The 118,408-nt window shown below is 50.0% G+C and overlaps 2 protein-coding genes and 1 long non-coding RNA gene across 3 annotated transcripts; 1 reads left to right on the top strand and 2 right to left on the bottom strand.

The window, feature by feature from the left end:
• Positions 1–50,486: 50,486 nt before the first annotated feature.
• On the bottom strand, positions 50,487–80,967 carry LOC115189806 (uncharacterized). The gene is given in 13 exon segments (XM_029748318.1): positions 50,487–54,005; positions 55,903–56,079; positions 57,168–57,340; positions 58,192–58,295; positions 60,008–60,113; positions 61,885–62,053; positions 62,366–62,534; positions 62,775–62,960; positions 63,698–63,823; positions 68,602–68,667; positions 68,960–69,021; positions 76,734–77,204; positions 80,052–80,967. Coding segments are annotated over 13 exon segments (5,337 nt in total). The 5' UTR covers positions 80,581–80,967; the 3' UTR covers positions 50,487–51,006.
• On the bottom strand, positions 69,028–70,405 carry LOC115189865 (uncharacterized). Its single transcript, XR_003877028.1, has 3 exons — positions 69,973–70,405; positions 69,578–69,717; positions 69,028–69,522 (listed from the first exon to the last, which is right to left on the bottom strand). It is a non-coding gene; the product is annotated as an uncharacterized LOC115189865 (long non-coding RNA).
• Positions 80,968–87,394: 6,427 nt separating the features above from the next.
• gnsa (glucosamine (N-acetyl)-6-sulfatase a) lies at positions 87,395–109,429 on the top strand. Its single transcript, XM_029748313.1, has 12 exons — positions 87,395–87,706; positions 89,335–89,394; positions 91,755–91,961; positions 94,782–94,847; positions 96,159–96,257; positions 96,764–96,931; positions 99,263–99,345; positions 99,611–99,729; positions 101,170–101,375; positions 106,980–107,201; positions 107,903–108,063; positions 108,846–109,429. Exons 1-12 carry the CDS (start codon positions 87,545–87,547, stop codon positions 108,913–108,915), a joined length of 1,623 nt encoding a protein of 540 aa, XP_029604173.1. The 5' UTR covers positions 87,395–87,544; the 3' UTR covers positions 108,916–109,429.
• Positions 109,430–118,408: the final 8,979 nt, after the last annotated feature.

Here is a 118,408-nt window from a genome sequence, read left to right as displayed (position 1 = left end):
CTCCTCCAAATCCTCCACTCCTATTCCACTCCTCCACTCCTCTCCTCCTCTCTCCTCTCCTCTCCTCCTCTCTCTCCTCCTCTCCTCCTCTCTCCTCCTCTCCTCCACTCCTCCTCTCCTCCACTCCTCCTCTCCAGACCAGGAGAGACAGACATGCATGTTATTGACGTCGGCCATCTATGTACATTCGAGGGCCAAACGTGCTGCAGCTTTTCTAGGTCCCTTTTTGCCGCACCTGACCGTGCAACTAGGCGATAGTCAAGGTGAGACAAAATGTTAAAAAGCAGAGCATCTCTTTACGACGGACAAACCTCTCCCCGTCTGTACAACAATAGAATCAATATGTTTTGACCATGACCGTTCACATTCTAAGGTAACACCAAGTAATTTAGTCCTCTCAACTTCTTCAACAGCCACATCCCCTCTAGCACCAGGGTCAGCGCACTCCAGCTGTACCCCCTCTAGCACCAGGGTCAGCGCACTCCAGCTGTACCCCCTCTAGCACCAGGGTCAGCGCACTCCAGCTGTACCCCCTCTAGCACCAGGGTCAGCCCACTCCAGCTGTACCCCCTCTAGCACCAGGGTCAGCGCACTCCAGCTGTACCCCCTCTAGCACCAGGGTCAGCGCACTCCAGCTGTACCCCCTCTAGCACCAGGGTCAGTGCACTCTCAAATGTTGTTTTTTGCCATCATTGTAAGCCTGTCACACACACACTATACAATACATTTATTAAACATAAGAATGAATTTGTCACAACCCGACTCGTGGGAAGGACCAGGATCATATAGGACCAAGATCTTATAGGACCAGGATCATATAGGACCAGGATCTAATAGGACCAGGATCTAATAGGGCCAGGATCTAATAGGGCCAGGATCTAATAGGGCCAGGATCTAATAGGGCCAGGATCTAATAGGACCAGGATCTAATAGGACCAGGATCGAACAGGACCAGGATCTAACAGGACCAGGATCATATAGGACCAGGATCCAATAGGACCAGGACCTAATAGGACCAGGACCATGATCATATAGGACCAGGATCCAACAGGACCAAGTTCCAACAGGACCAGGATCCTACAGGACCAGGATCTAACAGGACCAGGATCCAATAGGACCAGGGTCTAATAGGACCAGGGTCTAACAGGACCAGGGTCTAACAGGACCAGGATCTAACAGGACCAGGATCTAACAGGACCAGGATCTAATAGGACCAGGATCTTATAGGACCAGGGCACAAATAATACAAAGGGCATCAGGGTCTTAACAGCAGGATATGACAAGGCAGGATACTCTGAGCGCAGCCCTATCCAGAAATCTGGCAGTGGTTTCTGATTAAATTACATTTTCACAGAACTGCTTGTTGCAATTTGGATGAGTCTCTCTTGTTCAGATATCGGTAAGTGGACTGGAGGCAGGGCATGAAAGGGATAACAAATCCAGTTGTTTGTGTCGTCCGTTTCGGGAAAGTACCTGCGTAATTGTGCACCCAATTCACTCAGGTGCTTCGCTATATCACATTTGACATTGTCCGTAAACTTGAGTTCATTTACACACAAAGAAATCATACAATGATGGAAAGACCTGTGTGTTGTCCTTGTTAATGCAGCCAGAGAAGAGCTCCAACTTCTTAAATCATAGCCTCCATTTTGTCCCGCACATTGAATATAGTTGCGGAGAGTCCCTGTAATCCTACATTCAGATCATTCAGGTGAGGAGAAACATCACCCAGATAGGCCAGTCGTGTGAGAAACTCGTCATCATGCAAAGAAAACTGTTTTTCCAAACCTCTTTCAAGCTGTCAGTCATTCCCTTGGCAGCAAGAGCCTCTCAGTGGATGCTGCAGTGGACCCAAGTGGCGTTGGGAGCAGCTGCTTGCTCGCGCGTCGTTACCACTCCACTATGTCTCCCTGTCATGGCTTTTACGCCATCAGTACAGATACCAACACATCTCGACCACCAAAGTCCATTTGATGTCACAAAGCTGTCCAGTACTTTAAAACATATCCTCTCATGTTGTCCTGGTTTCCAGTGGTTTGTAGAAGAGGATGTCTTCCTTAATTGACCCCCCATAAACGTAACGGACATATACCAGGAGCTGTACCAGGCCTATTAACTTATCCATATACCAGGAGCTGTACCAGGCCCGCCACGTCTGTTGACTCATCCATATACCAGGAGCTGTACCAGGCCTGTTAACTCATCCATATACCAGGAGCTGTACCAGGCCTGTTAACTCATCCATATACCATTTACATTACATTTAAGTCATTTAGCAGACGCTCTTATCCAGAGCGACTTACAAATTGGTGCATTCACCTTATGATATCTAGTGGAACAACCACTTTACAATAGTGCATCTAAATCTTTTAGGGGGGGTTAGAAGGATTACTTTATCCTATCCCAGGTATTCCTTAAAGAGGTGGGGGTTTCAGGTGTCTCCGGAAGGTGGTGATTGACTCCGCTGTCCTGGCGTCGTGAGGGAGCTTGTTCCACCATTGGGGTGCCAGAGCAGCGAACAGTTTTGACTGGGCTGAGCGGGAACTGTGCTTCCTCAGAGGTAGGGAGGCGAGCAGGCCAGAGGTGGATGAACGCAGTGCCCTTGTTTGGGTGTAGGGCCTGATCAGAGCCTGAAGGTACGGAGGTGCCGTTCCCCTCACAGCTCCATAGGCAAGCACCATGGACTTGTAGCGGATGCAAGCTTCAACTGGAAGCCAGTGGAGAGAGCCAGTGGAGAGAGCGGAGGAGCGGGGTGACGTGAGAGAACTTGGGAAGGTTGAACACCAGACAGGCTGCGGCGTTCTGGATGAGTTGTAGGGGTTTAATGGCACAGGCAGGGAGCCCAGCCAACAGCGAGTTGCAGTAATCCAGACGGGAGATGACAAGTGCCTGGACTATCCTGCCTGTTTGGCCCTGTCCGGGGGTATCATCGGATGGGGCCACAGTGTCTTCTGATCCCTCCTGTCTCAGCCTCCAGTATTTATGCTGCAGTAGTTTATGTGTCGGGGGGCTAGGGTCAGTCTGTTTCATCTGGAGTATTTCTCTTGTCTTATCCGGTGTCCTGTGTGAATGTAAATATGCTCTCACTAATTCTCTCTTTCTTTCTTTCTCTCGGAGGACCTGAGCTCTAGGACCATGCCTCAGGACTACCTGGCATGATGACTCCTTGCTGTCCCCAGTCCACCTGGCCATGCTGCTGCTCCAGTTTCAACTGTTCTGCCTGCGGCTACGGAACCCTGACCTGTTTCACCGGACGTGCTTGTTGCACCCTCGACAATTACTATGATTATTATTATTTGACCATGCTGGTCATTTACGAACATTTTAACATCTTGACCATGTTCTGTTATAATATCCACCCGGCACAGCCAGAAGAGGACTGGCCACCCCTCATAGCCTGGTTCCTCTCTAGGTTTCTTCCTAGGTTTTTGGCCTTTCTCAGGAGTTTTTCCTAGGGAGTTTTTCCCAGCCACCGTGCTTCTTTCACATGCATTGCTTGCTGTTTGGGGTTTTAGGCTGGGTTTCTGTACAGCACTTTGAGATTTCAGCTGATGTACGAAGGGCTATATAAATAAATTTGATTTGATTTGATTTGATTTTGGACTAGGACCTGCGCCGCTTCCTGTGTGAGGCAGGGTCGTACTCTGCGAATGTTGTAGAGCATGAACCTACAGGATCGGGTCACCGCCTTGATGTTAGTGGAGAACGACAGGGTGTTGTCCAGGGTCACGCCAAGGTTCTTAGCACTCTGGGAGGAGGACACAAGGGAGTTGTCAACCGTGATGGTGAGATCATGGAACGGGCAGTCCTTCCCCGGGAGGAAGAGCAGCTCCGTCTTGCTTGATCCGTCATCCACACTGATATGTCTGCCATCACATGCAGAGATGCGATTCGCCACCTGGTTATCAGAAGGGGGAAAGGAGAAGATTAATTGTGTGTCGTCTGCGTAGCAATGATAGGAGAGACCATGTGAGGATATGACAGAGCCAAGTGACTTGGTGTATAGTGAGAATAGGAGAGGGCCTAGAACAGAGCCCTGGGGGACACCAGTGGTGAGAGCACGTGGTGCGGAGACAGATTCTCGCCACGCCACCTGGTAGGAGCGACCTGTCAGGTAGGACGCAATCCAAGCGTGGGCCGTGCCGGAGATGCCCAGCTCGGAGAGGGTGGAGAGGAGGATCTGATGGTTCACAGTATCAAAGGCAGCAGATAGGTCTAGAAGGATGAGAGCAGAGGAGAGAGAGTTAGCTTTAGCAGTTCGGAGAGCCTCCGTGACACAGAAAAGAGCAGTCTCAGTTGAATGCCCAGTCTTGAAACCTGACTGATTAGGATCAAGAAGGTCATTCTGAGAGAGATAGCAGGAGAGCTGGCCAAGGAGGGCACGTTCAAGAGTTTTGGAGAGAAAAGAAAGAAGGGATACTGGTCTGTCGTTGTTGACATCGGAGGGATCGAGTGTAGGTTTTTTCAGAAGGGGTGCAACTCTCGCTCTCTTGAAGACGGAAGGGACGTGGCCAGCGGTCAAGGATGAGTTGATGAGCGAGGTGAGAAGGTCTCCGGAAATGGTCTGGAGAAGAGAGGAGGGGATAGGGTCAAGTGGGCAGGTTGTTGGGCGGCCGAGAGAGGGGAGAAAGAGGTCAAAGCACAGGGTAGGGCAGTGTGAGCAGGACCAGCGGTGTCGTTTGGCTTAGCAAACGAGGATCGGATGTCATCAACCTTCTTTTCAAAATGGTTGACGAAGTCATCCGCAGAGAGGGAGGAGGGGGGGGAGGGGGAGGAGGATTCAGGAGGGAGGAGAAGGTAGCAAAGAGCTTCCTAGGGTTAGAGGCAGATGCTTGGAATTTAGAGTGGTAGAAAGTGGCTTTAGCAGCAGAGACAGAAGAGGAAAATGTAGAGAGGAGGGCGTGAAAGGATGTCAGGTCCGCAGGGAGGCGAGTTTTCCTCCATTTCCGCTCGGCTGCCCGGAGCCCTGTTCTGTGAGCTCGCAGTGAGTCGTCGAGCCACGGCGCAGGAGGGGAGGACCGAGCCGGCCTGGAGGATAGGGGACAGAGAAAATCAAAGGATGCAGAAAGGGAGGAGAGGAGGGTTGAGGAGGCAGAATCAGGAGATAGGTTGGAGAAGGTTTGAGCAGAGGGAAGAGATGATAGGATGGAAGAGGAGAGAGTAGCGGGAGAGAGAGAGCGAAGGTTGGGACGGCGCAATACCATCCGAGTAGGGGCAGAGTGAGAAGTGTTGGATGAGAGCGAGAGGGAAAAGGATACAAGGTAGTGGTCGGAGACTTGGAGGGGAGTTGCAATGAGATTAGTGGAAGAACAGCATCTAGTAAAGATGAGGTCAAGCGTATTGCCTGCCTTGTGAGTAGGGGGGGAAGGTGAGAGGGTGAGGTCAAAAGAGGAGAGGAGTGGAAAGAAGGAGGCAGAGAGGAATGAGTCAAAGGTAGACGTGGGGAGGTTAAAGTCACCCAGAACTGTGAGAGGTGAGCCATCCTCAGGAAAGGAACTTATCAAGGCGTCAAGCTCATTGATGAACTCTCCAAGGGAACCTGGAGGGCGATAAATGATAAGGATGTTAAGCTTGAAAGGGCTGGTAACTGTGACAGCATGGAATTCAAATGAGGAGATAGACAGATGGGTCAGGGGAGAAAGAGAGCATGTCCACTTGGGAGAGATGAGGATTCCAGTGCCACCACCCCGCTGGCTCGATGCTCTAGGGGTATGCGAGAACACGTGGGCAGACGAGGAGAGAGCAGTAGGAGTAGCAGTGTTATCTGTGGTAATCCATGTTTCCGTCAGCGCCAGGAAGTCTAGGGACTGGAGGGTAGCATAGGCTGAGATGAACTCAGCCTTGTTGGCCGCAGACCGGCAGTTCCAGAGGCTGCCGGAGACCTGGAACTCCACATGGGTCGTGCGCGCTGGAACCACCAGGTTAGAGTGGCAGCGGCCACGCGGTGTGAAGCGTTTGTATGGCCTGTGCAGAGGGGAGAGAACAGGGATAGACAGACACGTAGTTGACAAGCTACAGAAGAGGCTACGCTAATGCAAAGGAGATTGGAATGACAAGTGGACTACACGTCTCGAATGTTCAGAAAGTTAAGCTTACGTTGCGAAAATCTTATTGACTAAAATGACAAATGCTAGCTAACTAACACAACACTACACTAATCAAGTCGTTGTAATGTAATAGTTTCTACAGTGCTGCTAGTCGGTAGAGGTTGGCTATTTATACAAAAGCAACTTTGTAGCTAGCTAACATAACATAACACTAATCAAGACGTTCCTTTGTAATGTATTTAGTTTCTACAATGCTGCTCGTCGGTAATAGTTGGCTAGGTATGGAACAATGGCGTCGCGGGGGACGGAAATAGCTGGCTAGCTAACCTAGCTAACCTCGATAATTACTAAACTACACAATTATCAAGCTATGACAAAGACAACTATGTAGCTAGCTAGCTAACACTGCACCAGTCAAATCGTTTCGTTGTAATGTATTAGTATCTACAGCGCTGCTAGTCGGTAACGGTTGGCTAGCTAGCAAACCCACTAGCTAGCAGTGGGTTTGATGACTAGGTGTGTTGACTAAGTCTGGAGTCTGGACAAGGTGTCGCGACTGGCTAGCTAACCTCGATAATTACTCTAAACTACACAATTATCTTTGATAGCTAAGAAAATTCAGATCAAACAAACCAAACCGTTGTAATGTAAAGAAGTGTAATATTACCTGTGGAGCGAAGCGACGTGCGACTCGCTCCGGACCGGAAGTGACATACCAGGAGCTGTACCAGGCCCACCACGTCTGTTGACTCATCCAGCTGTAACACATAGAATTCACTGGCTTGTATGCGAAGCAGTAATTGTTTCAAAACATCTCCAGCCAAGTCTCTGATGCGTCGTGAAACAGTGTTGTTTGATGAAGGCATTGTCTGTATAGTTGTTTTGGGGCTGTTTCCCCCAGCATTGTCCCAGCCATATCCACGGCAGCAGGAAGAATGAAGTCCTCCACAATAGTTTGGGGTTTGCCTGTCCTCGCCACTCGGTAGTTCACCATATAAGACTCTTCTAGCCCCCTTCTTATTAATGCTATCTGTTGTATTTATACAGGTCTTACTACTCAAAACTCGTCTTAATTTTCACTCAAAATAACTCCAGTGGCTTATTGTTTTAAATTGTCATGTTTTGTTTCTTAATGTCGGCGCGAGAGTGAAGGTTTGTTGTCGAGTTGTGAGATAGTACTTTTTGCACGTTTGCGCCTCTTCGATGGTCCAACGTCCCGGTCTGCTGTTCGGTGCTTTCCCAGGTAAAGGGGCAGTAGCTCTTCGATGGTCCAACGTCCCGGTCTGCTGTTCGGTGCTTTCCCAGGTAAAAGGGCAGTAGCTATTCGATGGTTCAACGTCCCTGTCTGTTCGGTGCTTTCCCAGGTAAAGAGGCAGTAGCTCTTCGATGGTCCAACGTCCCGGTCTGCTGTTCGGTGCTTTCCCAGGTAAAGGGGGCAGTAGCTCTTCGATGGTCCAACGTCCCGGTCTGCTGTTCGGTGCTTTCCCAGGTAAAAGGGCAGTAGCTCTTCGATGGTCCAACGTCCCGGTCTGCTGTTCAGTGCTTTCCCAGGTAAAGAGGCAGTAGCTATTCGATGGTTCAACGTCCCTGTCTGCTGTTCGGTGCTTTCCCAGGTAAAGAGGCAGTAGCTCTTCGATGGTCCAACGTCCCGGTCTGCTGTTCGGTGCTTTCCCAGGTAAAGGGGGACAGCAGCTCTTCGGCTGCGTCAGATTCAGAACTGTCAGTGTCCGTGCTAGCTGGGCTAACAACACATGTAGAATTACTGATGCTAGCTGGGCTAACAACACATGTAGAATTAGAGTTAGGGTTAGGGCTACATTTGGCTACGTTTGGCTACATACGGACCGTTAGGGGAATTCCCGCGAGAGAGTAAGGGTTAATGTGATTGGATGTTGATTATTTGACTAGACTTCCTGTATTTGACATTGTGTTGTTATTCCGCTGACCACTAGATGGATTAATTTGATTCTTGGCAGTGAAACGAGGCGACTCAGGAGAGGAAAAAACCCCTCACCCAAATGTATATCCCCGTTGGAAAATATAAACGGACTGTTTGAAAATGTGAAGATTTATTTACTTATTAAAAATAAAATATTTTTAGTTTTCTTTTTCTTTTTAATGTGAATCACATTTTTATTTGACGTACCCCCGACGGCATTGCGCGTTCCCCAGTTTGGGAACACCTGAAGATAAAACAACAGAATGCAGAGCTGATATGGAGGAGCCCAACTACCTCTTCCCCCTCTCTCTCCTCTCTCTCCTTCCTCCCTCTCCCTCCTCTTCCTCCCCTTCCCCTCCTCTCTCTCCCTCCTCTCTCTCCTTCCCCCTCTCCCTGTTCACACTGTCTCGGTTTCACTCTCTTCCAGTTCCCAGGGGTAAGCTTCCTCCTCTCTGCTATGGCCCTGCTTCAGAACAAGAGGCTGGGTAACCTCAGGAGGTCCCCCACCCCTCCAACCCCCTACCCACACCCTGTATCACTTACTACAGTACATTAAGACTACTGAGGAGTGGGGCGACGGAGACAGAGAGACAGAGAGACAGAGATCTGAAGATCTCTGCTAAGGTCAGCAAACTAGACCAGGTGAACAGACTATTGTCCTCCTCTAAAGACATGATTGCCTCTCTCTCTGTCTCTGTCTCTCTCTCTCTCTGCCTCTGTCTCTCTCTCTCTCTCCCCCTCTCCTTCCCTCTCTCCCTCCCTCCCTCCCTCTCTCTCTCTCTCCCCCTCTCCTTCCCTCTCTCTCTCCCTCTCTCCTTCCCTCTCCCTCTCTCTCTCCCCCTCTCCTTCCCTCTCTCTCTCCCCTCTCCCTCTCTTTCTCCGCCTCCATCTCTCTCCCCCTCCCTCCCTCCCTCCCTCCCTCTGTCTGTATGTAGATCACTGTGTTACATATAGAAAGAGTTTATCAGCCTAAAGTGAATTCTAACCTCCCAGGAGTATTGACTGGGTCCACAAAACACCTGGGTCATGTTATTAAACACCTGGGTCATGTTATTAAACACCTGGGTCATGTTATTAAACACCTGGGTCCATAAAACACCTGGGTCATGTTATTAAACACCTGGGTCATGTTATAAAACACCTGGGTCATGTCATTAAACACCTGGGTCATGTTATTAAACACCTGGGTCAATAAAACACATGGGTCATGTTATTAAACACCTGGGTCATGTTATTAAACACCTGGGTCATGTTATTAAACACCTGGGTCATGTTATTAAACACCTGGGTCATGTTATTAAACACATGGGTCATGTTATTAAACACCTGGGTCATGTTATTAAACACATGGGTCATGTTCAGTGTTGACTGGGTCCATGTTACAGAGGTTAGACGTGTTTAGAGTTTGGTAGAGACGTGTTTAGAGGTTGGTAGAGACGTGTTTAGATGTGGGTAGAGACGTGTTTAGAGGTTAGACGTGTTTAGAGGTTGATAGAGACGTGTTTAGAGGTTGGTAGAGACGTGTTTAGAGTTGGTAGAGACGTGTTTAGAGGTTGGTAGAGACGTGTTTAGAGGTTAGACGTGTTTAGAGGTTGGTAGAGACGTGTTTAGAGGTTGGTAGAGACATGTTTAGAGGTTAGACGTGTTTAGAGGTTGGTAGAGACGTGTTTAGAGGTTTATAGAGACGTGTTTAGAGGTTGATAGAGACGTGTTTAGAGGTTAGACGTGTTTAGAGGTTAGACGTGTTTAGAGGTTGGTAGAGACGTGTTTAGAGGTTGGTAGAGACGTGTTTAGAGGTTGGTAGAGACGTGTTTAGAGGTTGGTAGAGACGTGTTTAGAGGTTAGACGTGTTTAGAGGTTAGACGTGTTTAGAGGTTGATAGAGACGTGTTTACAGATTAGACGTGTTTAGAGGTTAGACGTGTTTAGAGGTTAGACGTGTTTAGAGTTTGGTAGAGACGTGTTTACAGATTAGACATGTTTAGAGGTTAGACGTGTTTAGAGGTGAGACGTGTTTAGAGGTTAGACGTGTTTAGAGGTTGGTAGAGACGTGTTTAGAGGTTAGACGTGTTTAGAGGTTAGACGTGTTTAGAGGTTTATAGAGACGTGTTTAGAGGTTGGTAGAGACGTGTTTAGAGGTTGGTAGAGACGTGTTTAGAGGTTAGACGTGTTTAGAGGTTAGACGTGTTTAGAGATTGGTAGAGACGTGTTTAGAGGTTGGTAGAGACGTGTTTAGAGGTTAGACGTGTTTAGAGGTTAGACGTGTTTAGAGGTCGGTAGAGACGTGTTTAGAGGTTGGTAGAGACGTGTTTAGAGGTCGTTCTAGGACGTGTTTAGAGGTCGTTCTAGGACGTGTTTAGAGGTCGTTCTAGGACGTGTTTAGAGGTCGTTCTAGGACGTGTTTAGAGCTCGTTCTAGGACGTGTTTAGAGGTTGGTAGAGACGTGTTTAGAGGTTGGTAGAGACGTGTTTAGAGGTTGATAGAGACGTGTTTAGAGGTCGTTCTAGGACGTGTTTAGAGATCGTTCTAGGACGTGTTTAGAGGTCGTTCTAGGACGTGTTTAGAAGTCGTTCTAGGACGTGTTTAGAGGTCGTTCTAGGACGTGTTTAGAGGTTAGACGTGTTTAGAGGTTGATAGAGACGTGTTTAGAGGTTGGTAGAGACGTGGTTAGAGGTCGGTAGAGACGTGTTTAGAGGTTGGTAGAGACGTGTTTAGAGGTCGTTAGGGACGTGTTTAGAGGTCGTTCTAGGACGTGTTTAGAGGTTAGACGTGTTTAGAGGTTGGTAGAGACGTGTTTAGAGGTTGGTAGAGACGTGTTTAGAGGTTGGTAGAGACGTGTTTAGAGGTTAGACGTGTTTAGAGGTTGGTAGAGACGTGTTTAGAGGTTGATAGAGACGTGTTTAGAGGTTGGTAGAGACGTGTTTAGAGGTTAGACGTGTTTAGAGATTGGTAGAGACGTGTTTAGAGGTTGGTAGAGACGTGTTTAGAGGTGTGACGTGTTTAGAGGTTAGACGTGTTTAGAGGTTGGTAGAGACGTGTTTAGAGGTTGATAGAGACGTGTTTAGAGGTTGGTAGAGACGTGTTTAGAGGTTAGACGTGTTTAGAGGTTAGACGTGTTTAGAGGTCGGTAGAGACGTGTTTAGAGGTTGGTAGAGACGTGTTTAGAGGTTGGTACAGACGTGTTTAGAAGTTAGACGTGTTTAGAGGTTGGTAGAGACGTGTTTAGAGGTTGGTAGAGACGTGTTTAGAGGTTAGACGTGTTTAGAGGTTGGTAGAGACGTGTTTAGAGGTTGATAGAGACGTGTTTAGAGGTTGGTAGAGACGTGTTTAGAGGTTAGACGTGTTTAGAGATTGGTAGAGACGTGTTTAGAGGTTGGTAGAGACGTGTTTAGAGGTGAGACGTGTTTAGAGGTTAGACGTGTTTAGAGGTTGGTAGAGACGTGTTTAGAGGTTGATAGAGACGTGTTTAGAGGTTGGTAGAGACGTGTTTAGAGGTTAGACGTGTTTAGAGGTTAGACGTGTTTAGAGGTCGGTAGAGACGTGTTTAGAGGTTGGTAGAGACGTGTTTAGAGGTTGGTACAGACGTGTTTAGAAGTTAGACGTGTTTAGAGGTTGGTAGAGACGTGTTTAGAGGTTGGTAGAGACGTGTTTAGAGGTTAGACGTGTTTAGAGGTTGGTAGAGACGTGTTTAGAGGTTAGACGTGTTTAGAGTTAGACGTGTTTAGAGGTTGATAGAGACGTGTTTAGAGTTTGGTAGAGACGTGTTTAGAGGTCGTTCTAGGACGTGTTTAGAGGTCGTTCTAGGACGTGTTTAGAGGTCGTTCTAGGACGTGTTTAGAGGTCGTTCTAGTTCGTGTTTAGAGGTTAGACGTGTTTAGAGGTTAGACGTGTTTAGAGGTCGTTCTAGGACCTGTTTAGAGGTTAGACGTGTTTAGAGGGCGTTCTAGGACCTGTTTAGAGGTTAGACGTGTTTAGAGGTTGGTAGAGACGTGTTTAGAGGTTGATAGAGACGTGTTTAGAGGTCGTTCTAGGACGTGTTTAGAGGTCATTCTAGGACGTGTTTAGAGGTCATTCTAGGACGTGTTTAGAGGTCGTTCTAGGACGTGTTTAGAGGTGAGGCCTGTTTCAGTCATATTAAGACGTAGCAGCCCTGACCCTGAACATCCAGAGCAGTGCTGCCATATTCACTCCCAGCCCTGACCCTGAACATCCAGAGCAGTGCTGCCATATTCACTCCCAGCCCTGACCCTGAACATCCAGAGCAGTGCTGCCATATTCACTCCCAGCCCTGACCCTGAACATCCAGAGCAGTGCTGCCATATTCACTCCCAGCCCTGACCCTGAACATCCAGAGCAGTGCTGCCATATTCACTCCCAGCCCTGACCCTGAACATCCAGAGCAGTGCTGCCATATTCACTCCCAGCCCTGACCCTGAACATCCAGAGCAGTGCTGCCATATTCACTCCCAGCCCTGACCCTGAACATCCAGAGCAGTGCTGCCATATTCACTCCCAGCCCTGACCCTGAACATCCAGAGCAGTGCTGCCATATTCACTCCCAGCCCTGACCCTGAACATCCAGAGCAGTGCTGCCATATTCACTCCCAGCCCTGACCCTGAACATCCAGAGCAGTGCTGCATATTCACTCCCAGCCCTGACCCTGAACATCCAGAGCAGTGCTGCCATATTCACTCCCAGCCCTGACCCTGAACATCCAGAGCAGTGCTGCCATATTCACTCCCAGCCCTGACCCTGAACATCCAGAGCAGTGCTGCCATATTCACTCCCAGCCCTGACCCTGAACATCCAGAGCAGTGCTGCCATATTCACTCCAGCCCTGACCCTGAACATCCAGAGCAGTGCTGCCATATTCACTCCCAGCCCTGACCCTGAACATCCAGAGCAGTGCTGCCATATTCACTCCCAGCCCTGACCCTGAACATCCAGAGCAGTGCTGCCATATTCACTCCCAGTCCAACAGACACGTAAAACTCACTTCGTCCAGATTGACTGGTCGGACTTCTGGAAATAGAAGATACATTCTTTCCCATGGACTTTCAGCAGAGCCCTGTTTCCCACTGCTTCCATGCCTTGGTGGAGCTCAGCCTGTTTTAAGACTTCACTAATACAGAGAGATACAGGCTGGGGACAGAGGTCCACTAATACAGAGAGATACAGGCTGGGGACAGAGATCCACTAATACAGAGAGAAACAGGCTGGGGAAGAGATCCACTAACACAGAGAGACACAGGCTGGGGACAGAGGTCCACTAATACAGAGAGAAACAGGCTGGGGACAGAGATCCACTAACACAGAGATATACAGGCTGGGGACAGAGGTCCACTAATACAGAGAGATACAGGCTGGGGACAGAGGTCCACTAATACAGAGAGATACAGGCTGGGGACAGAGGTCCACTAATACAGAGAGATACAGGCTGGGGACAGAGGTCCACTAATACAGAGAGATACAGGCTGGGGACAGAGGTCCACTAATACAGAGAGATACAGGCTGGGGACAGAGATCCACTAATACAGAGAGATACAGGCTGGGGACAGAGGTCCACTAATACAGAGAGATACAGGCTGGGGACAGAGGTCCACTAATACAGAGAGATACAGCCTGTCAGGGTACGGCACCATCCCAGCCTGTCAGGGTACGGCACCGTCCCAGCCTGTCAGGGTACGGCACCGTCCCAGCCTGTCAGGGTACGGCACCGTCCCAGCCTGTCAGGGTACGGCACCGTACCAGCCTGTCAGGGTACGGCACCGTACCAGCCTGTCAGGGTACGGCACCGTCCCAGCCTGTCAGGGTACGGCACCGTCCCAGCCTGTCAGGGTACGGCACCGTCCCAGCTGTCAGGGTACGGCACCGTCCCAGCCTGTCAGGGTACGGCACCGTCCCAGCCTGTCAGGGTACGGCACCTCCCAGCCTGTCAGGGTACGGCACCGTCCCAGCCTGTCAGGGTACGGCACCGTCCCAGCCTGTCAGGGTACGGCACCTCCCAGCCTGCCAGGGGTACGGCACCGTCCCAGCCTGTCAGGGTACGGCACCGTCCCAGCCTGTCAGGGTACGGCACCGTCCCAGCCTGTCAGGTACAGCACCGTCCCAGCCTGTCAGGGTACAGCACCTCCCAGCCTGCCAGTCAGATGGATGGATGGATGGATGGATGAAGGGGATTTAGAGGTAGAGATCTTTTTGTACTGACATCCACCCACGCTGTGTTCAGAGCACTGAGGCACACTGACTTTAAACCCCTCATCACACACACACACACACACACACACACACACACACACACACACACACACACACACACGCTCCTGAGCTGGGTGTGTCTCTACAGAGAAAAGCTCCATAATTGGAGACTTCCTCTTGGGGACGGCTTCTCTACGCATCACTCTGTAATCCACAGGAAATAAACCGCAAAATAATTCACACTATCCTGCTCTACTTTTCTCTCTCCCTCATTCACCATCTCTCTACCTCTCTCCTCATTCACCATCTCTCTCTACCTCTCTCATTCACCATCTCTCTCTACCTCTCTCATTCACCATCTCTCTCTACCTCTCTCATTCACCATCTCTCTCTACCTCTCCTCATTCACCATCTCTCTACCTCTACCTCATTCACCATCTCTCTCTACCTCTACCTCATTCACCATCTCTCTCTACCTCTCCTCATTCACCATCTCTCTCTACCTCATTCACCATCTCTCTCTACCTCTACCTCATTCACCATCTCTCTCTACCTCTACCTCATTCACCATCTCTCTACCTCTACCTCATTCACCATCTCTCTCTACCTCTACCTCATTCACCATCTCTCTACCTCTCTCTCATTCACCATCTCTCTCTACCTCTCTCTCATTCACCATCTCTCTCTACCCTCTCTCATTCACCATCTCTCTACCTCTACCCTCATTCACCATCTCTCTCTACCTCTCTCATTCACCATCTCTCTACCTCTACCTCATTCACCATCTCTCTACCTCTACCTCATTCACCATCTCTCTCCTCATTCACCATCTCTCTACCTCTCTCATTCACCATCTCTCTACCTCTACCTCATTCACCATCTCTCTACCTCTCCCTCATTCACCATCTCTCTCTACCTCTACCTCATTCACCATCTCTCTACCTCTCTCTCATTCACCATCTCTCTCTACCTCTCTCATTCACCATCTCTCTACCTCTACCTCATTCACCATCTCTCTCTACCTCTCTCATTCACCATCTCTCTACCTCTACCTCATTCACCATCTCTCTACCTCTACCCTCATTCACCATCTCTCTACCTCTCTCATTCACCATCTCTCTACCTCTACCTCATTCACCATCTCTCTCCTCTCCCTCATTCACCATCTCTCTCTACCTTTCCTCATTCACCATCTCTCTACCTCTCCCTCATTCACCATCTCTCTCTACCTCTACCTCATTCACCATCTCTCTACCTCTACCTCATTCACCATCTCTCTACCTCTCTCATTCACCCATCTCTCTACCTCTCCCTCATTCACACATCCTCTCTACCTCTCCTTCATTCACATCTCTCTACCTCTCCCTCATTCACCATCTCTCTCTCCCTCTCCCTTCACCATCTCTCTACCTCTACCTCATTCACCATCTCTTCTCTACCTCTCTCATTCACCATCTCTCTACCTCTACCTCATTTCACCATCTCTCTACCCTCTAACTCATTCACCATCTCTCTACTCTCTCATTCACCATCTCTCTACTCTACCTCATTCACCATCTCTCTCTACCCTACCTCATTCACCATCTCTCTCTACCTCTCCTCATTCACCATCTCTCTCTACCTCTCTCATTCACCCCCATCCTCCTCTACCTCTACCTCATTCACCATCTCTCTCTACCTCTACCTCATTCACCATCTCTCTCTACCTCTCTCCTCATTCACCATCTCTCTACCTCTCCCTCATTCACCATCTCTCTCTACCTCTCCCTCATTCACCATCTCTCTACCTCTACCTCATTCACCATCTCTCTCTACCTCTACCTCATTCACCATCTCTCTCTACCTCTCTCTCATTCACCATCTCTCTACCTCTCCTCATTCACCATCTCTCTACCTCTCCCTCATTCACCATCTCTCTCTACCTCTACCTCATTCACCATCTCTCTACCTCTACCTCATTCACCATCTCTCTCTACCTCTCCTCATTCACCATCTCTCTCTACCTCTACCTCATTCACCATCTCTCTCTACCTCTACCTCATTCATCATCTCTCTCTACCTCTACCTCATTCACCATCTCTCTCTACCTCTCTCATTCACCATCTCTCTCTACCTCTCCTCATTCACCATCTCTCTCTACCTCTCTCTCATTCACCATCTCTCTCTACCTCTACCTCATTCACCATCTCTCTACCTCTACCTCATTCACCATCTCTCTCTACCTCTACCTCTACCTCATTCACCATCTCTCTCTACCTCTACCTCATTCACCATCTCTCTCTACCTCTACCTCATTCACCATATCTCTCTACCTCTCTCATTCACCATCTCTCTCTACCTCTCCTCATTCACCATCTCTCTCTACCTCTCTCTCATTCACCATCTCTCTCTACCTCTACCTCATTCACCATCTCTCTACCTCTACCTCATTCACCATCTCTCTCTACCTCTCTCTCATTCACCATCTCTCTCTACCTCTCCCTCATTCACCATCTCTCTCTACCTCCCTCATTCACCATCTCTCTACCTCTACCTCATTCACCATCTCTCTACCTCATTCACCATCTCTCTACCTCTACCTCATTCACCATCTCTCTCTACCTCTACCTCATTCACCATCTCTCTACCTCTACCTCATTCACCATCTCTCTACCTACCTATCCTCTCTACCCTACCTCATCTCTCTACCTCTACCTCATTCACCATCTCTCTACCTCTACCTCCTTCACCATCTCTCTCTACCTTACCTCATTCACCATCTCTCTCTACCTCTACCTCATTCAACCATCTCTCTCTACCTCTACCTCATTCACCATCTCTCTCTACCTTACCTCATCACCATCTCTCTCTACCCTCTACCTCATTCACCCTCTCTCTACCTCCCTCTCCCTTCACCATCTCTCTACCTCCCCCTCATTCACCATCCTCTCTCCTCTCTCTCATTCCATCTCTCTCACTTTCATCCCCATCTCTCTACCTCTACCTCATTCACCATCTCTCTCTACCTCTCTCATTCACCATCTCTCTACCTCTCCCTCATCACCATCTCTCTACCCTCACCTCATTCACCACTCTCCTCTCTCCTTCACCATCTCTCTACCTCTCCTCATTCACCATCTCTCTACCTCTACCTCATTCACCATCTCTCTACCTCTCCTCTCCCTTCACCATCTCTCTCTCCCTCTACCTCATTCACCATCTCTCTACCTCTACCTCATTCACCATCTCTCTCTACCTCTCTCTCATTCACCATCTCTCTCTACCTCTCTCATTCACCATCTCTCTACCTCTACCTCATTCACCATCTCTCTCTACCTCTCTCATTCACCATCTCTCTACCTCTACCTCATTCACCATCTCTCTACCTCTACCTCATTCACCATCTCTCTACCTCTCTCATTCACCATCTCTCTACCTCTACCTCATTCACCATCTCTCTACCTCTCCCTCATTCACCATCTCTCTCTACCTTTCCTCATTCACCATCTCTCTACCTCTCCCTCATTCACCATCTCTCTCTACCTCTACCTCATTCACCATCTCTCTACCTCTACCTCATTCACCATCTCTCTACCTCTCTCATTCACCATCTCTCTACCTCTCCCTCATTCACCATCTCTCTCTACCTCTCCTCATTCACCATCTCTCTACCTCTCCCTCATTCACCATCTCTCTCTACCTCTCCCTCATTCACCATCTCTCTACCTCTACCTCATTCACCATCTCTCTCTACCTCTCTCATTCACCATCTCTCTCTACCTCTCCCTCATTCACCATCTCTCTACCTCTACCTCATTCACCATCTCTCTCTACCTCTCTCATTCACCATCTCTCTACCTCTACCTCATTCACCATCTCTCTCTACCTCTACCTCATTCACCATCTCTCTCTACCTCTACCTCATTCACCATCTCTCTCTACCTCTCCTCATTCACCATCTCTCTCTACCTCTCTCATTCACCCCATCTCTCTACCTCTACCTCATTCACCATCTCTCTCTACCTCTACCTCATTCACCATCTCTCTCTACCTCTCTCTCATTCACCATCTCTCTACCTCTACCTCATTCACCATCTCTCTCTACCTCTCCTCATTCACCATCTCTCTCTACCTCTACCTCATTCACCATCTCTCTCTACCTCTACCTCATTCACCATCTCTCTCTACCTCTCTCTCATTCACCATCTCTCTACCTCTCCCTCATTCACCATCTCTCTACCTCTACCTCATTCACCATCTCTCTCTACCTCTACCTCATTCACCATCTCTCTACCTCTACCTCATTCACCATCTCTCTCTACCTCTCCTCATTCACCATCTCTCTCTACCTCTACCTCATTCACCATCTCTCTCTACCTCTACCTCATTCATCATCTCTCTCTACCTCTACCTCATTCACCATCTCTCTCTACCTCTCTCATTCACCATCTCTCTCTACCTCTCCTCATTCACCATCTCTCTCTACCTCTCTCTCATTCACCATCTCTCTACCTCTACCTCATTCACCATCTCTCTCTACCTCTCTCATTCACCATCTCTCTACCTCTCCCTCATTCACCATCTCTCTACCTCTCCCTCATTCACCATCTCTCTACCTCTACCTCATTCACCATCTCTCTACCTCTACCTCATTCACCATCTCTCTACCTCTACCTCATTCACCATCTCTCTCTACCTCTACCTCATTCACCATCTCTCTCTACCTCTACCTCATTCACCATCTCTCTACCTCTACCTCATTCACCATCTCTCTCTACCTCTCCCTCATTCACCATCTCTCTCTACCTCTCCCTCATTCACCATCTCTCTCTACCTCTCCCTCATTCACCATCTCTCTCTACCTCTCTCATTCACCATCTCTCTACCTCTACCTCATTCACCATCTCTCTCTACCTCTCCCTCATTCACCATCTCTCTACCTCATTCACCATCTCTCTACCTCTACCTCATTCACCATCTCTCTCTACCTCTCTCATTCACCATCTCTCTCTCCCCTTTACGCTATAATTCTCTCTCTCTCTCTCTCTCTCTCTCCCTCTCTCTCTCTCTCTCTGTCTCACCCCTTCACTCTCTCTCTCTGCAGTCCTGCACGTATGCAGGGATTATCCCCTCCTCTCACCCACACAGCAGGACTGGCCCTGAGCAGGGAGATATGAGAAGGGGGAGGAGGGAGGTGTGAGATGGAGGAGAGGACTGCAGTGTATATGAAGGGGTGTAAACCATGGGTAGGGTTTATCTGTCCTGTCCTAATGCAGAGGATCATCTATCAGAGAGGTGGTGGTGGGCAGTAATCCCCGCTGGGACATCACAGCAACATCACAGCGACATCACAACGACATCACAGCAACATCACAGCAACATCACAGCGACATCACAACGACATCACAGCGACATCACAGCAACATCACAGCGACATCACAACGACATCACAGCAACATCACAGCGACATCACAACGACATCACAGCAACATCACAGCGACATCACAACGACATCACAGCAACATCACAGCGACATCACAACGACATCACAGCAACATCACAGCGACATCACAACGACATCACAGCAACATCACAGCGGGGGAAACACTTCCTGCCTTCCACTCCGAAGAGAACGGAACGGTTAAACACGGTCTGATCAGAGAGAGAGAGAGAGGGTGTGTGTGTGTGTGTGTGTGTGTGTGTGTGTGTGTGTGTGTGTGTGTGTGTGTGTGTGTGTGTGTGTGTGTGTGTGTTCACGTGTCTGGTGTTCGATCCCACTCATTGGTTACGACTCGTGATGTTAACCCAACAGTTCTGTAACCACTTCCTTCCTCTCTTTCTGAGGGTCACATTCATCTCTGAACCAAGGCCTCCTAGTTCTAGCCTGGGTTCTCGTTTTACACTGACAGCTATTGAGTTTTGAGCACAAACAGGTCTGGGACCCAGGCTATCCTCGTTCTGTTTCAGACCTGGGACCAGGCTATCATCGTTCTGTTTCAGACCTGGGACCGGGCTATCCTCGTTCTGTTCTAGACCTGGGACCAGGCTATCCTCGTTCTGTTCTAGACCTGGGACCAGGCTATCCTCGTTCTGTTCTAGACCTGGGACCGGGCTATCCTCGTTCTGTTTCAGACCTGGGACCGGGCTATCATCGTTCTGTTTCAGACCTGGGACCGGGCTATCATCGTTCTGTTTCAGACCTGGGGCCGGGCTATCATCGTTCTGTTCTAGACCTGGGACCAGGCTATCCTCGTTCTGTTCTAGACCTGGGACCAGGCTATCCTCGTTCTGTTTCAGACCTGGGACCCGGGCTATCCTCGTTCTGTTCTAGACCTGGGACCGGGCTATCCTCGTTCTGTTCTAGACCTGGGACCGGGCTATCCTCGTTCTGTTTCAGACCTGGGATCGGGCTATCCTCGTTCTGTTTCAGACCTGGGACCGGGCTATCCTCGTTCTGTTCTAGACCTGGGACCGGGCTATCCTCGTTCTGTTTCAGACCTGGGATCAGGCTATCCTCGTTCTGTTTCAGACCTGGGACCAGGCTATCCTCATTCTGTTCTAGACATGGGACCAGGCTATCCTCGTTCTGTTTCAGACCTGGGACCAGGCTATCCTCGTTCTGTTTCAGACCTGGGACCGGGCTATCCTCGTTCTGTTTCAGACCTGGGACCAGGCTATCCTCGTTCTGTTCTAGACCTGGGACCGGGCTATCCTCGTTCTGTTTCAGACCTGGGACCGGGCTATCCTCGTTCTGTTTCAGACCTGGGACCAGGCTATCCTCGTTCTGTTTCAGACCTGGGACCGGGCTATCCTCGTTCTGTTCTAGACCTGGGACCGGGCTATCCTCGTTCTGTTTCAGACCTGGGACCGGGCTATCCTCGTTCTGTTTCAGACCTGGGACCAGGCTATCCTCGTTCTGTTTCAGACCTGGGACCAGGCTATCCTCGTTCTGTTTCAGACCTGGGACCGGGCTATCCTCGTTCTGTTTCAGACCTGGGACCGGGCTATCCTCGTTCTGTTTCAGACCTGGGACCAGGCTATCCTCGTTCTGTTCTAGACATGGGACCGGGCTATCCTCGTTCTGTTTCAGACCTTGGACCGGGCTATCCTCGTTCTGTTCTAGACCTGGGACCAGGCTATCCTCGTTCTGTTTCAGACCTGGGACCGGGCTATCCTCGTTCTGTTTCAGACCTGGGGCCGGGCTATCCTCGTTCTGTTTCAGACCTGGGACCGGGCTATGCTCGTTCTGTTTCAGACCTTGGACCGGGCTATCCTCGTTCTGTTCTAGACCTGGGACCAGGCTATCCTCGTTCTGTTCTAGACCTGGGGCCGGGCTATCCTCGTTCTGTTTCAGACCTGGGACCGGGCTATCCTCGTTCTGTTTCAGACCTGGGACCAGGCTATCCTCGTTCTGTTCTAGACCTGGGACCAGGCTATCCTCGTTCTGTTTCAGACCTGGGACCGGGCTATCCTCGTTCTGTTTCAGACCTGGGACCGGGCTATCCTCGTTCTGTTTCAGACCTGGGACCCGGGCTATCCTCGTTCTGTTCTAGACCTGGGACCGGGCTATCCTCGTTCTGTTCTAGACCTGGGACCGGGCTATCCTCGTTCTGTTTCAGACCTGGGATCGGGCTATCCTCGTTCTGTTTCAGACCTGGGACCGGGCTATCCTCGTTCTGTTCTAGACCTGGGACCGGGCTATCCTCGTTCTGTTTCAGACCTGGGATCGGGCTATCCTCGTTCTGTTTCAGACCTGGGATCAGGCTATCCTCGTTCTGTTTCAGATCTGGGACCAGGCTATCCTCGTTCTGTTCTAGACATGGGACCAGGCTATCCTCGTTCTGTTTCAGACCTGGGACCAGGCTATCCTCGTTCTGTTTCAGACCTGGGGCCGGGCTATCCTCGTTCTGTTTCAGACCTGGGACCGGGCTATGCTCGTTCTGTTTCAGACCTTGGACCGGGCTATCCTCGTTCTGTTCTAGACCTGGGACCAGGCTATCCTCGTTCTGTTCTAGACCTGGGGCCGGGCTATCCTCGTTCTGTTTCAGACCTGGGACCGGGCTATCCTCGTTCTGTTTCAGACCTGGGACCAGGCTATCCTCGTTCTGTTCTAGACCTGGGACCAGGCTATCCTCGTTCTGTTTCAGACCTGGGACCGGGCTATCCTCGTTCTGTTTCAGACCTGGGACCGGGCTATCCTCGTTCTGTTTCAGACCTGGGACCCGGGCTATCCTCGTTCTGTTCTAGACCTGGGACCGGGCTATCCTCGTTCTGTTCTAGACCTGGGACCGGGCTATCCTCGTTCTGTTTCAGACCTGGGATCGGGCTATCCTCGTTCTGTTTCAGACCTGGGACCGGGCTATCCTCGTTCTGTTCTAGACCTGGGACCGGGCTATCCTCGTTCTGTTTCAGACCTGGGATCGGGCTATCCTCGTTCTGTTTCAGACCTGGGATCAGGCTATCCTCGTTCTGTTTCAGATCTGGGACCAGGCTATCCTCGTTCTGTTCTAGACATGGGACCAGGCTATCCTCGTTCTGTTTCAGACCTGGGACCAGGCTATCCTCGTTCTGTTTCAGACCTGGGAACGGGCTATCCTCGTTCTGTTTCAGACCTGGGACCAGGCTATCCTCGTTCTGTTTCAGACCTGGGACCAGGCTATCCTCGTTCTGTTCTAGACCTGGGATCAGGCTATCCTCGTTCTGTTCTAGACCTGGGACCGGGCTATCCTCGTTCTGTTCTAGACCTGGGACCGGGCTATCCTCGTTCTGTTCTAGACCTGGGAACGGGCTATCCTCGTTCTGTTTCAGACCTGGGACCAGGCTATCCTCGTTCTGTTTCAGACCTGGGACCAGGCTATCCTCGTTCTGTTCTAGACCTGGGATCAGGCTATCCTCGTTCTGTTCTAGACCTGGGATCAGGCTATCCTCGTTGTGTTTCAGACCTGGGACCGGGCTATCCTCGTTCTGTTTCAGACCTGGGACCGGGCTATCCTCGTTCTGTTTCAGACCTGGGACCAGGCTATCCTCGTTCTGTTCTAGACATGGGACCGGGCTATCCTCGTTCTGTTTCAGACCTTGGACCGGGCTATCCTCGTTCTGTTCTAGACCTGGGACCAGGCTATCCTCGTTCTGTTTCAGACCTGGGACCGGGCTATCCTCGTTCTGTTTCAGACCTGGGGCCGGGCGATCCTCGTTCTGTTTCAGACCTGGGACCGGGCTATCCTCGTTCTGTTTCAGACCTTGGACCGGGCTATCCTCGTTCTGTTCTAGACCTGGGACCAGGCTATCCTCGTTCTGTTTCAGACCTGGGACCGGGCTATCCTCGTTCTGTTTCAGACCTGGGGCCGGGCTATCCTCGTTCTGTTTCAGACCTGGGACCGGGCTATCCTCGTTCTGTTCTAGACCTGGGACCAGGCTATCCTCGTTCTGTTCTAGACCTGGGACCGGGCTATCCTCGTTCTGTTCTAGACATGGGACCAGGCTATCCTCGTTCTGTTTCAGACCTGGGACCGGGCTATCCTCGTTCTGTTTCAGACCTGGGAACGGGCTATCCTCGTTCTGTTTCAGACCTGGGACCAGGCTATCCTCGTTCTGTTCTAGACCTGGGACCAGGCTATCCTCGTTCTGTTTCAGACCTGGGACCAGGCTATCCTCGTTCTGTTCTAGACCTGGGATCAGGCTATCCTCGTTCTGTTCTAGACCTGGGACCGGGCTATCCTCGTTCTGTTCTAGACCTGGGACCGGGCTATCCTCGTTCTGTTTCAGACCTGGGACCGGGCTATCCTCGTTCTGTTTCAGACCTGGGACCAGGCTATCCTCGTTGTGTTTCAGACCTGGGACCGGGCTATCCTCGTTCTGTTTCAGACCTGGGACCGGGCTATCCTCGTTCTGTTTCAGACCTGGGACCGGGCTATCCTCGTTCTGTTTCAGACCTGGGACCAGGCTATCCTCGTTCTGTTCTAGACATGGGACCGGGCTATCCTCGTTCTGTTTCAGACCTTGGACCGGGCTATCCTCGTTCTGTTCTAGACCTGGGACCAGGCTATCCTCGTTCTGTTTCAGACCTGGGACCGGGCTATCCTCGTTCTGTTTCAGACCTGGGGCCGGGCTATCCTCGTTCTGTTACAGACCTGGGACCGGGCTATCCTCGTTCTGTTTCAGACCTTGGACCGGGCTATCCTCGTTCTGTTCTAGACCTGGGACCAGGCTATCCTCGTTCTGTTTCAGACCTGGGACCGGGCTATCCTCGTTCTGTTTCAGACCTGGGGCAGGGCTATCCTCGTTCTGTTTCAGACCTGGGACCGGGCTATCCTCGTTCTGTTTCAGACCTGGGACCGGGCTATCCTCGTTCTGTTTCAGACCTGGGGCCGGGCTATCCTCGTTCTGTTTCAGACCTGGGACCGGGCTATCCTCGTTCTGTTCTAGACCTGGGACCAGGCTATCCTCGTTCTGTTTCAGACCTGGGACCAGGCTATCCTCGTTCTGTTCTAGACCTGGGATCAGGCTATCCTCGTTCTGTTCTAGACCTGGGACCGGGCTATCCTCGTTCTGTTCTAGACCTGGGACCGGGCTATCCTCGTTCTGTTCTAGACCTGGGACCGGGCTATCCTCGTTCTGTTTCAGACCTGGGACCGGGCTATCCTCGTTCTGTTTCAGACCTGGGACCAGGCTATCCTCGTTCTGTTCTAGACATGGGACCGGGCTATCCTCGTTCTGTTCTAGACCTGGGACCGGGCTATCCTCGTTCTGTTTCAGACCTGGGACCAGGCTATCCTCGTTCTGTTTCAGACCTGGGACCAGGCTATCCTCGTTCTGTTCTAGACCTGGGACCAGGCTATCCTCGTTCTGTTCTAGACCTGGGACCAGGCTATCCTCGTTCTGTTCTAGACCTGGGACCAGGCTATCCTCGTTCTGTTCTAGACCTGGGACCAGGCTATCCTCGTTCTGTTTCAGACCTGGGACCAGGCTATCCTCGTTCTGTTCTAGACCTGGGACCGGGCTATCCTCGTTCTGTTTCAGACCTGGGACCAGGCTATCCTCGTTCTGTTTCAGACCTGGGACCGGGCTATCCTCGTTCTGTTCTAGACCTGGGACCAGGCTATCCTCGTTCTGTTCTAGACCTGGGACCGGGCTATCCTCGTTCTGTTTCAGACCTGGGACCAGGCTATCCTCGTTCTGTTTCAGACCTGGGGCCAGGCTATCCTCGTTCTGTTTCAGACCTGGGACCAGGCTATCCTCGTTCTGTTTCAGACCTGGGACCGGGCTATCCTCGTTCTGTTTCAGACCTGGGACCAGGCTATCCTCGTTCTGTTCTAGACCTGGGACCGGGCTATCCTCGTTCTGTTTCAGACATGGGACCGGGCTATCCTCGTTCTGTTTCAGACCTGGGACCAGGCTATCCTCGTTCTGTTCTAGACCTGGGACCAGGCTATCCTCGTTCTGTTCTAGACCTGGGACCGGGCTATCCTCGTTCTGTTCTAGACCTGGGACCGGGCTATCCTCGTTCTGTTCTAGACCTGGGACCGGGCTATCCTCGTTCTGTTCTAGACCTGGGACCGGGCTATCCTCGTTCTGTTCTAGACGTGGGACCGGGCTATCCTCGTTCTGTTTCAGACCTGGGACCAGGCTATCCTCGTTCTGTTTCTCACGACAGTTTGTTGCTTTCCTTCCAGTCCTAATTTAGAATCTGTCCTAAATGATCCTCTATTCCCTATGTAGCGCACTACTTTTGACCAGAGCCTGTGCACTATAAAGGGAATAGGGTACCATTTGGGACGTAGGCCTACCTTACTGCATTACCCTTATCTGACGTAGTAGCTATAGCTTACTAGTGGAAAATGTATTTTCTTGGGAACGACCGGAGCTGATAGAGAAAACAGGACTAATGTGGTTTATTATGGTCTCAGAATGTGGAAACGGCGGAGAAGAGAGAGAGAACCAGAGAAAAGCTGGACCACGTTCAACTATGTGTGTGTGATTACTCTACTGAAGCAAAGACATCTGGGCCCTGAGCCAATACAGCTGTCAAACCACCCAACCAATCAGACGAGGAGCCCGAGGATCACGGTCGTCGTTGAAGAGAGAAAGGGGACGAAGGCGCAGCGGGGACGTGAATACTCATACTTTAAATTATTTAATTAAAGAGAACGTGAAAAACAATAAACAAAGAATGACAGAGCAACAGTTTCACAGGCTAAATAATAACAGCAGTGCAAAATACAACTACCCACAAAACACCAGGTGAAAACAAGCTCCCTAAGTATGACTCTCAATCAGGGACAACGATGAACAGCTGTTCCTGATCGAGAGCCACACCAGACCAACACAAAGAAATATACAAACTAGAAAAACCTAGAAACCCAAAACAAGATCATACACCAAAAACCCCCGGAACACATAAATAAAACACCCCTCTACATAAACATAACCTCCCGAACCATATAAAACAAATACCCTTCTGCCACATCCTGACCAAACTACCATAACCAATCACCCCTATTACTGGACAGGAAGTGACAGCCCCTAGGATCCCATCTTAACGTCGACTGTTCAGATCATTTCCTGGTTTTTCTTCTCTCCCAAGGAAACATTTTGTGTTTTTAATGAAGGAAAAAAAAAAGTTGTTTTGTTCACAATGAAGTGCTAATTGAATCCAAACTCTCTCTCCGTGCAACAGCAAGATTATCTCTGACCAACGCTGGAAACAGTTTTAATAGAATATAATGAATTCCTGGGTTTGGCTTCAACAACTGTAGTCTAGACACCCTCAGCCCCTCTCCCTCCCTCTTATTAGACACTACAGTCTGTAGAAACCCTCAGCCCCTCTCCCTCCCTCTTACTAGACACTACAGTCTGTAGAAACCCTTAGCCCCTCTCCCTGTCTCTAACTAGACACTACAGTCTGTAGAAACCCTCAGCCCCTCTCCCTGTCTCCTTCTAGACACTAGTCTATAGACCCAACCTCAGCCCCTCTCCCTGTCTCCTAGACACTAGTCTATAGACCCAACCTCGGCCCCTCTCCCAGGCTCCATCTAGACACTAGTCTATAGACCCAACCTCAGCCCCTCTCCATCTAGACACTAGTCTATAGACCCAACCTCAGCCCCTGTCCCTGTCTCCATCTAGACACTAGTCTATAGACCCAACCTCAGCCCCTCTCCCTGTCTCCATCTAGACACTAGTCTATAGACCCAACCTCAGCCCCTCTCCCTGCCTCCTAGACACTAGTCTATAGACCCAACCTCAGCCCCTCTCCCTGTCTCCATCTAGACACTAGTCTATAGACCCAACCTCAGCCCCTCTCCCTGCCTCCTTCTAGACACTAGTCTATAGACCCAACCTCAGCCCCTCTCTCTGTCTCCATCTAGACATCAGTCTATAGACCCAACCTCAGCCCCTCTCCCTGCCTCCATCTAGACACTATTCTATAGACCCAACCTCAGCCCCTCTCCCTGTCTACTAGTCTATAGACCCAACCTCAGCCCCTCTCCCTGCCTCCATCTAGACACTAGTCTGTAGACCCAACCTCAGCCCCTCTCCATCTAGACACTAGTCTATAGACCCAACCTAAGCCCCTCTCCATCTAGTCACTAGTCTATAGACCCAACCTCAGCCCCGCTCCCTGTCTCCATCTAGACACTAGTCTATAGACCCAACCTCAGCCCCTCTCCCTGTCTCCTTCTAGACACTAGTCTATAGACCCAACCTCAGCCCCGCTCCCTGTCTCCATCTAGACACTAGTCTATAGACCCAACCTCAGCCCCTCTCCCTGCCTCCTTCTAGACACTAGTCTATAGACCCAACAGCCCCTCTCCTTGTCTCCGAGACACTAGTCTATAGACCCAACCTCAGCCCCTCTCCCTGTCTCCATCTAGACACTAGTCTATAGACACAACCTCAGCCCCTCTCCCTGTCTCCATCTAGACACTAGTCTATAGACCCAACCTCAGCCCCTCTCTCTGTCTCCATCTAGACACTAGTCTATAGACCCAACCTCAGCCCCTCTCCCTGTCTCCATCTAGACACTAGTCTATAGACCCAACCTCAGCCCCTCTCCCTGCCTCCTTCTAGACACTAGTCTATAGACCCAACCTCAGCCCCTCTCCCTGTCTCCATCTAGACACTAGTCTATAGACCCAACCTCAGCCCCTCTCCCTGCCTCCTTCTAGACACTAGTCTATAGACCCAACCTCAGCCCCTCTCCCTGCCTCCATCTAGACACTAGTCTATAGACCCAACCTCAGCCCCTCTCCCTGCCTCCATCTAGACACTAGTCTATAGACCCAACCTCAGCCCCTCTCCATCTAGACACTAGTCTATAGACCCAACCTCAGCCCCTCTCCCTGTCTCCTAGACACTAGTCTATAGACCCAACCTCAGCCCCTCTCCCTGTCTCCATCTAGACACTAGTCTATAGACCCAACCTCAGCCCCTCTCCCTGTCTCCTAGACACTAGTCTATAGACCCAACCTCAGCCCCTCTCCCTGTCTTCATCTAGACACTAGTCTATAGACCCAACCTCAGCCCCTCTCCCTGTCTCCTAGACACTAGTCTATAGACCCAACCTCAGCCCCTCTCCCTGTCTCCATCTAGACACTAGTCTATAGACCCAACCTCAGCCCCTTTCCCTGTCTCCTAGACACTAGTCTATAGACCCAACCTCAGCCCCTCTCCCTGTCTCCATCTAGTCACTAGTCTATAGACCCAACCTCAGCCCCTCTCCCTGCCTCCTAGACACTAGTCTATAGACCCAACCTCAGCCCCTCTCCCTGTCTCCTAGACACTAGTCTATAGACCCAACCTCAGCCCCTCTCCCTGTCTCCTAGACACTAGTCTATAGACCCAACCTCAGCCCCTCTCCCTGCCTCCTAGACACTAGTCTATAGACCCAACCTCAGCCCCTCTCCCCATCTAGACACTAGTCTATAGACCCAACCTCAGCCCCTCTCCCCATCTAGACACTAGTCTATAGACCCAAACTCAGCCCCTCTCCCTGTCTCCTAGACACTAGTCTATAGACCCAACCTCAGCCCCTCTCCATCTATGTGTTTTCTACGTACATATAAGTGCTATTTAAAAGCATATAATACAGGGAGAATAATCAGCCGTGATTCTATCACTGTGAAAGGAGGAACATCCTCATGAATCTAATGGTTTACATGTCGTATTTATTACAATGTGACACAGTTCTCCCATAGTGACCGTACTATTATGGGGTGTTGCCTGGTTTAATTAACAGGCCTATGGAGCACTGCTGTCCCACTGGGAAAATACGATCACAGTCTAGTGAAAGTGACTGTTGTTTTAGCTTCCCTTTGACTAAAAGATGCAGCTTGGTCCTTTTCTCTCCTCTTGCGCCTGGCTACTGGGGGAATATGGGAACTTCAACATGAAAAACAGATTGTTTCTGACCAGTTTACACACAAATTTAGGCTATAGTCTCTGTAAACTAACCTGGTAGGCCTACCTTGCAAACAAAAGAACAAACAAGTCATTTGTATAGACTATATACCTGTTTAACTTCCATTTCCCCTGCATTGACTCTTAAAAAGCACGATTCTTCAGTGCTTCCTGGCCTGTTACGGAGGGGGCCTGGACCGTGGTGAGAACCTCAAACAGGGGCTGCAGGTATTTTGGTCTGTTTGTTGGTTCAGATTGAATTTTTGAAGGTTGAGCTAAAGGCCGTCGTTGAAGAGAGAAGGGGGACCAAGGCGCAGCGGGTTGCGTGCTTATCATCACCCAACCAATCAGACGAGGAGCCCGAGGATCACGGCCAGCGTTGAAGAGAGAAAGGGGACCAAGGCGCAGCGGGTTGCGTGCTCATCATTATTTAATTTAATTAAAGTGAAAACGAAACGACAGAGCGACAGTTTCACAGGCTAAATAATAACAGCAGTGCAATATACAACTACCCACAAACAACCAGGTGAAAACAAGCTCCCTAAGTATGACTCTTAATCAGGGACAACGATGTACAGCTGTTCCTGATCGAGAGCCACACCAGACCAACAAAGAAATATACAAACTAGAAAAACCTAGAAACCCAAAACAAGAACATACACCAAAAACCCCCGGAACACATAATTAAAACACCCCTCTACATCCACATAACCCCCCGAACCACATAAACCAAATACCCCCTGCCACGTCCTGACCAAACTCCAATAACCAATAACCCCTATTACTGGTCAGGACGTGACAGTTGAGTGTTCGCCGACCACCACAGACGAGGTTCCACTTCCTGCTGGTTTCGTTACACTATGATCAATGATCAGCTAGGGGGGGGGGGGGAATGCGATTTTCAACATTGATGCCATATTTATAATTAAATTAAATATATGCAAAGAATTTCCCCACCAACAGGTTTCTGTGCCAAGGCGCCACACAACCAATAAACAAAGCATCCTGACTTCGGGGACTTCAATGTCATGGATTGTATTTGTACCTTGTAGGCCCATCGAAGGCTTGTAGGCCCGTCGAAGGCTTGTAGGCCCGTCGAAGGCTTGTAGGCCCGTCGAAGGCTTGTAGGCCCGTCGAAGGCTTGTAGGCCCATCGAAGGCTTGTAGGCCCATCGAAGGCTTGTAGGCCCATCGAAGGCTTGTAAGGCCCATGATGACAGTCTGCAGGTAAAGGCTATGATGACAGTCTGCAGGTAAAGGCTGTGATGACAGTCTGCAGGTAAAAGGCTGTGATGACAGTCTGCAGGTAAAGGCTGTGATGACAGTCTGCAGGTAAAAGGCTGTGATGACAGTCTGCAGGTAAAAGGCTGTGATGACAGTCTGCAGGTAAAGGCTGTGATGACAGTCTGCAGGTAAAAGGCTGTGATGACAGTCTGCAGGTAAAGGCTGTGATGACAGTCTGCAGGTAAAGGCTGTGATGACAGTCTGCAGGTAAAGGCTGTGATGACAGTCTGCAGGTAAAAGGCTGTGATGACAGTCTGCAGGTAAAAGGCTGTGATGACAGTCTGCAGGTAAAAGGCTGTGATGAGTCAATGTGCAGGGGTACTGGGTAGTAATGAGTCAATGTGCAGGGGTACTGGGTAGTAATGAGTCAATGTGCAGGGGTACTGGGTACTGGGTAGTAATGAGTCAATGTGCAGGGGTACTGGGTGGTGAGGTAGTAATGAGGCAATGTGCAGGGGTACTGGGTAGTGAGGTAGTAATGAGTCAATGTGCAGGGGTACTGGGTAGTGAGGTAGTAATGAGTCAATGTGCAGGGGTACTGGGTAGTGAGGTAGTAATGAGTCAATGTGCAGGGGTACTGGGTACTGGGTAGTGAGGTAGTAATGAGTCAATGTGCAGGGGTACTGGGTAGTGAGGTAGTAATGAGTCAATGTGCAGGGGTACTGGGTACTGGGTAGTAATGAGTCAATGTGCAGGGGTACTGGGTAGTGAGGTAGTAATGAGTCAATGTGCAGGGGTACTGGGTAGTAATGAGTCAATGTGCAGGGGTACTGGGTAGTGAGGTAGTAATGAGTCAATGTGCAGGGGTACTGGGTAGTGAGGTAGTAATGAGTCAATGTGCAGGGGTACTGGGTACTGGGTGGTGAGGTAGTAATGAGTCAATGTGCAGGGGTACTGGGTAGTGAGGTAGTAATGAGTCAATGTGCAGGGGTACTGGGTACTGGGTAGTGAGGTAGTAATGAGTCAATGTGCAGGGGTACTGGGTAGTGAGGTAGTAATGAGTCAATGTGCAGGGGTACTGGGTAGTGAGGTAGTAATGACTCAATGTGCAGGGGTACTGGGTAGTGAGGTAGTAATGAGTCAATGTGCAGGGGTACTGGGTAGTCGAGGTAACAATGAGTCAATGTGCAGGGGTACTGGGTAGTGAGGTAGTAATGAGTCAATGTGCTGGGGTACTGGGTAGTGAGGTAGTAATGAGTCAATGTGCAGGGGTACTGGGTAGTCGAGGTAGTAATGAGTCAATGTGCAGGGGTACTGGGTAGTGAGGTAGTAATGAGTCAATGTGCAGGGGTACTGGGTAGTGAGGTAGTAATGAGTCAATGTGCAGGGGTACTGGGTAGTCGAGGTAACAATGAGTCAATGTGCAGGGGTACTGGGTAGTGAGGTAGTAATGAGTCAATGTGCAGGGGTACTGGGTAGTGAGGTAGTAATGAGTCAATGTGCAGGGGTACTGGGTACTGGGTAGTAATGAGTCAATGTGCAGGGGTACTGGGTAGTGAGGTAGTAATGAGTCAATGTGCAGGGGTACTGGGTAGTAATGAGTCAATGTGCAGGGGTACTGGGTAGTGGGTAGTAATGAGTCAATGTGCAGGGGTACTGGGTAGTGAGGTAGTAATGAGTCAATGTGCAGGGGTACTGGGTACTGGGTAGTGAGGTAGTAATGAGTCAATGTGCAGGGGTACTGGGTAGTGGGTAGTAATGAGTCAATGTGCAGGGGTACTGGGTAGTGGGTAGTAATGAGTCAATGTGCAGGGGTACTGGGTAGTGAGGTAGTAATGAGTCAATGTGCAGGGGTACTGGGTACTGGGTAGTGAGGTAGTAATGAGTCAATGTGCAGGGGTACTGGGTAGTCAGTGCTTGCAAACTATCATAGATTACAAAGGGAAACCCAGCCAAAAGCTGCCCAGTGACGTGAGCCTACCAGACAAGTTAAATGCCTTCTATGCTCAATTCGAGGCAAGCGACACTGAACCATACATGAGAGCACCAGCTGTTCTGGATGACTGCGTGATCATGCTCTCCGTAGCTGATGTGAGGAAGACCTTTAAACAGGTTAACATTCACAAGGCCTCAGGGCCAGACGGATTACCAGGGCGAATACTCAGAGCATGAGCTGACCAGCTGGCAAGCATCTTCACTGACATTTTCAACCATTTCCTGACCCAGTCTGTAATACCTACATGTTTCAAGCAAACCACCATAGTCCCTGTGCCCAAGACAAGGTATTGTGCCTAAATGACTACCGGCCACTGCACTCACATCTGTAGCCATGAAATACTTTGAAAGGCTGGTCATGGCTCACAACGCTATTATCCCAGAAACCCTGGACCCACTCCAATTCGTAATTCCGCACTAACAGAACAACAGACGATGCAATCTCTATTGCACTCCCCATTGCCCTTTCCTAGCTGGTCAAAAGGAACAACTATGTGAGAATGCTATTCATTAACTACAGCTCAGCGTTTGACACCATAGCGCCCTCAAAGCTCCTCACTAAGCTAAGGACCCTGGGACTAAACACCTCCCTCTGCAAACTGGATCCTGGACTTCCTGACAGGCGGTGAGGGTAGGCAACAACAAATCCGCCAAGCTAACCTTCAACATGGGGGTTCCTCAGGGGTGCGTGCTCAGTCCCCTCCTGTACTGGGGGTTCCTCAGGGGTGCGTGCTCAGTCCCCTCCTGTACTGGGGGTTCCTCAGGGGTGCGTGCTCAGTCCCCTCCTGTACTGGGGGTTCCTCAGGGGTGCGTGCTCAGTCCCCTCCTGTACTGGGGGTTCCTCAGGGGTGCGTGCTCAGTCCCCTCCTGTACTGACGGCTTCCTCAACCAGAAACGCTGCGTTATATAGCGAGCGGTGCCCTTCTGCTTTCGGCGCATGTGCTCTAGCCTACATGAGATTATAGACTAAAGTACATTTTTATTTATCAAAACGGCAGCTAGGTATCGATGATCACGTCACTAGAATAAGAACTTGGATATTTATTGTAAAGGAGCATCAAGCATAAGCGTGCTCTTTCACCACCCTGTGAAGTCCGTCATGTCTGATTTCACCTGCAGGCTGATAATGTAACGGTTGTCGTCGGGGATAGAGGACCAAAACGCAGCAGGAATGTGGATGCTCATCTTGTATTTATTTTTAAATAAAGAGAACACCAAAATAACAAAAATGAAGAACTCACGAACAACAAAAACAGTCTTGTCAGGCTCACACAGGCAAAACAAGAAACAATCTCCCACAACACTACACCAAACAATTACCCATATATAGGACTCTCAATCAGAGGCAACGAGAAAGCACCTGCCTCCAATTGAGAGTCCAACCCCCCATTAACCTAAACATAGAAATACCACAAACCAGAAAGAACATAGAAATACAAAACATAGAACATGGACCAAAACCCGGATATAATAAATCAAACACCCTACTACATAAATCACCACCCCGAACCACATAAACAAAATACCCTCTGCCACGTCCTGACCAAACTACAATAACCAATAACCCCTATTACTGGTCAGGACGTGGCAGATAAACTGCTCCACTCAGTTTCCTTTGACACGATGGTAATTACATCAATATTTACCATTAAAAGCATTTCCACTGACATTTATCTCATAATTCATTTTACTGATAGAAAAAGAAAACCACCTTGTCTAGAGAGTATTTAGTTTTGTCGACGTTTGGAAAGTTTTACCCGAAACATTTTCTGTTTCCATCAGGCCTGTCATGACGTTTTTATCCGACATGTACGGTACTTTAAAAGCGTTAAAAGGTTGGATGGAAACCTGGTTAGGTGTAAAGACATTTTGAGGATACTGGAAGGATATTTAGGATGAATGTGTCCCTACTGGAGACTAATCAGATTAAAACATTATGACTGGCTGTGTTTATGCCACATATAAAAAGGTAATAAATTATAATAGTTAAATGTCAAATATTTAGGTTCTAGGTGCACGAGGAAGAGCCACCGGATTGGAGAGGAGGCAGAGCGCGAGGTAGAGCCACTGGATTGGAGAAGAGGCAGAGCACAAGCCACTGGATTGGAGAGGAGGCAGAGCACGAGCCACTGGATTGGAGAGGAGGCAGAGCACGAGGAAGAGCCACTGGATTGGAGAGGAGGCGGAGCACGAGCCACTGGATTGGAGAGGAGGCAGAGCACGAGGAAGAGCCACTGGATTGGAGAGGAGGCAGAGCACGAGCAACTGGATTGGAACTGTTTTGTAGTGTAGGATAGTCTAGGTAGGGAGAACTGTATTGTAGTGTAGGATAGTCTAGGTAGGAGAACTGTATTGTAGTGTAGGATAGTCTAGGTAGGGAGAACTGTATTGTAGTGTAGGATAGTCTAGGTAGGGAGAACTGTATTGTAGTGTAGGATAGTCTAGGTAGGGAGAACTGTATTGTAGTGTAGGATAGTCTAGGTAGGGAGAACTGTATTGTAGTGTAGGATAGTCTAGGTAGGGAGAACTGTATTGTAGTGTAGGATAGTCTAGGTAGGAGAACTGTATTGTAGTGTAGGATAGTCTAGGTAGGGAGAACTGTATTGTAGTGTAGGATAGTGTAGGATAGTCTAGGTAGGAGAACTGTATTGTAGTGTAGGATAGTCTAGGTAGGGAGAACTGTATTGTAGTGTAGGATAGTCTAGGTAGGGAGAACTGTATTGTAGTGTAGGATAGTCTAGGTAGGGAGAACTGTATTGTAGTGTAGGATAGTCTAGGTAGGGAGAACTGTATTGTAGTGTAGGATAGTCTAGGTAGGGAGAACTGTATTGTAGTGTAGGATAGTCTAGGTAGGGAGAACTGTATTGTAGTGTAGGATAGTCTAGGTAGGGAGAACTGTATTGTAGTGTAGGATAGTCTAGGTAGGGAGAACTGTATTGTAGTGTAGGATAGTCTAGGTAGGGAGAACTGTATTGTAGTGTAGGATAGTCTAGGTAGGGAGAACTGTATTGTAGTGTAGGATAGTCTAGGTAGGGAGAACTGTATTGTAGTGTAGGATAGTCTAGGTAGGGAGAACTGTATTGTAGTGTAGGATAGTCTAGGTAGGGAGAACTGTATTGTAGTGTAGGATAGTCTAGGTAGGGAGAACTGTATTGTAGTGTAGGATAGTCTAGGTAGGGAGAACTGTATTGTAGTGTAGGATAGTCTAGGTAGGGAGAACTGTATTGTAGTGTAGGATAGTCTAGGTAGGGAGAACTGTATTGTAGTGTAGGATAGTCTAGGTAGGGAGAACTGTATTGTAGTGTAGGATAGTCTAGGTAGGGAGAACTGTATTGTAGTGTAGGATAGTCTAGGTAGGGAGAACTGTATTGTAGTGTAGGATAGTCTAGGTAGGGAGAACTGTATTGTAGTGTAGGATAGTCTAGGTAGGGAGAACTGTATTGTAGTGTAGGATAGTCTAGGTAGGAGAACTGTATTGTAGTGTAGGATAGTCTAGGTAGGGAGAACTGTATTGTATTGTAGGATAGTCTAGGTAGGGAGAACTGTATTGTAGTGTAGGATAGTCTAGGTAGGGAGAACTGTATTGTAGTGTAGGATATTCGAGGCTTTTTGAGCTGTTTGTTCCATGTCGTCACTGTCCTTGCATGATGCCCCTTGGCCTCTGCAGCCCATCAGCTGTTGTGGATTCATTTTTATTTATTTATTTTATTTCACCTTTATTTAACCAGGTAGGCTAGTTGAGAACAAGTCCTTTATTTAACCAGGTAGGCTAGTTGAGAACAAGTCCTTTATTTAACCAGGTAGTCTAGTAGAGAACAAGTCCTTTATTTAACCAGGTGGCTAGTAGAGAACAAGTCTTTTATTTAACCAGGTAGTCTAGTTGAGAACAAGTCCTTTATTTAACCAGGTAGGCTAGTTGAGAACAAGTTCTCATTTACAATTGCGACCTGGCCAAGATAAAGCAAAGCAGTTCGACAACATACAACAACACAGAGTTACACATGGAGTAAAACAAACATACAGTCAATAATACAGTAGAAAAATAAGTCAATATACAATGTGATCAAATGAGGTGAGATAAGGGAGGTAAAGGCAAAAAATAGGCCATGGTGGCAAAGTAAATACAATATAGCAAGTAAAACACAGGTAGTCTATATTGTCACTATGAATGGTGGATAGACAGACTGGTAGTCTATATTGTCACTATGAATGGTGGATAGACAGACTGGTAGTCTATATTGTCACTATGATTGGTGGACAGAGGACAGACTGGTAGTCTATATTGTTACTATGATTGGTGGATAGACAGACTGGTAGACTATATGGTCACTATGATTGGTGGACAGAGGACAGACTGGTAGTCTATATTGTCACTATGATTGGTGGATAGAGGACAGACTGGTAGACTATATTGTCACTATGATTGGTGGATAGAGGACAGACTGGTAGACTATATTGTGGACAGAGGGCAGGATAGACAGACTGGTAGACGATGCACACCTGCATTGTACAATATTTGCCCGTTCTTTTCCAAATTCTCCGAGCTCTGTCATATTGGTAGTTGCTCACTGCCAGACAGCCATGATCAGGTCTTGCCATATATTCTCAAGCAGAGTAAAAGTGTAACTCACGGTGTTCTTGGTAAACAACTCCAGTGTAGATGTGGCCTTGTGTTTTAGGTTATTGTCCTGCTGAAAGGTGAATTAATCTCCCAGTGTAGATGTGGCCTTGTGTTTTAGGTTATTGTCCTGCTGAAAGGTGAATTCATCTCCCAGTGTAGATGTGGCCTTGTGTTTTAGGTTATTGTCCTGCTGAAAGGTGAATTAATCTCCCAGTGTAGATGTGGCCTTGTGTTTAAGTTATTGTCCTGCTGAAAGGTGGGTAGGTTATTGTCCTGCTGAAAGGTGGGTAGGTTATTGTCCTGCTGAAAGGTGGGTAGGTTATTGTCCTGCTGAAAGGTGGGTAGGTTATTGTCCTGCTGAAAGGTTGAAAGGTGGGTAGGTTATTGTCCTGCTGAAAGGTGGGTAGGTTATTGTTCTGCTGAAAGGTGGGTAGGTTATTGTTCTGCTGAAAGGTGGGTAGGTTATTGTTCTGCTGAAAGGTGGGTAGGTTATTGTATCTGGTGGAAAGCAGACTGAACCAAGTTTTCCTCTAGGATTTCATTTACATTTTTAGTCATTTAGCAGACGCTCTTATCCAGAGCGACTTACAGTAGTGAATGCATACATTTCATACATTGTTTTCTCCGTACTGGTCCCCCCGTGGGAATCGAACCCACAACCCTGGTGTTACAAACACCATGCTCTACCAATTGAGCCACACGTGCTTTAGTTTAATTCTGTTTTGTTTTTATCCTGAAAAACTCCCCAGTCCTTTAACGATTACAAGCATACCCATAACATGATGCAGCCACCACTATGCTTGAAAATATGGAGAGTGGTACTCAGTGATATGTTGTATTGGATTTACCCCAAACACAACAGTTTGTATTCAGGACAAAAAGTGAATTGCTGTGCCAGATTTTTTTGCAGTAGTGCTTTAGTGCCTTGTTGCAAACAAGAGAGAGCGAGAGACTGTCGTTAGTGTCTGTTGTGTCAGTGTCCATCCTGGTCCAGACAGAGAGACTGTCGTTAGTGTCTGTTGTGTCAGTGTCCATCCTGGTCCAGACAGAGAGACTGTCGTTAGTGTCTGTTGTGTCAGTGTCCATCCTGGTCCAGACAGAGAGACTGTCGTTAGTGTCTGTTGTGTCAGTGTCCATCCTGGCCCAGACAGAGAGACTGTCGTTAGTGTCTGTTGTGTCAGTGTCCATCCTGGTCCGGACAGAGAGACTGTCGTTAGTGTCTGTTGTTTCCCCTGGTCCAGACAGAGAGACTGTCGTTAGTGTCTGTTGTGTCAGTGTCCATCCTGGTCCAGACAGAGAGACTGTCGTTAGTGTCTGTTGTGTCAGTGTCCATCCTGGTCCAGACAGAGAGACTGTCGTTAGTGTCTGTTGTGTCAGTGTCCATCCTGGTCCAGACAGAGAGACTGTCGTTAGTGTCTGTTGTGTCAGTGTCCATCCTGGTCCAGACAGAGAGACTGTCGTTAGTGTCTGTCGTTTCTCCTGGTCCGGACAGAGAGGCTGTTGTTAGTGTCTGTAGTGTCTGTTGTTTCTAGACAGAGAGGCTGTCGTTAGTGTCTGTAATGTCTGTCGTTTCCCCTGGCCCAGACAGAGAGGCTGTCGTTAGTGTCTGTTGTGTCAGTGTCCATCCTGGTCCAGACAGAGAGACTGTTGTTAGTGTCTGTAGTGTCTGTCGTTTCTCCTGGTCCGGACAGAGAGACTGTCGTTAGTGTCTGTCGTTTCCCCTGGCCCAGACAGAGAGGCTGTCGTTAGTGTCTATTGTGTCAGTGTCCATCCTGGTCCAGACAGAGAGACTGTCGTTAGTGTCTGTCGTTTCTCCTGGTCCAGACAGAGAGACTGTCGTGTTAACTGGGCCCAGACAGAGAGCCTGTAGTGTTAACTGGGCCCAGACAGAGAGCCTGTAGTGTTAACTGGGCCCAGACAGAGAGCCTGTAGTGTTAACTGGGCCCATGCGGTCTGTTATAAGAGCGGTGACGTCATCGTTCTCCATCCCGCCAGCAGCCAGCCCCTCCTGCTCCAAACAGCACCCTATTCCCTATGGGCCCTGGTCAAAAGCAGTGCACTATATAGGGAATAGGTTGCCATTTGGGACCAGACCCTCTATAACAATTCTCCCATTGTCCCCCAGCATCCCCTGATAGACGGGAATAGACTCGGCGGCGGCGGTGGTGGTGGTGGCGGTGGTGGCGGCGGTGGTGGCGGTGGTGGTGGCGGTGGTGGTGGTGGCGGCGGCGGCGGTGGTGGTGGTGGTGGTGGCGGTGGCGGTGGCGGCGGTGGCGGCGGTGGCGGTGGTGGTGGCGGTGGCGGCGGCAGTGGTGGCGGTGGCGGTACCCACACTGAGGAACACTGATGTAAAACACCACAAGACGCTCTGAGGGGACACCCCTCCCTTTCCTCCTCACCTTCACCCCACCTCAAAAATGGCACCCTATTCCCTTAATAGTGCACGACCTTTAAGCAGGGCCATAGGGATCTATATATGGAATAGGGTTCCATATGAGACACAGCCACAGCCGACAGTAGCATAGCACACAGTAATGTATGGGGACAGTAGCATAGCACACAGTAATGTATGGAGACAGTAGCATAGCACACAGTAATGTATGGGGACAGTAGCATAGCACACAGTAATGTATGGGCACAGTAGCGTAGCACACAGTAATGTATGGAGACAGTAGTGTAGAACACAGTAATGTATGGAGACAGTAATGTATGGAGACAGTAGTGTAGAACACAGTAATGTATGGAGACAGTAGTGTAGAACACAGTAATGTATGGAGACAGTAGTGTAGAACACAGTAATGTATGGAGACAGTAGCATAGCACACAGTAATGTATGGGGACAGTAGCATAGCACACAGTAATGTATGGGCACAGTAGCGTAGCACACAGTAATGTATGGAGACAGTAGTGTAGAACACAGTAATGTACGGAGACAGTAGTGTAGAACACAGTAATGTATGGAGACAGTAGTGTAGAACACAGTAATGTATGGAGACAGTAGTGTAGAACACAGTAGTGTAGAACACAGTAATGTATGGGGACAGTAATGTAGAACACAGTAATGTATGGAGACAGTAGTGTAGAACACAGTAGTGTAGAACACAGTAGTGTAGAACACAGTAATGTATGGAGACAGTAGTGTAGAACACAGTAATGTATGGAGACAGCAGTGTAGAACACAGTAGTGTAGAACACAGTAATGTATGGAGACAGTAGTGTAGAACACAGTAATGTATGGAGACAGTAGTGTAGAACACAGTAATGTATGGAGACAGTAGTGTAGAACACAGTAATGTATGGAGACAGTAGTGTAGAACACAGTAATGTATGGAGACAGTAGTGTAGAACACAGTAATGTATGGAGACAGTAATGTATGGAGACAGTAGTGTAGAACACAGTAATGTATGGGGACAGTAATGTAGAACACAGTAATGTATGGAGACAGTAGTGTAGAACACAGTAATGTACGGAGACAGTAGTGTAGAACACAGTAATGTATGGAGACAGTAGTGTAGAACACAGTAATGTATGGAGACAGTAGTGTAGAACACAGTAGTGTAGAACACAGTAATGTATGGAGGCAGTAGTGTAGAACACAGTAATGTATGGAGACAGTAATGTACGGAGACAGTAGTGTAGAACACAGTAATGTATGGAGACAGTAGTGTAGAACACAGTAGTGTAGAACACAGTAATGTATGGGGACAGTAATGTAGAACACAGTAATGTATGGAGACAGTAGTGTAGAACACAGTAATGTACGGAGACAGTAGTGTAGAACACAGTAATGTACGGAGACAGTAGTGTAGAACACAGTAATGTATGGAGACAGTAGTGTAGAACACAGTAATGTATGGAGACAGTAGTGTAGAACACAGTAATGTATGGAGACAGTAATGTACGGAGACAGTAGTGTAGAACACAGTAATGTATGGAGACAGTAATGTACGGAGACAGTAGTGTAGAACACAGTAATGTATGGAGACAGTAGTGTAGAACACAGTAGTGTAGAACACAGTAATGTATGGAGACAGTAATGTATGGAGACAGTAGTGTAGAACACAGTAATGTATGGAGACAGTAGTGTAGAACACAGTAATGTATGGGGACAGTAGTGTAGAACACAGTAATGTATGGAGACAGTAATGTAGAACACAGTAATGTATGGAGACAGTAGTGTAGAACACAGTAATGTATGGAGACAGTAATGTATGGAGACAGTAGTGTAGAACACAGTAATGTATGGAGACAGTAGTGTAGAACACAGTAATGTATAGAGACAGTAATGTATGGAGACAGTAGTGTAGAACACAGTAATGTATGGAGACAGTAATGTATGGGGACAGTAGTGTAGAACACAGTAATGTATGGGGACAGTAGTGTAGAACACAGTAATGTATGGGGACAGTAGTGTAGAACACAGTAATGTATGGGGACAGTAGTGTAGAACACAGTAATGTATGGAGACAGTAGTGTAGAACACAGTAATGTATGGAGACAGTAGTGTAGAACACAGTAATGTATGGAGACAGTAGTGTAGAACACAGTAATGTATGGAGACAGTAGTGTAGAACACAGTAATGTATGGAGACAGTAATGTATGGAGACAGTAGTGTAGAACACAGTAATGTATGGAGACAGTAGTGTAGAACACAGTAATGTATGGAGACAGTAGTGTAGAACACAGTAATGTATGGAGACAGTAGTGTAGAACACAGTAATGTATGGGGACAGTAGTGTAGAACACAGTAATGTATGGGGACAGTAGTGTAGAACACAGTAATGTATGGAGACAGTAGTGTAGAACACAGTAATGTATGGAGACAGTAATGTATGGAGACAGTAATGTATGGAGACAGTAGTGTAGAACACAGTAATGTATGGAGACAGTAGTGTAGAACACAGTAATGTATGGAGACAGTAATGTAGAACACAGTAATGTATGGAGACAGTAATGTAGAACACAGTAATGTATGGAGACAGTAATGTATGGAGACAGTAGTGTAGAACACAGTAATGTATGGAGACAGTAGTGTAGAACACAGTAATGTATGGGGACAGTAGTGTAGAACACAGTAATGTATGGAGACAGTAGTGTAGAACACAGTAATGTATGGGGACAGTAGTGTAGAACACAGTAATGTATGGAGGCAGTAGTGTAGAACACAGTAATGTACGGAGACAGTAGTGTAGAACACAGTAATGTACGGAGACAGTAATGTATGGAGACAGTAATGTATGGAGACAGTAGTGTAGAACACAGTAATGTACGGAGACAGTAGTGTAGAACACAGTAATGTACGGAGACAGTAGTGTAGAACACAGTAATGTACGGAGACAGTAGTGTAGAACACAGTAATGTATGGAGACAGTAGTGTAGAACACAGTAATGTATGGAGACAGTAGTGTAGAACACAGTAATGTACGGAGACAGTAATGTATGGAGACAGTAGCATAGCACACAGTAATGTATGGAGACTGTAGTGTAGAACACAGTAATGTATGGAGACAGTAGTGTAGAACACAGTAATGTACAGAGACAGTAGTGTAGAACACAGTAATGTATGGAGACAGTAGTGTAGAACACAGTAGTGTAGAACACAGTAATGTACGGAGACAGTAGTGTAGAACACAGTAATGTACGGAGACAGTAATGTATGGAGACAGTAGTGTAGAACACAGTAATGTATGGAGACTGTAGTGTAGAACACAGTAATGTATGGAGACAGTAGTGTAGAACACAGTAATGTATGGGGACAGTAGTGTAGAACACAGTAATGTATGGAGACAGTAGTGTAGAACACAGTAATGTATGGAGACAGTAGTGTAGAACACAGTAATGTATGGAGACAGTAGTGTAGAACACAGTAATGTATGGAGACAGTAGTGTAGAACACAGTAATGTATGGAGACAGCAATGTACGGAGACAGTAGTGTAGAACACAGTAATGTATGGAGACAGTAATGTATGGAGACAGTAGTGTAGAACACAGTAATGTATGGAGACAGTAATGTACGGAGACAGTAGTGTATGGAGACAGTAGTGTAGAACACAGTAATGTATGGAGACAGTAATGTAGAACACAGTAATGTATGGAGACAGTAATGTAGAACACAGTAATGTACGGAGACAGTAGTGTAGAACACAGTAATGTATGGGGACAGTAATGTAGAACACAGTAATGTATGGAGACAGTAGTGTAGAACACAGTAATGTACGGAGACAGTAGTGTAGAACACAGTAATGTACGGAGACAGTAGTGTAGAACACAGTAATGTATGGAGACAGTAGTGTAGAACACAGTAATGTATGGAGACAGTAGTGTAGAACACAGTAATGTATGGAGACAGTAATGTACGGAGACAGTAGTGTAGAACACAGTAATGTATGGAGACAGTAATGTACGGAGACAGTAGTGTAGAACACAGTAATGTATGGAGACAGTAGTGTAGAACACAGTAGTGTAGAACACAGTAATGTATGGAGACAGTACTGTATGGAGACAGTAGTGTAGAACACAGTAATGTATGGAGACAGTAGTGTAGAACACAGTAATGTATGGAGACAGTAGTGTAGAACACAGTAATGTATGGGGACAGTAGTGTAGAACACAGTAATGTATGGAGACAGTAATGTAGAACACAGTAATGTATGGAGACAGTAGTGTAGAACACAGTAATGTATGGAGACAGTAATGTATGGAGACAGTAGTGTAGAACACAGTAATGTATGGAGACAGTAGTGTAGAACACAGTAATGTATAGAGACAGTAATGTATGGAGACAGTAGTGTAGAACACAGTAATGTATGGAGACAGTAATGTATGGGGACAGTAGTGTAGAACACAGTAATGTATGGGGACAGTAGTGTAGAACACAGTAATGTATGGGGACAGTAGTGTAGAACACAGTAATGTATGGGGACAGTAGTGTAGAACACAGTAATGTATGGAGACAGTAGTGTAGAACACAGTAATGTATGGACACAGTAGTGTAGAACACAGTAATGTATGGAGACAGTAGTGTAGAACACAGTAATGTATGGAGACAGTAATGTATGGAGACAGTAGTGTAGAACACAGTAATGTATGGCGACAGTAGTGTAGAACACAGTAATGTATGGAGACAGTAGTGTAGAACACAGTAATGTATGGAGACAGTAGTGTAGAACACAGTAATGTATGGGGACAGTAGTGTAGAACACAGTAATGTATGGGGACAGTAGTGTAGAACACAGTAATGTATGGAGACAGTAGTGTAGAACACAGTAATGTATGGAGACAGTAATGTATGGAGACAGTAATGTATGGAGACAGTAATGTATGGAGACAGTAGTGTAGAACACAGTAATGTATGGAGACAGTAGTGTAGAACACAGTAATGTATGGAGACAGTAATGTAGAACACAGTAATGTATGGAGACAGTAATGTAGAACACAGTAATGTATGGAGACAGTAATGTATGGAGACAGTAGTGTAGAACACAGTAATGTATGGAGACAGTAGTGTAGAACACAGTAATGTATGGGGACAGTAGTGTAGAACACAGTAATGTATGGAGACAGTAGTGTAGAACACAGTAATGTATGGGGACAGTAGTGTAGAACACAGTAATGTATGGAGACAGTAGTGTAGAACACAGTAATGTACGGAGACAGTAGTGTAGAACACAGTAATGTACGGAGACAGTAATGTATGGAGACAGTAATGTATGGAGACAGTAGTGTAGAACACAGTAATGTACGGAGACAGTAGTGTAGAACACAGTAATGTACGGAGACAGTAGTGTAGAACACAGTAATGTACGGAGACAGTAGTGTAGAACACAGTAATGTATGGAGACAGTAGTGTAGAACACAGTAATGTATGGAGACAGTAGTGTAGAACACAGTAATGTACGGAGACAGTAATGTATGGAGACAGTAGCATAGCACACAGTAATGTATGGAGACTGTAGTGTAGAACACAGTAATGTATGGAGACAGTAGTGTAGAACACAGTAATGTACAGAGACAGTAGTGTAGAACACAGTAATGTATGGAGACAGTAGTGTAGAACACAGTAGTGTAGAACACAGTAATGTACGGAGACAGTAGTGTAGAACACAGTAATGTACGGAGACAGTAATGTATGGAGACAGTAGTGTAGAACACAGTAATGTATGGAGACTGTAGTGTAGAACACAGTAATGTATGGAGACAGTAGTGTAGAACACAGTAATGTATGGGGACAGTAGTGTAGAACACAGTAATGTATGGAGACAGTAGTGTAGAACACAGTAATGTATGGAGACAGTAGTGTAGAACACAGTAATGTATGGAGACAGTAGTGTAGAACACAGTAATGTATGGAGACAGTAGTGTAGAACACAGTAATGTATGGAGACAGCAATGTACGGAGACAGTAGTGTAGAACACAGTAATGTATGGAGACAGTAATGTATGGAGACAGTAGTGTAGAACACAGTAATGTATGGAGACAGTAATGTACGGAGACAGTAGTGTATGGAGACAGTAGTGTAGAACACAGTAATGTATGGAGACAGTAATGTAGAACACAGTAATGTATGGAGACAGTAATGTAGAACACAGTAATGTATGGAGACAGTAATGTAGAACACAGTAATGTATGGAGACAGTAATGTAGAACACAGTAATGTACGGAGACAGTAGTGTAGAACACAGTAATGTATGGAGACAGTAATGTATGGGGACAGTAGTGTAGAACACAGTAATGTATGGAGACAGTAATGTATGGAGACAGTAATGTATGGAGACAGTAGTGTAGAACACAGTAATGTATGGAGACAGTAGTGTAGAACACAGTAATGTATGGAGACAGTAATGTATGGAGACAGTAATGTATGGAGACAGTAATGTATGGAGACAGTAGTGTAGAACACAGTAATGTATGGAGACAGTAATGTATGGAGACAGTAGTGTAGAACACAGTAATGTATGGAGACAGTAGTGTAGAACACAGTAATGTATGGAGACAGTAATGTATGGAGACAGTAATGTATGGAGACAGTAGTGTAGAACACAGTAATGTATGGAGACTGTAGTGTAGAACACAGTAATGTATGGAGACAGTAGTGTAGAACACAGTAATGTATGGAGACAGTAGTGTAGAACACAGTAATGTATGGAGACAGTAGTGTAGAACACAGTAATGTATGGAGACAGTAATGTAGAACACAGTAATGTATGGAGACAGTAATGTATGGAGACAGTAATGTAGAACACAGTAATGTATGGAGACAGTAGTGTAGAACACAGTAATGTATGTCTGGTCTGGGTTTAGTCTCTGCATCCCTCAGTACCTCTACGTCTCTCTATGTGAGAGTGTCTAGGAGTCTTGTTGAATGTTTGAGAAACAGCTGGAGACGGGTCTCCCCTGGGACTCCTGGTGCCTCTCTGTTACCATCTCCTCTCCAGAGCCGGCTCTCCCCTGGGACTCCCCTGGGACTCCTGATGCCTCTCTGTTACCATCTCCTCTCCAGAGCCGGCTCTCCCCTGGGACTCCTGATGCCTCTCTGTTACCATCTCCTCTCCAGAGCCGGCTCTCCCTGGGACTCCTGATGCCTCTCTGTTACCATCTCCTCTCCAGAGCCGGCTCTCCCCTGGGACTCCTGATGCCTCTCTGTTACCATCTCCTCTCCAGAGCCGGCTCTCCCCTGGGACTCCTGATGCCTCTCTGTTACCATCTCCTCTCCGAGCCCGGGTCTCCCCTGGGACTCCTGATGCCTCTCTGTTACCATCTCCTCTCCAGAGCCGGCTCTCCCCTGGGACTCCTGATGCCTCTCTGTTACCATCTCCTCTCCAGAGCCGGCTCTCCCCTGGGACTCCCTGATGCCTCTCTGTTACCATCTCCTCTCCAGAGCCGGCTCTCCCCTGGGACTCCTGATGCCTCTCTGTTACCATCTCCTCTCCAGAGCCGGCTCTCCCCTGGGACTCCTGATGCCTCTCTGTTACCATCTCCCTCTCCAGAGCCGGCTCTCCCCTGGGACTCCTGATGCCTTCTTCTGTTACCATCTCCTCTCCAGAGCCGGCTCTCCCCTGGGACTCCTGATGCCTCTCTGTTACCATCTCCTCTCCAGAGCCGGCTCTCCCCTGGGACTCCTGATGCCTCTCTGTTACCATCTCCTCTCCAGAGCCGGCTCTCCCCCTGGGACTCCCCTGGGACTCCTGATGCCTCTCTGTTACCATCTCCTCTCCAGAGCCGGCTCTCCCCTGGGACTCCTGATGCCTCTCTGTTACCATCTCCTCTCCAGAGCCGGCTCTCCCCTGGGACTCCCCTGGGACTCCTGATGCCTCTCTGTTACCATCTCCTCTCCAGAGCCGGCTCTCCCCTGGGACTCCCTGATGCCTCTCTGTTACCATCTCCTCTCCAGAGCCGGCTCTCCCCTGGGACTCCTGATGCCTCTCTGTTACCATCTCCTCTCCAGAGCCGGCTCTCCCCTGGGACTCCCCTGCTGCCTCTCTGTTACCATCTCCTCTCCAGAGCCGGCTCTCCCCTGGGACTCCCCTGGGACTCCTGATGCCTCTCTGTTACCATCTCCTCTCCAGAGCCGGCTCTCCCCTGGACTCCCCTGGGACTCCTGATGCCTCTCTGTTACCATCTCCTCTCCAGAGCCGGCTCTCCCCTGGGACTCCTGATGCCTCTCTGTTACCATCTCCTCTCCAGAGCCGGCTCTCCCCTGGGACTCCTGATGCCTCTCTGTTACCATCTCCTCTCCAGAGCCGGCTCTCCCCTGGGACTCCTGATGCCTCTCTGGTACCATCTCCTCTCCAGAGCCGGCTCTCCCCTGGGACTCCTGATGCCTCTCTGTTACCATCTCCTCTCCAGAGCCGGCTCTCCCCTGGGACTCCTGATGCCTCTCTGTTACCATCTCCTCTCCAGAGCCGGCTCTCCCCTGGGACTCCTGATGCCTCTCTGTTACCATCTCCTCTCCAGAGCCGGCTCTCCCCTGGGACCTCCTGATGCCTCTCTGTTACCATCTCCTCTCCAGAGCCGGCTCTCCCCTGGGACTCCTGATGCCTCTCTGTTACCATCTCCTCTCAGAGCCGGCTCTCCCCTGGGACTTCCTGATGCCTCTCTGTTACCATCTCCTCTCAGAGCCGCTCTCGCCTCTCTGTTACCATCTCCTCTCCAGAGCCGGCTCTCCCCTGGACTCCTGATGCCTCTCTGTTACCATCTCCTCTCCAGAGCCGGCTCTCCCCTGGGACTCCTGATGCCTCTCTGCTCTCCCCTGGGACTCCTGATGCCTCTCTGTTACCATCTCCTCTCCAGAGCCGGCTCTCCCCTGGGACTCCTGATGCCTCTCTGTTACCATCTCCTCTCCAGAGCCGGCTCTCCCCTGGGACTCCTGATGCCTCTCTGTTACCATCTCCTCTCCAGAGCCGGGTCTCCCCTGGGACTCCTGATGCCTCTCTGTTACCATCTCCTCTCCAGAGCCGGGTCTTTACGGGCGATTTACTGGATATGACCGGCTAGGGGCCACTCAGGGTTGTGGGAATATGGAAGGGTGTGTGTGTTTGTGTGACTGGCTAGGAGCTCTGTAGGGCTGTGTGTGATTGGCTAGGGGCTGTCTAGGGCCGTGTGATTGGCTAGGGGCTGTCTAGGGCCGTGTGATTGGCTAGGGGCTGACTAGGGCCGTGTGATTGGCTAGGAGCTCTGTAGGGCTGTGTGGTTGGCTAGGGGCTCTGTAGGGCTGTGTGTGATTGGCTAGGAGCTCTGTAGGGCTGTGTGTGATTGGCTAGGAGCTGTCTAGGGCCGTGTAATTGGCTAGGAGCTGTCTAGGGCCGTGTAATTGGCTAGGAGCTGTCTAGGGCTGTGTGTGATTGGCTAAGAGCTGTCTAGGGCTGTGTGTGATTGGCTAGGAGCTGTCTAGGGCAGTGTGACTGGCTAGGGGCCCTGTAGGGCTGTGTGACTGGCTAGGGGCGGTCTAGGGCTGTGTGTGATTGGCTAGGCGCTGTCTAGGGCTGTGTGTGATTGGCTAGGAGCTGTCTAGGGCAGTGTGACTGGCTAGGGGCCCTGTAGGGCTGTGTGACTGGCTAGGGGCGGTCTAGGGCTGTGTGTGTGTGTGTGTGTGTGTGTGTGTGTGTGTGTGTGTTAGAGAGAGAGAGAGACAGACAGTCTGGCTAGTGGCTGTCTAGGGTCTTGTTAGATAATTGATTTAAACTGCTGATACCAGAAATCAGCAGTTTCTACAGAGAGATCAGACTGCTGGCTGTGATTGGCTAGGAGCTGTCTAGGGCTGTGTGTGATTGGCTAGGAGCTGTCTAGGGCTGTGTGCGTCAGATTACAAACAGATTAATGGTTTAATTAGATCTCAGTAAAGAATCTTCCAGAACAGAACAGACGGACTGGCAAGGTTAGCGAGACGAAGAGGTCTTCAGAAAGAGGTCTTTAAACAAACGGTATTTGTCCAGATGAAATAGGCCTAGTTAGATATGCTGGGGGAAAAACCTCAGACACAGAGTGTTCTCTCCTCGTCACACAACAACGACGCAATAACCCTGTAATACTCATTATAACCATGTTATAATGAGCTACAGTGTTATAACCCTGAGTTCAGAGCTACAGTGTTATATGGTGTGAGTTCAGAGCTACAGTGTTATAACCCTGAGTTCAGAGCTACAGTGTTATAACCCTGAGTTCAGAGCTACAGTGTTATAACCCTGAGTTCAGAGCTACAGTGTTATATGACCTGAGTTCAGAGCTACAGTGTTATATGACCTGAGTTCAGAGCTACAGTGTTATAACCCTGAGTTCAGAGCTACAGTGTTATAACCCTGAGTTCAGAGCTACAGTGTTATATGGCCTGAGTTCAGAGCTACAGTGTTATAACCCTGAGTTCAGAGCTACAGTGTTAAAGTTTAAAGGCATCGTTAGCGGAAACGGTAAACGCTGCATATATCTGCTCAAAGGGAAATTACTTTTCCATTTCAAGCTCGCTGAAGCCCTGAAAATCGGGCGCGACGGTCCGTCTGTAGCGTGGAAGGTCCGCGTTGTCGTCTCAGAACATTTTACAGGCGATCGCTCCAGATCCAACGGAGCTCGATAAAATAAAACACGGATTGACAGCATAATTTCACCTTCTTTATTAGCAGTGCAGTGACCTCTCACCCCACAATGGCGCGGGTTCATTTACCAACAATTACAAATCACATCACGGACATACGGTCTACGGATCTTTTAGTATGGCGTCTTACTGTGGAGAGACATTGACAGGAAGCAAACAGGCAGACAGGAAGTGGGAACAGAAATCAGCTGAGAGGAGGAAGGAGTTGAACATTGTGTTTATACGGTGAAGAGAACGTGACCTGGGATAGAAGATGAGTGGACAGAGACGATCCCAGTTTACAGCTTCCAGCAGGGGGGAGGAAATGACCACAACACAGGAAGTTACATAGCAGATCTTCCTCTTCCCAGTGGTTGAGAGGGCAGTGACCTCCACTGTGGAGAGTTAAGGTCCTATCCTACAGCAGTGGATCAGACCATAGCTGATTACTGACCCCACCTGTCTCTCTCAGGTACAGTCCCCCCCACCCCCCCCACCCAGAGAGAACCAGAGCCGGCCAGTCAGTGAGGCGTGGCCTCTAGCGCCTCCTGGTGGACAGAGTGGAAGCAGCACGGCCCAGGCTGAGCCCAGGGAAGTGAACTGTAGGGGTTCTGGGTGTGGGACCGTAGAGACCCAGGTTACGGGCTGCAGCCGACCTCCTGTGCTGTTTCACACTCGGGAAGGGAGAGAACACCTGGCGGGAGGTGGTCCTGGGATGGTCCTGGGGCACGGAGGGGCAGGAGAGAGGGAGGGAGGGGGATGGAGGGGTCCTGGGATGGTCCTGGGGCACGGAGGGGCAGGAGAGAGGGAGGGAGGGGGATGGAGGGGTCCTGGGATGGTCCTGGGGCACGGAGGGGCAGGAGAGAGGGAGGGAGGGGGATGGAGGGGTCCTGGGATGGTCCTGGGGCACGGAGGGGCAGGAGAGAGGGAGGGAGGGGGATGGAGGGGTAACTGGGCTGTGGGGGTTAGAGGGGGTAACTGGGCTGTGGGGGTTAGAGGGGGTAACTGGGCTGTGGGGGTTAGAGGGGGTAACAGGGCTGTGGGGGTTAGAGGGGGTTACAGGGCTACCAGGGCTGTGGGGGTTAGAGAGGGTAACAGGAGTAGGGGGGTTAGAGGGGGTAACAAGGCTACCAGGGCTGTGGGGGTTAGAGGGGGTAACAGGGCTGTGGGGGTTAGAGGGGGTAACAGGGCTGTGGGGGTTGGAGAGGGTAACAGGAGTAGGGGGGTTAGAGAGGGTAACAAAGCTATCAGGGCTGTGGGGGTTAGAGGGGGTAACAGGAATACCAGGGCTGTGGGGGTTAGAGAGGGTAACAGGGCTGTGGGGGTTAGAGGGGGTAACAGGGCTGTGGGGGTTAGAGGGGGTAACAAGGCTACCAGGGCTGTGGGGGATAGAGGGGGTAACAGGGCTGTGGTGGTTACAGAGGGTAACAGGGCTGTGGGGGTTAGAGGGGGTAACAGGAGTAGGGGGGTTAGAGAGGGTAACAAAGCTATCAGGGCTGTGGGGGTTAGAGAGGGTAACAGGGCTGTGGGGGTTAGAGGGGGTAACAGGGCTGTGGGGGTTAGAGAGGGTAACAGGGCTGTGGGGGTTAGAGAGGGTAACAGGGCTGTGGGGGTTAGAGAGGGTAACAGGGCTGTGGGGGTTAGAGGGGGTAACAGGGCTGTGGGGGTTAGAGGGGGTAACAGGGCTGTGGGGGTTAGAGGGGGTAACAGGGCTGTGGGGGTTAGAGGGGGTAACAGGGCTGTGGGGGTGAGAGGGGGTAACAGGGCTGTGGGGGTTAGAGGGGGTAACAGGGCTGTGGGGGTTAGAGGGGGTAACAGGGCTGTGGGGGTTAGAGGGGGTAACAGGGCTGTGGGGGTTAGAGAGGGTAACAGGGCTGTGGGGGTTAGAGAGGGTAACAGGGCTGTGGGGGTTAGAGAGGGTAACAGGGCTGTGGGGGTTAGAGGGGGTAACAGGGCTGTGGGGGTTAGAGGGGGTAACAGGGCTACAGTAGATGTTCTGATAGGAGACTGAAGGGTCGGACTGTTGACCGTGGAGGTGTGATGATGGTCGAGGAAGAGGAGGCAGGACAGGCATCTCTGGGATGGAGGGAGAGGAGGGCAGCGCGTCCGGGTCAGAGGAGGGCGGCGCGTCCGGGTCAGAGGAGGGCGGCGCGTCCGGGTCAGAGGAGGGCGGCGCGTCCGGGTCAGAGGAGGGCGGCGCGTCCGGGTCAGAGGAGGGCGGCGCGTCCGGGTCAGAGGAGGGCGGCGCGTCCGGGTCAGAGGAGGGTCGTGGAGGTGGGTTCTGGTTTAGTTCTGACCCAGAGTCCAGCTCTAGAGACACCAGGTGCTCCTCCTTCCTGGAGGTCTGGGCAGGAGACACAGGGAGGTGACTACCCTCATCATCAGCCTTTCCCTCACCCACACCATCTCTCTCCTCCTCCCCCGTCTGACCAGGGCGTCTGTCCTCCTCCCCCGTCTGACCAGGGCGTCTGTCCTCCTCCCCCGTCTGACCAGGGCGTCTGTCCTCCTCCCCCGTCTGACCAGGGCGTCTGTCCTCCTCCCCCGTCTGACCAGGGCGTCTGTCCTCCTCCCCCGTCTGACCAGGGCGTCTGTCCTCCTCCCCCGTCTGACCAGGGCGTCTGTCCTCCTCCTCCTCCGTCTGACCAGGGCGTCTGTCCTCCTCCTCCTCCGTCTGACCAGGGCGTCTGTCCTCCTCCTCCTCCGTCTGACCAGGGCGTCTGTCCTCCTCCTCCTCCGTCTGACCAGGGCGTCTGTCCTCCTCCTCCTCCGTCTGACCAGGGCGTCTGTCCTCCTCCTCCTCCGTCTGACCAGGGCGTCTGTCCTCCTCCTCCTCCGTCTGACCAGGGCGTCTGTCCTCCTCCTCCTCCGTCTGACCAGGGCGTCTGTCCTCCTCCTCCTCCGTCTGACCAGGGCGTCTGTCCTCCTCCTCCGTCTGACCAGGGCGTCTGTCCTCCTCCTCCTCCTCCGTCTGACCAGGGCGTCTGTCCTCCTCCTCCTCCCCCGTCTGACCAGGGCGTCTGTCCTCCTCCTCCTCCCCCGTCTGACCAGGGCGTCTGTCCTCCTCCTCCGTCTGACCAGGGCGTCTGTCCTCCTCCTCCGTCTGACCAGGGCGTCTGTCCTCCTCCTCCTCCTCCGTCTGACCAGGGCGTCTGTCCTCCTCCTCCGTCTGACCAGGGCGTCTGTCCTCCTCCTCCTCCTCCGTCTGACCAGGGCGTCTGTCCTCCACGTCTCCAAACCCTAGCTGTACCCGGGCTACGTTCCTGCGGTGGGTACGTACGTGGGCACGCCAGGGGGACCCCGCCCTGCTCCGACAGTCTTCAGCATGAGATACCAGTCCGGTCCTCCCTCTCTCCCCTCTAGGGGCGGCGGTGGCAGGGCTGGACTGTCCCTGGGACAGGGGGACACCTCCCTGCAGGCCGCGGGGACAGGACGGAGGCCGTTCCCGGCTGTTCCTGGGCTTCCTGCCTAGCAACAGGTGGTTGACGACAGGAGAAGGTCGGAGTTGAGACGCTAACACACTGGTGGCTGGACATCGATCTACAGAGAGAAGACATACACACACAGGTCAGCTCAGTATGTCCTGGTCTACGTTCTGGCTGGACATCGATCTACAGGAGAGAGAAGACACACACAGGTCAGCTCAGTGTGTCCTGGTCTACGTCCTGGCTGGACATCGATCTACAGGAGAGAGAAGACACACACAGGTCAGCTCAGTGTGTCCTGGTCTACGTCCTGGCTGGACATCGATCTACAGGAGAGAGAAGACACACACAGGTCAGCTCAGTGTGTCCTGGTCTACGTCCTGGCTGGACATCGATCTACAGGAGAGAGAAGACACACACAGGTCAGCTCAGTGTGTCCTGGTCTACGTCCTGGCTGGACATCGATCTACAGGAGAGAGAAGACAGACACAGACCAGCTCAGTGTGTCCTGGTCTACGTCCTGGCTGGACATCGATCTACAGGAGAGAGAAGACAGACACAGACCAGCTCAGTGTGTCCCGGTCTACGTTCAGTCTGCAGACCGCAGTAGCATGACGTGATGCTAAAGAGGATTCCACACACAGCAATGAAGAACATCTAGGATTAAAGACAACGTTCTGGCTCGGCACCAAACTCAGACCTCACCACAGAGATTACATTTATCACGGGAACGAGACGAACCAAACTCAGACCACAGAGATTACATTTATCACGGGAACGAGATGAAGCTTTACGAGAGTTACAATAAAATACTGCTTTTGGTTATAAGGAGCTTTGAGTGGTGATTTACTGGAGACGGACAACATCTGGGAGTTAGAGAAATAGTTTTGGAGGGAATATAGAAGCACAGGGGGAAGTCAAATCCAATGGAAGTGTGTTACACTAGTAGTAGATTCCTATTGGGTGATGCCGTGTTTAGATGGGCAGCCGCCTGGCCTGACAGACTGACGCTCTCCTGTCAGTCAAAGAGAAGAGCGAGCACCATCCAACCCCAGACCGGCACCATCCAACCCCAGACCGGCACCATCCAACCCCAGACCGGCACCATCCAACCCCAGACCGGCACCATCCAACCCCAGACCAGCTAACGGCAGCCCAGACCCCCACCTCCTCCATCCGTCCATCGACGGACACCCCCACCTCCTCCATCCGTCCATCGACGGACACCCCCACCTCCTCCATCCGTCCATCGACGGACACCCCCACCTCCTCCATCCGTCCATCGACGGACACCCCCACCTCCTCCATCCGCCCATCGACGGACACCCCCACCTCCTCCATCCGTCCATCGACGGACACCCCCACCTCCTCCATCCGTCCATCTATGGACACCCCCACCTCCTCAATCCGCCCATCTACGGACACCCCCACCTCCTCCATCCGTCCATCTATGGACACCCCCACCTCCTCAATCCATCCATCGACGGACACCACCACATTCTCCATCTTCATCAAGGATGAACCAGACTTGTGGAGGTCTACAATTTATTTTCTGAGGTCTTGGCTGATTTCTTTTGATTTTCCCATGATGTCAAGCAAAGAGGCACTGAGTTTGAAGGTAGGCCTTGAAATACATCCACAGGTACACCTCCAATTGACTCAAATGATGTCAATTAGCCTATCAGAAGCTTCTAAAGCCATGACATCATTTTCTGAAATTTTCCAAGCGGTTTAAAGGCACCAGTCAACTTAGTGTATGTAAACTTCTGACCCACTGGAATTGTGATACAGTGAATTATAAGTGAAATAATCTGTCTGTAAACAATTGTTGGAAAAATGACTTGATTTTTGTTGACCGTGTGTGTGTGTGTTACCTGTGTGTGTGTGTGTGTGTGTGTGTTACCTGTGTGTGTGTGTGTGTGTGTTACCTGTGTGTGTGTGTGTGTGTTACCTGTGTGTGTGTGTGTGTGTGTTACCTGTGTGTGTGTGTGTGTTACCTGTGTGTGTGTTACCTGTGTGTATGTACAGCTGCCTGGCCTGTTGTTGCTGATGTCTCTTGAGACGTGAGTACTGTTTCTTCAGAGCGCTGATGTCCATACTCATCCTCTCCTGAAGCATACTGTTCACGGCCGCTTCATGCTCCGCTCTGCCGCCACCGTCCACCGCCCCGGGACTCAGGGCCGCCATGTCACCTCCCTGCTCCCCCCCCGCGCTGGTCTGGAGAGGAGAGAGTCAAACATCACCTAGTAAATACAAGGAGCAGGAGGAGGAGAGAGCAGGACTCTAGGTCTACACACACTGTCTACCACTACATTAAACTAATGGACCAGGAGGAGAGAGCAGGACTCTAGGTCTACACACACTGTCTACCACTACATTAAACTAATGGACCAGGAGGAGAGAGCAGGACTCTAGGTCTACACACACTGTCTACCACTACATTAAACTAATGGACCAGGAGGAGAGAGCAGGACTCTAGGTCTACACACACTGTCTACCACTACATTAAACTAATGGACCAGGAGGAGAGAGCAGGACTCTAGGTCTACACACACTGTCTACCACTACATTAAACTAATGGACCAGGAGGAGAGAGCAGGACTCTAGGTCTACACACACTGTCTACCACTACATTAAACTAATGGACCAGGAGGAGAGAGCAGGACTCTAGGTCTACACACACTGTCTACCACTACATTAAACTAATGGACCAGGAGGAGAGAGCAGGACTCTAGGTCTACACACACTGTCTACCACTACATTAAACTAATGGACCAGGAGGAGAGAGCAGGACTCTAGGTCTACACACACTGTCTACCACTACATTAAACTAATGGACCAGGAGGAGAGAGCAGGACTCTAGGTCTACACACACACTGTCTACCACTACATTAAACTAATGGAGACCAGGAGGAGAGAGCAGGACTCTAGGTCTACACACACTGTCTACCACTACATTAAACTAATGGACCAGGAGGAGAGAGCAGGACTCTAGGTCTACACACACTGTCTACCACTACATTAAACTAATGGACCAGGAGGAGAGAGCAGGACTCTAGGTCTACACACACTGTCTACCACTACATTAAACTAATGGACCAGGAGGAGAGAGCAGGACTCTAGGTCTACACACACTGTCTACCACTACATTAAACTAATGGACCAGGAGGAGGAGAGAGCAGGACTCTAGGTCTACACACACTGTCTACCACTACATTAAACTAATGGACCAGGTGAACAACAGGTGTAGACTAACAGTGAAATGCTTCCTGGCCTGTAGAAGAGGAGAGAGGTCAAGGGTCAGACCAACCTTTGATGTGTCTCTGGTAGCGCTGTAGTTCTGGTGCTAACAGCCCACCCAGCGGACCCAAACATCCCAACGCTGCTGTCACCACGGCATCTTCATCTTCATCCTCGTCTTCATCGCCCTCCCAGCCACCTAGACCACCACTGGAATACAACATCACTTTACCAGCCACCTAGACCGCCACTGGAATACAACATCACTTTACCAGCCACCTGGACCGCCACTGGAATACAACATCACTTTACCAGCCACCTGGACCGCCACTGGAATACAACATCACTTTACCAGCCACCTGGACCACCACTGGAATACAACATCACTTTACCAGCCCCAGAGACTTCAACTGCTCACCATCTCTACCGCCGGCCGGCCAACAGTCACCCGCCAGTACACGACGACTAGACCCGCCTGGACCCGACGACTAGACCCGCCTGGACCCGACGACTAGACCCGCCTGGACCCGACGACTAGACCCGCCTGGACCCGACGACTAGACCCGCCTGGACCCGACGACTAGACCCGCCTGGACCCGACGACTAGACCCGCCTGGACCCAACGACTAGACCCGCCTGTAGCTAACGACTAGACCCGCCTGTAGCTAACGACTAGACCCGCCTGTAGCTAACGACTAGACCCGCCTGTAGCTAACGACTAGACCCGCCTGTAGCTAACGACTAGACCCGCCTGTAGCTAACGACTAGACCCGCCTGTAGCTAACGACTAGACCCGCCTGTAGCTAACGACTAGACCCGCCTGTTGCTAACGACTAGACCCGCCTGTTGCTAACGACTAGACCCGCCTGTTGCTAACGACTAGACCCGCCTGTAGCTAACGACTAGACCCGCCTGTAGCTAACGACTAGACCCGCCTGTAGCTAACGACTAGACCCGCCTGTAGCTAACGACTAGACCCGCCTGTACCTAACGACTAGATCCGCCTGTACACACACACACACACACACACTACATGACCTGTAGATATCAGTTTGACCAACCTGCCGTTGGGGTTGGATGTGGGGAAGGGAGTGATGTTGTAGGTGTATTTCTCTCGGAGTTCAGCCAGCTGAGGGAATGGAAACGCAGCCATGGAGTAGACCGTCTGGAGAGACAAGAGAGGTCAGGGTAGAAGACCGTCTGGAGAGACAAGAGAGGTCAGGGTAGCAGACCGTCTGGAGAGACAAGAGGGATCAGGGTAGCAGACCGTCTGGAGAGACAAGAGGGATCAGGGTAGCAGAGTGTCTGGAGAGACAAGAGGGATAAGGGTAGCAGAGTGTCTGGAGAGACAAGAGGGATCAGGGTAGCAGAGTGTCTGGAGAGACAAGAGGGATCAGGGTAGTAGACTGGAGAGACAAGAGGGATCAGGGTAGTAGACTGGAGAGACAAGAGGGATCAGGGTAGTAGACTGGAGAGACAAGAGGGATCAGGGTAGTAGACTGGAGAGACAAGAGGGATCAGGGTAGTAGACTGGAGAGACAAGAGGGATCAGGGTAGTAGACTGGAGAGACAAGAGGGATCAGGGTAGTAGACTGGAGAGACAAGAGGGATCAGGGTAGTAGACTGGAGAGACAAGAGGGATCAGGGTAGTAGCCTGGAGAGACAAGAGGGATCAGGGTAGTAGCCTGGAGAGACAAGAGGGATCAGGGTAGTAGACTGTAGAGACAAGAGGGATCAGGGTAGCAGACTGTCTGGAGAGACAAGAGGGATCAGGGTAGTAGAATGGAGAGACAAGAGGGATCAGGGTAGTCTACGAGGCCGCTCTCCAACCCGCGTGAGGTGGCTACAGTCCACGAGGCCGCTCTCCAACCCGCGTGAGGTGGCTACAGTCTACGAGGCCGCTCTCCAACCCGCGTGAGGTGGCTACAGTCCACGAGGCCGCTCTCCAAACCCCCGTGAGGTGGCTACAGTCTACGAGGCCGCTCTCCAACCCGCGTGAGGTGGCTACAGTCCACGAGGCCGCTCTCCAACCCGCGTGAGGTGGCTACAGTCTACGAGGCCGCTCTCCAACCCCCGTGAGGTGGCTACAGTCCACGAGGCAGCTCTCCAAACCCCCGTGAGGTGGCTACAGTCCACGAGGCCGCTCTCCAACCCGCGTGAGGTGGTTACAGTCCACGAGGCCGCTCTCCAACCCGCGTGAGGTGGCTACAGTCCACGAGGCCGCTCTCCAACCCGCGTGAGGTGGCTACAGTCCACGAGGCCGCTCTCCAACCCGCGTGAGGTGGTTACAGTCTACGAGGCCGCTCTCCAACATCTCTCACCTGCATGAGGTGGCTACAGTCCACGAGGCCGCTCTCCAACCCGCGTGAGGTGGCTACAGTCTATGAGGCCGTTCTCCAAACCGCGTGAGGTGGCTACAGTCCACGAGGCCGCTCTCCAACCCGCGTGAGGTGGTTACAGTCTACGAGGCAGCTCTACAAACCGCGTGAGGTGGCTACAGTCTATGAGGCCGTTCTCCAAACCGCGTGAGGTGGCTACAGTCTATGAGGCTGTTCTCCAACCCGCGTGAGGTGGCTACAGTCTATGAGGCTGTTCTCCAAACCGCGTGAGGTGGCTACAGTCTATGAGGCTGTTCTCCAAACCGCGTGAGGTGGCTACAGTCTATGAGGCCGCTCTCCAACATCTCTCACCTGCATGAGGTGGTTACAGTCTATGAGGCTGTTCTCCAACATCTCTCACCTGCATGAGGTGGTTACAGTCCACGAGGCTGTTCTCCAAACCCCGTGTGGTGGCTACAGTCTATGAGGTTGTTCTCCAACATCTCTCACCTGCATGAGATGGCTACAGTCTATGAGGTTGTTCTCCAACATCTCTCACCTGCATGAGATGGCTACAGTCCACGAGGCTGTTCTCCAACATCTCCTGAGTGATCCATCCCATTGTGCTGTAGAAGTCATCTGCTGTTTGACAGCACTCTATATGCCTGGAGAGAGAGAGAACACAGGGGTTAGTGTGTAGGGGTTAGGGTGTAGGGGTTAGGGTGTAGGGGTTAGGGTGTAGGGGTTAGGGTGTAGGGGTTAGGGTGTAGGGGTTAGGGTGTACTCTATATGCCTGGAGAGAGAGGAACACAGGGGTTAGTGTGTAGGGGTTAGGGTGTAGGGGTTAGGGTGTAGGGGTTAGGGTGTAGGGGTTAGGGTGTAGGGGTTAGGGTGTAGGGGTTAGGGTGTACTCTATATGCCTGGAGAGAGAGGAACACAGGGGTTAGTGTGTAGGGGTTAGGGTGTAGGGGTTAGGGTGTAGGGGTTAGGGTGTAGGGGTTAGGGTGTACTCTATATGCCTGGAGAGAGAGGAAACACAGGGGTTAGTGTGTAGGGGTTAGGGTGTAGGGGTTAGGGTGTAGGGGTTAGGGTGTACTCTATATGCCTGGAGAGAGAGGGAACACAGGGGTTAGTGTGTAGGGGTTAGGGTGTAGGGGTTAGGGTGTAGGGGTTATAGTGTACTCTATATGCCTGGATAGAGAGGGAACACAGGGGTTAGTGTGTAGGGGTTAGTGTGTAGGGGTTATAGTGCACTCTATATGCCTGGAGAGAGAGGGAACACAGGGGTTAGTGTGTAGGGGTTAGGGTTATAGTGTGTAGGGGTTAGGGTTATAGTGTGTTAGGGTTATAGTGTGTTAGGGGTTATAGTGTGTTAGGGTTATAGTGTGTTAGGGTTATAGTGTGTTAGGGTTATAGTGTGTTAGGGTTATAGTGTGTTAGGGGTATAGTGTGTTAGGGGTATAGTGTGTTAGGGGTATAGTGTGTTAGGGGTATAGTGTGTTAGGGGTATAGTGTGTTAGGGGTATAGTGTGTTAGGGGTATAGTGTGTTAGGGGTATAGTGTGTTAGGGGTTAGTGTGTAGGGGTTAGTGTGTAGGGGTTAGTGTGTAGGGGTTAGGGTGTAGGGGTTAGGGTGTAGGGGTTAGGGTGTAGGGGTTAGGGTGTAGGGGTTAGGGTGTAGGGGTTAGGGTGTAGGGGTTAGGGTTAGTGTGTAGGGGTCAGTGTGTAGGGGTTAGTGTGTAGGGGTCAGTGTGTAGGGGTCAGTGTGTAGGGGTCAGTGTGTAGGGGTCAGTGTGTAGGGGTCAGTGTGTAGGGGTCAGTGTGTAGGGGTCAGTGTGTAGGGGTCAGTGTGTAGGGGTTAGTGTGTAGGGGTTAGTGTGTAGGGGTTAGTGTGTAGGGGTTAGTGTGTAGGGGTTAGTGTGTAGGGGTTAGTGTGTAGGGGTTAGTGTGTAGGGGTTAGTGTGTAGGGGTTAGGGTTAGTGTGTAGGGGTCAGTGTGTAGGGGTCAGTGTGTAGGGGTCAGTGTGTAGGGGTCAGTGTGTAGGGGTCAGTGTGTAGGGGTCAGTGTGTAGGGGTCAGTGTGTAGGGGTCAGTGTGTAGGGGTCAGTGTGTAGGGGTCAGTGTGTAGGGGTCAGTGTGTAGGGGTTAGTGTGTAGGGGTTAGTGTGTAGGGGTTAGTGTGTAGGGGTTAGGGTGTAGGGGTTAGGGTGTAGGGGTTAGGGTGTAGGGGTTAGGGTGTAGGGGTTAGGGTGTAGGGGTTAGGGTGTAGGGGTTAGGGTGTAGGGGTTAGGGTGTAGGGGTTAGGGTGTAGGGGTTAGGGTGTAGGGGTTAGGGTGTAGGGGTTAGGGTGTAGGGGTTAGGGTGTAGGGGTTAGGGTGTAGGGGTTAGGGTGTAGGGGTTAGGGTGTAGGGGTTAGGGTGTAGGGGTTAGGGTACTCACTCCTCCAGGTGAGACCAGATGGCCAGAGCCACCCTCAGAAGAACCTCCGAACCTTCGAAGAACACCGAGTCCCAGATCTTCAGCACGGTGTTGGGCGGCAGGCACGTCGCAAACATGGTCAGAAACCACTGCATCGTGAAGACGTTGGTCAGAGGAGGCTCGTAGCTGCCTGTAAGACACACGAAGGCGTTAGTCAGGGGGAGGCTCGTAGCTGCCTGTCAGGGGGAGGCTCGTAGCTGCCTGTAAGACACACCCCGGCGTTAGTCGGGGGAGTTGTAACGGTCCGTATCACACGCCGGCGTTAGTCAGGGGAGTTGTAACGGTCCGTATCCCATGCCGGCGTTAGTCAGGGGAGTAGTAACGGTCCGTATCACACGCTGGCGTTAGTCAGGGGAGTTGTAACGGTCCGTTAGTCAGGGGAGTAGTAACGGTCCGTTAGCCAGGGGAGTAGTAACGGTCCGTATGACAGAGACAGACCCACCTCCAGCCTCTCTATCAGCAGTCTTCTGCAGGAGGTGGAGGTGCTGTGAGAGGTGAGGAAGCTTCATCCTCAGCAGATCTCTAAACACGGCCATGTCCACAGACAGAGAACGCAGGTTGTTGGCAAAATAACTCTCCGGTAGCACCTTGTCTATCAGGTAGATCATCACCTGGAGGACCAGTAGGAATGAGAACAGATAAATGAAGCCCTTTCAGAGCAGGGTAGGAGTGTACCTTGTCTATCAGGTAGATCATCACCTGGAGGACCAGTAGGAATGAGAACAGATAAATCATGCTCTTTCAGAGCAGGGTAGGAGTGTACCTTGTCTATCAGGTAGATCATCACCTGGAGGACCAGTAGGAATGAGAACAGATAAATGAAGCCCTTTCAGAGCAGGGTAGGAGTGTACCTTGAGTGCGTGGCTCTCGTTGCCCTCGGTAACCTCCAGTATGAGAGCTGCCAGAACGTTGAAGCCCTGACAGTATCCTACAGCCTTATTCCAGCGAGCGTACGCCAGGAGTACCCTCTTCAGCACCACCCGGTCCTGCTCCCCCTCCTGGCCGGAGTATGAACTGCAACCTGTCCTGTGTAGGTCCTAATGAACAACAAGACTTTATTCAGCCGTACCAGGGGACCACATGACATAACAAGACTTTATTCAGCCGTACCAGGGGACCACATGACATAAGACTTTATTCAGCCGTACCAGGGGACCACATGACATAAGACTTTATTCATCCGTACCAGGGGACCACATGACATAACAAGACTTTATTCATCCGTACCAGGGGACCACATGACATAACAACAAGACTTTATTCATCCGTACCAGGGGACCACATGACATAACACAAGAGTTTTGAGAGAGAGAGAGAGAGAGTTGAGAGAGAGAGAGAGAGAGAGAGAGAGAGTTTTGAGAGAGAGAGAGAGAGAGAGAGAGAGAGAGAGAGAGAGAGAGAGTTTTGAGAGAGAGAGAGATTTGAGAGTGAGAGAGTGAGAGAGTGAGAGAGTGAGAGAGTGAGAGAGTGAGAGAGTGAGAGAGTGAGAGAGTGAGAGAGTGAGAGAGTGAGAGAGTGAGAGAGTGAGAGAGTGAGAGAGTGAGAGAGTGAGAGAGTGAGAGAGTGAGAGAGTGAGAGAGTGAGAGAGTGAGAGAGTGAGAGAGTGAGAGAGTGAGAGAGTGAGAGAGAGAGAGATATGGACCTTGTCCTGCTAATTCATGGTTCTCTCTGGACAAGGGAAGGAGGGAACAGCTGTTGATTCCATGAACAAATATCCTGCCACACACACACACACACACACACACACACACACACACACCAGTCTGTGCGATACCTTAACAATCTGGATGCCCAGCGAGTCATCGTCAGGGTTACTGCGTTCGTTGAAAGCGAAGCGGAGAGTTTTGTCCCAGTCGATAGAGATACTGTGGAGGTAGTGATCAGCTAGAGTCAACCATACCTGGAGAACACACAGAGAGAGGATTCATATATACACATTTATACTGTCCACACGAGTCCTTACAGGAGGAGGAGACGCAGAGTCCTTACAGAGGGAGACGCAGAGTCCTTACAGAGGGAGACGCAGAGTAAAGAGTCCTTACAGAGGAGACGCAGAGTCCTTACAGAGGAGACGCAGAGTCCTTACAGAGGAGACGCAGAGTCCTTACAGAGGAGACGCAGAGTCCTTACAGAGGAGACGCAGAGTCCTTACAGAGGAGACGCAGAGTCCTTACAGGAGGAGACGCAGAGTCCTTACAGGAGGAGACGCAGAGTCCTTACAGGAGGAGACGCAGAGTCCTTACAGGAGGAGAGGCAGAGTCCTTACAGGAGGAGAGGCAGAGTCCTTACAGGAGGAGAGGCAGAGTCCTTACAGGAGGAGAGGCAGAGTCCTTACAGGAGGAGCCGCAGAGTCCTTACAGGAGGAGCCGCAGAGTCCTTACAGGAGGAGCCGCAGAGTCCTTACAGGAGGAGCCGCAGAGTCCTTACAGGAGGAGCCGCAGAGTCCTTACAGGAGGAGCGGCAGAGTCCTTACAGGAGGAGCGGCAGAGTCCTTACAGGAGGAGCGGCAGAGTCCTTACAGGAGGAGCGGCAGAGTCCTTACAGGAGGAGCGGCAGAGTCCTTACAGGAGGAGCGGCAGAGTCCTTACAGGAGGAGCGGCAGAGTCCTTACAGGAGGAGCGGCAGAGTCCTTACAGGAGGAGCGGCAGAGTCCTTACAGGAGGAGCGGCAGAGTCCTTACAGGAGGAGCGGCAGAGTCCTTACAGGAGGAGCGGCAGAGTCCTTACAGGAGGAGCGGCAGAGTCCTTACAGGAGGAGCGGCAGAGTCCTTACAGGAGGAGCGGCAGAGTCCTTACAGGAGGAGCGGCAGAGTCCTTACAGGAGGAGCGGCAGAGTCCTTACAGGAGGAGAGGCAGAGTCCTTACAGGAGGAGAGGCAGAGTCCTTACAGGAGGAGAGGCAGAGTCCTTACAGGAGGAGACGCAGAGTCCTTACAGGAGGAGACGCAGAGTCCTTACAGGAGGAGACGCAGAGTCCTTACAGGAGGAGACGCAGAGTCCTTACAGGAGGAGACGCAGAGTCCTTACAGGAGGAGACGCAGAGTCCTTACAGGAGGAGACGCAGAGTCCCTTACAGGAGGAGCGGCAGAGTCCTTACAGGAGGAGACGCAGAGTCCTTACAGGAGGAGACGCAGAGTCCTTACAGGAGGAGCCGCAGAGTCCTTACAGGAGGAGACGCAGAGTCCTTACAGGAGGAGACGCAGAGTCCTTACAGGAGGAGACGCAGAGTCCTTACAGGAGGAGACGCAGAGTCCTTACAGGAGGAGACGCAGAGTCCTTACAGGAGGAGCCGCAGAGTCCTTACAGGAGGAGACGCAGAGTAAAGAGTCCTTACAGGAGGAGAGACAGTAAAGAGTCCTTACAGGAGGAGACGCAGAGTAAAGAGTCCTAACAGGAGGAGACGCAGAGTAAAGAGTCCTAACAGGAGACGGACAGTAAAGAGCCTTTGAAAGGGGTATGGTAGTAGTCGCCAGGTGCTCCGGTTTGTGTCCAGAACTGGGCAAAAGGGGGAGCAAGTCAATATTAGGAAGGTGCTCTTAACGTTTGGGACACTCCGTGTATATGTGGTTACCGGTTAGATATTTGGTGGTAGATATACATAAACATAAAAACACAACAAGTTATAGTTTACAGAAGGAAATCAGTCAACTGAAATAAATTCATTAAGGCCCTAATCTATGGATTTCACATGACTGGGCAGGGGCTCAGCAATGGGTGGGCCTGGGAGGGCATAGGGCCACCCACAGGGGAGACAGGCCAAGCCAATCAGAATGACTTTATTCCCACAATGGTGGTTACAGACAGAAATACTCGTCAGTTTCATCAGTTGTCTGGCAGGTCTCAAGACAATCCCGCAAGTAAAGAAGCCAGGGGTCATCTCTGAAGGAGAGAGATGGTGCTTAGGGGAAAGGGTGACCGGGGAACACTAGTTTGGTTAAACAGCACAAATACGACCTACGCAGATTGATCAAGATGGCAAATCAAAAGTATAGGGGACAAAGTGGAGGAGCAATTGAGCGGGTCGGACACGAAGCACGGGGGCGGCGGCATCATGTTGTGGGGGTGCTTTGCTGCAGGAGGGACTGGTGCACTTCACAACATAGATGTGATGGTGTCAAGGGAAGTTAAAAACAAACCCTCTCTGTAGGTCTGGGCTAAGCCATTTCTTATCACCTCTCTGCCTACTGGATGTCGTGGGCGGAGTTTCCTGTCGGACAGAGTGGTGAATGAACGAGCTGCTAACAAGGCAAATACAGGGGAACATAACGAGCACCCATTAATCATTCATGATTCAGAGGGAGCAGTCAAACATAATGAGCACACATTAATCATTCATGATTCTACTCGTTCAGAGGTAGGCACAATTAGAACTCAGGTGACAAAGATACCAAAGATAAACCTGAAGGAGCTGCAAAGCTCTACAGCAGAGATTGGAGTATCTGTCCATAGGACCACTTTAAGCCGTACACTCCACAGAGCTGGGCTTTACAGAAGAGTGGGCAGAAAAAAGCCATTGGTTAAAGAAAAAAATAAGCAAACACGTTTGGTGTTCGCCAAAAGGCATGTGGGAGACTCCCCAAACATATGGAAGATGGTACTCTGGTTAGATGAGACTAAAATTGAGCTTTTTGACCATCAAAATAAATGCTGTGTCTGGCGCAATCCCAACACCTCTCATCACCCCAAGAAAACCATCCCCACAGTGAAGCATGGTGGTGGCAGCACCATGCTGTGGTCAGAATTGAAGGATTAATGGATGGCGCTAAATAAAGTGAAATTCTTGAGGGAAACCCGTTTCAGTCTTCCAGAGGTTTGAGACTGGGACAGAGGTTCACCTTCCAGCAGGACAATGACCCTAGGCATACTGCTAAAGAAACACTTGGATGGTTTAAGGGGAAACATTTAAATGTCTTGGAATGGCCTAGTTAAAGCCCAGACCTCAATCCAATTGAGAATCTGTGGTATGACTTAAAGATTGCTGTCCACCAGCGGAACCCATCCAACTTGAAGGAGCTGGAGCAGTTTTGCCTTGAAGAATGGGCAAAAATCCCAGTGGCTAGATGTGCCAAGCTTACAGAGACATACCCCAAGAGACTTGCAGCTGTAATTGCTGCAAAAGGTGGCTCTACAAAGTATTGACTTTAGGGGGGGTGAATAGTTATGCACGCTCAAGTTTTCAGTTTTTGTGTCTTATTTCTTGTTTGTTTTACAATAACACATATTTTGCATGTTCAAAGTGGTAGGCATGTTGTGTAAATCAAATGATACAAACGCCACAAAAAATATATTTTAATTCCAGGTTGTAAAAAAAAAAAATACTAAAAATGCCAAGGGGGGGTGAATACTTCTGCAAGGCACTGTATATCCACGACTGACTGGCTTCACACAGTTCCATCATCAAGTTCCCTGACGACACGACAGTAGTAGGTAGACCTGATTACCAACAACAACGAGATGACCTACAGAGAGGAGGTAGGCACTCTGACGCTGTGGTGCCAGGTAAACAAACTCTCCCTCAACATCAGCAAAGCAAAAGGTGCTGATTGTGGACTTCAGGAGGAACCAGGCTGGGCATGTCCCCGTCCTCATCAATGGGGCAGCCGTGGACACTGTCAAAAACCTCAAGTTCCTCTGCCTACCCATCTCAGAGGAGCTGAAATGGTCGAACCACGCTGACACCGTGGTGAGGAAGGCACGACGGCGACTCTTCAACCTCAGAAAGCTGAATAAATTTGTCCTGTCCCCGAGGGCCCTCGCTGTGTTCAACAGGAGAGAGTTAGCTAGCATGCTCTAGTTATAATGGCTGCATCAGCATCCTGCTAATTCACAGGTATTTCCATGGTAACAAACAAATCTACAGCCATCAACATAATGGTTGTCCTGCACATCTAATGCGCTTCCTTCTGTCTACAGTCATTATAAACACCAATCAACTGGGGCCGCTGGCCGGCCAGTCATTATAAACACCAATCAACTGGGGCCGCTGGCCGGCCAGTCATTATAAACACCAATCAACTGGGGCCGCTGGCCGGCCAGTCATTATAAACACCAATCAACTGGGGCCGCTGGCCGGCCAGTCATTATAAACACCAATCAACTGGGGCCGCTGGCCGGCCAGTCATTATAAACACCAATCAACTGGGGCCGCTGGCCGGCCAGTCAGAATAAACACCAATCAACTGGGGCCGCTGGCCGGCCAGTCAGAATAAACACCAATCAACTGGGGCCGCTGGCCGGCCAGTCATTATAAACACCAATCAACTGGGGCCGCTGGCCGGCCAGTCATTATAAACACCAATCACTGGGCCGCTGGCCGGCCAGTCATTATAAACACCAATCAACTGGGGCCGCTGGCCGGCCAGTCATTATAAACACCAATCAACTGGGGCCGCTGGCCGGCCAGTCATTATAAACACCAATCAACTGGGGCCGCTGGCCGGCCAGTCATTATAAACACCAATCAACTGGGGCCGCTGGCCGGCCAGTCATTATAAACACCAATCAACTGGGCCGCTGGCCGGCCAGTCATTATAAACACCAATCAACTGGGACCGCTGGCCGGCCAGTCAGAATAAACACCAATCAACTGGGGCCGCTGGCCGGCCAGTCAGAATAAACACCGCTAGAGAGATGGGAAGTAGCATCACATCTGTTACATCAGTAGCTCTACTATGACCTACCCTCTTCCTCCACTCTTTAGGGATGCCTGTAGGAAGTCTGACCACAGCCTTCAGAGCATCATACCACTGGGGAGAGAACACACAGATCAGATTCACTAAAATCAGATTCAACACAGATCAGATTCACAGATCAGATTCAGTCACTACAGATCAGATTCAGTCACTACAGATCAGATTCAGTCACTACAGATCAGATTCAAACCGATCAGATTCAACACAGATCAGATTCAACACAGATCAGATTCAACACAGATCAGATTCAACACAGATCAGATTCAACACAGACCGACATCACATAAATATGATATACACACAGACACCTGAAACTGGGCTAAAGATGTGACGGGACCATACTGACCTGTTGGAAGCCGTTCTTGCCCAGAGAAGGTTCGATGGTGAACTTTAACCTGGTGTCCACTCCTACAGAGAACAATGTACAGACTGAAAAACTCCACTGTAGCAGAACGGTCAGTCACCACTCAACACACACACATAGAAAGCTCTCTAACGAGGCTTAGTGACTAATCAGGTACATAATATCATCAGTTTAAGTACAGTGACGTGCAGGGAGGGAAATAAGCCTGTCCATCACTAATGATGTCACTGCTATCCGTGTTTCTCCTGGGATAAACAAAATCACATTTATCATAGTACTGAAACATGGCGATATGGAAATATATTAGTGACAATTAGAGATGGATATGACTAGACCTATGGGCTAGGCTACATGTAGCTAGGCTACATCACCAGACGGGCTAGCTAGAGATGGATATGACTAGACCTATGGGCTAGGCTACATGTAGCTAGGCTACATCACCAGACGGGCTAGCTAGAGATGGATATGACTAGACCTATGGGCTAGGCTACATGTAGCTAGGCTACATCACCAGACGGGCTAGCTAGAGATGGATATGACTAGACCTATGGGCTAGGCTACATCACCAAACGGGCTAGCTAGAGATGGATATGACTAGACCTATGGGCTAGGCTACATGTAGCTAGGCTACATCACCAGACGGGCTAGCTAGAGATGGATATGACTAGACCTTAGGGCTAGGCTACATGTAGCTAGGCTACATCACCAGACGGGCTAGCTAGAGATGGATATGACTAGACCTATAGACTAGGCTACATGTAGCTAGGCTACATGTGACTAGGCTACATGTGACTAGGCTACATGTAGCTAGGCTACATCACCAGACGGGCTAGCTAGAGATGGATATGACTAGACCTATGGGCTAGGCTACATGTAGCTAGGCTACATCACCAGACGGGCTAGCTAGAGATGGATATGACTAGACCTATAGGCTAGGCTACATGTAGCTAGGCTACATCACCAGACGGGCTAGCTAGAGATGGATATGACTAGACCTATGGGCTAGGCTACATGTAGCTAGGCTACATCACCAGACGGGCTAGCTAGAGATGGATATGACTAGACCTATGGGCTAGGCTACATGTAGCTAGGCTACATCACCAGACGGGCTAGCTAGAGATGGATATGACTAGACCTATGGGCTAGGCTACATGTAGCTAGGCTACATCTGACAGCAACATCCAATAGAAGACGACATGAATGAAGGAATTCAACTAGTGGGCTTTAGTTCTATCAGCCCTAAAACCGAGTTAACGGGGAAATCACATGAATGAAACGCCTTGTAAAATATCACCATGATTTCAGAACCACAATGAATGAACAGCCCCCCATCACAACGAGCAGTGACATGTTATTCTGTACAGACAGACCACGGAGCACAGAGAGTATGAATCAGGCTGGAGCTGAACGGGCTCCGGGCGCTGAACGGGATCCGGTCGGTCACCTGGCTCTAACGTGCAGAGCAGACGGGGTGCTCTCCGGGAGATGCCGTTCCTTTTCTTCAGCACGTTACTGATGATGTTACCGACACCGCTCGAACCTTGCCGCGACACACACGGTCCAGACCGAGCCCTCCGACCCGCGTTAAACCGGGCCTGCTTCATTTCCCCAATCAAACCCGACACACGCGCACCGTGTAACCTACAAGTTATTATCGGTAGACTACATTCATGTTTTTATTTCCCCCCTTTGTGCTGCTGCTTCAATATAAAAATATTTTAAAAAATGTCCGTTATTCCCTCCGTCCCACGCGAATCCCGTCGTCTAGCTGCTCCACAACAGCCCGGTGTCCTCCAGGGAGGGAGGTTGATCAGTCAGATTGATCTTTCCGTCTCCGGTCCAAACCAACAACTGTCAACAGTCTCCAGCCTACAGGAAAATGGCCTTGATGTTTGTTCCATCCAGGAGGAAATCGCACGCAATTATGCCTTTAAAAAAAAATAATAAAAAAAAATAGAGTTGCTAGAATATATATATAGATCTGTGTTAATCGATGATCAGATATCAGTTCTCCCTCTAACCATACCGAGGAGATGCGGCTCTGCAGCGGTCTCAGGAGCAGCTGCCCCGGTATACACCCTTACCGCAGGGAGGGGAGGGAGGGAGGGAGGGAGGGAGGGAGGGAGGAAAGCCATGATGAAGCAATGTAAAGGGAGGGGTGGAGAGGGGAAGATCGGTAGGGCAACAACCCCCAAAAAGAGAGCCGTTGTGAATGGAAAGACAGTCATCTCTGCTACATCACTAGATACCAAGGCATGTATGAGTCTCAGCCAGATGACTTCAGGTAGGAGGTTTACTGTAACATGCTGCTGGTACTGTGAGAAGACAAGTCCCACTTTACACACTGTTACACCATAGACTTTACCTCCTGATCACTGTTACTACAGACTTTACCTCCTGATCACTGTTACACCATAGACTTTACCTCCTGATCACTGTTACACCATAGACTTTACCTCCTGATCACTGTTACACCAGACTTTAACCTCCTGATCACTGTTACACCAGACTTTAACCTCCTGATCACTGTTACACCAGACTTTAACCTCCTGATCACTGTTACACCATAGACTTTACCTCCTGATCACTGTTACACCATAGACTTTACCTCCTGATCACTGTTACACCATAGACTTTACCTCCTGATCACTGTTACCACATAGACTTTACCTCCTGATCACTGTTACAACAGACTTTACCTCCTGATCACTGTTACAACAGACTTTACCTCCTGATCACTGTTACAACAGACTTTACCTCCTGATCACTGTTACACCATAGACTTTACCTCCTGATCACTGTTACACCATAGACTTTACCTCCTGATCACTGTTACACCATAGACTTTACCTCCTGATCACTGTTACACCATAGACTTTACCTCCTGATCACTGTTACAACAGACTTTACCTCCTGATCACTGTTACAACAGACTTTACCTCCTGATCACTGTTACAACAGACTTTACCTCCTGATCACTGTTACAACAGGCTTGACCTCCTGATCACTGTTACCACAGACTTGACCTCCTGATCACTGTTACACCAGACTTGACCTCCATGGTAGGTGTCATGCTGCATGTTGATCAAAACAGAGAAGGACATTAACAAAAGCGAGCTGTAAGAATTTAGTAGCCAGTTGTACAGATCCTTTGCCCGGCTACAGGTCCACATCTGCTGTAGATGATGGAGCCCTGCTGGGAAGGTGCTGTGTGAAAACAACCAATCCAAGCAGACATGGAACACCGTCTGGGTGGGCACTGGGCAGGATATTATGGAAAGGTGTTGGTAGGTTATAATATGGTGCTGAGACGTGGAACATGATTAGTCTACTCAGCTCTCTGTGGGGAAACATCCATAACACTTCCTAAGAGTGTTATGTTAAGAGTAAAGCTGCACAGGAAACACCCATAACACTTCCTGGCTATTAAGAGTAAAGCTGCACAGCATTATAATCCCCCCTCCTCCATTTACCCACAAGACCCCATAATGACAAAGTGAAAACATGTTTTTAGAAATGTTAGCACATTTTTGGAAAATGAAAAACAAAATCTCTCAAGACATAAGTATTCACACCCATGAGTAAATACATAATCACCTTTGACAGCAATTACAGCTGTGGGTCTTTATGGGTAATTCTCTAAGAGCTGTGGGTCTTTATGGGTAATTCTCTAAGAGCTTTCTACAGCTGTGGGTCTTTACGCCTATTTCAAGTCTTGCCGTAGATTTTCAAGCAGAATTAAGTCGAAAACGGTAACTAGGCTCCTCAGGAACATTCCATGTCTAACTGGTAAGCAACTCCAGTGTGTATCTGAGCTTGTGTTTCAGGTTATTGTCCAGCTGAAAGGTGAATGTATCCATGTCTAACTGGTAAGCAACTCCAGTGTGTATCTGAGCTTGTGTTTCAGGTTATTGTCCAGCTGAAAGGTGAATGTATCTCCCAGTGTCTGGTGGAAAGCAGAAATGAGGAAGTCACTATAAAAAACAACATGTAAAACACTATTATTGTCCAGGCAACTTATGTGACTTATTAAGCAAATATTTCCTCCTGAACGTATTTAGGCTTGCCATAACAAAGGGGTTAAATACTTATTGACTCAAGACATTTAAGCTTTTCATTAAGTAATTTGTAAACATTTCGAAAAACATAATCCCGCCACGCTGCACTTAACGCCGCCACGCTGCGCGCAGACACGGAAGAGACTAAAATTTACTAAATTCGCTCCACTAGTTTGCAGATCGACATTTTTTGTTCTGTGATCGAATCAACATGATAAAAAAATAAATAAAAAAAAAATTATAATTAAATCAGGTCCTTTTCATTGCAACAAACCAAAACAAATGTAACTTCGCTAGATTGGATCTGTGATGTGGTTGTAGGCGGAGCCAGAGCGGAGTAGAGTTGTTATTGGTGGAGGTTGTCCACCAGCGGTCTTTCCGTCACCAGCGAGTTAATGAGCTCTTCAGATCAGTGCACTACTGTCGATATTCTTTGCTAGTTAGCGAGTTATCAGCCCAGTTATAGATAAGTATAGGTCGGCAATGGGGAGTTACTGCTTCCCAAAGCCCAAAACGTGTAGGCTACTTCTGAAGCAGTCTGAAAAACCAGTCAAGGTTAAAAAAGCTTATGTCTTAAAGGGACAGTGTTGTATTTTGACACAGGCTTGAATATGCAAATAAGCCAATAGGCAGAAGTGTAGCCTACAATGTTGTCTAGTTTTCTGCATGGTAATAATAATATATTTTATAACGTGGTTTCTTGCATCATACAACACAACACAATTTCCAAACCCATGGTGTTCAAGAACAAGTTTAAAAAAATAGCTACATTTAATCCATTTTAAATTCAGGCTGTAACAAAAATGTGGAAAAAGTGGAGGGGCGTGAACGCTGTGTGAAGGAATAGGGTAGGAGCCCTGAACACACTGTTTGGTCACGACAATATAGGGAATAGGGGCACGACACGGGGAATAGGGGGCACGACACGGGGAATAGGGGGCACGACACTATAGGGAATAGGGGGCACGACACGGGGAATAGGGGGCACGACAATATAGGGAATAGGGAGCACGACACGGGGAATAGGGAGCACGACACGGGGAATAGGGAGCACGACACGGAGAATAGGGGGCACGACACGGAGAATAGGGGGCACGACACGGAGAATAGGGGGCACGACAATATAGGGAATAGGGAGCACGACACGGGGAATAGGGGGCACGACAATATAGGGAATAGGGAGCACGACACGGGGAATAGGGGGCACGACAATATAGGGAATAGGGAGCACGACACGGGGAATAGGGGGCACGACACGGGGAATAGGGGGCACGACACGGGGAATAGGGGGCACGACACGGGGAATAGGGGGCACGACACGGGGAATAGGGGGCACGACACTACACGGGGAATAGGGAGCACGACACGGGGAATAGGGAGCACGACACGGGGAATAGGGAGCACGACACGGGGAATAGGGAGCACGACACGACACGGGGAATAGGGGGCACGACACGACACGGGGAATAGGGGGCACGACAATATAGGGAATAGGGGGCACGACAATATAGGGAATAGGGAGCACGACAATATAGGGAATAGGGAGCACGACAATATAGGGAATAGGGAGCACGACACGGGGAATAGGGAGCACGACACGGGGAATAGGGAGCACGACACGGGGAATAGGGGGCACGACACGGGGAATAGGGGGCACGACACGGGGAATAGGGGGCACGACACGGGGAATAGGGGGCACGACACGGGGAATAGGGGGCACGACACGGGGAATAGGGGGCACGACACGGGGAATAGGGGGCACGACACGGGGAATAGGGGGCACGACACGGGGAATAGGGGGCACGACACGGGGAATAGGGAGCACGACACGGGGAATAGGGGGCACGACAATATAGGGAATAGGGAGCACGACAATATAGGGAATAGGGAGCACGACAATATAGGGAATAGGGAGCACGACAATATAGGGAATAGGGAGCACGACAATATAGGGAATAGGGAGCACGACAATAGGGAATAGGGAGCACGACAATATAGGGAATAGGGAGCACGACACGGGGAATAGGGAGCACGACACGGGGAATAGGGAGCACGACACGGGGAATAGGGGGCACGACACGGGGAATAGGGGGCACGACACGGGGAATAGGGGGCACGACACGGGGAATAGGGAGCACGACACGGGGAATAGGGGGCACGACAATATAGGGAATAGGGAGCACGACAATATAGGGAATAGGGAGCACGACAATATAGGGAATAGGGAGCACGACACGGGGAATAGGGGGCACGACACGGGGAATAGGGAGCACGACAATATAGGGAATAGGGGCACGACACGGGGAATAGGGGGCACGACACGGGGAATAGGGGGCACGACACGGGGAATAGGGGGCACGACACGGGGAATAGGGAGCACGACACGGGGAATAGGGAGCACGACACGGGGAATAGGGAGCACGACACGGGGAATGGGGGCACGACACTACACAGGGAATAGGGAGCACGACACGGGGAATAGGGTAGGAGCACGACACTACACAGGGAATAGGGGGCACGACACGGGGAATAGGGAGCACGACAATATAGGGAATAGGGGGCACGACACGGAGAATAGGGGGCACGACACGGGGAATAGGGGGCACGACACGGGGAATAGGGGCACGACACCACACGGGGAATAGGGGGCACGACACCACACGGGGAATAGGGGGCACGACACCACACGGGGAATAGGGAGCACGACACCACACGGGGAATAGGGAGCACGACACCACACGGGGAATAGGGAGCACGACACCACACGGGGAATAGGGAGCACGACACCACACGGGGAATAGGGAGCACGACACCACACGGGGAATAGGGAGCACGACACCACACGGGGAATAGGGAGCACGACTACACGGGGAATAGGGAGCACGACACCACACGGGGAATAGGGAGCACCACACGGGGAATAGGGGGCACCACACGGGGAATAGGGAGCACGACTACACGGGAATAGGGAGCACGACACCACACAGGGAATAGGGAGCACGACTACACGGGGAATAGGGAGCACGACTACACGGGGAATAGGGGGCACGACTACACGGGGAATAGGGGGCACGACACTACACGGGGAATAGGGTGCACGACTACACGGGGAATAGGGAGCACGACTACACGGGGAATAGGGGGCACGACTACACGGGGAATAGGGGGCACGACACTACACAGGGAATAGGGAGCACGACTACACGGGGAATAGGGAATAGGGTGCACTACATAGGGAATAGGGAGCACTACATAGGGAATAGGGTGCACTACATAGGGAATAGGGTGCACTACATAGGGAATATGGTGCACTACATAGGGAATATGGTGCACTACATAGGGAATAGGGAGCACTACATAGGGAATAGGGTGCACTACATAGGGAATAGGGTGCACTACATAGGGAATAGGGTGCACTACATAGGGAATAGGGTGCACTACATAGGGAATATGGTGCACTACATAGGGAATATGGTGCACTACATAGGGAATAGGGAGCACTACATAGGGAATAGGGTGCACTACATAGGGAATAGGGTGCACTACATAGGGAATAGGGGGCACTACACAGGGAATAGGGAGCACTACACAGGGAATAGGGAGCACTACACAGGGAATAGGGTGCACTACATAGGGAATAGGGGGCACTACATAGGGAATAGGGTGCACTACATAGGGCTCAGGGTGCGTCTCCTTACTTCTCTTCTGGGACGCGGCCTGCAGACAGGCGGTGATGATGTCATAGTTCTTCTGGAGCTTGTGAGCGAGGCGATCTCTCCGCTTCAGCTGGCGCAGCAGCTTGGCTGACTGGAGACCTGTCCTGTAGAGTACCTCCCCTACGATACAGCTCAACTCTTCTGGTGCTGAAACACAATATAGATATATAGATATATAGAGCAGCTTGGCTGACTGGAGACCTGTCCTGTAGAGTACCTCCCCTACGATACAGCTCAACTCTTCTGGTGCTGAAACACAATATAGATATATAGATATATAGAGCAGCTTGGCTGACTGGAGACCTGTCCTGTAGAGTACCTCCCCTACGATACAGCTCAACTCTTCTGGTGCTGAAACACAATATAGATATATAGATATATAGAGCAGCTTGGCTGACTGGAGACCTGTCCTGTAGAGTACCTCCCCTACGATACAGCTCAACTCTTCTGGTGCTGAAACACAATATAGATATATAGATATATAGAGCAGCTCCTCATTGTATTATTATTATTATTATTATTATTATTATTATTATTATTATTATTATTATTATTATTATTAGGCTGTCATGTATATTTGTATTTATTATGGATCCCCATTAGTTCCTGCCAAGGCAGCAGCTACTCTTCCTGGGGTTTATTATGGATCCCCATTAGTTCCTGCCAAGGCAGCAGCTACTCTTCCTGGGGTTTATTATGGATCCCCATTAGTTCCTGCCAAGGCAGCAGCTACTCTTCCTGGGGTTTATTATGGATCCCCATTAGTTCCTGCCAAGGCAGCAGCTACTCTTCCTGGGGTTTATTATGGATCCCCATTAGTTCCTGCCAAGGCAGCAGCTACTCTTCCTGGGGTTTATTATGGATCCCCATTAGTTCCTGCCAAGGCAGCAGCTACTCTTCCTGGGGTTTATTATGGATCCCCATTAGTTCCTGCCAAGGCAGCAGCTACTCTTCCTGGGGTTTATTATGGATCCCCATTAGTTCCTGTCAAGGCAGCAGCTACTCTTCCTGGGGCCAGCAAAAATAAGGCAGTAATCTACATTATAATACAATTTTTAAACATTAAAATGCATTTTATAAACAGACTTCACAATACATGAAGTGTGTGGGAGTGAGTGACAGACTGGCAGTAGTAGATTTAATGTGATCTGATGATTACAGAGTAATATAAACCCCCCCACTGTATCCTAGAGCTGGACTCCCCCCCCACTGTATCCTAGAGCTGGACCCCCCCCCCCTCCACTGTATCCTAGAGCTGGACCCCCCCACTGTATACTAGAGCTGGACTCCCCCCACTGTATCCTAGCGCTGGACTCCCCCCCCCACTGTATCCTAGAGCTGGACTCCCCCCCACTGTATCCTAGAGCTGGACTCCCCCCCCCCCCTGTATCCTAGAGCTGGACTACCCCCCCCCCACTGTATTCCAGAGCTGAACTCCCCCCCCCCCCAATGTATCCTAGAGCTGAACTCCCCCCCCCCCAATGTATCCTAGAGCTGGACTCCCCCCCCCCCCCACTGTATCCTAGAGCTGGACTCCCCCCCCACTGTATCCTAGAGCTGGACTCCCCCCCCCCCCCCCACTGTATCCTAGAGCTGGACCCCCCCCCACTGTATCCTAGAGCTGGACTCCCCCCCCCCCCCCCCCACTGTATCCTAGAGCTGGACCCCCCCCACTGTATCCTAGAGCTGGACTCCCCCCCCCCCCCCCCCCTGTATCCTAGAGCTGGACTCCCCCCCCCCCACTGTATCCTAGAGCTGGACTCCCCCCCCCCCCACTGTATCCTAGAGCTGGACTCTCCCCCCCACTGTATCCTAGAGCTGGACTCCCCCCCCCCCCCCACTGTATCCTAGAGCTGGACTCCCCCCCCCCCACTGTATCCTAGAGCTGGACTCCCCCCACTGTATCCTAGGGCTGGACTCCCCCCACTGTATCCTAGAGCTGGACCCCCCCCACTGTATCCTAGAGCTGGACCCCCCCCACTGTATCCTAGAGCTGGACCCCCCCCACTGTATCCTAGAGCTGGACCCCCCCACTGTATCCTAGCGCTGGACTCCCCCCACTGTATCCTAGCGCTGGACTCCCCCCCCCCCCCCCACTGTATCCTAGAGCTGGACCCCCCCCCCACTGTATCCTAGAGCTGGACTCCCCCCCCCCCCCCCACTGTATCCTAGAGCTGAACTCCCCCCCCCCCCACTGTATCCTAGAGCTGAACTCCCCCCCCCACTGTATCCTAGAGCTGGACTCCCCCCCCCCCCCACTGTATCCTAGAGCTGGACCCCCCCCCCACTGTATCCTAGAGCTGGACTCCCCCCCCCCCCCCCCACTGTATCCTAGAGCTGGACTCCCCCCCCCCCCCCCCACTGTATCCTAGAGCTGGACTCCCCCCCCCCCCCCACTGTATCCTAGAGCTGAACTCCCCCCCCCCCCCCCCCCACTGTATCCTAGAGCTGAACTCCCCCCCCCCCCACTGTATCCTAGAGCTGAACTCCCCCCCCCCCCACTGTATCCTAGAGCTGAACTCCCCCCCCACTGTATCCTAGAGCTGGACTCCCCCCCCCCACTGTATCCTAGAGCTGGACCCCCCCCCCACTGTATCCTAGAGCTGGACTCCCCCCCCACTGTATCCTAGAGCTGGACTCCCCCCCCCCCCCCCACTGTATCCTAGAGCTGGACTCCCCCCCCACTGTATCCTAGAGCTGGACTCCCCCCCCCACTGTATCCTAGAGCTGGATTCCCCCCCCCCCCCCACTGTATCCTAGAGCTGGACTCCCCCCCCACTGTATCCTAGAGCTGGCCTCCCCCCCACTGTATCCTAGAGCTGGACTCCCCCCCACTGTATCCTAGAGCTGGACTCCCCCCCCCACTGTATCCTCGAGCTGGACTCCCCCCCCACTGTATCCTAGAGCTGGACTCCCCCCCCCACTGTATCCTCGAGCTGGACTCCCCCCACTGTATCCTAGAGCTGGACACCCCCCCCACTGTATCCTAGAGCTGGACACCCCCCCCCCCCCACCCCCCACTGTATCTGAGAGCTGGTGACTAGAGCGCATGTGCCATGACCAGAGTCGCCACATTTGCTATTTAGTGGAACAGTTTTTTATAAAACAATCGATCTGTCGTTCTGCCCCTGAACAAGGCAGTTAACCCACTGTTCCCCCGGAGGCCGTCATTATAAATAAGAATTTGTTCTTAAATGACTTGCCTCGTTAAATAAAAAGGTAACATACATACATTACATTACATTACATTACATTACATACATACATACATACATACATACATACATACATGTAACTGACCTTTCTGAGACAGGTAGTTGACCTGGTGTCTCCTGGTGTGTTTCTCCTGTAGTTCCTGGAGGAAGCTGGACCCAGTATTACTACGGCAGAACAGCTCGGAGCTGGACGCCTCGGTACTGCTATCCGGGCTGTCGACACTGATCCGGGCGCTGCTGTAGGTGTCATACAGTTCCACCAACAGACAGTCCACTATGGAGGAACGGGGAGCTCGGTGACCCCGGAGCTCTCCAAGGATCACACGATCACCGGATCCACACCCCGGGCCGTTCTGGGGATACAGACTCCGGGATGGTGTGGTGTCGTTATTGGAGCAGTCTCTCGGTCTCTTTGAGACACAGTCTGTGTTGTTTTGGTCTGAAGACGGACGAGAACTAGATCCAGTCCACTGTTGAAACTCCGAGAAGCCGTGTGAGAGTGACGCGCCTGTACCGGAGTTGATGAATAATCCGCTCTCCACCTCCGAACAGACGTCGCCGTGACATATGTCTATTTCTAAAAATTCCGCCACGTTTTCCGCCCGGGACGACATTACAACACGAATAGTCCCCCCCGTTCGTTACTGTTAATTCTGGTGCTTCGTCAAGTTGCCGTCTCTCTCCCAACACATGACCGTTTGAATGGGGAACAGGTGCAACTCGTTTTGTTAATTGAACACAGATCTATGAAGAGGAAGTAGAGTTCCGGGTCGCATTCCATTCCACTACTCAGGAAGTTGGGCTTCTGTTCGGGAGTTACTCGTTTCCTTCCTGAAACTTCTCAATCTGTCGCCCTTTCCGGAGTGTATAGTCCAGCCCACTGGAAACTCATTCTGTCCCTGCTATCCGATATCCTTGGGACGTCCCCCCTCCCATTGAATTTGTCATTTTAAATGGTTAGGTAAAGGTTAAGGTTAGGGACGTCGTCCCCCCCCTCCCATTGAATTTGTCATTTTAAATGGTTAGGTAAAGGTTAAGGTTAGGGACGCCCCCCCCCCCCCATTGAATTTGTCATTTTAAATGGTTAGGTAAAGGTTAAGGTTAGGGACGCCCCCCCCCCCATTGAATTTGTCATTTTAAATGGTTAGGTAAAGGTTAAGGTTAGGGACGCCCCCCCCCCTCACCTCCCATTGAATTTGTCATTTTAAATGGTTAGGTTAAGGTTAAGGTTAGGGATGCCCCCCCTCCCCCCCTCCCATTGAATTTGTAATTTTAAATGGTTAGGTTAAGGTTAAGGTTAGGGACGCATGACACACCTGACCAGTCCAAGAGGAGGTATCATATCGTCTGGATAACATAAAGTGAAGGCACCGATCTGTAAATCGCTCTGGATAAGTAAACGTAAAATGTAACTGACCTGTCTTCTCTGCTGAGACAATGTAGAATCACAGCGCAGCAAATAAACGTTTATTAATCAGGATTTAGAGGATTCATAAAAGCCTAGTCCTCATGATTAGAATCAAGTAATAAAATACAGCATTAAAACAATATCAATCTGCTTTCTTTGCTCTTTTGTAGCCCCCCCCCCCCCCCCTGAGACAACTGTTGTATATTTGTTCGTTGGTCAGATGCTGTAGTGTGTGACCTGTTTTCTTGTTCAGTTTTCCTCCAGTGCCTCTGTCTGTTTACAGTCGTCTGTTGTATTTTAATCGGTGGTGGGATACATTATTCCGTTGGTCTTGTCTTGTCTTGTATATTTCCATTACTATAGCTATGTTTTCATCCAAATGGAGATAGATGTTCATGTGAATATTCAATATTCTGGATTGTGAAACTCTGCGTTTTTCCTCCACCAGAGCGAGTAGACTAGTCTACACGATGAGATTATTATGGATTATAGCGAGAATATTTAGTATTTGTCAATCGTTAGTGAAGCATTGATGATCATGTGAGCAGAATAAGACCCAGTAAATGTATTGGAAAGGATCATCAAGCTCATCACCAGGCCCTTCCACCACCCCCCCCTGGGCACCAGGCCCTTCCACCACCCCCTGGGCACCAGGCCCTTCCACCCCCCCCCCCCCCCCCCCCCTGGGCACCAGGCCCTTCCACCCCCCCTGGGCACCAGGCCCTTCCACACCCCCCCCCCTGGGCACCAGGCCCTTCCACCCCCCCCCCCCCGGGCACCAGGCCCTTCCACACCCCCCCCCCCCTGGGCACCAGGCCCTCCCCCTCCCCCTCCCCCCCTGGGCACTAGGCCCTTCCACCCCCCCCCCCCCCTGTGGGGTGGGCTAGGGATGGATGGGGCTGTGGGGTGGGCTAGGGATGGATGGGGCTGTGGGGTGGGCTAGGGACGGATGGGGCTGTGGGGTGGGCTAGGGATGGGATGGGGCTGTGGGGGGGACGGATGGGGCTGTGGGGTGGGCTAGGGACGGATGGGGCTGTGGGGTGGGCTAGGGACGGATGGGGCTGTGGGGTGGGCTAGGGACGGATGGGGCTGTGGGGTGGGCTAGGGACGGATGGGGCTGTGGGGTGGGCTAGGGACGGATGGGGCTGTGGGGTGGGCTAGGGACGGATGGGGCTGTGGGGTGGGCTAGGGACGGATGGGGCTGTGGGGTGGGCTAGGGATGGATGGGGCTGTGGGGTGGGCTAGGGACGGATGGGGCTGTGGGGTGGGCTAGGGACGGATGGGGCTGTGGGGGGGACGGATGGGGCTGTGGGGTGGGCTAGGGACGGATGGGGCTGTGGGGTGGGCTAGGGATGGATGGGGCTGTGGGGTGGGCTAGGGATGGATGGGGCTGTGGGGTGGGCTAGGGATGGATGGGGCTGTGGGGTGGGCTAGGGACGGATGGGGCTGTGGGGTGGGCTAGGGACGGATGGGGCTGTGGGGTGGGCTAGGGACGGATGGGGCTGTGGGGTGGGCTAGGGATGGATGGGGCTGTGGGGTGGGCTAGGGACGGATGGGGCTGTGGGGTGGGCTAGGGATGGATGGGGCTGTGGGGTGGGCTAGGGATGGATGGGGCTGTGGGGGGGGGCTAGGGATGGATGGGGCTGTGGGGTGGGCTAGGGATGGATGGGGCTGTGGGGGGGGGCTAGGGATGGATGGGGCTGTGGGGGGGGTACAATATCACATTACACAAGGGCCTTATGGGGCATAAACACATTTATCATTCTAACAGTGTATTTCCATTGTCTTAGAATATAGTTCAATATATTTTTGTAAGGTAAGTAAATGTGATGTTTGTAAATTTGCATTTGTGAATATGAAATTTGGCCAAAAGAATAATGAAATGAATTACGTAAAATTGTTTCAACTTATTTCTATGGTAGGTAACGAATCCAAGCAGTACATCTCTCCATAATAGTGTAAAATCTTTATAAATGTGTTAAATTATAAATCTACTGATGTCTTGCCAGGTTCCTTACATGAATACAATGCAACACCGTTTCTGGGTGGTCATTACAAAAGGTACAATTCAGATTTATGTATTCCTTAAACTTTTTCATATAGGTGTTTGGCAGGATAATATTTATGAATAATTTTAAAAGAAACGTCCTTCGTTTTGTTAATAAGTAGGTACTGTATGTGTGTAGCAACATCCAAACATTTTTCCAAAAGATATTATCAATACAACCATTCCAAAAGGCATGACATAACATCCTGCTGAAACAAGGCAACATCCTGTTGAAACAAGGCTCCTACAGCTCTATTGTTGTTGAATGGACCAACATGACATGAGGTATAGTAGATACAACATCCTGTTGAAACAAGGCTCCTACAGCTCTATTGTTGTTGAATGGACCAACATGACATGAGGTATAGTAGATACAACATCCTGTTGAGACAAGGCTCCTACAGCTCTATTGTTGTTGAATGGACCAACATGACATGAGGTATAGTAGATACAACATCCTGTTGAAACAAGGCTCCTACAGCTCTATTGTTGTTGAATGGACCAACATGACATGAGGTATAGTAGATACAACATCCTGTTGAAACAAGGTTCCTACAGCTCTATTGTTGTTGAATGGACCAACATAAAAACCAATCTTTCTTACTGATGAGTCAACAGGGTTAATTGTAGGTATGTTCTGAGGGTCTTGACAGGGTCAGGTTCCTGAATAATACAGCAACACCTGAGGGAATGGCATCTAAAACAATGGAAACATCTTTAGGTGTTACAGGGACCTTGTAAAGTAATAAAAACTCCTTATAATGAAGTAAAAGACCCTCTGCATTTACAAGTTGGCTCACCGATAGGATATTATTTCAGAAACAGTATTCTAAAAACAAAGACGTATTTTTATACAATATGTCCCGATTATTCCATATATAATATCTGGAATATCTTGTCAAGGGAGGAACCCATATATCTGTGTGGAGAAAAATTATGGTTATAAATGAAGGAACGTGATCATAAAACCTGCCGACTATATTGACATGTTTTTATTTATTTTTATATTGACATGTTTTTATTTATTTATTTTTATATTGACATGTTTTATATTTATTTATTTTTATATTGACATGTTTTTGTTTTCATTTATTTTATATTGACATGTTTTTATTTTTATTTATTTTTATATTGACATGTTTTTTGTTGTTGTTTTTTTAATATATTGACATGTTTTATTTTTATTTATTTTTATATTGACATGTTTTTTTTTTATATATTGACATGTTTAAAAAAAAAAAAGTTTAATATATTGACAAGGTTTTTTAAATATTTTTTATATTGACATGTTCAATTGAACGTTTTCCTCATTTTGACATCATACCCCAAGTCATGTGGGTGCACATGGTATATCAGCTGATCGGGACTTCCGTTGTCAGGCAGCAAATTACCCATTTTCCTTCAAAATAATAGTCTCGCACTGAAGATTGTAAAAAAGAATACAAATGGCCGAAATGTGTTAGATTTTATTAGGAAAGGTTACCAGACTTAGAATTTTGTTAAACAATATAAAAAAATGAAAATAGATAATAGCCTTAATAGCACAAATAATATTATAGCATTTACCATATTAACAATAGCATTGGCAGTATTAACAATAGCATTGGCAGTATTAACAATAGCATTGACAGTATTAACAATAGCATTGGCAGTATTAACAATAGCATTGACAGTATTAACAATAGCATTGGCAGTATTAACAATAGCATTGACAGTATTAACAATAGCATTTACCATATTAACAATAGCATTTACCATATTAACAATAGCATTGACAGTATTAACAATAGCATTGACAGTATTAACAATAGCATTGACAGTATTAACAATAGCATTGACAGTATTAACAATAGCATTGGCAGTATTAACAATAGCATTGACAGTATTAACAATAGCATTGACAGTATTAACAATAGCATTGACAGTATTAACAATAGCATTGACAGTATTAACAATAGCATTGGCAGTATTAACAATAGCATTAGCAGTATTAACAATAGCATTGGCAGTATTAACAATAGCATTGACAGTATTAACAATAGCATTGGCAGTATTAACAATAGCATTAGCAGTATTAACAATAGCATTGGCAGTATTAACAATAGCATTGACAGTATTAATAGCATTGGCAGTATTAACAATAGCATTGGCAGTTTTAACAATAGCATTGGCAGTATTAACAATAGCATTGGCAGTATTAACAATAGCATTGACAGTATTAACAATAGCATTGGCAGTATTAACAATAGCATTGACAGTATTAACAATAGCATTAGCAGTATTATTCCCCTGGCTATCTGTAAATGATGTCTGAGTGTTGGAGTGTTCCCCTGGCTATCTGTAATGATGTCTGAGTGTTGGAGTGTTCCCCTGGCTATCTGTAAATGATGTCTGAGTGTTGGAGTGTTCCCCTGGCTATCTGTACATGATGTCTGAGTGTTGGAGTGTACCCCTGGCTATCTGTAAATGATGTTTGAGTGTTGGAGTGTACCCCTGGCTATCTGTAAATGATGTCTGAGTGTTGGAGTGTGTCCCTGGCTATCTGTAAATGGTGTTGGAGTGTTGGAGTGTTCCCCTGGCTATCTGTAAATGATGTCTGAGTGTTGGAGTGTTCCCCTGGCTATCTGTAAATGATGTCTGAGTGTTGGAGTGTTCCCCTGGCTATCTGTAAATGATGTCTGAGTGTTGGAGTGTTCCCCTGGCTATCTGTAAATGATGTCTGAGTGTTGGAGTGTTCCCCTGGCTATCTGTAAATTATGTCTGAGTGTTGGAGTGTACCCCTGGCTATCTGTAAATGATGTCTGAGTGTTGGAGTGTACCCCTGGCTATCTGTAAATGATGTCTGAGTGTTGGAGTGTGCCCCTGGCTATCTGTAAATTATGTCTGAGTGTTCCAGTTTTGGCGGGAAATACTGGGTTAACCAGCGAGAAAAGTGATTTATTCTCAGGATGGAACATTTGTAAAATACCGGGAAAATATTCAACCCTAATGTAGACAGATATGATTGAAGCCTGGGCTATAATAGTTTACATAGTTAATAGTTGTTTGAAACCCCAGAAGTTGTTTGGCAAGCATGCTGTTGGAAATGTTGATGTAAATGTGTAAAAGGCCTTTTCTAACCATCAATATGAGGATCTAGTTAATTAGAAGGGAAAGGGGGAGAGGATACCTGTTGAACAACTGAATGCACTCAACCGAAAAGCATCTTCCGCATTTAACCCAGCAACTTCCGCAAGTCACCTTGTCCTAGAGAGTCACCTTGTCCTAGAGAGTCACCTTGTCCTAGAGAGACACCTTGTCCTAGAGAATTACCTTGTCCTAGAGAGACACCTTGTCCTAGAGAGACTCCTTGTCCTAGAGAGTCACCTTGTCCTAGAGAGACACCTTGTCCTAGAGAGACACCTTGTCCTAGAGAGACACCTTGTCCTAGAGAGTGACCTTGTCCTAGAGAGTGACCTTGTCCTAGAGAGTCACCTTGTCCTAGAGAGTGACCTTGTCCTAGAGAGTGACCTTGTCCTAGAGAGACACCTTGTCCTAGAGAGACACCTTGTCCTAGAGAGACACCTTGTCCTAGAGAGTGACCTTGTCCTAGAGAGTGACCTTGTCCTAGAGAGACACCTTGTCCTAGAGAGACACCTTGTCCTAGAGAGACACCTTGTCCTAGAGAATGACCTTGTCCTAGAGAGACACCTTGTCCTAGAGAGACACCTTGTCCTAGAGAGACACCTTGTCCTAGAGAGGGACCTTGTCCTAGAGAGGGACCTTGTCCTATTTTAAGTGTTTCTAAAATCTCTTATGGGAAAAAATGAATAATGGAAAAATTGATTGGAACCATTTCCTTGTTTGACCACTAGGTTTTATGGGTAATATGACTCATACTATGGTACTCTACTGCGTTGCATTCTCTGTCTGAAATGTGCTGTATAAATAAAGCTTGATTTGACTCTTATTCTGAAGGTGTATATAAATCCGTGACCGGAAAGAGTTGACTTATTCGTGCGTACTTTACGACGGAGTTATTCTGAGACCCTCACAGGAATAATTTCCTAACTACGTTTCCACGCTTTTAACAATTTAGGAGTCGCAGAGAGAAAGACACACGGTCTTTAATTTCACAGTGAAAATGTCCTCGATTCGGTTCAATCTGCCAACGTTATTGAATTGTCTGTTAATCTGCGTCACCTTGCTGCTGAATATCCGCTGCTGTGTTGTGGCCAAGTGGTACCACAGACCCAACGTTGTTCTGATCCTCACTGATGACCTGGACAGCGCTATTGGGGGCATGGTAAATTACTTTACAACATTAGTTTACTCTATTGGAGGTATAGAACTAAACGTTAGGTTTATAACATTAGTTTAGTCTATTGGTGGTTCATGGTACTAACGTTAGGTTAGACTGCTATGGGCTGATGCGCGCAGTGTTTAGGTTTAACTAAAGTTAGGCTGCAGAGTTAGATAGATAGATAGATACTAAGATAGATAGATAGATAGATAGATAGATAGATAGATACTATAGATAGATAGATAGATACTATAGATAGATAGATAGATAGATAGCCCAGCCATCACATGTAGCCCAGCTATGATGAGGGTGTGTAGATGGATAGATACTATAGATGGATAGATGGATAGATAGATGGATAGTTAGCCCAGCCATCACATGTAGCCCAGCTATGTTGAGGATGTGTTGTTGTTTTGCTAAAGTTGATGATGACCTGCTAGGTGATCTAGCCCTCAGGTCTGCCTCGCCTAATCATGTCCCTGATCTCACCAGCACACAGAACAATCATATGACTGGATGGGTCCAATGTCAGGAGTCCTGCTGACCTCTGGTCAGTTTAGATGGTCTTCCATAATGGATAAGATTACATGGACAGGAGGGGGACCTGACCTCTGGTCAGTTTAGATGGTCTTCCATAATGGATAAGATTACATGGACAGGAGGGAGACCTGATCTCTGGTCAGTTTAGATGGTCTTCCATAATGGATAAGATTACATGGACAGGATGGGACCTGATCTCTGGTCAGTTTAGATGGTCTTCCATAATGGATAAGATTACATGGACAGGAGGGAGACCTGATCTCTGGTCAGTTTAGATGGTCTTCCATAATGGATAAGATTACATGGACAGGAGGGGGACCTGATCCCTGATCAGCAATCCTACTCTGAGACTCTTGATACATACGACTACAGCAACAGCTAAAGCTGATGTACCAGGGCCCTTCATAAACCTGTTTCCTCCTCTCTAAACCAGCCTAACTGATGGACCAGGCCCTTCATAAACCTGTTTCCTCCTCTCTAAACCTGCCTAACTGATGGACCAGGCCCTTCATAAACCTGTTTCCTCCTCTCTAAACCAGCCTAACTGATGGACCAGGCCCTTCAGAAACCTGTTTCCTCCTCTCTAAACCAGCCTAACTGATGGACCAGGGCCCTTCATTAACCTGTTTCCTCCTCTCTAAACCAGCCTAACTGATGGACCAGGCCCTTCAGAAACCTGTTTCCTCCTCTCTAAACCAGCCTAACTGATGGACCAGGGCCCTTCATAAACCTGTTTCGTCCTCTAAACCAGCCTAAATCCCAAATCAGACATGTTTTCAGTTAGTTGTATTTTCACCCTATTGTTTAGCAGGACTCTGCTCTCACAGTCCAGGTATTTGGCAGCCAGTTTGAAGTAGTTCAGTAGGCTGAGTAGGTATACTAGAAGTCTGACCAGGAGAATCTAATGATACTGTTTGATGATTTAATCCAGGTCAAATTTTCAGATTTTATTATTCTAAAGTTTAGAACCGGCCAGGTGTTGACGAGGACGACAGATCAGTGTGAAATAAGTTACCTGGACAGGTGTGTCTGTGAGCTTGAGGTTTTCACAATGGGACGTCCATTTTAAATCCCGTCTTGTGTTTCTTCAGACCCCACTGAACAAGACCAAGAAGCTGATTGGTGAAGCAGGGATCACCTTTACCAACGCTGTGAGTATCCTGTTTTCAGAGTTAGGGGTCGGTCTCCAACGCTGTGAGTATCCTGTTTCAGAGTTAGGGGGCCGGTCTCCAACGCTGTGAGTATCCTGTTTCAGAGTTAGGGGGTCGGTCTCCAACGCTGTGAGTATCCTGTTTCAGAGTTAGGGGGTCGGTCTTTAATGCTGTGAGTATCCTATTTCAGAGTTAGGGGGTCTGTCTCCAACGCTGTGAGTATCCTGTTTCAGAGTTAGGGGGTCGGTCTTTAACGCTGTGAGTATCCTGTTTCAGAGTTAGGGGGTCGGTCTCCAACGCTGTGAGTATCCTGTTTCAGAGTTAGGGGGTCGGTCTCCAACGCTGTGAGTATCCTGTTTCAGAGTTAGGGGGTCGGTCTCCAACGCTGTGAGTATCCTGTTTCAGAGTTAGGGGGTCGGTCTCCAACGCTGTGAGTATCCTGTTTCAGAGTTAGGTCTCCAACGCTGTGAGTATCCTGTTTCAGAGTTAGGTCTCCAACGCTGTGAGTATCCTGTTTCAGAGTTAGGGGGTCGGTCTCCAACGCTGTGAGTATCCTGTTTCAGAGTTAGGGGGTCGGTCTCCAACGCTGTGAGTATCCTGTTTCAGGGTTAGGGGGTCGGTCTCCAACGCTGTGAGTATCCTGTTTCAGAGTTAGGGGGTCGGTCTCCAACGCTGTGAGTATCCTGTTTCAGAGTTAGGGGGTCGGTCTTTAACGCTGTGAGTATCCTGTTTCAGAGTTAGGGGGTCGGACTTTAACGCTGTGAGTATCCTGTTTCGGAGTTAATGGGGTCAGCAGCAGGACGGGAGATGAATGGGGTGTATGAGGGTTTCAGGCGGCAGGACGGGAGATGAATGGGGTGTGTGAGGGTTTCAGCAGGGAGATGAATGGGGTGTGTGAGGGTTTCAGCAGGGAGATGAATGGGGTGTATGAGGGTTTCAGCGGGGAGATGAATGGGGTGTATGAGGGTTTCAGGCAGCAGGACGGGAGATGAATGGGGTGTATGAGGGTTTCAGCAGCAGGACGGGAGATGAATGGGGTGTGTGAGGGTTTCAGGCGGCAGGACGGGAGATGAATGGGGTGTGTGAGGGTTTCAGCAGCAGGACGGGAGATGAATGGGGTGTGTGTGGGTTTCAGCGGGGAGATGAATGGGGTGTATGAGGGTTTCAGCGGGGAGATGAATGGGGTGTATGAGGGTTTCAGCGGCAGGACGGGAGATGAATGGGGTGTATGAGGGTTTCAGCAGGGAGATGAATGGGGTGTATGAGGGTTTCAGGCAGCAGGACGGGAGATGAATGGGGTGTATGAGGGTTTCAGCAGGGAGATGAATGGGGTGTGTGAGGGTTTCAGCAGGGAGATGAATGGGGTCTATGAGGGTTTCAGGCAGCAGGACGGGAGATGAATGGGGTGTATGAGGGTTTCAGCAGGGAGATGAATGGGGTGTGTGTGGGTTTCAGCGGGGAGATGAATGGGGTGTGTGGGTTTCAGCGGGGAGATGAATGGGGTGTGTGAGGGTTTCAGCGGGGAGATGAATGGGGTGTGTGGGTTTCAGCGGGGAGATGAATGGGGTGTGTGGGTTTCAGCGGGGAGATGAATGGGGTGTGTGAGGGTTTCAGCAGGGAGATGAATGGGGTGTATGAGGGTTTCAGCGGCAGGACGGGAGATGAATGGGGTGTGTGAGGGTTTCAGCGGGGAGATGAATGGGGTGTATGAGGGTTTCAGCAGGGAGATGAATGGGGTGTATGAGGGTTTCAGCGGCAGGACGGGAGATGAATGGGGTGTGTGAGGGTTTCAGGCAGCAGGACGGGAGATGAATGGGGTGTATGAGGGTTTCAGGCAGCAGGACGGGAGATGAATGGGGTGTGTGAGGGTTTCAGCAGGGAGATGAATGGGGTGTATGAGGGTTTCAGCAGGGAGATGAATGGGGTGTGTGAGGGTTTCAGCGGGGAGATGAATGGGGTGTGTGTGGGTTTCAGCGGGGAGATGAATGGGGTGTGTGGGTTTCAGCGGGGAGATGAATGGGGTGTGTGGGGGTTTCAGCGGGGAGATGAATGGGGTGTGTGAGGGTTTCAGCGGGGAGATGAATGGGGTGTGTGAGGGTTTCAGGCAGCAGGACGGGAGATGAATGGGGTGTATGAGGGTTTCAGCAGCAGGACGGGAGATGAATGGGGTGTGTGAGGGTTTCAGCAGGGAGATGAATGGGGTGTATGAGGGTTTCAGCAGGGAGATGAATGGGGTGTATGAGGGTTTCAGGCAGCAGGACGGGAGATGAATGGGGTGTATGAGGGTTTCAGCAGCAGGACGGGAGATGAATGGGGTGTAGAGACATGCTGATGGGAGTGTGTTGTTGTGTTTACCCCAGTTTGTCGCCAGCCCGCTGTGCTGTCCCAGCAGAGCCAGCATCCTAACAGGGAAGTATCCCCATAACCACCATGTGATCAACAACACTCTGGAGGGGAACTGCAGCAGCACGGCCTGGCAGAAAACCCAGGAGCCCAAGACCTTCCCTGCTCTACTGCAGGCCTACGCTGGTTACCAGACCTTCTACGCTGGGAAGTACCTCAACCAGGTAACTACACCTCACCTAACTCTACCGCTCAACTCTACCGCTCAACTCTACCGCCCGACTCTACCGCCTAACTCTACCGCTCAACCCTGCCGCCCAACCCTACCGCCCAACCCTACCGCCTAACTCTACTACTAACTCTACCGCCCAACTCTACCGCTCAACTCTACTACTAACCCTACCGCCCACCTCTACCGCCCACCTCTACCGCCCACCTCTACCGCCCACCTCTACCGCCCACCTCTACCGCCCAACCCTACCGCCCAACCCTACCGCCCACCTCTACCGCCCACCTCTACCGCCCAACTCCAACCCTACCGCCCAACCCTACCGCCCACCTCTACCGCCCACCTCTACCGCCCACCTCTACCGCCCAACTCCAACCCTACCGCCCAACCCTACCGCCCACCTCTACCGCCCACCTCTACCGCCCACCTCTACCGCCCAACTCCAACCCTACCGCCCAACCCTACCGCCCACCTCTACCGCCCACCTCTACCGCTCAACTCTACTACTAACCCTACCGCCCACCTCTACCGCCCACCTCTACCGCCCACCTCTACCGCCCAACCCTACCGCCCAACCCTACCGCCCACCTCTACCGCCCACCTCTACCGCCCACCTCTACCGCCCACCTCTACCGCCCACCTCTACCGCCCACCTCTACCGCCCAACCCTACCGCCCACCTCTACCGCCCAACTCCAACCCTACCGCTCAACTCTACCGCCCACCCCTACCGCCCACCCCTACCGCCCAACCCTACCGCCCAACCCTACCGCCCACCTCTACCGCCCACCTCTACCGCCCAACTCCAACCCTACCGCCCAACCCTACCGCCCACCTCTACCGCCCACCTCTACCGCCCAACTCCAACCCTACCGCCCAACCCTACCGCCCACCTCTACCGCCCACCTCTACCGCCCACCTCTACCGCCCAACTCCAACCCTACCGCCCAACCCTACCGCCCACCTCTACCGCCCACCTCTACCGCTCAACTCTACTACTAACCCTACCGCCCACCTCTACCGCCCACCTCTACCGCCCACCTCTACCGCCCCACCTCTACCGCCCACCTCTACCGCCCAACCCTACCGCCCACCCTACCGCCCAACTCCAACTCTACCGCCCACCTCTACCGCCCAACCCTACCGCCCACCTCTACCGCCCACCTCTACCGCCCACCTCTACCGCCCAACTCCAACTCTACCGCCTAACTCTACCGCTCAACTCTACCGCCCACCTCTACCGCCCCACCTCTACCGCCCACCTCTACCGCCCACCTCTACCGCCCACCTCTACCGCCCACCTCTACCGCCCACCTCTACCGCCCACCTCTACCGCCCAACCCTACCGCCCCACCCTACCGCCCCAACTCCAACTCTACCGCCCACCCTACCGCCCAACTCCAACCCTACCGCCTAACTCTACTACTAACTCTACCGCTCAACTCTACCGCCTAACTCTACTACCAACTCTACTACTAACCCTACGCTGGGAAGTACCTCAACCAGGTAACTACACCTCACCTAACCCTACCGCCCAACTCTACCGCCCAACTCTACCGCCCGACTCTACCGCCTAACTCTACCGCCCAACCCTACCGCTCAACTCTACTACTAACTCTACCGCCCACCCCTACCGCCCACCCCTACCGCCCACCCCTACCGCCCAACCCTACCGCCCAACCCTACTGCCCACCCCTACTGCCCACCCCTACTGCCCAACCCTACCGCCCACCTCTACCGCCCACCTCTACCGCCCACCTCTACCGCCCACCCCTACCGCCCACCCCTACTGCCCAACTCTATGCTGAACCGTCTCTCTGTTTCAGTATGGGAACTGTCTCTCTCTTTCAGTATGGGAACTGTCTCTCTCTTTCAGTATGGGAACTGTCTCTCTCTTTCAGTATGGGAACTGTCTCTCTCTTTCAGTATGGGAACTGTCTCTCTCTTTCAGTATGGGAACTGTCTCTCTCTTTCAGTATGGGAACTGTCTCTCTCTTTCAGTATGGGAACCGTCTCTCTGTTTCAGTATGGGAACCGTCTCTGTGTTTCAGTATGGGAACCGTCTCTGTGTTTCAGTATGGGAACCGTCTCTGTGTTTCAGTATGGGAACCGTCTCTGTGTTTCAGTATAGGAACCGTCTCTGTGTTTCAGTATGGGAACCGTCTCTGTGTTTCAGTATGGGAACCGTCTCTGTGTTTCAGTATGGGAACTGATTCTCTGTGTTTCAGTATGGGAACTGATTCTCTGTGTTTCAGTATGGGAACTGATTCTCTGTGTTTCAGTATGGGAACTGATTCTCTGTGTTTCAGTATGGGAACTGATTCTCTGTGTTTCAGTATGGGAACTGATTCTCTGTGTTTCAGTATGGGAACTGTCTCTGTCTCTGTTTCAGTATGGGAACTGTCTCTGTCTCTGTTTCAGTATGGGAACTGTCTCTGTCTCTGTTTCAGTATGGGAACTGTCTCTGTCTCTGTTTCAGTATGGGAACCGATTCTCTGTTTCAGTATGGGAACCGTCTCTGTGTTTCAGTATGGGAACCGTCTCTGTGTTTCAGTATGGGAACCGTCTCTGTGTTTCAGTATGGGAACCGTCTCTGTGTTTCAGTATGGGAACCGTCTCTCTGTTTTAGTATGGGAACCGTCTCTGTCTCTGTTTCAGTATGGGAACTGATTCTCTGTGTTTCAGTATGGGAACTGTCTCTGTCTCTGTGTTTCAGTATAGAAACTGATTCTCTGTTTCAGTATGGGAACGGTCTCTGTGTTTCAGTATGGGAACTGTCTGTGTGTTTCAGTATGGGAACTGTCTGTGTGTTTCAGTATGGGAACCCAGATGCAGGAGGAGTGGAGCACGTTCCTCTGGGATGGGACTACTGGGTCGGACTGGTGAGACCACATCATACACTATATTACTAACGTCACAACGTCAGTCTAGACTCTGGTGAGAACAACATGTCGCCTCAGCAGTCTAGTGAGTCTAAACTATTGGTCCCCTTTGACCCCCAGAGACGTGTTTCTGCCGGTATTCCACTGACCCCGCTGCTGCTCCATCCAGACTGTTTTCTTTTTACCTCTGGGAACGAAAATCACATCCATCAAAGATTGTTGACACACCGTGTTTACTATATCTGCAAGGGTTACTGAGGGTAGAGGTCACGAGAGGTCAGGATCAGGAGAAAGTTTGAGAAGGTTATCTCCTTCACTTAATCGTTTTAATAATATTAAAATACTGTAGTAACATAGATGGACTATTTTAGAAAGATGACATTTATACACAGACTAAACCTGATTTTTAGATCAGATTAGGATCATGTTTCTGTTTTAACTTAGAGGAACTCTAGGTACTACACTGTCTGTGTTCAGGAGAGGAACTCTAGGTACTACACTGTCTGTGTTCAGGAGAGGAACTCTAGGTACTACACTGTCTGTGTTCAGGAGAGGAACTCTAGGTACTACACTGTCTGTGTCCTATACAGGAGAGGAACTCTAGGTACTACACTGTCTGTGTTCAGGAGAGGAACTCTAGGTACTACACTGTCTGTGTTCAGGAGAGGAACTCTAGGTACTACACTGTCTGTGTTCAGGAGAGGAACTCTAGGTACTACACTGTCTGTGTTCAGGAGAGGAACTCCAGGTACTACACTGTCTGTGTTCAGGAGAGGAACTCCAGGTACTACACTGTCTGTGTTCAGGAGAGGAACTCCAGGTACTACACTGTCTGTTCAGGAGAGGAACTCTAGGTACTACACTGTCTGTGTTCAGGAGAGGAACTCCAGGTACTACACTGTCTGTGTTCAGGAGAGGAACTCCAGGTACTACACTGTCTGTTCAGGAGAGGAACTCTAGGTACTACACTGTCTGTGTTCAGGAGAGGAACTCTAGGTACTACACTGTCTGTGTCCAGGAGAGGAACTCTAGGTACTACACTGTCTGTGTCCAGGAGAGGAACTCCAGGTACTACACTGTCTGTGTTCAGGAGAGGAACTCTAGGTACTACACTGTCTGTGTTCAGGAGAGGAACTCTAGGTACTACACTGTCTGTGTTCAGGAGAGGAACTCTAGGTACTACACTGTCTGTGTTCAGGAGAGGAACTCTAGGTACTACACTGTCTGTGTTCAGGAGAGGAACTCTAGGTACTACACTGTCTGTGTTCAGGAGAGGAACTCCAGGTACTACACTGTCTGTGTCCTATACAGGAGAGGAACTCCAGGTACTACAACTACACTCTGTCTGTGAACGGGAAGCCTAAGAAACACGGAGGGAACTACAGTGAAGACTACCTGACAGACGTGCTGGTAAGAAGAGCTGCTAGTTGTCCTACTGAAGGACCCAGAGGATTCCCTGCATTACTGGGAACTGTCCTGTCCACTAACTCCTGGTCCGATCAGTACAGAATCAGTCTGGGGTCAACTCCAGTCTAACTTCCTCTGTCTCTGGACTTCCTCCAGTCCAACATGTCTCTAGACTTCCTCCAGTCTAACTACCTCTGTCCTCTGTCTCTGTCCTCTGTCTCTGTCCTCTGTCTCTGTCCTCTCCAGTCCAACATGTCTATAGTTGTCCTTCATTCTAACTACCTCTGTCTCTGTCCTCTGTCTCTGTCCTCTGTCTCTGTCCTCTGTCTCTGTCCTCTGTCTCTGGACTTCCTCCAGTCTAACTACCTCTGTCCTCTGTCTCTGGGCTTCCTCCAGTCTAACTTCCTCTGTCTCTGTCCTCTGTCTCTGTCCTCCCCAGACCAACATGTCTCTAGACTTCCTCCAGTCTAACTTCCTCTGTCTCTGTCCTCTGTCTCTGTCCTCCCCAGACCAACATGTCTCTGGACTTCCTCCAGTATAAGTCTAACTACCGCCCGTTTTTCATGATGGTGTCGCCCCCCGCCCCCCACGCTCCCTGGACCGCCGCCCCGCAGTACCAGGACCGCTTCAAGGACCTCAAGGCCCCCCGGGACCCCAACTTCAACGTCCATGGGAAGGTATGGAACATGGAAACACCCATACCACACCACCACGACACCCATACCACACCACCACGACACCCATACCGCCACCACCACGACACCCATACCGCCACCACCACGACACCCATAGCACACCACAACAACACCCATACCGCCACCACAACAACACCCATACCGCCACCACAACACCCATACCGCCACCACCACAACACCCATACCGCCACCACCACAACACCCATACCGCCACCACCACGACACCCATAGCACACCACAACGACACCCATAGCACACCACAACGACACCCATAGCACACCACAACGACACCATAGCACACCACAACGACACCATAGCACACCACAACAACACCCATAGCACACCACAACAACACCCATACCACAACAACACCCATAGCACACCACCACAACACCCATACCGCCACCGCCACCACACCCATACCGCCACCACCACAACACCCATACCACACCACAACAACACCCATACCACACCACCACAACACCCATACCACACCACCACAACACCCATACCACACCACCACAACACCCATACCACACCACCACAACACCCATACCACACCACCACAACACCCATACCACACCACCACAACAACACCCATAGCACACCACCACAACAACACCCATAGCACACCACCACAACACCCATAGCACACCACCACAACACCCATAGCACACCACCACAACACCCATACCACACCACCACAACACCCATAGCACACCACAACAACACCCATACCACACCACCACAACACCCATACCACAACACCCATACCACACCACCACACCCATACCGCCACCGCCACCACACCCATACCACCACAACACCCATACCACACCACCACAACACCCATACCACACCACAACAACACCCATACCGCCACCACAACAACACCCATAGCACACCACCACAACACCCATACCGCCACCACCACAACACCCATACCGCCACCACACCCATACCGCCACCACAACAACACCCATACCGCCACCACAACAACACCCATACCGCCACCACCACAACACCCATACCACACCACCACAACACCCATACCACCACAACACCCATACCGCCACCACACCCATACCGCCACCGCCACCACACCCATACCGCCACCACCACAACACCCATACCGCCACCACCACAACACCCATACCGCCACCACCACAACACCCATACCGCCACCACCACAACACCCATACCGCCACCACCACAACACCCATACCACACCACCACAACACCCATACCACACCACCACAACACCCATACCGCCACCACACCCATACCGCCACCACACCCATACCGCCACCACACACATACCGCCACCGCCACCACACCCATACCGCCACCACAACTTCGTTCTCTCTACCGTTTTAGGGGGGGCGTCTCTACCGTTTTAGGGGGGGCGTCTCTTCGTTCTCTCTACCGTTTTAGGGGGGGCGTCTCTTCGTTCTCTCTACCGTTTTAGGGGGGGCGTCTCTTCGTTCTCTCTGCCGTTTTAGGGGGGGGCGTCTCTTCGTTCTCTCTACCGTTTTAGGGGCGGCGTCTCTTCGTTCTCTCTGCCGTTTTAGGGGGGGCGTCTCTTCGTTCTCTCTACCGTTTTGGGGGGGCGTCTCTTCGTTCTCTCTACCGTTTTGGGGGGGCGTCTCTTCGTTCTCTCTACCGTTTTGGGGGGGCGTCTCTTCGTTCTCTCTGCCGTTTTAGGGGGGGGCGTCTCTTCGTTCTCTCTACCGTTTTAGGGGCGTCTCTTCGTTCTCTCTGCCGTTTTAGGGGGGGCGTCTCTTCGTTCTCTCTGCCGTTTTAGGGGCGTCTCTTCGTTCTCTCTGCCGTTTTAGGGGCGGCGTCTCTTCGTTCTCTCTGCCGTTTTAGGGGGGGCGTCTCTTTGTTCTCTCTGCCGTTTTAGGGGGGCGTCTCTTCGTTCTCTCTGCCGTTTTAGGGGGGGGCGTCTCTTTGTTCTCTCTACCGTTTTAGGGGCGTCTCTTTGTCCTCTACCGTTTTAGCGGTGGCGTGTAGCCTAGCGTAGGGCCAATAACCGAAAGGTTTCTGGTTCGAAGCCCCAGAGACGTTCTTCTCTTGAGGAAAGCGGTTACCCCTAACAACAACTGCTTTCCGGGCGCTGATGTCATTGACTAAGGCCCCCCCCGCACCTCTCAGGGGTTAAATGCTGAAGACACATTTCAGTGCTTTCAGACGAGGTATCTCCTCTCCTTTCCCTCTGTCTGAAGGCCACATCTGACCTCTCAACAAACCGTAGAGAGACCTACCTGTTAATAAGTGCTCTGTCTTTCCCATGATGACCTTCACCTCCTCCAGGACAAGCACTGGTTGATCAGACAGGCCAAGACTCCCATGACCAACTCCTCTATCCAGTTACTGGATGACGCCTACAGGAAACGGTTAGTACTACTTCCTCTTCTCTCTCCTCCCACGTCTTCTCCCCCCTCCCTTCTCTCTCCTCCTGTCTTCTCTTTCCTCCTCCTCCTTGTCTTCTCTCTCTCCTCCCTGTCTTCTCTCTCCTCTCTTCTCCCTCCTTCCCTCCTCTCCCCCCTATCCTTTATGAGTTATAATGTATCCTTTATGAGTTATAATGTATCCTTTATGAGTTATAATGTATCCTTTATGAGTTATAATGTACGCCCTGTTTGCCCTCCACACCACTAGGTGGCGTACTCTGCTGTCGGTGGATGACCTGGTGGAGAAGGTGGTGAAGAGGTTAGAGGTACGAGGTGAACTGGAGAACACTTATATCATCTTTACCTCAGACAACGGATACCACACAGGTACACAGCACACCTGGTACACAGCACACCTGGTACAGGTACACAACACACCTTATATCATTTTTACCTCAGACAACGGATACCACACCTGGTACAGGTACACAACACACCTGGTACAGGTACACAACACACCTGGTACAGGTACACAACACACCTGGTACAGGTACACAGCACACCTGGTACAGGTACACAGCACACCTGGTACAGGTACACCACACACCTGGTACACCACACACCTGGTACACCACACACCTGGTACACCATACACCTGGTACAGGTACACAATACACCTGGTACAGGTACACAGCACACCTTGTACACAACACACCTGGTACAGGCACACAACACACCTGGTACAGGCACACAACACACCTGGTACAGGCACACAGCACACCTGGTACAGGTACACCACACACCTGGTACACCACACACCTGGTACACCACACACCTGGTACACCACACACCTGGTACAGGTACACAATACACCTGGTACAGGTACACAATACACCTGGTACAGGTACACAGCACACCTGGTACAGGTACACAGCACACCTTGTACACAACACACCTGGTACAGGCACACAACACACCTGGTACAGGCACACAACACACCTGGTACAGGTACACAACACACCTGGTACAGGCACACAACACACCTGGTACAGGTACACAACACACCTGGTACAGGTACACAACACACCTGGTACAGGTACACAACACACCTGGTACAGGTACACAACACACCTGGTACTGGTACACCTACAGCGCCAACAGAAAAGTAAACACACCTCTAAGAGGACAGCTACCAGTCCGCTGACTCCCCCCTCTCCCCCTCCCTCCCCCCAGGTCAGTTCTCTCTCCCCCTGGATAAGAGGACAGCTACCAGTCCGCTGACTCCCCCCTCTCCCCCCTCTCTCCCCCCAGGTCAGTTCTCTCTCCCCCTGGATAAGAGGACAGCTACCAGTCCGCTGACTCCCCCCTCTCCCCCTCTCTCCCCCCAGGTCAGTTCTCTCTCCCCCTGGATAAGAGGACAGCTACCAGTCCGCTGACTCCCCCCTCTCCCCCTCTCCCCCCAGGTCAGTTCTCTCTCCCCCTGGATAAGAGGACAGCTACCAGTCCGCTGACTCCCCCCTCCCCCCCCCCCAGGTCAGTTCTCTCTCCCCCTGGATAAGAGGACAGCTACCAGTCCGCTGACTCCCCCCTCTCTCCCCCCCAGGTCAGTTCTCTCTCCCCCTGGATAAGAGGACAGCTACCAGTCCGCTGACTCCCCCCTCTCCCCCTCTCTCCCCCAGGTCAGTTCTCTCTCCCCCTGGATAAGAGGACAGCTACCAGTCCGCTGACTCCCCCCTCTCCCCCTCTCTCCCCCCCAGGTCAGTTCTCTCTCCCCCTGGATAAGAGGACAGCTACCAGTCCGCTGACTCCCCCCTCCCTCCCCCCCAGGTCAGTTCTCTCTCCCCCTGGATAAGAGGCAGCTGTATGAGTCTGATATCAGAGTTCCTCTGCTGATCCGAGGGCCCAACATCAAGCCGAACCAGACCACCGGGCTAGCGGTCCAGAACGTTGACCTGGGTCCTACCATCCTGGACATGGCTGGTTACAACGTCAACAAGACCGCCATGGACGGCATGTCCTTCCTGTCTGTACTGGTGAGAACCCATACAGAACACACTATACTCTATATACCTAGCACAACGCAGCCTAGCATCCTAGCACAACGCAGCCTAGCATCCTAGCACAACGCAGCCTAGTAGCCTAGCACAACGCAGCCTAGTAGCCTAGCATAACGCAGCCTAGCATCCTAGCACAACGCAGCCTAGCATCCTAGCACAACGCAGCCTAGCATCCTAGCACAACGCAGCCTAGCATCCTAGCACAACGCAGCCTAGCATCCTAGCACAACGCAGCCTAGTAGCCTAGCACAACGCAGCCTAGTAGCCTAGCACAACGCAGCCTAGCATCCTAGCACAACGCAGCCTAGCATCCTAGCACAACGCAGCCTAGCATCCTAGCACAACGCAGCCTAGCATCCTAGCACAACGCAACCTAGCATCCTAGCACAACGCAGCCTAGCATCCTAGCACAACGCAGCCTAGCAGCCTAGCACAACGCAGCCTAGTAGCCTAGCACAACGCAGCCTAGTAGCCTAGCACAACGCAGCCTAGTAGCCTAGCACAACCTAGCAGCCTAGTAGCCTAGCACAACCTAGCAGCCTAGCACAACCTAGCAGCCTAGCACAACGCAGCCTAGCAGCCTAGCACAACGCAGCCTAGCAGCCTAGCACAACGCAGCCTAGCACAACGCAGCCTAGTAGCCTAGCACAACGCAGCCTAGTAGCCTAGCACAACGCAGCCTAGCAGCCTAGCATAACGCAGCCTAGCAGCCTAGCATAACGCAGCCTAGCAGCCTAGCACAACGCAGCCTAGCAGCCTAGCACAACGCAGCCTAGTAGCCTAGCACAACGCAGCCTAGTAGCCTAGCACAACGCAGCCTAGTAGCCTAGCACAACGCAGCCTAGCAGCCTAGCACAACGCAGCCTAGCAGCCTAGCACAACGCAGCCTAGCACAACGCAGCCTCGTAGCCTAGCACAACGCAGCCTCGTAGCCTAGCACAACGCAGCCTCGTAGCCTAGCACAACGCAGCCTCGTAGCCTAGCACAACGTAGCCTAGCACAACGCAGCCTCGTAGCCTAGCACAACGCAGCCTAGCATCCTAGCACAACGCAGCCTAGCATCCTAGCACAACGCAGCCTAGCATCCTAGCACAACGCAGCCTAGCAGCCTAGCACAACGCAGCCTCGTAGCCTAGCACAACGTAGCCTAGCACAACGCAGCCTAGCAGCCTAGCACAACGCAGCCTAGCAGCCTAGCACAACGCAGCCTAGCAGCCTAGCACAACGCAGCCTAGCAGCCTAGCACAACGCAGCCTAGCAGCCTAGCACAACGCAGCCTCGTAGCCTAGCACAACGCAGCCTAGCAGCCTAGCACAACGCAGCCTAGCATCCTAGCACAACGCAGCCTAGTAGCCTAGCACAACAGCCTAGTAGCCTAGCATAACGCAGCCTAGCATCCTAGCACAACGCAGCCTAGCATCCTAGCACAACGCAGCCTAGTAGCCTAGCACAACGCAGCCTAGTAGCCTAGCATAACGCAGCCTAGCATCCTAGCACAACGCAGCCTAGCATCCTAGTACAACGCAGCCTAGCATCCTAGCACAACGCAGCCTAGTAGCCTAGCACAACGCAGCCTAGTAGCCTAGCATAACGCAGCCTAGCATCCTAGCACAACGCAGCCTAGCATCCTAGCACAAACGCATCCTAGCACAACGCAGCCTAGCAGCCTAGCACAACGCAGCCTAGTAGCCTAGCACAACGCAGCCTAGTAGCCTAGCACAACGCAGCCTAGCAGCCTAGCACAACGCAGCCTAGCACAACGCAGCCTCGTAGCCTAGCACAACGCAGCCTCGTAGCCTAGCACAACGCAGCCTCGTAGCCTAGCACAACGCAGCCTCGTAGCCTAGCACAACGTAGCCTAGCACAACGCAGCCTCGTAGCCTAGCACAACGCAGCCTAGCATCCTAGCACAACGCAGCCTAGCATCCTAGCACAACGCAGCCTAGCATCCTAGCACAACGCAGCCTAGCAGCCTAGCACAACGCAGCCTCGTAGCCTAGCACAACGTAGCCTAGCACAACGCAGCCTAGCAGCCTAGCACAACGCAGCCTAGCAGCCTAGCACAACGCAGCCTAGCAGCCTAGCACAACGCAGCCTAGCAGCCTAGCACAACGCAGCCTCGTAGCCTAGCACAACGCAGCCTAGCAGCCTAGCACAACGCAGCCTAGCATCCTAGCACAACGCAGCCTAGTAGCCTAGCACAACAGCCTAGTAGCCTAGCATAACGCAGCCTAGCATCCTAGCACAACGCAGCCTAGCATCCTAGCACAACGCAGCCTAGTAGCCTAGCACAACGCAGCCTAGTAGCCTAGCATAACGCAGCCTAGCATCCTAGCACAACGCAGCCTAGCATCCTAGCACAACGCAGCCTAGTAGCCTAGCACAACAGCCTAGTAGCCTAGCATAACGCAGCCTAGCATCCTAGCACAACGCAGCCTAGCATCCTAGCACAACGCAGCCTAGTAGCCTAGCACAACGCAGCCTAGTAGCCTAGCATAACGCAGCCTAGCAGCCTAGCACAACGCAGCCTAGCAGCCTAGCACAACGCAGCCTCGTAGCCTAGCACAACGCAGCCTAGCAGCCTAGCACAACGCAGCCTAGCAGCCTAGCACAACGCAGCCTCGTAGCCTAGCACAACGTAGCCTAGCACAACGCAGCCTAGCAGCCTAGCACAACGCAGCCTAGCAGCCTAGCACAACGCAGCCTAGCAGCCTAGCACAACGCAGCCTAGCAGCCTAGCACAACGCAGCCTCGTAGCCTAGCACAACGCAGCCTAGCAGCCTAGCACAACGCAGCCTAGCATCCTAGCACAACGCAGCCTAGTAGCCTAGCACAACAGCCTAGTAGCCTAGCATAACGCAGCCTAGCATCCTAGCACAACGCAGCCTAGCATCCTAGCACAACGCAGCCTAGTAGCCTAGCACAACGCAGCCTAGTAGCCTAGCATAACGCAGCCTAGCATCCTAGCACAACGCAGCCTAGCATCCTAGTACAACGCAGCCTAGCATCCTAGCACAACGCAGCCTAGTAGCCTAGCACAACGCAGCCTAGTAGCCTAGCATAACGCAGCCTAGCATCCTAGCACAACGCAGCCTAGCATCCTAGCACAAACGCATCCTAGCACAACGCAGCCTAGCAGCCTAGCACAACGCAGCCTAGTAGCCTAGCACAACGCAGCCTAGTAGCCTAGCACAACGCAGCCTAGCAGCCTAGCACAACGCAGCCTAGCAGCCTAGCACAACGCAGCCTAGCACAACGCAGCCTAGCAGCCTAGCACAACGCAGCCTAGCACAACGCAGCCTAGTAGCCTAGCACAACGCAGCCTAGTAGCCTAGCACAACGCAGCCTAGTAGCCTAGCACAACGCAGCCTAGTAGCCTAGCACAACGCAGCCTAGTAGCCTAGCACAACGCAGCCTAGTAGCCTAGCACAACGCAGCCTAGTAGCCTAGCATAACGCAGCCTAGCATAACGCAGCCTAGCAGCCTAGCACAACGCAGCCTAGCAGCCTAGCACAACGCAGCCTAGCACAACGCAGCCTCGTAGCCTAGCACAACGCAGCCTCGTAGCCTAGCACAACGCAGCCTCGTAGCCTAGCACAACGTAGCCTAGCACAACGCAGCCTCGTAGCCTAGCACAACGCAGCCTCGTAGCCTAGCATCCTAGCACAACGCAGCCTAACAGCCTAGCACAACGCAGCCTAGCAGCCTAGCACAACGCAGCCTAGCAGCCTAGCACAACGCAGCCTAGCAGCCTAGCACAACGCAGCCTAGCAGCCTAGCACAACGTAGCCTAGCACAACGCAGCCTCGTAGCCTAGCACAACGCAGCCTAGCATCCTAGCACAACGCAGCCTAGCATCCTAGCACAACGCAGCCTAGCATCCTAGCACAACGCAGCCTAGCATCCTAGCACAACGCAGCCTCGTAGCCTAGCACAACGCAGCCTCGTAGCCTAGCACAACGCAGCCTCGTAGCCTAGCACAACGCAGCCTAGCAGCCTAGCACAACGCAGCCTAGCAGCCTGTCTGTATCAGGAGGATCAGTATTTAACTGGTAGTAATGTGAATACTGTGTGGATCAGTATTTAACCGGTATTAATGTGAATACTGTGTGTATCAGGAGGATCAGTATTTAACCGGTATTAATGTGAATACTGTGTGGATCAGTATTTAACCGGTATTAATGTGAATACTGTGTGGATCAGTATTTAACCGGTATTAATGTGAATACTGTGTGTATCAGGAGGATCAGTATTTAACCGGTATTAATGTGAATACTGTGTGGATCAGTATTTAACCGGTATTAATGTGAATACTGTGTGGATCAGTATTTAACCGGTATTAATGTGAATACTGTGTGGATCAGGAGGATCAGTATTTAACCGGTATTTACATTTACATTTTAACATTTAAGTCATTTAGCAGACGCTCTTATCCAGAGCGACTTACAAATTGGTGGATTCACCTTATGATATCCAGTGGAACAACCACTTTACAATATGGGGGGGGGGGTGGGTTAGAAGGATTACTTTATCCTATCCCAGGTATTCCTTAAAGAGGTGGGGTTTCAGGTGTCTCCGGAAGGTGGTGATTGACTCCGCTGTCCTGGCGTCGTGAGGGAGCTTGTTCCACCATTGGGGTGCCAGAGCAGCGAACAGTTTTGACTGGGCTGAGCGGGAACCGTGCTTCCTCAGAGGTAGGGAGGCGAGCAGGCCAGAGGTGGATGAACGCAGTGCCCTTGTTTGGGTGTAGGGCCTGGTGACAGTGAGTGTGTAGGAGGTCATAAAGTCTGACCAGGATCATGAGGCGGTCCAGGTCTTTCCTCAGGGAGGACGGAGGCTCACTGCCCATCTGCAGAGACATATGCACCAGACAGGCATCCTCATCAGCACAGGTTCACAGCTGCTTCACCTTCTCTGTCTTCTGTTATTAATGTGAATACTGTGTTGTAATCTCTGTGTCAGGTGGGATCTGTGAATACTGTTGTAATCTCTGTGTCAGGTGGGATCTGTGAATACTGTGTTGTAATCTCTGTGTCAGGTGGGATCTGTGAATACTGTGTTGTAATCTCTGTGTCAGGAGGGATCTGTGAATACTGTGTTGTAATCTCTGTGTCAGGTGGGATCTGTGAATACTATGTTGTAATCTCTGTGTCAGGTGGGATCTGTGAATACTGTGTTGTAATCTCTGTGTCAGGTGGGATCTGTGAATACTGTGTTGTAATCTCTGTGTCAGGTGGGATCTGTGAATACTGTGTTGTAATCTCTGTGTCAGGTGGGATCTGTGAATACTGTGTTGTAATCTCTGTGTCAGGTGGGATCTGTGAATACTGTGTTGTAATCTCTGTGTCAGGTGGGATCTGTGAATACTATGTTGTAATCTCTGTGTCAGGAGGGATCTGTGAATACTGTGTTGTAATCTCTGTGTCAGGAGGGATCTGTGAATACTGTGTTGTAATCTCTGTCAGGTGGGATCTGTGAATACTGTGTTGTAATCTCTGTCAGGTGGGATCTGTGAATACTGTGTTGTAATCTCTGTGTCAGGTGGGATCTGTGAATACTGTGTTGTAATCTCTGTGTCAGGCGGGATCTGTGAACAGCACTACGTGGAGAACAGACTTCCTGGTGGAGTATGAAGGGGAGGGATCTAACGTGGCAGATCCCGCCTGTCCGCTGCTCGGTCCCGGGGTCTCTGAATGTTTCCCCGACTGTGTGTGTGAGGATTCCTTCAACAACACGTACGCCTGTGTTCGTACCGTCGCCCCCTCCGCCGACATCCAGTACTGCGAGTTCGACGACAACGAGGTGAGAGGGAGAGAAGTGTTTTAGTCACCTCGTGTCTCTCTGTGTGTTAGGGAGGTGGATATCCTGTCTCACCCGTAGAAATACAATGAACTGCCCTGCTTTACTGCTATGGGGACGCTCAACATGGACGCCAGTCTGAATGGGGACCCCTACCTCTCTCTCTCATGGACGCCAGTCCACCTATTAAATAACTAACTCTCTCTCTCTGTGTCCACCAGGTGTATCCTACCAGGTCATTAGTAATAACTCTCTCTCTCTGTGTTCACCAGGTGTATCCTACCAGGTCATTAGTAATAACTAACTCTCTCTCTCTGTGTTCACCAGGTGTATCCTACCAGGTCATTAGTAATAACTAACTCTCTCTCTCTCTGTGTTCACCAGGTGTATCCTACCAGGTCATTAGTAATAACTAACTCTCTCTCTCTCTGTGTTCACCAGGTGTATCCTACCAGGTCATTAGTAATAACTAACTCTCTCTCTCTGTGTTCTCCAGGTGTATCCTACCAGGTCATTAGTAATAACTAACTCTCTCTCTGTGTTCACCAGGTGTATCCTACCAGGTCATTAGTAATAACTAACTCTCTCTGTGTTCATCAGGTGTATCCTACCAGGTCATTAGTAATAACTAACTCTCTGTGTTCACCAGGTGTATCCTACCAGGTCATTAGTAATAACTAACTCTCTCTCTCTGTGTTCTCCAGGTGTTTGTGGAGGTCTATAACATGACAGTAGACCCCTACCAGCTCAGTAACCTGGCGAAGACCATTGACCAGGAGGTCCTGGAGAAGATGAACCACAGGCTGATGATGCTGCAGTCCTGTTCTGGACAGTCCTGTAGGACCCCTGGGGTCTACGACGCACGGTACACTGACCAACCACCCAGCTCTAACCCACCCCTCTCTCCAGACCACCCAGCTCTAACCCACCCCTCTCCCCAGACCACCCAGCTCTAACCCTCTCCTCTCCCCAGACCACCCAGCTCTAACCCTCTCCTCTCCCCAGACCACCCAGCTCTAACCCTCTCCTCTCCCCAGACCACCCAGCTCTAACCCTCTCCTCTCCCCAGACCACCCAGCTCTAACTCTCCCCAGACCACCCAGCTCTAACCCTCCCCAGACCACCCAGCTCTAACCCACCCCTCTCCCCAGACCACCCAGCTCTAACCCTCTCCTCTCCCCAGACCACCCAGCTCTAACCCTCTCCTCTCCCCAGACCACCCAGCTCTAACCCTCTCCTCTCCCCAGACCACCCAGCTCTAACCCTCTCCTCTCTCCAGACCACCCAGCTCTAACCCACCCCTCTCCCCAGACCACCCAGCTCTAACCCACCCCTCTCCCCAGACCACCCAGCTCTAACCCACCCCTCTCCCCAGACCACCCAGCTCTAACCCACCCCTCTCCCCAGACCACCCAGCTCTAACCCTCTCCCCAGACCACCCAGCTCTAACCCTCTCCCCAGACCACCCAGCTCTAACCCTCTCCCCAGACCACCCAGCTCTAACCCTCTCCTCTCCCCAGACCACCCAGCTCTAACCCTCTCCTCTCCCCAGACCACCCAGCTCTAACCCTCTCCTCTCCCCAGACCACCCAGCTCTAACCCTCTCCTCTCTCCTGACCACCCACCTCTCTGTTCTTCTCTCCCCAGGTATACGTTTGACCCTCAGCTGATGTTCAGTAACAGGAGGCAGCGGATCAGCGGGCCGAGACGGGCCTGAAGAGCAGGAGGAGGAGAGGAGGGCTGTCTGAGCCCGTCCTGCTGGTACCGAGTGTCTGAGACCTATGGTTGGAGAGGAGGACCTTCTGTCCACTCCACACTACAGCACTTTTAACAGGGAGGCCTTTGTCTGTACACAACACAACCCGTGTGTGTGTGTGTGTGTGTGTGTGTGTGTGTGTGTGTACACACAGTATCACCATTGATTGGTTGTTTTAAGACATGCTTTAACTGATTTAATTGGACATGTTGTGTTTGCTAATTAGGTGAGGAAAATCAATTACCTCCAATCAGCTGTTTTTCAAATCATTAACACGTCTTGACCGGCTACAGTCGGACTAGAAACCTGTTATTCCTCTTTCGCCCAGTAGGACTAGAAACCTGTTATTCCTCTTTCTCCCAGTGGGACTAGAAACCTGTTCCTCTTTCTCCCAGTGGGACTAGAAACCTGTTCCTCTTTCTCCCAGTGGGACTAGAAACCTGTTATTCCTCTTTCTCCCAGTGGGACCAGAAACCTGTTCCTCTTTCTCCCAGTAGGACTAGAAACCTGTTATTCCTCTTTCTCCCTGTGGGACTAGAAACCTGTTATTCCTCTTTCTCCCAGTGGGACTAGAAACCTGTTCCTCTTTCTCCCAGTAGGACTAGAAACCTGTTATTCCTCTTTCTCCCAGTGGGACTAGAAACCTGTTCCTCTTTCTCCCAGTAGGACTAGAAAACTGTTATTCCTCTTTCTCCCAGTGGGACTAGAAACCTGTTATTCCTCTTTCTCCCAGTGGGACTAGAAACCTGTTGTTCCTCTTTCCCCCAGTGGGACTAGAAACCTGTTATTCCTCTTTCTCCCAGTAGGACTAGAAACCTGTTATTCCTCTTTCTCCCAGTAGGACTAGAAACCTGTTATTCCTCTTTCTCCCAGTCGGACTAGAAACCTGTTATTCCTCTTTCTCCCAGTCGGACTAGAAACCTGTTATTCCTCTTTCTCCCAGTGGAACTAGAAACCTGTTATTCCTCTTTCTCCCAGTAGGACTAGAAACCTGTTGTTCCTCTTTCTCCCAGTGGGACTAGAAACCTGTTCCTCTTTCTCCCAGTGGGACTAGAAACCTGTTCCTCTTTCTCCCAGTGGGACTAGAAACCTGTTATTCCTCTTTCTCCCAGTAGGACTAGAAACCTGTTCCTCTTTCTCCCAGTGGGACTAGAAACCTGTTCCTCTTTCTCCCAGTGGGACTAGAAACCTGTTATTCCTCTTTCTCCCAGTGGGACTAGAAACCTGTTCCTCTTTCTCCCAGTAGGACTAGAAACCTATTCCTCTTTCTCCCGGTGGGACTAGAAACCTGTTATTCCTCTTTCTCCCAGTGGGACTAAAACAGGCCGTTTTGGAGTAATTTTTATTGTAAATAAGAATAGATTGTTTCTGAATACTTCTACATTAATGTGGATGTTACCGTGATAATCCTGAATTAATCCACATTTAATGTAGAAGTGTTTAGAAACATTATATTCTTATTTAAAGGTAAAAGTGACTCCACAATAACCTTTTATTTACTGTTTAATTTCTATTAGGCACAAAATAATCTGAAATACAACCAAAACATCCAAGTTTATAAAGTCACCAGCTTCATGTAATCATTGTGTTCTGAGAATGAGACAAAATACTTAACTTTGTACTGCTTTAATACACAAGTGAATTTGTCCCAATACTTTTGGTCCCTTAAAATGTGTGGGGACTTATGTACAAAAAGTGGTGTAATTTCTAAACGGTTTACCTGATAGGGATGAAAATACCCTGAAATTAAAGCTGACAGTCTGCACTTTAACCTCCATAGTCATTGTATCATTGGGGGGTCTGTAGTGGGGGGGGGGGGGTCAGGGAGACTGGGGGAGACTGGGGGGGTCAGGGAGACTGGGGGGGGGGGGGGGGTCAGGGAGACTGGGGGGGGGGGGTCTGTAGTGGGGGGGATAACAGACCTGAGAAATATAACTGGCCAGTGTCGGGTCTAATTCTTTAATCATTTACCTTTTTGAACATATTATTCCCTTATCGTCTTATTGCTCTCTAGCTACAGAGTTTAGTTACTTTACAGAAATTAACTTTCATTTCTGTTAAAAACCTTGTTTGGATAGTCTACACACACACACACACACACACACACACACACACACACACACACACACACACACACACACACACAGCTAACCTGTCAATCACATAATCCAACCGTTTCCATTGGCCTCTATTTTCCAATCTGTCAAAACGTTTCCATGGTTTTGCACATTTTGTTTATTCGGTTGTTACATTTCTGCGTGTTCGTCCAATAAACAAACGGATATTCTGAAATCACTTCCTGGTTCGTGGCGTTTTTGTTCAGTGTGTTTTTTAAAATGTACTGTTGGTAAACAGAGATCTGACTACAAGTCATAGTTAAACATGTTACCCCAGTGGTCACTAACCCTGGTCCTAGAGGGGAGAGGGGAGTGCAGGGGTTTGTTCCAGCACTGCACTAACTTACCTCAAAACAGGAACACTGACAGATCAAAGGTTGATTTAGGTGTTTCCCAAACTGGGGTACGGGGTACACGCTATGCCGTCGGAGGTACGCCAAATAGAAATGTGATGCACATTTTCAAACAGTCCGTTTATATTTTCCAACGGGGATATACATTTGGGTGAGGGGTTTTTTCCTCCTGAGTCGCCTCGTTTCACTGCCAAGAATAAAATTAATCCATCTAGTGGTCAGCGGAATAACAACACAATGTCAAATACAGGAAGTCTAGTCAAATAATCAACATCCAATCACATTAACCGTTACTCTCTCTGCGGGAAACCTTCACTCTCGCGCCGACATTAAGAAACAAAACATGACAATTTGAAAACAATACGCCACTGGGTTTTTTTTTAGTGAAAATGAAGATGTGTTTTGAGTAGTAAGACCTGTATAAATGCAACAGATAGCATTAATAAGAAGGGGGCTAGAAGAGTCGTATATGGTGAGCTACCGAGTGGCGAGGACAGGCAAGACCCATACTATTGTGGAGGACTTCATTCTTCCTGCTGCCGTGGATATGGCTGGGACAACGCTGGGGGAAACAGCCCCAAAACAACTATACAGACAATGCCTTCATCAAACAACACTGTTTCACGAAACATCAGAGACGTGGCTGGAGATGTTTTGAAACAATTACTGCTTCGCATACAAGCCAGTGAATTATATGCGTTACAGCTGGATGAGTCAACAGACGTGGCGGGCCTGGCACATGTCCGTTACGTTTATGGGGGGTCAATTAAGGAAGACATCCTCTTCTGGAAACCAGGACAACATGAGAGGTTATGTTTTAAAGTACTGGACAGCTTTGTGACATCAAATGGACTTTGGTGGTCGAGACGTGTTGGTATCTGTACTGATGGAGCAAAAGCCATGACAGGGAGACAGTGGAGTGGTAACGCGCCTGCAAGCAGTTGCTCCCGATGCCACTTGGGTTCACTGCAGCATCCGCCGAGAGGCTCTCTCTGCCAAGGGAATGCCTGACAGCTTGAAAGACGTTTTTTTGGACACTACAGTGAAAATGGTTTAACTTTGTTAAAGCAAAAGGCCCCTGAACTCTCGTGTATTTTCTGCATTATTGTCACGATTGCGGTAGTGGGTGTGGAGTCAGGCGCAGGAAACAGGAGTAGTTGCTAACGGGCTTTTAATGAACTGCACCGTAAAAGAAAAGAACCCCCACGAAAACACAACTTGGTTTGATCCAACAAACACAATGATCCAATAACACGTACCACTGCATCAACAACAGACGACAACAGAAAGTAAGCCCGCACACAGAACAGGTGGGGGAAACGGGCTTAAATACTAGATAATTTTCACTTGTCTTGACCACTTGCATGATGATGAGTTTCTCACACGACTGGCCTATCTGGGTGATGTTTCTCCTCCCCTGAATGATCTGAATCTAGGATTACAGGGACTCTCCACAACTATATTCAACGTGCGGGACAAAATGGAGGCTATGATTAAGAAGTTGGAGCTCTTCTCTGTCTGCATTAACAAGGACAACACACAGGTCTTTCCATCATTGATTTGTGTGTAAATGAACTCAAGCTTACAGACAATGTAAAATGTGATATAGAGAAGCACCTGAGTGAACAATTACGCAGGTACTTTCCCGAAACAGACGACACAAACAACTAGATTCGTTATCCCTTTCATGCCCTGCCTCCAGTCCACTTACCGATATCTGAACAAGCGGTTCTGTGAAAATTACATTTAAAATCAGAAGCCACTGCCAGATTTCTGGATAGGGCTGCGCTCAGAGTATCCTGCCTTGTCAAATCGCGCTGTTAAGACACTGATGCCCTTTGTAACCACGTCTCTATGTGAGAGTGGATTCTCGGCCCTCACTAGCATGGAAAACTAAATACAGGCACAGACTGTGTGGGGAAATGATTTAAGACTGAGACTCTCTCCAATACAACCCAACACTGCAGAGTTATGAGCATCCTTTCAAGCACACCCTTCTCATTAACCTGTGGTGAGTTGTTCACCATTTTAGATGAACAAATAAGGTTTTATATGTAAGATGGTTAAATAAAGAGCAAAATGATTTATTATATTATTATTATTATTGTTTGTTCCCTGGTCCCTATAAGAGCTCTTTATCACTTCCCACGAGTCGGGTTGTGACAAAAACTCACATTCATTCTAATGTTTAATAAATGGATCATATAAATCAAATCAAAGTTTATTTGTCATGTGCACCGAATACAACAGGTGTAGTAGACCTCACAGTGAAATGCTGAATACAACAGGTGTAGTAGACCTCACAGTGAAATGCTGAATACAACAGGTGTAGTAGACCTCACAGTGAAATGCTGAATACAACAGGTGTAGTAGACCTCACAGTGAAATGCTGAATACAACAGGTGTAGTAGACCTCACAGTGAAATGCTGAATACAACAGGTGTAGTAGACCTCACAGTGAAATGCTGAATACAACAGGTGTAGTAGACCTCACAGTGAAATGCTGAATACAACAGGTGTAGTAGACCTTACAGTGAAATGCTGAATACAACAGGTGTAGTAGACCTCACAGTGAAATGCTGAATACAACAGGTGTAGTAGACCTCACAGTGAAATGCTGAATACAACAGGTGTAGTAGACCTCACAGTGAAATGCTGAATACAACAGGTGTAGTAGACCTCACAGTGAAATGCTGAATACAACAGGTGTAGTAGACCTTACAGTGAAATGCTGAATACAACAGGTGTAGTAGACCTCACAGTGAAATGCTGAATACAACAGGTGTAGTAGACCTTACAGTGAAATGCTGAATACAACAGGTGTAGTAGACCTCACAGTGAAATGCTGAATACAACAGGTGTAGTAGACCTCACAGTGAAATGCTGAATACAACAGGTGTAGTTGACCTCACAGTGAAATGCTGAATACAACAGGTGTAGTAGACCTGACAGTGAAATGCTGAATACAACAGGTGTAGTAGACCTCACAGTGAAATGCTGAATACAACAGGTGTAGTAGACCTCACAGTGAAATGCTGAATACAACAGGTGTAGTTGACCTCACAGTGAAATGCTGAATACAACAGGTGTAGTAGACCTCACAGTGAAATGCTGAATACAACAGGTGTAGTAGACCTCACAGTGAAATGCTGAATACAACAGGTGTAGTAGACCTCACAGTGAAATGCTGAATACAACAGGTGTAGTAGACCTCACAGTGAAATGCTGAATACAACAGGTGTAGTAGACCTCACAGTGAAATGCTGAATACAACAGGTGTAGTAGACCTCACAGTGAAATGCTGAATACAACAGGTGTAGTAGACCTCACAGTGAAATGCTGAATACAACAGGTGTAGTAGACCTCACAGTGAAATGCTGAATACAACAGGTGTAGTAGACCTTAGTGAAATGCTGAATACAACAGGTGTAGTAGACCTCACAGTGAAATGCTGAATACAACAGGTGTAGTAGACCTTACAGTGAAATGCTGAATACAACAGGTGTAGTAGACCTCACAGTGAAATGCTGAATACAACAGGTGTAGTAGACCTCACAGTGAAATGCTGAATACAACAGGTGTAGTAGACCTCACAGTGAAATGCTGAATACAACAGGTGTAGTAGACCTTACAGTGAAATGCTGAATACAACAGGTGTAGTAGACCTCACAGGGAAATGCTGAATACAACAGGTGTAGTAGACCTCACAGTGAAATGCTGAATACAACAGGTGTAGTAGACCTCACAGTGAAATGCTGAATACAACAGGTGTAGTAGACCTTACAGTGAAATGCTGAATACAACAGGTGTAGTAGACCTCACAGTGAAATGCTGAATACAACAGGTGTAGTAGACCTTACAGTGAAATGCTGAATACAACAGGTGTAGTAGACCTCACAGTGAAATGCTGAATACAACAGGTGTAGTAGACCTCACAGGGAAATGCTGAATACAACAGGTGTAGTAGACCTTACAGTGAAATGCTGAATACAACAGGTGTAGTAGACCTCACAGTGAAATGCTGAATACAACAGGTGTAGTAGACCTCACAGTGAAATGCTGAATACAACAGGTGTAGTAGACCTCACAGTGAAATGCTGAATACAACAGGTGTAGTAGACCTCACAGTGAAATGCTGAATAGAAGGCCTACCACTGTTGTGTCGTCTGCAAACTTAGTGATGGTGTTGGAGTCGTGCTTGTCCACGCAGTCATGGGTGAACAGGGAGCACAGGAGGGGACTGACCACGCACCCCTGGGGAGCTCCAGTGTTGAGGGTCAGCGCGGCAGATGTGTTGCTACCTACCCTCACCACCTGGGGGGCGGCCCGTCAGGAAGTCCAGGATCCAGTTGCAGAGGGAGGTGTTTAGTCCCAGGGTCCTTAGCTTAATGATGAGCTTTGAGGGCACTATGGTGTTGAACGCTGAGCTGTAGTCAATGAATAACATTCTCACATAAGTGTTCCTTTTGTCCAGGTGGGAAAGGGCAGTGTGGAGTGCAATAGAGATTGCGTCATCTGTGGATCTGTTGGGGCGGTATGCAGATTGGAGTGGGTCTAGGGTTTCTGGGATAATGGTGTTGATGTGAGCCATGACCAGCCTTTCAAAGCACTTCATGGCTACAGACGTGAGTGCTACGGGTCGGTAGTCATTTAGGCAGGTTACCTTGGTGTTCTTGGGCACAGGGACTATAGTGGTCTGCTTGAAACATGTTGGTATTACAGACTCGGACAGGGACAGGTTGAAAATGTCAGTGAAGACACTTGCCAGTTGGTCAGAGCATGCCCGGAGTACACGTCCTGGTAATCCGTCTGGCCCCGCAGCCTTGTGTATGTTGACCTGTTTACAGTTCTTACTCACATTGGCTGCAGAGAGGGTGATCACACAGTCGTCCGGAACAGCCGATGCTCTCATGCATGCCTCAGTGTTGCTTGCCTCGAATCGAGCATAGAAGTGATTTAGCTCGTCTGGTAGGTTCGTGTCATTGGGCAGCTCGCGGCTGTTCTTCCCTTTTGTAGTCTGTAATAGTTTGCAGGCCCTGCCACATCCGACGAGCGTCAGAGCCGGTGTAGCACGATTCAGTCTTAGCCCTGTATTGATGCTTTGCCTGTTTGATGGTTCGTCTGAGGGCGTAGCGGGATTTCTTATAAGCGTCCGGGTTAGAGTCACGCTCCTTGAAAGCAGCAGCTCTACCCTTTAGCTCAATGCGGATGTTGCCTGTAATCCATGGCTTCTGGTTGGGGTATGTACGCACGGTCACTGTGGGGACGACGTCATCGATGCACTTATTGATGAAGCCAGTGACTGCGGTGGTGTACTCCTCAATGCCATCGGAGGAATCCCGGAACATATTCCAGTCTGTGATAGCAAAACAGTCCTGTAGTTTAGCATCTGCTTCATCTGGCCACTTTTTTACAGACCGAGTCACTGGTGCTTCCTGATTTAGTTTTTGCTTGTAGGCAGGAAGCAGGAGGATAGAATTATGGTCGGATTTACCAAATGGAGGGCGAGGGAGAGCTTTGTACGCGTCTCAGTGTGGAGTAAAGGTGGTCTAGAGGTTTTTCCCCTCTGGTTGCACATTTAACATGCTGGTAGAGATTTGGTAGAACTGATTTAAGTTTCCCTGCATTAAAGTCTCCGGCCACTAGGAGCGCCGCCTCTGGGTGAGAGGTTTCCTGTTTCCTCTAAAATCATCTTTAGACAGATCTGGACAGAGAAACTACTCAAAACATTATCCAGCCCTCTAAAATCATTGACAGGTGACATCATTGATTGTCCACAGAACAGTATTAAAAACTATTACAGAGATATTCTTAATGAGTCCACAGAACAGTATTATAGACTATTACAGAGATATTCTTTATGAGTCCACAGAACAGTATTAAAGACTATTACAGAGATATTCTTTATGAGTCCACAGAACAGTATTATAGACTATTACAGAGATATTCTTTATGAGTCCACAGAACAGTATTAAAGACTATTACAGAGATATTCTTTATGAGTCCACAGAACAGTATTAAAGACTATTACAGAGATATTCTTTATGAGTCCACGGAACAGTATTAAAGACTATTACAGTAGACCCAGGACCCCTACCGTTCCTCCTCCTCCTCCTCCTCCCAGTCTGGTATCTACAGTAGACCCAGGACCCCTACCGTTCCTCCTCCTCCTCCTCCTCCCAGTCTGGTATCTACAGTAGACCCAGGACCCCTACCGTTCCTCCTCCTCCTCCTCCTCCCAGTCTGGTATCTACAGTAGACCCAGGACCCCTACCGTTCCTCCTCCTTCTCCCAGTCTGGTATCTACAGTAGACCCAGGACCCCTACCGTACCTCCTCCTCCTCCTCCTCCCAGTCTGGTATCTACAGTAGACCCAGGACCCCTACCGTACCTCCTCCTCCTCCTCCTCCTCCTCCCAGTCTGGTATCTACAGTAGACCCAGGACCCCTACCGTACCTCCTCCTCCTCCTCCCAGTCTGGTATCTACAGTAGACCCAGGACCCCTACCGTACCTCCTCCTCCTCCTCCCAGTCTGGTATCTACAATAGACCCAGGACCCCTACCGTACCTCCTCCTCCTCCTCCTCCCAGTCTGGTATCTACAGTAGACCCAGGACCCCTACCGTACCTCCTCCTCCTCCTCCTCCTCCCAGTCTGGTATCTACAGTAGACCCAGGACCCCTACCGTACCTCCTCCTCCTCCTCCTCCTCCCAGTCTGTTATCTACAGTAGACCCAGGACCCCTACCGTACCTCCTCCTCCTCCTCCTCCTCCCAGTCTGGTATCTACAGTAGACCCAGGACCCCTACCGTACCTCCTCCTCCTCCTCCTCCTCCCAGTCTGGTATCTACAGTTGACCCAGGACCCCTACCGTACCTCCTCCTCCTCCTCCTCCCAGTCTGGTATCTACAGTAGACCCAGGACCCCTACCGTACCTCCTCCTCCTCCTCCTCCCAGTCTGGTATCTACAGTAGACCCAGGACCC

Source organism: Salmo trutta, unplaced genomic scaffold (genome assembly GCF_901001165.1).
Source record: "Salmo trutta unplaced genomic scaffold, fSalTru1.1, whole genome shotgun sequence".
In the NCBI taxonomy this organism is placed as follows: domain Eukaryota; kingdom Metazoa; phylum Chordata; class Actinopteri; order Salmoniformes; family Salmonidae; genus Salmo; species Salmo trutta.
Note: the sequence above shows the minus strand (reverse complement) of the source record. Positions and strands in the feature narration are given on the sequence as shown.

What these genes read in the sequence shown, in the direction of transcription:
- gnsa (XM_029748313.1), top strand. Translation starts at nt 87,545, where the DNA reads ATGTCCTCGATTCGGTTCAATCTGCCAACGTTATTGAATTGTCTGTTA. An exon ending in TGTCCTTCCTGTCTGTACTG is followed by an intron (nt 101,376 to 106,979) that starts GTGAGAACCCAT and finishes TCTCTGTGTCAG; the next exon opens with GCGGGATCTGTGAACAGCAC. An exon ending in CCTGGGGTCTACGACGCACG is followed by an intron (nt 108,064 to 108,845) that starts GTACACTGACCA and finishes TTCTCTCCCCAG; the next exon opens with GTATACGTTTGACCCTCAGC.